The 144,179-nt window shown below is 34.4% G+C and overlaps 2 long non-coding RNA genes across 2 annotated transcripts; both read left to right on the forward strand.

Annotated features, from left to right (window-relative positions):
• Positions 1-1,433: 1,433 nt before the first annotated feature.
• On the forward strand, positions 1,434-82,681 carry LOC106025424 (uncharacterized). The gene is made up of 4 exons (XR_001198997.3): positions 1,434-1,578; positions 24,764-24,918; positions 41,235-41,352; positions 79,618-82,681. It is a non-coding gene; the product is annotated as an uncharacterized LOC106025424 (long non-coding RNA).
• A 34,367-nt stretch (positions 82,682-117,048) lies between these two features.
• LOC106025380 (uncharacterized) lies at positions 117,049-124,357 on the forward strand. The gene is made up of 3 exons (XR_001198981.2): positions 117,049-117,220; positions 119,289-119,371; positions 120,669-124,357. It is a non-coding gene; the product is annotated as an uncharacterized LOC106025380 (long non-coding RNA).
• The last annotated feature ends 19,822 nt before the right edge of the window (positions 124,358-144,179 follow it).

The following is a 144,179-nucleotide window of genomic DNA, read 5'->3' on the forward strand; positions in this document are numbered from 1 at the left end:
TGTGTGTGTGTGTGAGAGAGAGAGTGTTGCCATTTTTCTCCCTGTAAAGAATCTGCTAGATAGATACATTGCTTACATATAGGGAGTAACTTTATTTTTAAAAAGTCAAGATAGGGTATTCAGGTTGAATTTTTGTCACCTAAAATTCACTTAGTTATTTTCAACTAAGAAAATTCTTAGAAAAATGTAATAATTAAAAGCATATTTAAATTTTTCATGAGATAAATATAAAATTTACTTTTGAAAATTCTTTGAATGAGAAATATATACATATTCTGGAATTCTTACTGGTTTCCTACGTAACAAAAAATGCTGCTGAAGGATTAAAAATGGAAAAAGGCATGTCATTCTCAGTTTTGAATGACATGCATTCAAGATGTTTGTGATGTTGCACTTGAAATATTACACAAATTTAAATATTACTTTCTAGTGTTGAATATCCACATAGTCTATACTTCTTTTGTTTATAAGTTATATCATGGTATTTATATACTTTTTAACATGTTTAGATATAGTTATAATATATAAATAAATAAATTATCAAGTATATTGTGGCAAGATGCTCTATTGAAAAAATATAGGGGAAGTTTCCTTTTTCAAAGAATATAGGGTACATGAGTGGGGGATCATTGTAAAATTTACTAATGTATACAGGTACTCAACTTTTGTCTGCTATGACATAATCATACTAACTGAATGAACTGAGTGACTCAATGAACAAATCAATAAGTAAGTATAAGACAACAATAGTGTCTCAACTGTCTTCATCTCAATTTCCATTCTCTGAATATGTTGCAGTTCATTGGCATTTCTGTAAAACTAATATTATGTAATCTGCATGATAATGTCTAACCAAACTGGAGGAAGAAAACATAAATATTTTGGACATAATTTTCTTACTTTTTTTGGGGGGGTAGTCATGTTCTTACCTCACAAGAAAATTGTAATTAATTAAAGCAATGCAATACACTTTTTCTTTCCTTAGTTTCCTGGTCTCCCTTGCATAATTGTATAGCTGTTGTGTAGTTTAGGGATATAAATATTAAAGTTTTCACTCATTCATTTTATAGTAGGCTTTGTGATACTTGACATAATTATTACAAGTGATTGAGACTTTTACCTTCCCATTTGCTCAATTCGGTCATTAAATGAATTAAATATCTCTCATGTTCGGTTCAGTCTACATAAACATCTGTTTATGCTTGGGGATACAGTGATGAACAAGAAAAAAGAGTATGATAGCAATTTTATTGTAGTTTACGGCTGTGGAACAATCATGGAGGGCAAGAAGGTAATATCTGTAATTATACTACACAATAGGAACTCTTGCAGGAGGATATTCTACTATGCTTACATGTACTAGCAGAGTGGATCTGGCTCTAAGAAAGAATGATTAAGTTGAGAGCTGAAAGATAATTTCATTACAGAAAAGATGAAGGAAGAAGTTTCTACACAGACATGATGGAGTGGTGAGAGCTCTGTGGCAGAAAGCCGCACAACGCATTTACAGATCTGAAAGAAGATCAAAGTGCTTACAGCTGAAGGTATACCCAGAAATGAGATGAAGTGGGGGCACAGGTGAGTAGGGCCATGAAGGCTGGGTAAATTAGTTTACTTTCTTTGAGTCTCTTAGCTCTGTGGCATTTAGAGGTCCTCAGAGGCAAAAAAACTTTTTGTTCACTATGTCCAAGGCTTGTACTAATGTGGTATGGGTTGTGTTTTAGCTGGCTTATAGAGCTCAGACATTCCATGGAAGATTTATTTCAGTTAAGATGCAATCACGATCTTCAAGTATAGGGACCCTGGGGAACAAGAAGATGGAGGTTGGGGAAAATCTGGTAATAAACAGCTATTCTTTATCGCCTCTGAGGATAGCACAGCGGGGAGTAGTTTTAAAATGCAGCAGAAAGTTGAATGGAGCCTGGAAGCAGCACATGCTTCCTTGGTTTGTTGGCTCATATTTATAGGGTCAGGGAGAAGAGATGTTAGAAATCTTCCACTTAAAATCGGAGGTTTTTATCAGATGAATCTTTCCAAATACAAAGCTTAAACATCCTTTATTTAAGATTTCTCAACCTGAGCACAAAGAATAAATGTAAAGATTGTCAAACAAATACTAATTAGATATTGACTTAACTCAGCCTGATTGTATTTTTTTCAGTATTCCAGAGTTCAAGTCTGGTAATAATTTCCTTATTTTACTGCATCATTCCAGTCCCACATATGCTTATTAGTAGGATGTCTACTGTAAGGAGAGATCTCTTCTTACCTCCTAAACTGTTCAAGAACTCCAGAGACTTGGGTAGTATAAATGTGGTATAGTTTAGGTAACCTGCTTCCTCAAGTTTGTTGTGGAAAAAAATTGCAAGGTCTAAATCTTCTTCAGGCCACGTGATGAGACTATGTTTGTTCAAGACCCAGCGCAGTTCACAGTGGAGTTGCATGCTGGAGTTCAGAGTTGTTATTGTCATACTTCAAATATATACACTCAGCCATGTTTTCCCAAGGTAAAACTCCATATTATAAAGGCTTAAATGTGAATAGCTTTTGGTTTTCTTTACTCACTTCCTCAGAATCAGTGCTTTCAATCTTCCTGGAAGGCCTCTGACAAGGGTTCTAATCAACTAAAACTGACTGAAACTTCTGCTTTGCTCGTAGTGAGTGCTACTGTCCTCCTAGTGACTGCTGTGATTTTCTGTCTATATGCTTTTGTTCCTGGCTACCTTGTTCACCCTGCTGAGTCTGGGATTTTAGTAACTGAGGTCAGGGTATTCCAGTCAGGAGATCTTTGAGCTTCTTTTGGCTATCCACTGTACTCATATGCCAGAAATCGTCTATCTTTATGGCATTGTCCCAAATTGAAGCATTTCTTACACTATTTTCACATATTTTATGAATGCAGCCTTTCAGACAACCTTTAGAAATTTAGAATCTCTTTAATGATGAAATGTCAACAACTGACCTAGTAAATGGAAATGGAGATTCAGATTTGACTTGCATGTTTTTTGAGCTCACAGGAAACAATGACCAGTCAGACACAGGCATGAAGGAGGAGTTTTGTATGTTTGGCATACTGCTGTGTATGTGCTCTGAACCAGCAAGGGGGCTTGATACACCATGGATGTGCATTTACTTGTTGAAATCAATAACTAAGTAGTGATTTTAGTGATTACTTCAGGTCCAAAAGACTACTTTATGGAGGAACTGTAAGCATAAAATGCTTTTTCAAGAAAAGTATGGGTGTGACTGGCACAAGATTAAAAGGCAAAGCTACTTAATATAGATTTGGAATAAGAAATAAATAGAGAAAATATGGTGATAAATTAGGGAGCAAAAAATCAAACTTTTAGAAGCAGATTACAATAACATGTTGCTTTCATAAATATTTAATTCTGTACATTGTCATATAAATGAGGAAAGTTCTCATGTTAATATGAAGCAGATAATTTTTCTTAATTTTCACATTCATATAAACATTCTCAGTACAGACACATACATACACATCACGTATATTACGTTTTCCTTTTGACGTACTTTTAAAGTACATTAGACTAAAATTAAGGATTAAAAAGCAAAATTTGATAAATATAACTGCCCTAGTGTCATGTTATTGTTCTTTAAAGATGAAGCAATGGAATGTTTAAGACAATCATTTATGTGCTGCATATATTTCACATCTGTGATTTTGTATACACAGAGTATATAACTTAATTAGGTAATCTGTGCTCTAACTTCCAAAGAAGACACTCCAGTAACATGTTCTAGGCCCTTTGTTTCTGCTAGTTGAAAGTCAAATGTACTTAAGGAATAAAGGAGAAGATATAAACATGTAAATTCACTTATGTCTATCACATAAATTTAAATTTTACGATGCAATTAGTGTTGGTAAAGATTGAATAAAAGGATGCTATTTTTAAAAATTAAATATACAAATGCCATTTATTTATCTCAGATTACTCAGTCATCATTTTACTTCTAAAATAATATTTAATATCTATATTAACTTTGAATTTCTTGTTGCGTTCTCCTAGAAGTTTGTTCTTCACATAAATTAATTTGTATTAAACAATATAAAGTGTCTTTGTACAGAAAGCATTTAAAAAATTCTGGTTAAAATATCTGGTTTCTCCTTTTTCAAACACCAAATTTAGCTTCACTTTTGCACAATTTTTTTTAGGGATTTTCTTCTTATCTAAACAATGTCTGAGTGTAAAATGTGATATTTCTTAGTAGAATAAGAAATACAGTTATGATGCTTTTCTTATGTCTATGTGGGAGCACAAGAACTTACTACTAATTTACAAGTTAAGGATACCACAAAATGAAATTCTCAAAATGTAATGGTCATTTACCCAGAATAACAGAGAAAATTTAAAAATTATATTAGGCTGTATATGGTATTTACTTGTGGAAATTGGGAAAACAGTCAAGTCATACACTTGTGAAGTCTACCAAAAAATAGAACTTTTTTCTTTTTTTTTTTTAATACCAAGAATCAAACTCATGACCTGGTATATGTCAGGCAGGCATTTGTGCTGCTGAGCTAATGCTCAGCCCCTATACTTATTTTTTTAAAATAGACAGAAAAAATGTTCTTTAGAAATATTATTAAGGATATCTATCTTGATTGCAAATTCATGGTTCACCAATATAACTAACGTGTTTGGCTTATTCAATATTTCTTATTACAGTGGTATGACTGTGTGTATCTCTTCTCTAAAGAACACCAGAGCCACTGTGACTATATGACAATTCTGATTTAGCTGGAATTTGAGGTCTTGAGTACATTTACACCTCAAATGACTTTCTCATTTTTATCATGGAGCAGAAATTAGAAACTCACATTCCAATAATTTTCTGAAAGTTACCTTTTAAAAAGTATTTGCTTAACCTGTTGAGATAAATTGTGACCATTTCAGTAGCAGGGTCTATTATACTCTTTTGGGTCTCTTAATAGCAGTAAATACTTTTGTTAAGAATATCTACATTAAGTAGATGAAAATATACTTAACTTGTGACTCTGTCTTTAATTAGTTTTGAGGCTACAGACAAATTCTTCAACTTCTCTAATCTTTCAGCCTATAAAATAGGAATACTGGAACTGGGCTTCCATGGGGGTGAGTTCCTGCTCACCATCCCAAGTACTGGGAGAGTTTAAGATCATTGCCAAGATCATTGTCAAAGATGTGTCCAGCTTCCAGCCACATTAGACTGGGCACTGCAGGTTTCAGGCCTGTCTGGGCTATGCCCAGTGACCTTCTTTCAATCCAGGAACTGTGCTGCCAGAGGAGGAAACTGGGCTGCTGGTGGGGGTGAGTTCTGGTCACCACCCCAAGCCCTGGGAGAGTTTAAGATCATCTCTCTCAGTGGTCAAGGACCCGCCCAGCTTCAAGCCATACCAATCTAGGCTTCGGAGGTTTTGTGGCCAGACTAGATTACACCCAGCGGCCTTCCTCAATTAGGAGTTGAGAGCACGTCAAGTGAGTTCCAGCACTTTGGTCCTTGCCTGGGGAGAGCTTTGGACCATCATCCACAGTGGTTAGGTGCCTCCCTGCTTCCTGGAACATTGGAGGTGACATGGGTGTTCCTGTGGGCCTGACTGGACCACACTCAGCAACCTCCATTCAGCCCCAGGAGCCAAGGGCAAAGGAGATAATTTCCAACATGCCCAGAGGAAGCCTTGAAACAACAATTGAAACATGGAAATATAGGAAAATGACAAAACAAAAGACCAAAATGCAATCTCAAAACTCCAGCCCATCCCAAGAAAACCTAGGAGCCATGTACATAGAAGAAAATATATGCCATACACCCGAAATACCTGAAATAATAGCAAGTGAAATGCAGAAGCAATGCCAGAAAGCTTTAAAGGAAATCAAACTAGAAACAATCTCCCAGGTAAAAGAAGAAATGATAAAAGTAATGAAAGAGATCCTGAACACATCTAAATAAGACACAGTTAAAAAATTTGAGGAACAAAACAAAAAGATAGAATCCCAGGATAAACAATATAAGAAACAAACAGAATATATGAAGCAGATTCATAGAGATACACAGGAAATCAAAAATTCCATTGAAAGTTTTCAGAACTACCTCAATGAAAGTGAAGATAGAATTTCAGACCTCAAAAACAAGATTGCAGCTAGTGAACAGGAAAGAAAAGATCTTTTAAAAATAACAAGGAATCAGGAAATAACAATTCAACAGCTGCAAGATCATGCAAAGAAAAACAACATAAACTGATAGGGATAAATGAAAAAGAAGGGGATAACAAAAAAGATATCAAGAGGATATATACAGAAGTAATAGCTGAAAAGTATCCAAACATGAGAATGCAAACCAACACATGGATTAGTGATGCATATGGAACCCCAAAAAGCCATAATCAAAATAAAACTACACCTAGACATATAATAATTACCATCCCAGAAATACAACATAAGAACAGAATATTAAAAGCTGTTAGAGAGAAAAGACTTATGCAGAGAAAACACTTATACAGGCAAACCTATCAGAATCATATCAGACTTCTCAACACAAAAAAATGAAGTCAAGAAGAGAATGGAGTGAAGAATGTCAGATACTAAGGAAGATGATTTCCAACCTAGACTGATGTACGCTGCAAAACTGTCCTTCAAATTCGATGGTGAAATAAGATACTTCCATGACAAAGAACAGCTGAAGAACTTCATGATCACCAAGCCAACCCTGCAAAGAATACTGAAAGACAGATAACACACACATAGGAAAAAAAAAAATAAGCAAGACAGACAATTAAACAGAATGGAAAGATAAAGATGCAACAGCAGAAAGATAACATATCAACAATAAACCAATATGTAACAGTTATAACCATTAATGTAAATGGTCTCAATGCACCAATTAAAAGAAACAGACTGGTAGGATGGATCAAGAAACAACATTCAACCATATGCTGTCTGCAAGAAATCCATGTAACCCAAAAGGAAATTCACAGACTGAAAGTCAAAGGACAGAAAACTATACTTCATGCAAAAGTAAACACACACAAAAAAGCGGGGTAGCTATTCTGTTTGCAGACAATGTGAACTTCAAACCATGAATGATCCTAAGGCATAAAGAAGGTCACTACATACTGGTTAGGGGAAAACTGCAAGAGGAAGAGATAACAATCTTAAATATATTTACACCAAATTCCAGAACACCTAGTTATACAAAGCAAGTATTAATAGAAATGAAAATCAAATAAGCAATAACACAATTATGATAGGAGACCTTAACACACCATTGACACCAAGAGACAGAACAACCAGATAGAAAATCAACAAAGAAATAACAGAATTGAATCACATCTGTGAACAAATGGATTTGATAGACATATACAGAGTGTTCCATCCAACAACATCAGAATACACATTCTTCTCAGCAGTACATGGGACATTCTCTAAAATAGACCATTATACTAGCCCACAAAACATATTTAAATAAATGCATAAGAACTGAAATTATCCCATGCATGTTATCAGATCAAAGCACTATGAAACTAGAAATTAATGATAAAAGAACCTGAAAAACCTCACAAACACATGGAAATTGAATAATACACTTGAGCAATCAGTGAGTCACAGGGAAAATTAAAGAAGAAATTAAACAATACCTACAAGCAAATGGAAATACAAATACAACTTACTGGAATTGGTGGATGCAATGAAAGCCGTTCTCCGAGGAAAATTTATTGCACTGAGTTCTCACATCAGGAAAACAAAACAAATAAAAATAAAAAAAAACCTGATGCTACACCTCAAATACCTAGAAAAAGAAGAGCAAGTCAAGCCCAAAGCAAAAGGAAGGGAGGAAATTATAAAAATTGGAGCAGAAATTAATGCAGTAAAGACTAAGAAAACAATTCAAGAAATCAATGAATCAAAGAGTTGGTTCTTTGAAAGAATAAATAAAATTGATAAGCCTCTAGCCAACCTTATTTAGAAAAGGGAAGAAAAGCTCAAATTCAAATAAGGAATGAAAAAGGCAAAATCACTACAGATTCTGTGGAAATACAGATCATCAGCACCTATTTCAAAAACCTCCACTCTCATAGGTTTGATAACACAGGAGAAATGGGCAGATTCCTAGAAACATATGAAGTACCAAAGCTGGGTTAAGAAGATGTAAAACTGCTGAATAACCCAATTTCTATTAAAAATTGAAAATGTAATTAAGTCCTTACCTGCAAAGAAGAGCCCAGGTCTAGATGGATTCACTGCAGAAATACAAAGAAGACTTAATGCTGACACTCCTCAAACTCTTCAATGAAATTGAATGAAGCAGTTCTTAAATCATTCCTGGAAGCAAGTATTACTCTATTACCAAAACTTGAGAGAGACCCAACTAAAAAAGAGAACTACAGGCCAATCTCCCTAATGAACACAGATGCAAATAACCTCAATAAAATATTGGCAAATAAGATGCATCAACTCCTCAAGAAGATTATACACCACAGCCAAGTGGGATTCATCCCAGACATGCATGGATGATTCAACATGCATAAATGAATAAGTGTAATCCACCATATCAATAAAGCCAAAAATAAGAATCATATGATCATCTCTATAGATGCAGAAAAAGATTTTGATAAGCTCCAACATTCATTCATGATAAGAAACCTACAGAAAATTCGAATAGATGGTCTTTACCTCAATATGATGAGGCCATCTATGACAAACCAACAGCCAGCATCATATTAAATGGCCCCAAACTGAAGGCCTTTAACCTAAAATGAGGCACAAGACAAGGATGTCCCTTATCACCACTCCTATTCAACATAGTACTGGAGATACTAGCCAGAGCAATTAGACAGGAGAGAGAAATAAAAAGGTTAAAGACAGGAAAAAGAACTTAAATTATCATTATTTGCAGATGACATGATACTCTACATAGAAGACCCTCACAACTCCATTGAAAGACTGCTAGATGTGATAAATAAATTCAGCAACGTAGCTGGATACAAAATCAATACTCAAAAATCAATGGCATTTCTATATACTAACAACAAAATCACTGAGAGAAATAAGAGAAGTCACACTCTTCACACTAGCATCCCCAAAAAATGAAATACTTCAGAATTAATCTCATGAAGGAAATAAAAGATCTATATAGGGAAAATTATAATACTCTGAAAAAAGAAGTTGAAGAGGATCTCAGAAAATAGAAAGACATCCCTTGTTCATGGATAGGAAGAATAAATGTTATGAAAATGGCCATTCTCCCAAAACAATTATACAGATTCAATGCAATCCCAATGAAAATACCATCAACATACCTCATAGATCTAGAGAAATAACTCCTAAAATTCATCTGGAACCAAAAGAGACCTAGACTAGCAAATGCAGTTGTAAGCAGCAAAGACAAGGCAGGAGGCATCACAATCCCTGACTTGAAGTTATACTACAAAGCTATTGTAACAAAATCAACATGGTACTGGGATAGAAACAGATCTGAAGATCAATGGCGTAGATTAGAAGATACAACCACAACTACCAACACACTCAACCACCTTATCTTAGATAAAGGGGCCAAACATGTTCACTGGAAGAACGAGTCTCTTTAATGAATGGTGCTGGGAAAACTGGCTCTCCATATGCCAAAAACTAAAACTAGACCCATGCCCATCACCATGTACTAAACTAAAATCTAAATGGATCAAAGATCTGAATATTAAAACAGAAACATTAAATCTGTTGGAAGACAAATTAGGTAAAAATCATGAAGACATAGGGGTAGGTAGAGACTTCATGAACAGGAATCAAACCCCACAGGAAATGCTTCCCAGAAAGAATAACTGGGATCATGTCTTATTAAAAAGTTTCTGCACATCAAAAGAAATCTCCAGCATAGTGAAAAGAAAACCCACAAACTGGGAAAAATACTTTGTGACCTGTCCCTCAGACAAAGGACTTTTGTCTAAAATATATAAAGAATTAAAAAAAATCAGAAGCCCCAAATTCAAAGACCCAATCCAAAAATGGGCATCTGAGATGAATACACAGTTCCCAGATCAAGAAATACAAATGGCAAATAAATACATGAAAAAATATTCATCATCACTAATCATTAGAGAAATGCAAATTAAAACAACACCGAGATTTCATCTCACTCCAGAAAGAATGGCCAGGATCAAGAAAACTACCAACAACAAATGCTGGAGAGGCTGTGGAGAAAAAGGAACTCTCCTGCACTGTTGGTGGGAGTGTTGACTGGTGCAACCACTGTGGAGATCAGTGTGTGGATTCCTCAAAAAGCTGGGATTGGAAGTCCCATTCGACCCAGTTATTCCACCTCTAGGCATATTCCCAGAAGAACTGAAAACATCATACCATAGTGATTTATGTGCACCCATGTTTATAGCAGCACAGTTTGTAATAACCAGATTTTGGAAACAACCTAAGTGTCCATCAATTGAAGAATGATTAAAAAGTTTTGGTATTTTTATACAAGGAGTACTACTCAGCTATAAAGAATGATCACATTGAGCTATTTATAAATAAATGGACGCAACTTGAGACCGTACTGTTAAGCAAAATAAATCAAACTCGTATGTGTAAGTACTGAATAGTTTCCCTAGTGTAAGAAATGGTAAGAGTACATAAGAGTTTATGGTAATCATGATTCCCCATTACATTGCTTTGAAGTCTTATAATGTTTGAATTCATTAGTTGGAATGATTTTGTCTTAGTTACTTTTTATTCATCGCTGAGACAAAATACCTGATGACCAATGTTGGGAAAGCAAAGGTTTATTTCTTACACTTTTTGGAAGTTTTAGTCCATACTCAGTTGGCTCCAAGGCAGGGCCGCAGTTCATGATGGCTGCAAACAGCAAGGTGGAAACTGGCAGGAGAGGGAGACAAACCTTCTTTCTGCAATTACTTTACATCCTGGCTACACCCCTAGGCCAGTGTAGCACTCACATCCCCAATCCAAGCCCTAGACATTGAACCAATCACAAATGCACAATGCAAATGCCTGAGGTTTGGGGGCCACCAACATTAACCATGACTTTCCACCCGTGGCCTCCAGGATTCATGTACATCCTTTATACAAAAGACATTTAGTCCATCTCCAAGAGTTGCCAAAGTCCTAATAGTTTCAGCATTGCTGAACAGTCCAAGTCCCAAGTCTCCTTCAAGATCTATGAGCCAACTCTTACTTGAAATCTCCTGTACAAATGAAACAAGGCTAAATATTTCTGAAATGCAAAGGAACAAGATAAACATTACCATTCCAAAAGTTACAAACAGGGGAACATACAGTATTGGAAACAAAGAAAGTTCAACATCCAGCGCGGTGAACATTAAGTCCTAGAGTTACATGCTCAGCATTTGGAGCAATCTGTTTGCAAGCTCCAAATGGTTTGGGTGATTCCACCCCCACAGCAGGTTCAGGGATTTCAGATCCCACAGCTTCTCTCTTTAATCATCTCTGCTTGCTTTTCACAGCTTTACTTGGATGATCCACATTCTTGGCTTTTCCAAACTTCTGGGGTCTCCATTGCACCTTTGGCTTCATCCTTAAATCTTTACAAATCGCCCTCTCAGGGCACACTGTTTGGCCTCCCAGGCCTTTTGCAATCGAAGTGGAATATGTCTTACCTTCAGAATTTGTGCATTTTCCTTGTACCTAAAATCAGCACCATGTGTATGCCACCCAAGTTTGCTGCCAGCTGGAGCAGCAGCCAGGTTTTTCTCATGGCTCAAGGGGATGATTGCCTGGTTCATTGGGCTTTGTGAACCTGACTGTGAAGAAAAGTTTCTCTATGTTGGCACCATTCTGGAACCTCATGTGGCCTCTGTTGCCATTCTAGAGCATGGTGCTCCGCAGCTTTCTCCTCTGAGCAAATTCTTTCACTTTTGCAGTTCTGAGGCTGCAAAGGGTGGAGACCCACTGCTTCCTGGGATGCTCCGGGGTCATCTTTTTTATCTCTGTTTCTCCTCAGCAATCGAAGTCTAAATTCCCTCTTTACAATCCACACCTTTCCTGGAATTTTCCTTCTGGCCTAACTCACAGTAATGTAAGTTATCCTGCTGGACTTTTTGCTCTTGATTTGCAACATAAAGCTGGCTAAAAGCCCCCAACAATAGCCATGCCACAGCCTCAATATTCGACTGTCTTGAAATTTCCTTTTCCAGATTAATCAGTCCATTGCCCTTAGTCTCAGGCAAAGTCTCTGGACATGAGCAAAATGCAGACAAACTTTCTGCTAAGCCATAACACATATCATGGAGAGTCCAACAACCAATGCAGAAACCTCCCAAGCCTGTTTGCTTTTTATATCAGGGTTTTTAGCAGCCTTCTGGTCTCCTGAGCTCTGACCAGAATCTCCTCTACAGAACAGCCTAAGCTGCTTCAGCTCTATGCATCCAGGTGACGTGTCCAAATATTTCCAAACTCTGCCCACAAGTCATTTTCAAAGTGTCTCAAAAAACATGGTCAGGTGTAGGGACAGCAACAACTCCACTCATTGTACCAAATTCTGTCTTAGTTACTTTTTATTCATCGTTGAGACAAAATACCTGATGACTAATGTTGGGAAAGGATAGGTTTATTTCTTACAGTTTTTGGAGCTTTTAGTTCATACTCAGTTGGCTCCAAGGCAGGGTGGCATGGCAAGGCTGCAGTTCATGGTGGCTGCAAACAGCAAGGTGGAAACTGATAAGAGGGGAGACACACCTTCTTCATCCCATTACATTACATCCTGGCTCCACCCCTAGGCCTGTACTCACACTCCCCAATCCAAGCCCTAGACAATGAACCAATCACAAATGCACACTGCAAATTCATGAGGCCTGGAGGCCACCAACATAAACCATGACAGATTTTGTCTTGGTTGGTTTGATTTTATTATCTGTGATAGTATGAACAGCTATTTTGAAGAAAACAAGACATTATAATACCAGTGCTGATTTAATATCATCTTACTCTTAAGTCCTACCATGTTTTTGTTCTTGTGTTTCCATTGGTTCTATCATATTGTATCTTATTGGATTTTATTATGTGTGATAGTATAAACAAATTTTCTATGAAAAATGAGATAGTATAATAGCCATTGTTCATTCTCTGTTATTTGATTCTGGATGCCCTATACTACTTTCATTCTCTTTTATACTATTTTGTTATGCTTGATACTACTATTTATGAAGTTATGCTCAACTATTTCAAAGAAAGGGTATTATGATAGTTACTGTTAATTACAGATTGTCTTGTGAAATACTATATTGCTTACATAGTTCTGTTCTGATCTGCTTTGTTATGTCCTCTTTTGTCTTAGTCTCTTTAAAATAAAAAAACTTAAAAAGTAATAAAATAAAATAGGAATACTACCAGTATTAAGTTTTAGATAGGATTAAATGATACAATAACTTATGACAATGCCTGGCACATCACAAGCAACATGTTATTGCTAAAAAGTAAATATCATTGCTATTATTTTTTTTGCCACATGATAAATTCCTTTTTTTGTTATTTCTTCAAAAAGTATTTGGATGATTGACATACCACCCTGATTTATATGTATATATGTTTATATCAGCACATTTGTAACAGCTAAATCTTAGAAACAACCCAAATGCCCATCAAATGAGGAATAGATAAAGAAAGATGTGATTTTTTAAAAATATAATGAATATTACTGAGGTATAAATAAGGATAAGCCTGAGGCTTTTATAGGTAAATGAATGCAACTTGAGACAATACTCATAAGTGAAATAAATGAGACTCCATGTGTAAAGATTATATGGTCTCCCTAGTACAAGAAACTAAAAGATTAGATAAGATCTAAATGTACAATAAATATTGTGAAATGGGAAATAATTGGTCAAAAGGAAAGAACAACTGGAATGAGGGGAAGAAGAAAAGGAGAAGGGGAAAAGAAAAAATATATATCCCCAAGATAGCTGAAATAATTACACCACTAATTTTTATTAGTTTATTGCAAAGAACAGTGTGTATTTACATTTGATCAAATTTTCATGTTTATATCTTGTAATCTGAGCAACTGCTTTGAAGATAACAATATGCAATATATTAACTGTTGTTTACTTAATTTTATCTTGTTTTGAAGCTTTTATAATTTTTTCATTATTTTTTCTCTTTAATGTAAAAACAACAAATATTTGGATGATTGGACATGTTGCTTATTTGGAAAATTACAATATATGGAGCATAAAAGGAGAAGTGAACCATTATCATCATTATATAAATTACATCTTTATACTATAGAAATGCAGGATTTTCACAGACTGTCTTATAAATATCTTCTGCATAAAGCTAAATTGTTCAGTTCCTGTCCTGTGCTCCGCTTGGAGGAAGCTTAAGTTTATCGCCACTTTCCTCAACCTCCAAACCAATTTTAATTCTACAGTGCTTTCAGATGCAATATGAAATTTCACTGACTATTTCATAAGGAGGTTAAGAAGATTAATTATATTTGGCAACACCAGGCAACATGTGGGAAAATTCCCATCTGACACTTTTGTTCTTCCCGTAAAGAGCATCTTTAAAAAGATGCTCTTTTTCTCCTGTCAATATTGAACCATTTCTCCGATGTACTCTTATCATAAGAAACTCAGTTTTTCCTTCAAATTCGTGGGATCCCTTTGCTCTCAGAGTCTGCCTCTGTCCCTGGAGGAACCTGTTTCTAGATTGTCTTTTTTCTGAGATATGCTCACTTGTGGGTTCAACACTTCTCTTATGGATGCCTCATCCCAATCAACACTGTAAAGTGTCCTTTCTACAAAGACCATATTCTTAGGAGAAGATTTTGGTGCTAAGCAAACTGAAATTTCTTCCATGTCACTGATTATATAGAACATTAGGCCTAAAAACATTTAATTTGTTTTAATTTAGGTAATGTTTACTGAACATTATTGAAAAGCACTAGATAGGCGAAATGAGAGAACAAGAGGACTGACAGTGTCTGTGTACTGTCATGTGAAGAAAGGGAGATGTAGCTAAGTATCACTGACAAAGGGACAGATTTCATTAAGCAGACTAACAGGGTTATTCTGGGATTCACACACAAAAGAAGAAGAGATTCATTTGAACTGGGTGATTTCAAGGAGCATAAATTTTGATTGGGTGAAATTTTATCTCTATTATATAGGGTAAACTGAATTTTTATTTATAAATATTAGGGGGGAAATGTATTAAATGAGTTACTGAATATAGAGCTATAGAAAAAAGAAAAGTCAGGAAAGACAGTTCAGATAAACCCTAGAGCTTGAGTGTTGAGATAGAGACATAAGAGAAGGTCTAACAGAGCACATATCTAGAAAAGCCTTGCAATGATATTACAGAAACTTAAGGAATCTGAGTCATAATCAAAAGTCATGAATTATTTTTTTAATTAAAAGATGCTTTATAGCAAGTGAGTTATGAAGAATGTAAGGTGGACAATTCAGGTTGATAATGTGATGTAATGGCATTTTTGGCTGAGTTAGTATCTCCTTGAGCTATCTACAATTTTATTTAATCTTCACATCTATACTGTAAATTCCATTTTTCTGAGCAGAAAACTGAGGCTTAAAATGATGAAGAAATTTTCTCAAGTGTACACAGTAAATTCTGGAGCTCATTGGTTTATGAATTAGTCTTTCTGACTTTCAACTTTGTGGTTTTTAATTTGTTGTTTATTGCAAGAAAATTGCAATTAAATAGGCAGAATGATGTGGTTCTTAATTTATAATATCAAAACCAGATAATGGGAACAAAGATTTTAAAAATAATGTAAAAGATTCTGAGTGTTCAAAATTGGATGAAAAGGTTAAGGGGACAAGAGTTCTGTGAACAAAAGAGAAAAAGCCCCAAATCAGAGGTATCTTGGTTTAAAACCTAAATTCCCAAGGAATTCATCCTTGGGAAGAGAAGATGAAAATAGTTATAGTGGTAAATGTCATCGGAAGAGGAGATGACATGCACAGGAAATATTGACAAACAGAAGTAGACAGCATCTCTTAGGAGGAGGAGGGACAGTTGACACCTGGGGATAGTTAGATCCCCATCTGAGTAAAGAAAGTTAGATTTGAGTAAAGGAGGATGGACCATTAACAAAAATAGAAAATACTGCGCTGCTAGGTGCCCAAGTGCATACCAGATGAGCAAGCTGAGGAAATCAGTTAATTTCATAAAGCTGCAATTTCTTCAGTTTGTTGTTTTGAAAATGGAAAGATTGGCTGCAAGTATGCCCAGCCTACTCCATCCAGCCAGGGAGGCTCAATGCACCACTAGGAATCTGATAAAACATGTCTAACAACTCCCAGTCTGCTGGGGAGACTCCCTCCAGTATAGACACCCATCACAAACTCAAAAGCAACTAAGACTTTGCATTTGGTTGCCTCAGGGGAAACACAGGAAAATGAGAAAAAAAAAAATCGAAATGAAATCTCAAAACTCCAGCCCATCTTAAACAAATCTAGCAGACATGGACAGAGAAGAAAGTACAAGTCACAAACCTGAAATTTCTGAGATTATAGCAACTGAAGTCAAGAAACAACTCCATGAAGATGTAAAAGAAATTAGATCAGAAATAACTTCTGAGGTAAAACAAGAAATAATACACATAATGAAAGAAATGCTGAATACATCTTATGAAGATTGGAAAATGATGGAAACTTTGAACAATATAAGAAGTAGTTAGAATGTATGAAACAGATTCAAAGAGATATCTAGGAAATAAAAAATTCCATCAAATGCTGCAAAACAGTTGAATAAAGGTTTGAAGTCTGAAGACAGACTTTCAGGCCTTAAGATTGCAGCTAGTGAACAGGAAAGGAAAAATCTCTTAAAAACAAGGAAGCCAGGGGTTTATTTCAGTGGCACAAGTGCCTGATTGGCAAACATAAAGTCTCAAGTTTGATTCCTGGTACAAAAACAAACAAAACAAAAACAAAAGAACCAGGGAACCAGGATATAACAATTCAACATTTGCAAGATGATACAAAGAAAAACAATATAAATTTATAGGTGTAAATGAAAAAGTTGACAATGCAAATGATATAAAAAGACTATTACAGAAGTAATAATTGAAAATTTTCCAAGCATGGGAAAGGAAACTGATATACAGATAAGTAAAGCATATAGAACTCCAATTAACCATAAACAAAATAAATCTACACCCAGACATACAATAATCAATGTCCTGAAAATTCAAAATAGGAACAGAATATCTCTGAGGCAGATCAACTATAAAGGAAAACCCATCAGAATCTCAGCAGAAGTTTCAACACAAACAATGAAGTCAAGAAGAGCACAGAGTGAAGTATTTCAAATACTAAAGGGAAATGACTTCCAACCCAGATCGATGTACCCTGCAAAACTGTCCTTCAAATTGATGGAGAAATAAGGTACTTCCATGACAAAGAACAGCTGAGAAACTTCTTTACCACTAAATCAACCCTACAAAGAGTACTGAAAGATATTCTCAATAGACATATAAAAAAAAACTATGATTTCAAGAACAACAAAAGTAAAAAACCATGAAACAGGAAAACAATTAAACAGAGGGAAAAGGTAAAAGACCAACAGCAGAAAGACAGCATAACAAAAATAAGGTAATATATATCAGTTATAATCATTAATGTAAACGGCCTCAATTTACCAATTAAAAGAAACTGGCAGAATGAATCAAGAAACAAAATCCAATCATATTCTATATACAAGAAAGCTATTTAATTCAAAGGAATTTGTAGCCTGAAAGTCAAAGGAAGGAAAACAATACTTCATGTGACTAGAACCCACAAAATGTAGGGGTAGCTACTGTATTTGCAGACAATGTGAACTTCAAACCAAGAATGATAAAATGAGATAAAGAAGATACTCCACACTGGTTAAAGGAAAACTTCAAGAGGAAGAGATAACAATCTTAGATATATATGCACTAAATGTGGGAGAACTCATCTATATAAGACAACATTAATAGACATGAAAAATCAAGTAAGCAATAATACAATTATAATGGAACACCTTAACACCCCATTGACACAAAGAGACAGATTAACTAGACAAAAAATCATGAAAGAAACAACAGAACTGAATCAAACTTGTGTGAACAAATGCTTTTAGTGTACATATACAGAGTATTCCAGCCAAAATAATCAGAATACACATTCTTCTCAGCTGCACATGGGGCAGTCTCTAAAATAGACAAAGGCCCATAAAACATCCTTAAGTAAAAATGCAAAAGGATTGAAATTATTCCATGCATATTATATGATCATAGTGCCATGAAACTGGAAATTAAGGACAAAATTCCATAAATACATGGAAATTAAATAATCTTGCCCTGAATAATCAATGAGTCACAGAAGAAATTAAAGAAGACATTAAATAATATCTACAAGAAATGAAAATGTAATCAGTCCTCAGAGGGAAATTTATTGTGGTGAATAACATCAGGAAAACAGAATGAACACAAATAAACAACCTGATGCTGCATCTCAAACATCTAGAAAAAGAAGAGCAAATCAAGCCCAAAGCCCCAAAAAGAGAAGAAAATGAAGATCAGAGCAGAAATTAACAGAATTGGGGCTAAAAAAATAATACAAAGAATTAACAAATCAAAGAGTTGGCTCCTTGAAAGAATAAGTAAAGTTAATAAGCCCTTAACTAACTTAAAAAAAAAAAAAAAACCTCAAATTCATGCAACAAATAATGAAAAGGAGAAATCACTACAGATCCTGTGGAAATACAAATCATCAATACCTACTTTGAAAACCTTATCTCTCATAGGTTTGATAACACAGAAGAAATAAACAGATTCCTGGATACATATGAATTATCAAAGCTGGATCAAGAATATATAAAACTGCTGAATAACCCAATTTCATTTAATGAAAATTCAATTAGAACCTTACCAACAAAGGAAAATCCCAGGTCCTGATGGATTCATAGCTGAATTCTATATAAGAAAACTGATGTTAACACTCCACAAACTCTCCAATGAAACTGAATGGGAATCAATTCTCACATCATTTCTGGAAGCAAGTTTGCCCTCATATCAAAATCAGAGAAAGACACACCTAAAGAAGAGAGCTACAGACCAATCTCCCTAATGAACATAGACGCAAAACTTCTCCATTAAAATACTGGCAAACAAAATGCAGCAAATCATCAAGATTACATACCACGATGAAGTGGGATTCATCCCAGAAATTCAGGAATGGTTTGACATATGCAAATCAAAAACAAAATACACCCTCATCAATAAAGCCAAAGATAAGAACCACATAATCATCTCAATAGATGCAGAAAAAGCTTTTGATAATGTCCAACATTCATTCATGATAAAAACCCCATGGAAAGTCATAATATATTGTCCTTACCTCAATCTAATAAGAGCCATATATGATAAACCAACTGCCAACATCTTGCTAAATGGAAAAAAAAACCTGAAATCTTTTATTCTAAATCAAGAATAAGACAAAGGTGTTCATTATCACCACTCCTATATAATATAGATTTGGAAACATTAGCCAGGGCAATTAGACAAGAAAGAGAAATGAGAGAAATAAGGACAGAAATAGAGGAAGTTGAAGTATCATTATTTGCGGATGACATGGTACTCTACATAGAAGATCCCCAAAAACCCATAAAAAGACTTCTAGATCCAAAAAGCAAATTTAATAATGTAGGTGGATACAAAGTCAACACTCAAAAATCAATAGCATTCCTGTACACAAGCAAAAAACTCACTGAGAGAAATAAGGGAAACAATGCCTTCACAATGGCATACCCAAAATTGAAATATTTAGGAATCAATCTAACAAAGAAAGTAAAAAAAAAAAAAAATTATCACTGAAAATTATAGTACTCTGACAAAAGTAATCGAAGAGGATTTCAGAATATGGAGAGACATTCTTTGCTCATAGGAAAAACAAATATCATGAAAATGGTCAGTCTAGCAAAATTGTTATGCAGATTTAATGCAATTTCAATCAAAATACCATTTGCATACTTCACCAATCTAGAGAAATCATTCCTAAAATTCATCTGGAACCAGAAAAGACCTAGAATAGCAAAGGTAATTCTGGGTAGCAAAGTAAAGGCAGCAGCCATCACAATCCCTGATGTGAAATTATACTACAGTGCTACAATGATAAAGTCAGAAAGGTACCGGAATAAAAACAGACATGAAGATCAGTGGAATAGATTAGAAGATAAGACCGCAACTACAAACACACTCCGCCATCTTGTCTTTGACAAAGGTGCCTAAAGTGTTCACTGGAAGAAAGACAGCCTCTTTAATGAGTGGTGCTGGAAAACCTGGCTCTCCATGCACCAAAGACTAAAACTAGAATAATGTCTATCACCATGTTCGAAACTGAAGTCAAAATAGATCAAAGATCTTAATGTTAAAACAGAAATATTAAATCTATTGAAAGCCAAAGTAGGTGGAAATCTTGAAGACACAAGGGTAGGCAGAGAGTTCAGGAACAAAAATCAAACTACATGGGAAATATTTCACAGAATCAAAAACTTGTTTTATTAAAAGTTTTTGCAGGTCAAAAGAATACTCCAGTAGAGTGAAAAGAAAACTCACAAATTGGGAAAAATTCCAGACAAAGGACTTCTACCTATATCATATAAAGAATTTAAAAAATCAGACCCCCAAAATTCAAATATCCAATCCAAAAATGAGAATCTGAGATGAATACACACTTTTCAGATGAAGAAATACAAATGCAAGTAAATATATGAAAAAAATTCAGCATCATTGATCACTAGAGAAACACAAATTAAAACAACATTGAGATTCCATCTCACTCAAGAAATAATGGCCAAAATGAAGAAATCAACCAATGACAAATAAAAAAGAACTCTTCTCCACTGTTGGTTGCAGTTTAGACTGATGCAGCCACTGTGAAAATCAATGTAGAGATTCCTCTGAAAGCTGGGATTAGAGGTCCCATTTGACCTAGTTATTCCACTTCTCGGTATTTTTCCAGTAGAACTGAAAGCATCATACCATAGTGATATATGTGCACCCATGTTTATAGTAGTATAATTTGTAATAGCCAAATATTGGAAATAACCCAAATACCCTTCAAATGAAGAATGGATAAAAACGATTTTTTTTTTTTTTTTTTTTTTTTTTTTTTTTTTTTTTTTTTACTATGCAGTACTACTCAGCTATAAAGAAAGATTGCACCAAGGCTTTTATAGGCAGATGTTTGGGAGCTGAGACCATACTCATAAGTGAAACAAATCAGACTCACATGAGTAAATACCATTTCGTCTTCCTAGCATAAGCAAATGAAAGAGTAAAAAGAATCTAAAGTATAAAATATATATTTTGATATATATATAAATATAAAATAAATATTTTGAAAGGGTGAGAAATTGCTCAGATTAGAAAATAACTGGGATAGGGAAAAGGAGAAAAGAAAGAAGGGAAAAGAAAAAAGATATAAATTTGGATATATATATATATATATATTTATAATAACTAAGATGACTATAGTACTAATTGTATCAGTTCTTAGAAAAGAATAATTAATATTCATAGTATAGATCAAATTTGCAGGTCTATGTCTGGTAATCTAAGAAACTCTTTTGAAGGTAACAGTATGCAACATATCAATCATTGTTAAATTCCCATCATTTTGTTTTGTTACAGGGCATCAAACTCATGACCTTGAGCTTACCAGGAAAGTGCTTGAATTGCTCAGCTAAATCCCCAACCCCATCATCTTGTTTTGAAAACTGTATTATTTAGTTGTGAGATTTTGTTGTTGTTGTTTGTCTCTTTTGCTTTTTGATTTTCTTGTCTGCGCTTTTCCTTTCTCATTAAAATAAAAAAAATGGAAAGATTGTTGTGTAGACAAATATACTAACACATAAAGTGCTTAACATATAGCTCAACTTCAGTTTAGTCAGCTGATAATATAGTGTTATTATCATTGTGACCATTGACAAGAGTTAAAAGAGTACTTGGATTTGATAAAGCATGGGTTTTTGTCTCGTGTAAGGGAAATGGTCCTTTTAAAGCAAGAACATATAAAAAGAGAGTGTGAGGAGTTCAAAAGTAGAGAAAGAAACCCTGAACTATTTTTCAAAAAATGTGTCAGTAAATATAGAGGCCAGTAACTCAATGTAGATTAGTCTAGATTGGTTTTTGTCTTCTCCTTTTTTTCTTCTTTCCTTCCTTCCTTCCTTCCTTCCTTCCTTCCTTCCTTCCTTCCTTCTTTCTTTCTTTCTTTCTTTCTTTCTTTCTTTCTTTCTTTCTTTCTTTCTTTCTTTCTTTCCTTTTTTCTTTCTTCTTTCTTTCTTAGACTGAAGATAGTTGAAAAGAATGGAGGAAGCAAAAAGAGAAGGGAGGAATAACTAGCAGGAAATATGCTTTCAAATGAATATGCAGGAAGTGATTCTTTGATGAGATGTCAATTTTTAGCAATATCCCTGGGAAATTACTTGAGAAAATGTTTTTCATATACAGGCAGGAAAATATAACAAGGAATACGTTGGACTGTAGTCTCATTCAGTGGTTGATTTATACAACTCAATTCCCATTACGAAAATTATCTGGGAGTAAGTTCTACAACTAAAGGTATGACTACAGGTGTTTTTCATTCTATATATATTAGTTACACCAAGAATGATCTCAAGGAATGTAATTTAGACTCCCTATGGATACTGCAGGGAGAGAGAAAGAGAGAATAAAAGAGAGAGACAGAGAGAGAGAGAGAGAGAGAGAGAGAGAGAGAGAGAGAGAGAGAGAGAGAGAGAGGAGGGAGGGAGGGAGGGAGGGAGGGAGAGAGAGAGAGAGAGAGAGAGAGAGAGAGAGAAAAAGAATGATCGCATTTTTTCCCCTTGTGCCAAAGGATATGAAAGTGAGTAAATCTTCAGAGACTATGAGATTGCAAAACAGACGTGTGAAATTTAGATGGAAATGAGGTATGTTCCCAGGGCTCCTGGAAAATTTCCAGCATAGTGCTCAAGACAGTGCCATTATAGACTATGTATATATTTTTATTTCTTTGTAAGTCCAGTCTATAGAGTGTTCTGTTTATGATTGTTCCCAAGGATATTCTTTCTCCAAGCATTTCTGTAAGCATACACTAACTCAAAGCCAGTTTTTAAACCATATCAAATATAATCAGCATTTTCTGTGAAATTCTGTTTCATAGATATTACTGTTTTGTTTCTTACAATTTCTATTTATAATAATCTTAGCAAAGTCTTTTCAAAGATGAATAGGTATTTGTGTGTGACAGCCAACCCTAAACTTAGGGAAATAGGTGTTATTATTATTTTTTTCCTGTGCCTTAAACTCACCTTAACACTTTTTATTAGGCAATATGTTTGCAACACATCGTGATTACATTCATCTTGGGGACTGACATGTACACATATCGCACCTCATCCGTTGTTCCTTCTCACCACACCCTTCCTTCTCTACTTCCTCAGATCCCCTTTCCATCTCTAGAATCCCCATTCCTCTCTCTTACACACCTCTTTTACTTTACTCTTTAAATGACTTATATTTTGGGTCTCTCATATTAGAGAAATGACATGATGTTGAACTTTCAGTGATGAACTTATTTCACTTAGTTTAAACACATTCTGAATATACTCTTGAAACATTTGTTTTTCATTACAAGTAGAGGATTAATTGTTGAATAGATCAATGTTATTATTTTTGAAATGCTTAATCATATTAATCTATTTTTCATATGCTTTTATTATATTCATTTTAAAAAGCAAATGTTAAGATAAAGACTATTAAACCATTCTGCATTAAAGAAGTTTGTCCTGCAAGACTCTCTCCTTGAGTCAGCACTATTCATGGACTGCGGAAGGAGAGAACCCAGCCCCACAGGGAGGAGATCCCTGCCTGGAAAACATATCATTTTCATTGTTTTCTTGGGTTGAGTTTTTATTTTCTTTTGTTTTGTTTATGCTAACTCTGATGGCATGAGCAGCTATTTAAAATGCAGCAAGGCATGTTATGGAAGCCATTATGTGTTTACTTGTTTTGGTGTCTTTTCTTGCATTCATTGTTTTGTTTTTATTGCTTCAATTCTATTGTTTGATTTGATGTTTAATAAGTCCAAAGGTGGTCTCTACAGCTGTTTCGAAGACAACAAAGACATTGTGGTAACTATTGTAGATTTCATAAGGTTTGGAAGTCCTGTATCACTTATTCTGGTTTATTTTGATTGATTTTATTGTTTTATTTCCCTTGGTTTCATCCTCTTTAAAATTAAAAAAAAAAAGAAGTTTGTCCTGAGTTATGATTTCCTTAAGAGACACAAAAATGCTTAAGTCAGTGACTTACGGGCTTTTTTTGTGGTTTTCTATCTTTACACAATTCTGACTTTCTTTAAAGTAATGCAGTTTTGAATACAAAGATTTATTAACCAGAAAAGAAATAAGTCATTTGGAAACTCCACAGTTACTAAATGGGAGTATATCTAAAATGGACATATTTAAACTCGTATGACATTACTAAATAAATGATGTGAAATATAAGACCCATTTAATCTAATTTTTCTTCTTGGTATCTTGATGGCACTACTTTGAATTAAATCACTGGATATGATAGTTATTTATTAATTCCTATTTTATATTTGTTTTCTTAATATTACATCTTATTAATATTATAGTACTTCTTCATACAATAAAATGTATATGTCTAAATAGGTTATTTTCTGTTTTATGGGATTGTAACAAATTTTTTGATAATAAAAGTGTCATTTGGAGATTTATGGAAAGATTTTTTTTTTTTTATACAGAAGATCAGCACTGGAGTGAACATGAGATCACTGAACCTTCTCTGCATGGCTGGGAACCCATCTTGTGATGTGAAGAGGAGTCTCATTAGCAGCATCTGTCAGTATTGTCTGCAGAAGTCAGTAACACTGGATGAATGTATCCTGAGAAATATTTGGTACTATTTTTTAAATACTCCAATAGCTACTAATTTAATTTGTCCAAAATAAAGATTAAGTATGTATTTCATACTTATCCTAGGTTCTGAAATATTAGAGCCACTTTGTCCCTCAATATTTTGGTTTGAGTTTTATAAAGGTTCAAACTATAATAAACTGGTATATATTTCTTGTATTGATTTATGCTCTTAAGCAATTGCTTACCCATTACATGTAGTTTCAGGAGAGGGAGTTTATAAACTTCAGCAATATATTTTTAAAAATGGCTACGTTAGTACTTGCTGAAAGTTCCATTGTAGTTCAGGGAAGTCCAATTACATTGAGATAATTTGTGATGGTAATTTTACATCATAAAGCAGTTTGAAAGGTAGATTTGGAACTTGACTTGGCTTTTACTAAATTAAAATTGAGAGAAAAAAACTAAAGCTAAAATTGAGAAGGAAAGGAGTTATTCAAAGTAAATTAAGATATCAACAAAAACTTTTGATTGTCTTATTTGCTTTTATTTCTATATGTTTACAGCATTATATTCACCATAGGAAATTGGTAATGTACATAACATATTGCAGTTCTGGATTTTCTCCCCTTTTGGTACTTGTCCCTCTCCCTTGAAATAGACATCCTTTTTCAGATCTCATGTTTCCTTCCATGAGAATTTAAGTCAAAAATCATTCTCCATGAGGACAGGTTTCTTTTTCTATGTTTCTTGCTTTTCATTTTCTACTTATAGTAGTGTTAGATAAGAGTATGGCAGTTTAAATCATCAATTACAAGCGCTTCAAGTTTGTTTAGGGCCTTCTGTTCTATTTTTTTCCTTTTTATGCTCCTAGATACAACTACTTTGTACCTTATTATCTGTGGTTCTGAATAGCATTCATAGACATACTTTTCAGATTTTAAGCTCTAGTTACAAGTTTCTTAGTGCCTCTAAAAGTGGTATATACTTTTCTTTCTTTTCTGCTCTACCTCTCTTTTTTCACTTGATTCTTTCTCCCTATTCCTCAAATCATACAATATTTTGAATCAAATCAAAAGAATCAATTTTCTTTATGTTTTGATTCTGCATCTTTGGATTCAACCTACTAAAGATTAAAAATATTCACAATATAAGTTATAAATTGAATTTATACAGATTTTTGTCACTATTCAGTAAACAATAATTATAAAATTATTCAGATTTTTAGTATTATAAGCAACTAATTAGTTTTAAAATCTATTAGAGAGTTTCCATAAAATATCACATCATTTAATCTATGCAACTTGAGTATACATAGATTTGTGTGTGAGTGGCTGTACGATTGTGTGTGTGTGTTTGCGAGCGTATGTGTGTGCATATATACTGAGGGAAGGATCATAAGATGATTGTACCACAGATACAGAAGGAAGACTGTACATAGTGTTTATACTTTCATATAACTATTTAAATGCTATCCACATCTATGTCTCATATATATATATATATCAGATTCCATTATGGAGATTCCTAAAAAAAATCCAGGTCCTTTGCCTCTCCAGTGAACAGATGGTCACTGAGGAGCTTCCTGTCGCTGATCCTGTAGGCTTATAATTTAAATTTCCCAGTATAATATATGTATTACATATTATATATGCAGTATATATTATGCATGTAGTGTATATTATATATTATATAGATTTTTTTACTTCTAGAGAATTCTGACCAATAGATCATATACATTTTCTATTTTTATGTGTGGCAATTTTTCCTTTCTTGAGTAAATTTACGCTTTCCTCTTTTTCTTCTTAGTGTTCCACTATTAAGTACTTAGATGATTATCATTATTTTATTCCAAACTCATCCCTCCTTTGATTAAGTCATCTCCCATTGATTAAATTTCTTTCTAGGGTGTTGAAATTATCAGGTGGATTAAGGAGGGCATATCTCTCTCTCAGACGTCTTCCATCTTATTTCAGTCGCCCTCTGCTTTGTTCAGGGGTTTACCTTTTACTGACAACATTGGGTTGATCTTCTGTTTTCAGTTCCTATGCTTTCTATGTCACTTCATTTTCACATTCTGTTGGAACACTGCCACTGAGAGTTTTTTGAGAAAAAAGCACACGAGACAATGTCTCATATAATTCATCAATGACAATGTCTATGTATTTAAATAGAGATTTGTTATAACATTCTAGTCTAGCAAATTAATTTCTGTTGTACCTAGCATTGACAATGGAAAATATTTAATACAGAAAATATAATTTATAATACTATTTTATTGTATTTACCTAAAGTATCAAAAGCAAGAGTGCAGGAGATCTCCCCATAGAACCCACTAGACACCCAAAGAATCCATCTAGGGGTTTGGATCTCATGGCAATATCCTGCATGAGTCCAGCTGAAGACCTAGAGCCCTTGGCAATGCCCCCATGAGTCTAAATTGAGGTTTAGAGCTCAGGACAATGTCTTATGTATGTCTGTATGAAGGATCTGCACTGGGAAGCTTCAAAAGTCAGTGGTGGAAGCTAGAAAATATGTACTATTGGGATGAAAGAACTGTGCCAGCAGGCTGAAGGATCTGCATTGGAGCCAGGAGGCAAAGCTCATGGTAAAAACCAGAGCTCCTCCTAAAAGAATAACAGCCATCCTGACATCAAGGACCCAGTCTCCATTCATGTAAGAGTAGCTGAGTTCATATCAGGAAAGCTAGCGTGATAGGAGAATCAGCAGCACACCATCTCCTCCTCCAGTTCTCTTTTTATAGTGTTGGCAACAATCCTCAGGTGGCAACAGTCCTCAGGTGAGTCATTCATAGCCAGCACCAAGCTGATTCAGTTCAGCTGAGAGTTACAATTTTACCATTAGTTAATCGACCGCAACTTCCTTTAGAATTTATTTTAATAATATCACTTTATCTTGCTGTATACCTAATGACTTTCACTGTGATGTGTTCTTTCAGCTTGGAAACTCAGATCTTTCATTTATGAAAATTATCTTGATTTATTTTATGACTGTTTTTTTTTTCTCCTTAATTTTCATTTTTTTTTCCTCCTGAAATTTCAGTTATTTGCATAAAGGAGTTCCTGGATTGACTCTATGGTTTTCTTCCTTTTCTCCCCCTCTTTTTTTCTTCTATATTCCTGAGAGATTTCCTTAATCTTATGTTCCATACTTTGAGTTTTTACTTCTGCAGTCATACTAATTACTTTCAAGATATTTTACTCTGAATATTCCATTTGAGCTGTAATTCTTGTTTAATATGTTAAATATTTGCTTTCATCTCTTAATGATTAGTTAAAATTTTCTTTGGAAATTTTATTTTCTCCTGCTTAAATTATATTTCCCTAAGATCATTCAGCTAGCTCTTCTTTCAGTTCTTTGAGCTTTATTTCTTCTGTTAGACTGTTTCTCTAGATGTCTAGATATTCTTAATTATCTGCCAGTGGGGTTCTAAAATGTTTTTTTAAGACTAAGCATGTGAATGTAGCATGCTGTCTAGTGCCCTCTGGAAGTTATCTGGTGGGCATTTACTTGAGGAAATATTTGATACAGTAATCTCTGGATTTTCTTGCTTGGATTGGTACATTTCCTAGAGAAAGAACTTCTAGTCTTCTATCTATATGCTGCAGAGATGACCGCAGCTTTTAGGGAGGCACAGAGATTTCCCAAAGTGAGGAATGGGGAGGAAGTTTGTCATTTCACTTATCACTTTATCTATTATTCTTTAACATCTTTATAATTCTCCCAGTAATCCAAGCTTAAAACTTTAAAACTCTCTTAAACTATGCTTCTTCTTTTGTTCATAAAGCTATATTCACACATGTACCTTAGTTTCCCACAACATTATAAGATATTTGGTAGGACTTATATGTCAGAGCATAGTAATATGAATTAGAGAGCTAGGTTTGAATCTTGCTTCTGTCATTGACTAGCTGAGTTATGATTTTCAGCACTTCCTAGGATTTCTTCAAACCTAAAATAAATTTTATTTATTTTTTATACATGAAAATGTTTTTCCTATATTTTACAATTATTATATCATGAAATCTCATTGCTATATTTTACAACTTAGCTAATTTTATAAATTAATACTACATTTGTTATGCCATAAATATTTATGTTAAATAATCTTTAAAAATTGGACTTTACATTTTTTATCCTTCCATAAATGATTGATTGTCTTTGATTCTATATATACTAATCCTTATAAGAATTTCTCTGAATTTCCAAGATCTTTATAAATCTCTCATCTTGCCTTTCATTGCAGAATTGTTTTTTTTTTAAGTTGTGCATATCTTGAAGAGCTTTTCTTTTATTAGCAAATGCTATTATGGTTGATACATTGTGTTAACTTGAGAAGTTTAGAAGTTTAACTACAGTATTAAGTAGGGAACCAGGGTTCTTACTTTGTAGAAGAGGAGGGCAAGTAGATTTTGTGAGTCTCTCACCTGTCCTGGAGGGAGGAGCAGCCTATGTACAATGTAAGGGAGGAAAAGAGGCTTTCTCTCACTGAAACTTCCACATACTGTAAGCTAAATAGCTCTTTTCTTCCTTCTTTTGGGGTGCCAGGTATTTTGTTCCAGCAATGTTAGAAAAGTAACCAAGATAGAATTTGGTACCAGGAGTGGGATCAAAAGTGTGACTATACCTGACCATGTGGTTCAAGAGCCTTTGAGAATGGCTTATGGGAAGAGTTTGGAAAGGTTAGGAGATGTTGCCTAGAAAGTAGCACTGGAATGCCTTAGACTGTTCTTTGTGGGAGATTCTGGGCGGAGCTCAGAAGATCAGAAGGCAGACAGAAATCCTACTGATAAAGACCAGGCTCAGAAGGTTTCTGCTGGAAAGGGCTGCATTGGTTATTGGAGTTCAGATGATGTGTGTTATGGCTTGGCAGAAAGTTTGTCATAATTTTGCTCAGGTTCAGAGACTTTGTCTGAGATTAAGATTAAGGAAAATGGTCTAATTAATCTGCCAGAAGAAATTTCAAGGCAGTCTAATATTGAGGCAGTGGCATGGCTATAGTTAGGGCTTTTACCCAGATTTATATTGTGAATCAAAAGCAAAAAACCTAGCTGGATGATTTAAAACTTTGTGAGTTTGGCCAGAAACGAAGCTCCAGTAAACCTGTGGACTGTAAAAATAGGGCTGAGATCTCCATTGCTGAGAAGGAAAAGGAGAATAAAGGGGATGATTGGAAGGCATCACAGAAAGCTGAAAGTCTTGAATCATTGCAGACTCAAAATTGCAAAAGTGAAATACGTTGTTTTGAGGCAAAAGCCACATTCTGGAATACAATGTTCCAGAATGGTACCAGCATGAGAAATTTATTCTTCAGAATTGGATTCAGAGTGCCCAGTGATACAGGCACCTGACCCATACAGCAGTAGAGCCTGGCTGCTGCTCCGGCTGGCAGCAGACCTTGACATCATCCACTTGGTGCTGGTTTTAGTTATGAACAGAATGAAAGAGTTCTGATTAAAAAAAAAGGCCTCCACCTTGATTTCAGAAGCCCTGGGAGGTCAGGCAGTGCAGTCCTGAAAAAGCAATATGTAAATATGTGAGTGTAAAGCCAAAGGAGCAGTGGACATCCCAAAAGTTTGGGAAAGCCAGAAAGGTGCATTATCTAAGGAAAGCTGCAAGGAGAGAATAAAGTAGGTTTTAAGAGAGAAGTTATAGGATCTACAACAACCAGAAGTGCTGTGGGTGTGGAGTCATGCAAGCCCTTTGGAGCTCACCATTTGCCTCAGATTGCTTCAGATGTTGCACATGCAACTATAAGATTTAATGTTTGCCTTGTTGGATTTTGAATGTATTTTGGTCCCGATGCTTTGTATCCTCACTTGTACTTTTTGGAATGGGAATGTTTATCTTGTGCCATTACATGTTTGAAGTGTTTACTTTGTTTTCATTTGTATAGTGGCTTGCAGCTAAGAGTTTGTCTTACATGTAGGAGACTTAGGACTTGAACTGTTCAGCAGTGCTGAAAGTGTTAGGACTTTGGCAACTCTTGCAGAAGGACTAAATGCCTTTTATATAAAGGATGTGTATGAGTCTTTGGGAGACCAAAGACAAAATGTTATGGTTCTAATGTAACATAATATTGATAGACTTAATGTTGGTTCTTAAAGATTGTTAAACTCATGTTAAAATGTTCAAGTTGTGAAATGGTAAAAATAAGCATGTCTTATATCTGGAAACCTGTTTATAGAAATGTTTCTGGTTGTCAAGTTGACAAGGGGTGGATTGTTATGGTTGATATGCTATATCAACTTGAGAAGTTTAAGAGACTCAGAAGGGAGACAGAGTTCTTACTTTGTAAATAGCCTTGCAAAGGACTAGGCTAAGATATTCTGTAAGTGCTATACATTCCCTGGAGGAAGGGCAACCTCTGTACAATATAAGGGAGAAAAAGAGACTTGCTCTCCTCTTTTTTGTTCTGGATACTTTTGTTGGCTGCTGCCTTGAAGTGTTGCCATGGTGCCATGCCACCTTGCCTTGAAACCAGTTGATTATAGAATGAAAACTTCACAAACTGTAAGCTAAATAAACTTTTCCTTCCTTAATTTGGGTGCTGGGTGTTTTATCCCAGCAATGAGAGAAAACTAACAAAGACACCAGCATAATAGATTGATTCTTAGAGTCAATACTTACTCATTTTACTCTTCCTTAACTACTCTGAAAATATTTTTGATGAATGGAGATGTAAGAAGTCAAGCCTAATATGTGTATGAATTTTAGTTGTTATATTCATGGCCAGTATAAAGTAACAGTAATTAGAGTGAGACTGCAAGCTGTGGAATGGTGGTAGATGTAGTTCATCATTAATGAAGGCTTTGTGGTGTAACCTCAAGTGTAAGGGAAGCTGTATAGAGGGAATGTTTTATGTCTGAGGAAGATTCAAGAGTTAGTTATCATTCTCTGTTTCTATTGTAGATAGGCCATATCAAAAGAAAATAGCATAATGCAAACGCATTTAAAAGCACACCACTCAAGAACAAACTAAGGATGAAGGATTGCTTCCACAATAGCACTTGTTAAAAAGGCCCTTTTCATTTGAACTTGGAAATAAGTTAACACAGAAATCTTTCTTTTTCATGGCACCTTTGATACCATATTATTTGTTTTTTGGAGTCTTATGGCATGTGGGATTTTTTTTTTTTTTTGTCTTTTTTGTTTTTATCGGTACCAGGGATCGAACTCACGACTGCCTGCTTGCAAGGCAGGCACTTATGCTGCTGAGCTAAATCCCCAGCCCCCTGGCATGTGGGATTTAAATGATTCTTTCTAAAGATAGCTAAGATGATCTGAATTTGTAGTTAAGGAAAGCTTTCTGAGAGGGTTGCTACTTAGAAATCATCTTTTAGGTTTATGTAAAAATCTGCCACTTGCTTTGTAAATAAACTTTGAAAATACATCTTAAGTGCATTGAAATGAATTTGTTAATTGATGCAATCTATGGAAAACTAAGATTGTATTACTTTTTAACTTATTGATAAATGTGAGGAGCTAAGAGTATAGATTATTACTCTTATTTGTGATTTAAAAGCACTTTACTTTTCTGGAGACAAGATAGAAAAGACCTTCATTTTATATTTTCATTTCTTGTTTGCCTAAAAAAGTAGTACACTTTTGAGCACTAATGAATTTCCTTTGTATCAAATACAGTTTCTTATAAAAACCATGCAGATGTAAAATGACAGAGGTTATCAGTTCAGGAGGCAAAACACATTAAATTGATTTATCATAAATGAAAGCATGAAATTATGGGGAAATATTTTTTTCTGTAAAAATACAACACTCTAAGATCTGTCCTGCTGGTCTCTTTCCTGTATGATTTGAAGATGATTCTCTTGTTCAGGAATATTATGTATAATAGCATGCACTTACTGGATTTATGGCTTATACTTGCTTAAATATAGTTATTCACCAAGAAGTGCCACTAGTGTGACAAAGAAACATTTTGTTCGTTTTATTTTAGGTTGTAGGTGGCTTTTAAAAATGACACATTCTTGTTTTATTTGGCCAATTAGTTCATGTAGTTTTATATGCCTGTACATATACAAATATATATATATGTGTGTGTGTGTGTGTGTGTGTGTGTGTATGTGTGTGTGTGTAATGCAAAATAAATGCCCATAAGTTTAAGTCTTTGTATAATTCTTGATAACTCATCCATTTTGACATAAATTTTATCATAAATATACTTTAAAGTTTATGATATTTATATGCATACATATGTGGCTTCTTTTCTCCTACTCGTATGCAAACCAAGCCTCTCCTTACCACAAATAACCAAGGTAAGCCAGAGGTCTTTGTTTTTTATTACTGCTTCCTTTATGCATTTATTTCACATATCATTATGCATGCATATACACAAATATATATAATCAACTTACTTGTAGATGGGATTTGTTATAATAATGAAGTAACATTATGTTCTGATGACTTTTTGCATACAATTTTAACAAAACTTCCTACAAGACAAGTGATATGGGTTAATCCCATTATTTTAAGATTACATTATATTTTTCTTTGTTTCTTTTTTTTTTTTTTTTTTTTGGTACCTAGGATTAAACTCATGACCTAGCACTTGCCAGGCAGGCAAGCTAAATCCCCTGAGCTAAATCCCCAGGCCCTATATAATTTTCTTATAAATACAGATAAACTAAAATTCATTTAGTTATCACACATATTAATAACCATTCATCTTATTCTTAACCATCCTCAGTTTTGAACTACTATAAATAATTTCCTTGTGCATATACCTCTATATATTGTCAACCATTTCTATGATATATAATGTAAAAGGTTTTCTGGTTGAGGCATATAAGTTTTTTATTTAATTATGAAAGTTGAAATTAGTAGAAAAATATTTTTTTAAAAGCTTTTCATTCTGATGGGTGAAAAGAGATATCTTATTACTACATATACAATAATTAGCAGTTTAAAAATTATATATATATATATATATATATATATATATATAATTATGCCACTTGTATCTATTGGTCTTTCAATTGTCTACTATTATATATTATACTTTGCCCATTTTCTCATGGTGTGCAGGTAGTCTCTCAGATGACCTAAACTATACTTGCCTTATGGTAATCAGGACTTTGTATAAAACTCAACTCTTTAAAAGGAGGCTGACTGTAGTTACTAGCATCTAAAAGAATATATGTTATGGATGTCACAAAAAGACTTCACAGTTTTGAGTACTCCTGTTGCTCACTCTGTGTTATTCACTTTTTGAAAAGTCAGATGCAGTGTCATAAGACAGCTTGCTACAGGAGGCCCTGGGGTGAGAGAATGAAACCTGAAGAAAGGCTGTAAGCTTGCAAATGCTGTAGACCTTTGCTATCTACCTGAGATTACTTTAGTCAAATAGATCAAGATGAAGTTCTTGAAAATTTATGTAAGATCTAGACCAAGAGTAACCTAGCTAAGGCACTACTGGATACATAGAACAGAGAAATAGTGACAAAGTGAATTTTTGTCACTTCATTTCCTAAAATCTGGGGAAAATTTGTTACACATCTATAAGTAACTACTACCTATATGGTTCATAGATTTCTCTCATTAGTTTATAATTGTTACATTATGGTTATTTATCTATTATTTTTTATATTCATGTAGATATTTTTCAACCATGAAATGCAAATTATATATATATATATATATATATATATATGTGTGTGTGTGTGTGTGTGTGTGTGTATACATGTATACCTATGTGTGTATATATGTATATGTATATATATATGTATATATATGTATATATATGCACACACATACACTCACAAATTGCTGGATTGGTGATACAATTTTTGTGAAGTTATCATGAAATATGCAGTTATAAAGAGCATAATTAATAAATGTGACAACTGTGATATTGAATTTACCATTGAAATAATTCTAGAACAATCAGAAAAATAAGAATTAATGGAAACTTAGATTGTTAAACTCAAGGTGATGATTTAAGAGAACTAACTAATGCAGTGGTTGAGAAGAGTAGGTAGAGCCAGGTAATGCTCTGCTTGTAGAATAAGTTTGGAATTAATTATGACTCAACAAACAAAACAACAAAAACAAAATAGAAGTGCTGTCACCGAAAATGGTCTTTTCTTTGCAAACTATAACAAAATAAAATATTTAAAAGTTCTTTAGCTTAAGAAGTTAGGGGACACCCTAAGCTAATGTATTTTAAGTAGAAAAAAAGAATTTTCCTGTATTTGAGTAGGGTATACAATTCTTTTAACTTTTGATGCTCTGACATTTCTATGATTAGGGAAAGTTGTAATTTGTCTCAGATAGCATTATTTGACTTAAAGTCTATTTTATCTAATAGAATAGTTCATCCAACTCTTGTTTGGATCACCACTTACGTGGAATACTATTTTTATTCTATCACTTTCAATTGAATGAGAATGTCTTGTAAACAATAGATAGTTGGATAGTTGGATTAGGCTTTTAAAAATATATTACATCAATCTGTGCCTTTTAATTGGTGAGTTTAATCCCTTTTCATTCAAAGTGATTACTTACAAGGAAGGACTTATTTCTGCCATTTTTCAATTTATTTTATACAAGACACATCTTTTTTGTTGTTGTTCTTCAATTCCTGTATTATTTCTTTCTTTTAGGCATAGTTGATTTTTTTCTAGTGTGTTATTTTGATTTCCTCCTTAGCTCTTTATCTGCACTTCTTTTTGTTATGTTTATTTTTGGAATTACAGTAACATCATGAATAGGTAACAATCTATGTGAACTGATAACAATTCATGTCCTATATCTTGTAAAGAATTCAATCTTATACAGTTCTATTCAGAATCCTTTCATGTTGTTATTGTCAAAAATTACAAATTTGTACATATTATGTTCATTATCATAGATTTATATCTTTTGTGGTATATTTTTACTTTAAAGTTATGTTTGAAAAAAGAAGGATTGCAAACCCAAATATAACAATACTGGCTTCTATATTTATTTGTGTAGCTACATTTACTGATTTTTGTTTGTTTTGTTTTTATGTAATGTCCTTTCATTGCAGTTTAAAGAGTTGTCTTTAGTATTTATTTTAGTGTACATATAGCAGTAATGAATTGCTTCGCTTCCTATGTATCTAGGAATATCTTACTTTCTACTTTATTTTTGGAGGGTGATTTTTCTATAGTAAAATTTTTGATTGAAAGATTTATTTTTCTTTCAGCGCTGTAAATTTACCATCTCCTTACTCTGTGGCTTACACGTTGCAAATGGGAAATTAGCTGTTAATCTAATAAAAGATCCCTTGTACATGATGTGTTTCATCATTTCTGCTATTTCCAAGTGTCTCTCTTTGTCTATACCGAGTTTTATTATGAAGTGTTTTAGTGAATTGGGTTTATCTTTTTTGGAGTTGGTAGCACTTGTCGGATATTTTTATTCCATCAAATAGTGATTTTTTTTGGACTGTTATTCTTTAAATATTCTTTCTGTCCTTTTACTTCTCTTTCTCCTTTAAGAATCCTATATTAAGTATGCTTGATTGTGCCCCACTCTTATTTTAGGATCACAGCATCTTTCTTCACTTTTTAAAAATTCTTTTCTTAGGTTTGGTTAATTTCAAAGGACAAATCTTCAAGTTGTCATAAACTTGAGATGAAGTTAAGTGAGATCATAATCATTGTTTAAACATCTGATTTATCTTATATGAAAAATACAAAATGCATTTTAAGAGAAACTCAAAATAAAACTAGTTTGTAGACAAAAATAAAAGGTAGAAAATAGGAACTAGAGAGGTAAATATGTTGCAAAAAGGGAGGGGACCAAGATATTCAGAGAGTGGGAAGAGCAGGCAGGAAAAAAGAACAGAATGCATTATGTACATATACCAACTTCCATTAATAAATGTGATCATTATGTAATGCCAACATGTACTAATAAAAAAGCAAAATAAAAAGAAAGAATGTGCGCATACACACATATACACGTGCTTGCACACAGACTATGCTGAACTGCTCTAGTAAATTTTTCACATTAGTTGTTTTATTCTTTAGCTCTAGAATTTCCATTTAGGTGCTTTCTCTGTCTCTTTCTTGATACCACCTTGCTAGCACATTGTTTCCCTGATTTTCTTTGTTTACTATTCTCTATGTTACTCATTAATTCTTCGAGCATATTTATATTGACTTGATTCACCTTAAGTCTAGATCTCCACAGGTATGGTTTACTGTCAATTATTTTCTTATAATCAAGCAGTATTTTCTTGTTTCACAGTATTTGTTTGAAAACCAGAATTTTGGTTATTTTATTGTGGTAATTCTGGAAATCAGATATAATTCTGTGCCTGAAGTTTGCTGTTGTCATTTTCTGTTGGCTAAAGTTGTCTATTTGTTTTTGATTTTTGCAAACTATGCTGAGAAGACTGCATTTCTAGTCATGTGTCATGCATGAAATCTCTGTTCCTTCTCCTAGTAGTTAACTAGTAATTATCAGAGATTTTCTTAAATACTAAAATTTAGCACATGCTTTGTTAATTCAATTTTCTTTTGGTATTGTAAGTTTTTTTTATTAGCTTTCAGAGTCTCAAAAGAGTAGATTATGACAGTTTCTGCCTACATAAGACTTGCTTCAAAAGAGGAACAGGTCTGTAGCGTTTCTCACCCTGTTAAGTACTCCTTGCCAGAAGTTATTTTTTAATTTTTATAGAGGAGGGTGAACTTCATGCTGGAACTATTTGCTTTTTAATTTCTTCGTTCATTCATTCATTCATTCATTCATTCATTCATTCTTTTTCCCTTTTCCAACTATATAAGTCCTCAGAAATTTTGTTTTTTAAAAGTTTTCCCAAACAGGTTCAAAACCAATACATAGATCTGAAATAAAACTTTGGATTTCTTCAAGTGACTGCTTCTTCTAGTGTTTAAACATGTCAGAAATAACTTGTAGGCAATTGTTACACTAATATTAAAGTTAAAAATATTCTTTCTTACACAAAGAAAAACAATTTGTGAGCGTCCTAAGGCCAAATATTTGAGTGAATTATTTTCTCTTTATTGTGTTGTAAAATTTGTAGGTTTAATGTTTTAGGTTTCATTCATCTATCAAATTTGTCTACCTGAAATAATTGTTTTTGTTAAAATAAATTACTCTGTATTATAGTAGTAATAGTTATTTACTTTATGTTATTTCTTACTGATGTTTCTTTAATATTAATTATTATGAGGTTAAATACTCTCTATATACTATTCTGTGGCTTTATCCAGAAAACTAAACAGATTAGACAAGACTATCAAAAGTAAAGGCTTTTGCAAAATATTTGAGCTGTTATGAAGTTCATAATATAATCACTCATTATTAAAGAAAAATGTTTGAACATATATCATACAACATGAGCTTTTTCTTGGTCTATACATTGACAGCAAAGTTACTTTTAGATATAGAATGAAATTATTAAAAGTCTTAAAAGTGCAGAATTTATTGTTTTACATAACTTTCTAGATTTGTTGAGGCATACTTAACAAACCTATCTATCTATATATCTGTGTTTAAAATATGCAATATGATGCTTTGATAAAGCTACTGGACATATCCTTAACCTCTCATAGTTAGATTATGTGTGTATGTTTGAGAGTCATCTTTAGCAAATTTCAGTTACAGAACACAATATTAATTATAGACATCATGTTATACCTTTAATATCCAGAATATTTCATCCCACATACCTGAACCATTGAACTCTCTGGCTAGCATCTCCTTATTTACCACCTCCCAAGCTCTAGCAACTAGTATTCTAGTTTTTACTTCAATGAGATCCACTTTTATAGATTCCCTGTGAGATCATGTGGTATTTGTTTTTCTGTGTCTGGCTAATTTTATATAGCTTAATGTCTTGTGGTTTCACCCAATTTTTTGGAAAATGCAAGGTTTCTCTCTTTTTAAGGAAATCTTATTGCATATATATATATATATATATATATATATATATCACATTTTCTTTATCCATTCATCCATCAATGGATACATCTGTTGTTTCCACATCTTGGTGAGTAATGTAGCACTGAACCTTGGGGAACAGATATCTCAACAAAAATTATACTAGCTTTATAAAAATGTGAGTTTTAATCTGTATGTGAAATAAATATTTTTGTTTATTCTCAACCATAAAGTGCTTTAGAGGGAGTTAATTTCAAATAGTTGAATATTATTTTACACCTCAGTGACATTACATTTAAATGTAGAAATACAGTAAGGATGAATACACTAACATTACATACTCTACTGGTGCTTCTGAATAGCATATCTTTAATGTGGCTACTCTTAGCAGTTAAAGGAACTCTGACAGTTAAGTAATCCCTTCACCACTTAAGTACCACAGGATTTTATTATTAAGCACATTGCCTGAAATGGTGTGCTCTTTTTCATTCACACTATAAACAGTTTTGTTAGATTGGTAATCCTACTTGTCAGATTTGTTCACTGTTTGATATTAATCAGTAGGTTTATAAAAGGTGCAGCACTGGACAGAAATGAACAGAAAACATTATAAATAATGTTTCCATAAATCATAGAGAGTCATACATCTCTAACTTGGAGGTGTTCAGAATATTTTGACATTCTGTGGGTGGTTTGATAGCTTGCTACCAACTCCAAAGTAAAACAGTAGAAGCTACTGTCCATTTCTTTACTGACTATTGAGTTGGCTGTTCCAAAATACATTGATTTAAACTTCCTCTGACTTTTTATTTCTGTTTTTAATGGTTAGCTTTTCTAAGACTTCAGTTTTAGAGCAGTTTTAGGACCACAGCAAAATTGAGCAAACGATGCTGAGCTTTTCTACGTCTGGTTTTTCATGTGTATAGCTTCCTGAGTTTCCAACATTCTCCCATCTGAATGATACATTTATTACAATTTGTAAATATACACGGACATATTATTGCCACCCAACGTCCATCATTTAAATTAAGGTATATTGGATGGTACAGCGTCTATGGGATGAGACAAATGTACAATTGCATGTATCCGTCATTACAGTATCACAAAATATTTTCCCTCCTTTAAAAGTCTGCCTGACTTTGCCTATTCATCTCTTGCATTTTTGGAAACCATGATGTTTTTATTGTCATTGTGTACAGTTGCCTTTTTCCAAAATGTCATAAAATTGAATCATACATTTTCAGATTGGTTACTTTCACATAGGTGTGTGTATTTATATTTCGTTCATGTCTTTTTGTGACTTGATAGCTCATTTCTTTTTAGCACCAAATGATAGATATTCTATTGTCTGGATATACAAGTTTATCCATTAACCTATGGAAGGATATCTTGGATGCTTCCAAGTTTTGGAAATTATAAATAAAAATCTTATAAACATTGTGTACATGTTTATTTGTGTGTGTGTGTGTACATAACTTTTCAACTCTTGGGTAACCACCAAGGAGAGTGAGTGAGGGGTCGTATGGTAAAAGTATGTTCAGTTTTTTAAGAAACTGCCAAATTGTCTTACCAAGGTGGCTGAACCATTTTTTCATTATCAGCAGCCTGAGTGGTAATGGCGGCTCTTACTTCACGGCCTCACAGCATTTGGCGTTGTCAGTGTATTGGGATTGTGGTTATTCTGGTAGACATGTCAAAATGCTTTCTTCTTTGATCCCCAGTGAGATACTTCATGGTTATTAATGTTTAGCCATTTAAAACGTATATTTTTCTGGAGTGTGCACAATAAAAACATTGTGAATCATCAAATTGAAATTCATGAAGATTCATAGCACATGCCATATTTTTTATATTTCCCTTTATATTTCAAAAAGCATACAGATATTACTTTACCTAAATATTGCATTGTACAATTAATAATTTTATCCAAAAATATGACTTGTGTCCTTGTTTCTTTAACTTGAAAATATTTAAATTGACTCGGAAGAGATTTTAGTCTTTTTTAGGGGCTGCAGGCTTTGAACACATATATTGGGAGCCATTGTGAGGGACCATTAAATTTATGACTAGTTAGTATAACATTTTAGTAAATGACTATGTTTATAAGGTGTAATTCTTGGGTGAACATAAAGGTTTCCTTGCTCATTTTATGAACAGATTTTCATTTCCTAAATGTATTGATGGCAGAAATGAATATATATTGTTTAAAAGCTATTTGGCCAGAAATTCTGCTTTGATATGGTACTACTTTGGCCAAACTTTATGTCTTTCACTTTATCTTTCTGCTCCTCATGCTTATAGTTTTAAGGAGCTAGCAAATTTTAGACATTTTCCATGTCACATTAATATTTCTCATTTGGTCAGGAATACAGTTCTGTTTCAAATTCTTCTCTTCACTCTCTGTATCCGTTGGCTCTTAAATCTTGACATTTTTCCTTCCAGATGAAACTTTGCTGTAGAAGCATTTGTGACATGTCAACAATTTCTAGAGAGCACGAGAGAGTCCACAGGGACAAGGAGAAAAGCAAGATAAGAAATATTTTTGTCCTTTCCAAACAGGGTGAGTAAATAGTCTTGAATCTACAGAAGAACTGCATTCCTTTTAATCCACTGTTTAATGTTCATTATGTTTCCTAAATCACCAGCACATATGTAAGAATGACAAGTAGCTTTTCAGCTAATGTTATTAACCCTTCACTATCTAGTGGCTAAGAGCTGAAGAGTCCTTAACAAATGTGCTTTATATTGCATTTTCTTTGGTTTTTCTCTGTTACTCATAATGATGCTTACTCATAACAATGAAATCAAGCAACAGGTACTTCAGAATCGATGCAGCTATGGTACTTGCAGGAAAATGTAAACTCAGAGATTGGGAAGCTTGCACAGCAAAGTGCATTTAGACTCTGGCAGCAGAATATACTGTCACATACACTGTGGTGATCCTCATCCGCTTGACCAGCTCTGCGTCAGACAGCCTGGCTTCTGGTCACATATCTACCATTACCTATATGACCTCTATAAGTCCTCAAACCCTCCGGGCCTCAATTTACTACTTAGAACTAGTTACACTTCATGGTTTGTCAAATATCTCCCTTTTATAATAGCTATGAAGGCACTGAATATGATCTGTTTTCTCAGTGGATGCCAATAAAAGGAGATGTTACACAGTGAAATGGGGATGAGGGCAGCAGCTATTTTTTTATTGTAAAACATATTACATATTATGCAAAATGATAGAAAAGGGAATAAAGAAAATAATAAGCCAATTACTTTTTAGTGAACAAATGTTTGGCATTCTAAAGTTTATTTCTGAGTAAAGATTCCACGAATTCTTTTACCCTGTATTCATGATATAAAACTCTTTAGAAGTCTGATAATTTAGTTTTCCTTCTTTTGGGATTTTGTTTAACATCAATGATACTATTGGTATTAAGTTATTGCTGGACATTTTTATTCAAATGTTTAAAAAGTGCACTGAAATATGATCTAGGGTAGACTCATTTTTAGGAGAAAACATTAACACAGAAAAACCATAATCCGGGTATAATGTAGGAATCTAATTAAGACTAATGAGGCAACATTAAATTTAATGTATGATGCATTTTATATGTCTCACTATTAGAGCCGCAGCAAGCTGTTCGTTAGAGTTGATCTTTGGTGACTACACCCCTACAGGCATTCTTCAGCATTCTGGATATGGGACTTGGTGCTGGGTTTACAAAGAGGACAAGACAGAAGCTATGATGAAAAGTAAGGAAAAGTTGGAGTCATCTCATGGTAGATTCGACTGACAATAATTCTAGACATGTTATACTGTGGGAAAGTTTCTCCTACTTTGCAAAGCCTGACTGTTAAATTTAAGAACATCATAAAGAATGACCAAAGAAATTTGTCTCATACAAGAGAGAAACTGGACAGAACAAGTAGCAGAGAGATAATCAAGAAATGATGGTTTCACTGAAATCCTAAAGAGATTTAAGCTTTTTATTGTGTACAGAAATGAAGGAAGTTATGAGAATAAGAGACTTTCATGCTGCATTTTGCACTGTTGATTAGCTAAGTATATATAGGCACAAGAAAGTAGAAATTGGGAGAAAGGAATCTGGAATTAAGAGGTAATCCTCTTCAATAATGTCTACCATAACAATTGTCGACAGCTGATGTTTACTGTGAATTTTGTATATTCTGAGTTCTGATTCTAAATGTTATTTTCTCATTCAGACTTTACAATGATCCCATGAGATAGTCATAATTATTATCCTCACTTCCCCCCAAAAAATCTGAAGCTAAGAAATTGCATAGCTATCAGAGACCAAGCAAAATTAGAATACAGACTTGAATTTTATCGATACTAAGATGGTGGGCTTAATAATGTGAGAAGTTCTGGGCACGGTGGTGCATAACTATAGTCCCAGCACTTGGCAGGTTGAGGCAAGAGAATTTCTGTGAGTTCAAGGGCAGTCTCAGCTACATAGTGAATTGAAAATAAAGACCCTTCACAAACAAACAAACAAAAGAATGTGAGAGGTTCTGTGTTCCTAAAGGTAATATAAAGCCTATTATGTGTTATAAATTGGCACCTGTTTTACTTATTTTAAAATTAAAATTAATATGTGTATTCTAATTTAGTTCTTTAAATAGAAACCCTAAAATTTTCTGAGTTTGGGTTATGTTGCCCAAAAAATGATCTATAAAATTATTATTGTTTCTAGGTGTGGAATATTACTGTTTAAAACAATGACAGTTTGGGCTGGGGATTTAGCTCAGTGGCATAAACATCTTTCTGGCAGGTAAAAAGTCCTGAGTTCAATCTCTGGTACCCCACCTCCAAATGATGACAGTCTGTTCTTGCTAATTATTTAGGTTTACTGACATATGCACTTGTAAAAAAGGTTTCTGAATGTTTGAATTTAGGTTCTTATGGATCTTTCTGGTCCCAAGGAACAAGGATTCAGATTTGTTGTTAGATGGTTCAGATGGAGGACAAACCATATGCATTCATAGAAGACCACAGCTAGAGCTAACTCACTAACCTGACTAATTAAATCTAGTTCAGTATTGTGGGAATTGCAGGGTTGCTGCTCAAAAGAGGGAGGACATGACACTTATTGCTGCTTTTAAACATTCCTCTGTCTCACCTAAGTCCTATATTCTTTTCATTTGACTCAACACAAACACAGAAATCACAGCTCTCAATTACTAAGAAGCAGAGCTACAAGTTAAACACAGGCATGGTGGCCATAGCACCATCTTCTTTAACTCTCACTATCTGTCAACCTGAGTGAGCAACTTTTTTTCAATTAACTTCAAAGCTTTTCCTCTCTATTGCTTTGATAACTATTAACCTGGAACTTATAGTTCATGAAAGACAAACTGAAAAATGTGGTTATCTTACAGGTAAAGAAACTTTTTCAGAAGAAACTAAACATTAGTGGAGTGTAGGTTCAGTTCTCAGTGAAATGCATACATAAGGTATAGACTCCAATGGTTAATGACCCAACGCCATGAGTTATGGCTCAAACATGTACAATTCAACAAAAGATCTTTTCCTTATGACTTCATAGCTATAGGCATTGTGAACTATAGTAACAATGGGGAAAACTCTAAATCAACTGGTTAATTCACTTTCTGCACACTTATGGAAAGCTGGGAAGTTGAATCACTGTTTCAAAAACCTAAATAATTTCTGAGGTATCTGGCAACAATTAGAGGTGGGTCACCTGTCTGTTCTTTTAAATTAGTTTAAAAGATTGTTCAGTGGTCCCAGAAAGAATCTGTAGATGGCATTTGTCTCCTCTCCCCAACCCTTTTTTTGGATTGATGATTTCATTAAAAGCTATTCTCCTATCGTCACTTTGCTTTCTCTGTTTTAATGTGGTCTATGGGGTTCATTAGATCCCTGTGTTAATGGCATCAGCTGGGTTTAGGTTTCACTGCAGCTGAACCTTTCCAGTGCTAATCACTTAGCTAACATATGTCAATATCATGGTACCTAATGATGCCTTCTGCAGGGACTCCTTTATATTTCCATATCTCTCGGCTAAAAGACCAGAGTAGCATTGATTATCGCTGTGAACTGTAGGACAGTGAGAGTAGTGATGGTTTCGTCTCTCGGATAATGGTGTATATATACTCAGCCTTTTTCACTTCTTCTACCTTTTTCTAATTAAAGCAGCTGTCACATGAGGCAAAAATGAGGGACTCACAAGTCCAAAAGAGGAGAGATTTTTGCATTTTGCAGCTCTGTGTGCTCATCCCACATTTTTAGGCCTTGAAGTGGCATAGCTCAGAATAATCTTTGCTTTGTGTTGTATCATTGCTCCCCAGGGACACTGAGTGAGTCCGAGAGTGAGTGGAAAAACATTGCAGAGCTGCGAAAAGGCGGCATACTGCTCTTTGGAATTTTTGGTAGTCTGAGATAATTTTGATCTTTCTATCTTATTTTGGTTTGCTTTGATATCTGAGACCTGAATGAAAGTTACTCCCCAATCTTTCTCTTTTTCCTCTCATGCCATTACAAAGGTAGAATGAGAGTTTGACAGTGAGGGGCTGCTGACTTTGGGGTGTGAGTGGTGGTGGTGGGGAACACGGCAGTGTGGTGGCGGAGAGTAATTTTGCTTCAAGGAGGATACTGCCCAATTTTTTAAACTTAATAGGATTAGTCATGGGAACTATTTTTAGCAGAAGTTCAACTTTATCCATGTATTTTAATGTGGGAAAATTGTGTCCTTTTCCCTCTGCTAATGTTTGATGTATTCCAGCCCTCCTGTGAGTGTGTTTGAGTATCTTAGGGGATCTGGAGTGGAGGAGAACTTCCTCTCAGATTCTCTCTGTTTTCTTTCGTGAAAATGACATTCCAAAGCTGTTTCACTTTCTGACAGGAAATGGACCTGTGCCAAAAATGATTAAAGTCCAAGAAAGCATAACAGTTCCAAAGCTGCAGCCGTTCTTTAGGAGTCCTGAGTTTGACATTTTGTCAAACAAATGTGAAATATTGTTTAATAAATTTGAATAATACAGAGATAGAAAAAAATCATTCTTGGCTTATAGTGGTAGTGGTTTGTACTAAGTATGTAAAAGACTACCTATGTGTAATAAATTGAAATAAATATGTAAATACACTTGTGTAAGGTTTATCCAGCTCATGACTTTGTTCTGCTAATTATGTGTGAGACAAAAGCCTTCTCTAAAAGACATGTAATGTTAAAAGTGGATATATTTCTTTTGTGTTTAAAGGAAATAATTTCTGATTGTGTGTTCTTAACCTACCATAATAGATAACTTTTTATGGTGTAATGCACTTAATAAAGTATAAAGTCACTTATAATAAAACATTTTCATTAAAAAGGGCTAAATGCTAATTTAAAACTTAAGTTAATATCTGGAAAACTAAACTCCAAAAGCTTAGTTTATCTCATGGCCGCCTCAATTATTTAATTAATGCTAGTTTAAAAAAAATTCCATCACAATTATTTACCCCCCAATAAAACCATACAAGTAAAAAAAGCTCTTAATTTAGTAAAAAGTACTACTTTCCCCCAAAATTAATGTGAAAACCTTTTAAAATATTGTTTCTTGAATATCTTTCAGAAACAATTATCATTAAAACAAATTAACTTCATTCTGCTTATTTTTACTTTTTTCAGGTATATGTGGAATATGTGTTTTTAGTAAGTAAAGTTCAAACTTTTCTGTGTCCTCTGACATCCAACAAATTCCAGAATTTGTAACCACTTTTTAGACACATTAAATTGATTAGAGAAGCCATTCAATGTCATTGAATATCATTTATCACTTCATAAATAGCTACAATCTGCTGCCTAGAAATGCAGAAGGACCGCCAAATAAATTACATCAAACGATGGGAATAGATCCCTTCATCTATAATTGGTACAGCCCTCTTCTGTCACATTTGCTCATTCTTGTGATTCTGGTGTGGATTGACATTGACATTGAAAGGGCAGTCACTGTCAAAGATGCTTGAGAGTCTGTGTATTGGTGATGTATTTGCTAATAGATATCCATCATAATATTGCATTAATGTCACCAATGTATCAAATATACACTTTAACCATTTATCTATCTGATGCTATGTCCATATAGCTCTCTTCTAACAGCATATAAGCTCTTCAGGTTTGAAGTGAAATTGGCAGATGCCAAACAAACAGATGATTAACTCATGTATATGAAATCAAGGGTAGCCTTCTTGTGCTGCTTCTGTTCACATAATTATAAAGCTCTATGTTGGGGATATAAGGAGATCTAAAATAGAAAGGATTGGAAGAAGGCTAGAAAAGGGGAAGTAAAATGTTATATGTATATGTCATATGTATATGTACTAATATCCCCTAGTTAATATATTTATTATGTATCACAAACATACACTAATGAAAATAAATAACTGTGAATCATATTTTCATAAATATAATCAATATATGCTATATATTTGCAACATTACATCTTTCACTTTAAGAATTCTTTTTCTTGTAGACAAATAATGGCAACTGTTAAAATTAATGTTTGATATTATGCCTGCATTAAAGCCTTAATGAAAATCTGCTTTTTCAGAGTTAAATCTCTTTATCCTATAACATCTATGTGTAAGCTTGCATGTGCATGTATGTATATGTACATACACAGGCTTCTATATATTTCATACTGTACTGCCAGACTAAAATTAAAAATTAACATAAATTAATGAAGACAATATACTTCCATAATGTCAAATCTTTAACCATTGTAGACTTCAGGGAAATGGATTCAGTTGTTGCTGAAACATCTCTACCATATTGTATTCTCTTCTGTACAGATAATGGTCTTATCTGCATGACTAACTAGAAAATTCACTATTACATTACAACAGCTTTGTTTTAATAGAAGTTTGCTACTTATAAAGAATTTTGAATATATTATCTCATTCAGCTTTCATAGCAAATGGGAAGTCAGATACTTAATTCTCATTTTATAAATGGGGAAATGGAGTCACCAAGAAGGTAAATGATATCTATGGCACGATTCAAAAGTAAAGTTCTGAGCTTAGAATTATTCTGGCTCTATGGTATATGTCTTCTAGCAAATCTTGAAGAATTGAACATAGTAATAATGCCAAAAGGACCAATCATGGAGTCTCTGGAAGATGCTACCTTCTGTGAAATACCATATTGCTTGATGCTGGGGTTGGGGGAATGCACTGCATACTCAGCAAAACTCCTGGGTCCCGCTCTCTTGGTGTCATCCCAGTCAGGGATAAAAGCCTTCCAGGGGAATTTGGGTGGGTATGGGACTGCTGGAGGGGCAAGTGGAGACTCTCAACCACAAGTACAGAAACAAATCAGTAATTCAAGAGAAAGGTTCCAATTTTACTATTTAATTAGTCAAGGTCTACCACAATTTTTCTGGCCTTCTATAAAGAAAATAAAACTTGGAAAAAATGCAGGAACTGTCCCTTCACTGATAAATGAAGCTTATAAACAACAGTTAGAAGAAATTTTCCAAGGAACAGACTGTCTCTTTTGGGATATCTTATTCCCTAGAAAATGCTGGGTTTAACTGGAGACCCAGAGAGGTATATAGCATTAAAAGGCCTATAATGTAAATTTTTTCTAAGAATTTATAAGTAGGAAGCATGATTTTTTAATAGGCACATTCATTTAAATTGTATCAGACATGTGTTTACTCATATAGGTCTGCTTTTAAAAAATACAATAAAACTGTTATTTTTTTCCTAATAGATAGTGAAAAGGAAATGTACACAAACTCTTTGAAAACAGGAATAGTTAGTTGAATGGCATAGCGATTCTAGTTACTTGATCTAAGTTACAAAACATGGTATTTTCTGATTGATAAACAACAGAGAATTGACCAGTACACGAAATGGTCAGTTTTCACGGGACTGTGCTCATTGTCAACAAATGTTGGGAAAAGGTCAATGGTTAATTAAATAATCCATCACCCTCAGGATAGAGAGTAGTTCTCAACTCTGACAATCAGTGACAGAAATATTAAAAAGGTCAAAAAATGAGTTATAATGTATTCCAGTTTGTTAGTCTGCATTGCAAAGATATAGCTGGATGCAAGACGTAGGGCTTAAAAAACGGTTCACAACTTTCTAGTAACATGCTTCCCAAACAAGTAAATTTTTGGTATTTATTGATACAAATAATGTGAATTTCTCTGGAGTCTATTTGATTTTTTTTGTACTTTTTGAAAAAAAGTGGACGGAGAATGTTCTGTCTCCATACTTGAGATCTATATAGAAGTATCTTCGTTTGTGAGAATCACTTTCTTTGGGCCTCAGTAATTTCAAACTGCTACTTGCTCTGTAAAAGAAGTATCTTTGCAAACATAGGAGCTCTCAGTGCTGACTGTACTCTCTTTATGTACTGGATAATTCTCTAGCTCTCAGAGGGTAGAAACATCTCCAATTTCCTTATATCAAGTCCAGAATGAGTCTTCTGTAAATTAAAATATTATACCAACATGATATATTGATTTGACGTAATTTCGCTTTGCCAGAATTGTTTTCTTCATTATCCTTTCCAGACATTAGTTTTAGTTTTTATTTTTTCAGTGAGTATTGTTATTTAATTGGTACCTCCTTATCAAGCAAATCTTTTTCTCCATCACCCTCCCTTATTCTTTCTTCCCACATCTGAGTGTCATTGATTCATTGTCAGTTTACAGTCTCATGTGTAGCATTTCTCTTTCTCAGTGCTATAAGTCGACTAAAAGAAATACCATTTCTTTCTGTCTTTCCACCAGTCTTTCTCCTTTACCTCTAGAGCCCAAATATGGAACACAGACAATAAAAAGAGATGCCCCAGAAAAACTGCTTTCCAGGAAGCCATAAATCATGTGTGATTAAAGTAATTGGCAACAATAGAAAGAAAACATGCTCCTGTGCTTTGGCTCTTTAATTCTGCATAGGAGAGGAAACGGTCACCAGTTTGGAGCAACACAGGTTTATGATGGAGAGGGGGTTTTATTTGAATAGAAAAACGAAGCTTCTCCCTCATTCCTTGAGAAGGCAGGGCTCTGCAAGTGATATTATACAGCCACGTCACTTTGCTGAAACGTTCATTTATATAGCTTCTAAACAGGGGTGCCTTACTGGGGACTTTGACCCATGACTGTGCACGGCTGCACCCGTTTGCTGTCCGGGTGACTGCGGCCGTTCCAAGTATAGGCAAGTGTTATATGATTATTTTATATCTTACTGTAAAGCGTTTTGAGAGACTTTGTATGAGAGGCAATATAAAAATAAATTGAATTGAACTATGGCTTCACCTAGCCACTTTAGTGCAGAAACCTTTGGAGTAAAAAGTGCACAGCTATGACAAAAGACAAGATTAAGATGATGTCAGGAAAATGGTCAACTCTAAAGAACCCCAACCCTGCAGAAGTTAGAGTATTTGTAGATTTGTGTTGTGTGTGTGTGTGTGTGTGTGTGTGTGTGTGTGTGTGTGCACATGCGTGCTTTGGTTGTCATACTTGGCTATGTACTATTTTAAAGTCCCCCTTCAACTACAGAAAATTATATTTATCTTTATTTAGCTTGTTATTTTGAATCATAAATGAACAGAATCTACTTCCCGTTAATGCATTTCTATAAATTCAAGATTTGTTAATTATACAAATATCTCCTTTACAGAACATATTTTAGTGCAATTAGAAGCTGCCTGCTTAACCTTTGAAGGGCCAACCTCAGAACCACATCATCTGACTTTTAGAATCCACAATTGTAATACTTTTTCTTTTAAAATAAAATAGGCTTGGCGTTGTAATAGGTTTTTCCTGCAGAAGTATGATTTTCTGTTTTCCGACATTGCATCAATATATTATTTTAATAAATGGCTCTTGGTCACCAGAAGTGCTATATTTTGACAATATCAGGCAACCTTTTCATTTGTTTGAGCAGGAAAAGTTGGGTGCCAAAATAAAGCTACTTCAGAAGAACATCTCAAGAATGTTTATGAAAACTCTGTTACAGTTACTTTTATTAGAGTTACAGCATAGGACTAATTTGTCATGCAGAATTCCAGGGAAGTGAGTAATTTCTGTATTTCTCTAAATGCCACTATTTCATATTTGGAGGTAACAATTTGCTTGTAAATATGAAACTAGCAATGTAGACTGCAATGTCACAAAAGGAATCAGAGATTTGTCATTATCTGGCAACAGTTATTGGCTGTGTTTGCTGCAATGCCATGATGTTTCTCATAAAATTTGTTGAGGAATGGAATTATTCATCGTACCAAGTTTTCTGACAATGGGCTAAGGTGTTTCTTTTTTGGTTTTGTTTGTTTAATTGCAATTATACAATTTAGTAGAGGTCAGGTTTTGGGGATGGATCCCCCCCCCCCATTTCCAATCTTCACATCGCAGAGCCTTCCTTAATCTTCCTTACTTCTCTTTGCATTTTGACTTGCTGAAGCTGAGACTGGGTTTGTATTGGAGCATTTCAGCCCAAAGAAAGTCAGACTGATTTCAACGCTGTGGTCCCAGTGACTATTATATTACCATTAGCAACACACAGACAACACATCTCTTCCTGTACCCAGAGTTTTACTTATGAGATTGCAGAAAGTTATGTCCTCTGTAGATTTGTTGTTTATTATTCCTTTTTGTCTAAAGCACTCAACAATGTATCTGCGTAGTATGTCAAATTCCCCCAGGTATCCAGGGAATATGTGGAAACATTATTGTCTCTAGGCAGTACACGGTTCCTCTGGGACTTGAAAAAATGAATGATCTTTCAGAGGTGCTTATTATCTTAGGATGGCACCGAAACACTCACAGTTATTCATTTTTGTGTTTACTCTGTTTTGTGGAGCAGAATGCTTTGGTTCAGAGAAAAGCCAGTCACCCTCACCCTAGAAATAAGATGAGATATGTGTGTGTACATAATATGCATGCAGGTAAAAGCATTTATTTCTCAAATAGCTCATTTTTAAAGAATCCAGTTTAACACAGGATTAGCAACAAAATTCAGGAGTAAGACAAGAGAAAGATGCATTTTTCACTCTGTCAAGTTACAAGTCCCAACATCTCATTCTTAATTCCTCTTCCAAAATCACATTTATTTTATTTTTAGATCATTATTGCATTTCCAAATCTATTAATCAACAGATAGTTGCAATCTATCATGCCATTTTTGTTCTCCTTTTCTCTCTGCAGCAATAGGTCTCCCATCTATCTGGCATAAGACCATTCTTTTATGCTCAAATGTACAGGGCATTTTCATTTGTCTGGGCCTCAGTTCTTACTGATATCTAAACCTGTGGCACTCTCACCACTTCTGAGTATTGAGAATTCACTTAGCCTCAAGTTCTTTCTCATTCCAAGCAGCAGAAATAAGCCTCGGTTTTTCATTTTCAAAATGGGGGAATATAAAATTCTTTTCCATGTAGTGATTATGATAATAAAGTGAGACCAAATTGGCACTATCTACTAACATGCCTCCGTGTTCTTTAATGAGTCACTGCTTCCCTGAGTTCCAAGTGTCCTCTATACTTAGTATTCTCATTCTCTGATTATGGACACACATGTAAGTATTTTTTATATCATGTGCAGCCTGAAGAAAATTCAGTATCATTAATACCTATATGTGTATATAACACATATTCAAAAGAATATGTTATTATACACATCTATGGGAATTAAAAAAAAAACTGTTAAAGTGTGCTTGCTCTGAAGATCCAAATGACCCGATGTACGTTTTTAGATAGCATAAATAAGTGCTAGTTAAACTTGAAATTACATCAATTCACTAATTGCTTCTACTGTAATGGAACCAATATGGCAGATGTTTCTAGCTGCCACTATTGGACAGACTCTTCCAAAGAGGTGCGTTATATGAAGTCAGTCAATTCAGTCTTTCACTTCTGTAGATATATGCCTAACAGTGGACCTTCTGGTATAATAGGTCTCACAGGTAAGACTCCACGTGTAGCATTCTTGGAGCTGGCTTATTTTTAATTCCATGAACAAAAGGCTCATACTGCTTAATGTAAAGGGCACTTTACTGAGAGTGATTTCCACATAGCCATATATACCAATGACAGTACAGAAGAAGAAGACATCAAGTTAAACAGGCTCCTTTAACACTGACACATGTCATTTAAGCAAAGTGTGAGATGCACACGCACATAAAGTGCTAGACTGCTATAAGTGTGGTTGTTCCTTCAGTAGACTTGCAGTACTGTTAAGGATAAACCATCTTTGCTCCTTTGTGGAATGTTCTTACACATTCCTCAGGATAAGGAATATTTTTTCCTATGTGTAATAACTGAGAATCTGGGATGGAAATGATTTTATCTTTGAAAATTTTATGTAATAAAATCTTGTATTTTTCTGTTTTTGTATATTTATCCACACCTTTCTTTTCACTCTCAGAGGAAGCAGGCTTCTTAAAAGTGTGTGTAAAGAGCTAAACTTTTATACTGCTGGTTTAGTATACAACCCAAAAACCACATCCCACAAAGCATTAAGGGAAGGGGGGGGGGTGTTCACGATGCCATCTTTAGATGGAGATCACATGACTCTGAATAAGCCTGCTTTGGAGCTAGTCATTTTAGGTTTAAACACTGCCCAATCTGAGTTTCCCCAAATTGCACACAACTTTCACTTTGGCCATCAAACCCACAAGTTTAAAAATACATGAAAGGAAAACAATCCCAAATGCTTTCAAAGATCCATCAGACTTATTTTCTGAAGCAATAAATAAATGGGAAAATTATATATATATATATATATATATATATATATATTAAGATGGAGGTAAAATTTTATCAGGCCAGGGTTTTTCAAGATCTCACAGTTTTCATTGAAAGCTAACCTAATTAGTATAAATCAGACATTTGTATTGTAGACACCCAAGTATAATGAGTCCTATTATGACACATTGCAGTGGGTAAGATACATGCTATTCAATGGTATGTCTAAGAAAAAAGTAAACATGCTTCATTTCTTCATTAGGCAGTGGTTATTTATAGTGCAATATATATTTACCTCCACTATAACATCTAAGTTTTGACTGCTTTTTAACTATAAAATTTGATACTGTTGTAGCAGCTGCACTATTCAAATGATAGCTGTAGTACAGCTGTTATCAGTGAGGGAGATTTATAGCTTTGCTACATGGATAAAAATATGTGTGTATTTATGTTTAGTTTTACTGCCAATGTCCTATATTTTAATGACACAAGGTAAGATAAAAGAACATTATAATAAAGAAGTCCTTTAATTTTGTAAATACAAATGGTATACTTCATGTGAAACAACTTTATGTAAGTTCTATCTTTTCCTTCAGTGAAACAGACCCATTGTGTAAAGATCTGATATTCTGTAAGTTCCCTGTATTTGCTTTTATAATTGCTTTTGGACTAAAAGTTCTGGTTAAAAGAAATGTAAGGCAAGGAAGAAGATAGGCAGGAGAAATAAGAGGTCAGTAAGCTAAAGAAGTTTCTCTCTCTCTCTCTCTCTCTCTCTCTCTCTCTCTCTCTCTCTCTCTAACTAATTTCTAAGGAAATTTGGTTCATCTAAATCCTGAGATTCAACTTCAGTTCATTTTGAAAGAAAATAACTTTCTATTCAATAGAAAATACATAAAAAGTATAAAAAGTTGAAAAAAATTTCAACACTTTTTGCCTCTTGTTCTTTGTCTTAATATTGTTTTGCCTGTGACAAATGGGCAGAATTCAGAGCTTTTGGCAGTCTGGCTCAGATCTGATTAGCATTCAGATCTATTTGATACTGAGACAGAGTTGGAAATCACACGAAGACAGGCTTTCTCAGAAAAGCTCCATTACTTGGTAGGTCTTGATGTGCTGAAGTGCTACTGGGAGATTCTTCAGAGTATTTGGATACTTGTGATGGATATGAGGCAATATAAAGATGTCCAGTGTACTTTCAATAGCATTAACCACACTCTTTAAATTAGAAAAAAATTGTTCTTTTTTTTCAGTATCTCGAGTTTCTGAATTACCTTATACTATATATTTGTACTGTTGTAGCAATTTATAGGTTAGAGACTTGTCAGATCAAAGTACTATAATTATTCTTATTTACTAATCTTTGAAGTTATCAAATGCAAGCCCTTCTACTAGGTAAAGTTTAAGGGAACATATTTTGATTTTTTGATCACCAGAGAAGTATCCTAGAGTTCTCAAAGTTTCATTACATTCTTATTAAAAACAGTAGAGTTGTAATTTAACAGTTGCTGTGGAAGCAGGTCAGATAATATTACCTTTATCTGTAGAAACCACAAAAACAGATTATCATTCTCTGTTTCTTCCTTTGCTCAGTAAACTGGTAGCAGTTTTGTTGGTATTTTATTCTAATTTAACATCTTACTCACTTTTTTACTGGAGTCATCATATGTGAGAATTGTGCTCCACTCTTCAGCCATATGCAAGCCATATTTCCACTAAGTACTTGTCAAAATCCAATTCCTGAAAAGCTTATAGGTGCCTTTTTAAACAGAGTCCAAAATACTGCCTTTCTGAATTAAACAGAAAGACAGTTTGGGTAAATGAATTATTGTTCCTCTAATAATTGCCTGCAAGCGAATAACACATGGAGACCATCTTCTGCAAATATGGAAATAACTGAGCTTGCTAGTCTTTGCATTGTTTCATTATACAGCTATGTCAGTCAATTAATTCAGTTCTTCTCCACCAGAACATACAGCAAGTACTACAGTGATGGAATTAAGCTTCTAGAATGTACCCTAGATTAGATACCTTTTAGGATGGGAGAGATATTTATTTCTAATATTTATGCAATAAATACATTATTATAAAAATATTTACCAAGAATGTGAGTAAAGATAAGATTTTTTTTTTTTTTTTTTTTTTTTTTAGTATCCATACCTCTATTTAGCTCCAATTCCTGTCAAGATATCCTGGAATCCAATACAAACATTTGTAAAGCTAATAGATATTTTACTGGGCTCCATTTTAAAGAATACATACAAGCAGGTACTGGTTTTTAAAAAATAAATCTTATGAGCTGGGCGTGGTGGCTCAGGCCTGTAATCCCAGCACTCAGGAGGTTGAGGTAGGAGGATTTTTGTGAGTTCCAGACCAGCCTGGGCAACAAAGTGAGATCAAGGTCAACCTGAACTGCATAGCAAGACTCTGTCTCAAAAAAGACAAAAACAAAAACAAAAAAAAATCTTGTGTGTGTTTACTGATGGTAATTTAATTTCCTATTAATGTGAAAAGTATAAAATATGAATTGTCACCCCAAATTTTAATATCAATCATTATAACTAATATCACTTATCAAAAGCATGAAGATTTTCTTAGAGTATTACAAGTGAGAAAATTTCTGATGAAAAGAAATTCAACTCATAAATAAGATCATAAGTATATAAGTTATTTTTGTCAGGTACTTGACTATATTTTATCCTAAAGTTAGTCCTATCAAAAAAATAAATACAATGATGTCTTTGCTGTTATAAATCTATATGAAAGCCATGAAATGATAAAAATTTACTTTGAATTTAATAATTTTAGTGAAAATGTATTTAATTTTTTATTTACTTACTTATTTGGCGCACTGCCTAAAGAGGCTGCACATATTAATTGGTTGATTGATTTCAGTCTATGGTTCCTTCACTTACCTGGTTCAATTAATTTTGATTGGATCACCTGAACATTGGCTATTTACTAACTAGCAATTTGAGTGAACTGGTATTTATCCCCTTTGAATGTTTGAAAAGTTGATAAACACTCTCTGTATAGAGTGATCAGGGATAATTGAAGGATTAAATTTTTACAAATGTGCTTTCTATTAGGTTCAATCATTTTTTATAAATGCCACATTTTCTCTATTCATTCATATACTGATGGGCATATAAACTACTATTTCTGAACAGCACTACATTAGTATCATTGGCTTATACAGCCTGTTGGATTAAGAAGTTTGTCTTCTAGTCCCTGATGTATCAACACATTCATTCAAAGAGAACATATTATAAATTCTTTTAAAACTGAACATCAAAATATATTCAGAGACACTGATGGACCATACTGACTATACCAGGTATTTCAATTCCAGAGGTGTTATGCAATATGAGGAACATCATACACACACACACACACACACACACACACACACACACACACACACAAACACAAACAAGGAAATCAGCCTTGCAAAGAGAAAAAAAATCTAGACCATAATTGAGATTGTTAATACCTTATTGCCATATGAAGGGAAGAAAATTTGACAATATAATAAGATTACATTTATGGAAGATGTAGGTGTTCTATGGCTAGACTATTTAATAGCTCTCCACATCATTTAACTATAATGGTTTTTTAAGTTTTCTTCAAATATTTGCTTTGTTCTGCATCATTCTGTAATTGGTCCAGACTTCAAAGATTCACTGGAGATTCTAGCAGCTCTAAGAAAAGATAAAGAGCTGTAAGCATGTCCAATACGCCTTTACTATCAGTGGGATGAGGAGCAATCCTTAAAAATTCCACTCCTTTATATACAGTATCACACAAAACTAGCAAGCTGTCAAAAAGTTATTTAACACAGAATATTTGCTTATATATTTACTGCCCATGTGTAGGCTACATAACACATGCTGTCTCACTAGCATCAGCCAGTGGTGGTGAAAGTATGGCATGCATACCATAGCTGGCTGTTTTTGAAAGATCTATCAGTTTTGCCATCACTGAAACCTGAGCCTTTCCTTATTGTGTACACTGACTCCACTCTTTACACCACTTAAGGGTTTTTGCCCACTTTACTTATGTGTTTCCTGTGTGGTTCCCTTGGGAAGAACATAGAGCACTGTACCCACAGCTCAAAACAGCAACATATTGTTGGTTGCAGCAATGAGTCATCAATAAGTATATTTATCTTCCCCCTCCCCCCCAGGAATTGGAGCTACTCCCTACCTCTGTCTGCTCCAAGGGTGGGGAACTTCGAGCCTGTGGTGAAAGCTACTTCACAGGTCCCAGGACCTCTTGTAACTGGCATGCAGGGTTTGGTGGACAAAATATTGCACTGCTGTAGGTATACGCTATCCACTCACCTACCCATCCGTGTTACCAATATGGGAGTCTGCGTAGAATCATTTTTGGTCTTTAGACCCATTCAGCTATTAGGTATGAGGCCTTGATGATCACATGAGCTATCTTAGTAATGATTTTCAAGACTATATCAGAGCAGCATGAGCTCTTAGCCCTTTTCCACAGTTGGGGCCAGAACACTATCAGTTGCTGCCCTTCTGTCTTCTGCCACAATACCCACACCAAACCGTGCATAATCACATGGAACTCCAGTTCTCACAGTTAAGCTGGGTCAAATACACCAAGACTTGAGACATCTTCAGGCTGCATTTTGCAGTCTTAAAGTCTGCTTATAGTTCTGGAGGACAGTCCTAAGGGCTGCCTTTTCTCTTTAGTCCATAAAGGGAAAATGACTTCTGAATCAAATATGGCACAAAAACTCTCCAACAGTCTAGCAACCCTAAGGTCTGCTGTAGTAGGGACAGGCTGGACCTGGATCTTTTCTATGGTAGCATCAAGAATATTTTTTGTTTTACCTGACAAAATAATACCCAAGACTGATATTGCAAGTCCTTGCAGCTTTCTTTTATTGACTGACAAATTTCATGCTTTGAGGTGTGCTAGGAGTATTGGTACAGTTGTTTCAAGGTCTGTGAAGGTCACAAGTGAGCACAATATCATCTATATAATTATACATGTGCAAGACAGTGGTATACTGAACAAAGTCCAACACCATCAAACCGTGATACAAGATGAGACATTGTAGATGCTCCTGTGAGAGCACTGAGGAAGTACATTGAAAGCTGTCTCATGTAAAAGCAAACTGGTTCTGGCTGTCAGGGATTATGGCAATAGAAAAGAAAGAATTATCCAAGTCTACCACAAAGTAGTAAGTTCCTAGCCCCTGATTAAGGCAGTCCATCAGGTCTGCCACAGAAGGCACAAGAGCATACAGTAAAGAATGACCTTATTTAGCTCCGTAGAGTCTACTGTCATCCTCCAGGAACCATCAGGTTTTAACTGGCCTCATGTAAGCTAATTACAAAAATTATATGCTGGCTACATAATTCCTACCTTCTCCAGTTCCCAGATTGTCCTGCTGATTTCTTCCATCTGCCTGGTAGGTTGTGATCCTTTGAGATGTTGGCGGTGTCAAAAGGGCTTTGCATGACCTCTTATCACTGCCTTTGCAGCCTACTCACAAGCAGAATTCCCCATTGTGGTCTAGAGCTATATTTCATGGAGTATATCAATTCACAAAATGTACCGTAGTATGAGAGATACATATTCCTTATATTCCTTAGGAGATATGTGGTCTATTCCCACACGCACGAAGTCTGTTACTACTTGGTGCTATGACCCCTATATCATCCTTTTACAAAGTGGGCACCCTGGAATTTCTCTGCATTCCTGAAAAATTGGGTGCACTCAATCCTAATGTCTATTAGGCCCAGAAATTGTTGAACATTGGACTGAAACCAGTGTGTTTCTAATTGCACATAAAGACTCCAGGCCCAGTTAGTCCTCATCAGATGGACACCTGGAACTTGCTCCTATTAGAAGGTAAACAGCATCCATAGAGCCACAGTCAGATGAGCTCTAACTTAATGTCTAAAGATATGCCTGCAGGATAAACAACCTTTGCCTTCTTGCTTCACTTCAAGGGATTGACTCAGCCTCCCACAAATATCTCTGTAACTCTGACAGGTCAGTTTTAGTCTGATCTACTCTTGTACCTAATAGCTCTATCCACATCTGCCTATGTGTGACATTTGTGGGCTTGAATTGCCCACATTCCAGTAAAGAACACCCATTCCATGACCCCAGCGGCAATACCAACACGCATCATTTTTAGTGTCTCTTCCACAGGATGTGAAGTTTCTGTATTGAAAGGATTCTCATCTACCTCCACTCATACCTAGGAGAGGTCTATGTCTTGAAGAAGCTGGTCATCAAGTATCACCTCAATCCTGAGGCAGGAGGTTAGGGTGTAGCAGACTGACTAAGAAAGTGGACATAACCTGTAAACTGTAGAACTCTAGGACACTGTGCAGAACAATTCTCAAAGCCTTGCACATTGACTTCTTGCAAGAACTCAGTTTTTGATAGGATGGCGGAGATCTGATATCAACTGAGAAGTGGGAGATACAAAAAGACAGTAGTAACTCCTGACCTCTGGGCCACTGTGTTCTCTGTTGTGTAATGGTCCACTCTCATGCTATAGGTTACAGTTTTTCCTACTTTTACTTGGCCAAAACTTACTCTACAGAGCACATTTCTTTTTGTGCCTTAATAAATGTAAAGCCTCCCTACCTTTCTGTACTTTTCTTGGCCAATGCTTTACAATGCTTCTAGAAACTAACTCTAGAAGCAGACTCCAGTACCCCCAAACCTGATAACAGACATTCCAGGGGGAGTTCCATATTGGATTATTGCAAATCCTGCTGGCTATGTAATTTTTTTCTTCTGCCAGTCCATCCCAGGAAGGTACCCTTGAGATTAGGGAAGTACTAAGAAAAAATGCAGAGCCCTGGGAATGTCTGACATGCCTTTAAATTCTCAGCATCATGGGGAGCAATATTGAAAAACCCCATTTCCTTATATACAGTATCACACAAAACCAGCAGGATGTAAAAAATTCATATGACAGATATAACAAGAAGTTTACATGTTTGTTTCATATATTCAGGCTACATAACTCACTAGCAAGAAGAAGGGCTAAGTGAAAAGCCTGAGTGAATCCATGTTGGGCACCCTGAACACACATGCAAGGATGTGTTGCATGTACAGTGATGATAATGTGCATTTACCTCACACCATTTGCAGTAAAAAATAAACGAATTTAAAACATATCTTTGTTGTCTAACAGTGGGTTCAAAATGCATCAGCTTCTTACTGCTGGTGTTGTTTTAGGCAAATAATTTTCTCTGTCCCTCAGTTATACCAGCTATTAAATGAGAACAATGTTCCTCGTTGGTTGTTTTATTGAGACAGTGCTCCCCATTGTCCTGGCTGGAATCAAAGTTGCAATCTTCCTGCATTAACTGTTTCAGTAGTTGGTATGACAGGTGCCTTCCACTAGGCCTGACATTGTTACTGGTGTCAGTCAAAATTATATTAATGAACATATGAAGAAGGATTAGAATGCTCCCTAGATCATAATTGTTCAATGGATATTAATAATTGTAAATATTATTATTATTATTATTTAAGTTACCCTGGGGAATATTTAAATAAGCTATGCTTTTTGAATGTATTTCATAGCTATGAAATTGGCCCTCAAAAATCTAGTGTTTTTGAAATAATTTCATGAATCTTAGTACCAGTGGAGTCTGGAAACCACAGGGATCATTCTAAGGTAAGTTGCCAATTGTAACAGCAGTGATTCTGGTCTGAGCCTCTCTCTTGCATTACTAGGGATATTTAAACATCTGAATGAACAGACAGCACCCATAACAATTAGATCAAAATACCAAAGAAGCATCTCTGGTATCAATATTTTAAAATTTTCCACATGTTAACAGTGTATAAATGGAGTACCTTGTATCTGAAATTTTAAATTCCACATTTTAACCTTTTAAAAAAATGCTTCTAAGGTTTTAGATGATGGCAAATTGACATAAAAATAGCACATTAAGAAGAGCATTGTGAAAAGGGTGCTTAACTGACCCAATGTTATCTTTCACTGCCCTTTTTTATATGGATGAATAAAGACAGATAGTAGTTAATTGCTCTTCAGCTAGATCAAGGTCAGTCTTTTGTACTGAAGTCTTAGAACTAGGTTAAACAGGAAGCTTTCCCTGTATCACTGCACTTAACCTTGACTTGGGTCATTTAATGCAGTTTCCTAAACAAGTTGCTCACCAGAATCACCTGGAGAGAAATTTACTGTATGAATTTCTCATTCTTGCCTCAAGATTTTGATTTGGTAGGTTTAGAAAGGGGCTCAGAAAGTTGAGTTATTTGAATACTTCCCAGATTATGATATCATTATCATTTGCTATATTTAGCAAATCAAGGTACTGATAGAAACCTGACACCAATTTTAATAATTACAAAAGTTTTAAATACCAAAATAAAAACCAATAATTAATTATTTCCTTTCTGCGTGTAGTTTGCCAACTATAACTGTCCAGGACATGATTTATCTTGAAAATGACATTTTCCTATTCCTGTTAGCTACCTGTTAGCCAATGGTATCAAAAATTATGAATGACTTAATGTCACAGATAGCCAGTTTTTTACTGAGTAATTTCTAGGCACTTTAATAGATAATTAATCTTGCTAACAATCTTTAGAATAAGAAATATTATCTGTACTTTCTAAATTAGGAACCAGAGATCTCAAATGGTTAAATAACTTAATCATAATCATACAGCAGGTAAAAATAATGGAACCTGAATTACAACCAGTTTTATGCAAATTCAAATCTATGTTCATATGGAGTGAGAGTATTAAAATTTCAGGGAATTTTTTTTTTTTAGCAAGGATTGGTGGCAGCAAAAAACAACCCAACCAAAAGGCAAATGTCTAGATACAAACTTACTTTGAGAAATTATTAGTCTGTTTTCCATTAATATAACAAAATACCTGAAGCTGGATAACTTTTAAAAGTGTATTTAGCTCATAATTTTGAAGGTCCCACAGGACCTATCTGTTGAATACCTTTCTCTTGGCAAAGTCTTTCAGTGATTTGGGGAATCACATAGCAGCTCATGTGTTCCCAATTTTAACAGCAGTGATTCTTGTCTCCAGGAATGAATAGGTGTGTTTCTTCTTATCCTTCACCCTTCTTAATCCATCAGTAGTCCAGCATAGACATTCTATCCTGATAACTTTACCTTATTAATTACCTTCCAGCTGTCCCTCTTCTGCAATGAGGGTACGTTTTCATCCTTTTACTACTCACAATGGGGATTAAATTTCAACACACGAACCCTTGGGGGACTCAAACCATATCCAAATCATAGCAAGCAATTAGTTTTAAAAATCATTTTTGTATTACAAAGAACTATGAGTGGTAATAAAATAATTCCCTTTCTAGGTATTTGGGTTTGAGAAGCTTTTAGATCTACTTCCATAGCTTTTCTCTAAGTGTTACTAGAAACTGCGGTGATCACAGTAACCCAAGAGAGAGTCTGTGATGAGGATATATGACTCTTCCTAAAGGAACATTAAGTGTTCCTTAAGGAACAATTACTTAAGTCCCTCAAACAAATTTGATATCAACCTAGGAAAAAACAAGAGAGAAGGGTCAAAAAGACTTACTATTTTTGTAGAATCTTAAGACAATGTAAGCCAATTTTGTCCTAACAGTGAAATTAAAAGGGAACAACATATTGTTCAAGGGAAACTTAGAAGTAGTGATCCTGCAAGTTTTGTCAACTGAAAATTATACATATATATTTGTTGCTTTGGACACTGAGAATTCTATTTAGCACACACTTTGTGGCCTTAAGGTATAAATATACTGTGGTGTATCAGAAGTCCTTTCTTTGGTGCCCCGATAGTGCCTTGCTATATTCTAGTATCATGGTCAATCTATTTGTTTCTATCTTCTGTTTAGGCCTGATCATTTTTGTCTGTGTCAAACTGAGAATCTGACACTAGTGGAAGAAAAAGATTGGAAACACGGAGCTAAATTATGATTTTTCCTAGTGAAATCATTTCCTCAGTATAAAGGGAGCTAGTTGAGCCTTGCTTCTAATTGTCAAGCAGCTCATGGAATTACTTCATTACTTGAAAATACTTCCAGTTTAAAAGAAGGAAATATGTGCCCTACTCTGATTTTTGACCAGAGGTCAAAAACGTGCCTAAGGAAGACCACAGCTAAAGCCACTGTAAGCGGTTTAAGTAGAGAAATGCACAGCTTTGCGTTAAAGCACAGCATTTCTGTTTAGCAGACTAAAAAATGAAGAACAAGTAGCTACAGTGGCAAATGATTTATTAAAAAAGATTTTAAAATGTATTCTTCCACCAAATGGTGTAGATTAAAGTAAGCTGTCAAATTGACAGCACAATAATGCCATCTTCACAGTAGCACATACTGTACCACAGTGGAAACTGTATCAATTTTATAAAGAAAGGAAAGATGAAATCTGAGAGAAAATAACTTGAAATGCTATTTTTTGCAATTTTAGAAACATCATTACTTGCTAGAATCCACTCCAAACATAACTACAAGAATAACCATAATAAATCATGATAATTTATATCACGGCTTATTTTGGGGAAGTAAAATCAGATACACTTCATACTACTCAAACTATAATTATTTTCATTAAACTATAAAATTGCTTACAGCAGATTTACTTTAAACACATAAAATCATATCCTTAACAATGAGCACAACTACATCAGAAGTGTTCAAAATAACTGAAGTCAAGTGTAAAATAGCAGTCCTTGATTTATACTTTTTAATTATATATCTTTGTAGACACAATCAATGTACTTTTGTGAGTTTATAATATATTCCTTTTTATTTTGTTGAAACATCCGACAGGCCTATTCAATCTTTATCCTGTTGATTAAAAGGTAGTGTCAAAAGAAATTTATGAAAATGATGTCAGGTGCCTATTAACACACACTCCCTAGTTGCTGGTGTCTGTCAAGAGTACAGATCATTCTACAAATGAGGGATCTGGGTGTGGAGAGTTAATGGACTTTGTGCTTTATAAAATGGGGGTGATGAGAAAGGTGGCTGAATAATATTGTACTCGAGAAGACTTAAAATACTGTTTTGCTAGTGGTGTTTTTATACTAAACTCCAGAAATACTGGAATATTTAAGCTATACAGTAAAATTATATACTTCTCAATGTTCATATTTTTCCATGTAAATATTTAAAAGATAGCTCCCCAGATTTATATTTTCACTTCTATCCTTTCCAAACCAAGAAATGTTTATTTTTGAACACTTCATAGTACTCTATGATATCCAAGAATTTCATTTAACACATATAGAACTGAAATTCATGTATTATATCAACACTTGTCAGGGATATTCAGAAAGCTTGTAAATAGCATTGCCAGTGTATATCTATTGTTATTTCAATGTGGTTTTTCTGTCTTAAAATACAAACACAAGATTGCTTTCCAAACTTAAAAAAATCATAATCTGAATAACTTTGAAGGAGAAATTTTACTATTGTAATGATTATAAATATTAAGGATATTTCAATAATCTTTTTATTAAATCTCTATGAACACATTCCCAAGAAATACACAGAACATACTATCATTTTTTTCTGGTAGGATTTATTTGGTTTGCTTCTCTTATGTTTTAAAAGTCACCATAGAATTGCAAATATTCAATTGCCATGTTTCTTTATAGATACTACCCAAATCTTAGTCAGTATAGCTTTAGGTAAACTTTTGAGGACACCTTATTGGGGAAATAAAAGTCTAGTTTTCTTGTTCAAATGCAGGAAGAGAAGTGTCTCTCATTCGCAAATACTACACAAAAATCTTGAGTTTATTCCGACTGGAGGGACCATCTTCGACCACCTGCCCCAATGAATGAATCACTGTGATCAGTGTTCCCTATATCAAGGAATGGCTGAGTTTGGATTAAATGAAGTGCTCTGCACTCAACCTGTGGCAAATGACAACAGTCATTTCATTTACACTGCTTGGTTCAAGCCAAACCCGAACTCATCGCCAGAAATGAGGTCTGCAGTGCCACCTCCCACATTGCACACTGGAAGATTCTGAGTTACAGGAAAGAGGAAGTGAGAAATTGTTACTTGAACATTTTACGTCAGAGGCCACGACAAATGTCTTAGATTCAAGTAAAAGTGGAGACTTCATTCTTGTAAAACATTCAACGTTACATTGACTTGAAAATAATGTAACATTTAGTGGTAAATAAAATATTTCCTAGAAAAATCTTTCCCAGAGGGTAACCATTGCATTTTGATGATTTTTCTACAAATCCTACTTGGTGGTCTGTATTTTGATACATGTGTTGATTCTTGAGCTAATGAATATAAGGGTTTTTAAAAATTGATTTGAATCATTAATCAAATATCTGTTTTGACTCAAATTTCTTATTTTAAAGCTACTTTCTCCAATGAATTTTTATAAAAGAATGAAAGGTATGTATTTAATTTATATTATACATATGCAGTTCATATAAATGTGTGGAAGTATAATGAATATGTGTATTAAACTTAACATACCTCAATATAATATGGCAGAGATATTTCAATTGCTAAAGGTGATAATAAGGAAATCTAAAAAGCTGAACTGACTAGGATAATAAGAAGTAGTGCTACATTAAAATACATTTAGTGTATCTTTGGAAGCAATTTGATGATATATATATATATATAGAGAGAGAGAGAGAGAGAGAGAGAGAGCGCATCAGTTATTTTGATATTTTAGGTTCTATTTTACAGTATAATAATAATTTCATCTTATCATATATTATTTTTCTTAATTTGGATTCATATCACTTTAAGGTGAATGACCGTAGGTGATTTTGTCTTGTAAGATACAAAGGATCAATCTTAATCATGAGTAAGTTTCAAATCATATACACAAAATTAGTATCATTACAATGGTTGCCATGTCTCAGATAAATCAGACATGTAGATCTTAAAAAAATGTTGATGTTTGAGTATTTTAGTTATAGCTCTTACACTTTAAAGTGCTTTTTTTTTTTTTTTTTTTAGAAAACACTATTATCGCATTCTGGTATGTAAGCTTGATTTATTAGAGTCAGAAAAATAATCGTATTAATAAAATTTTTTGTCTACTCTTTCTCTATTCTTAATCTCATCCCTTCATGAAACAAAGGCAGCAATTCTACATGGACTCTGAATTAAAATACATGCAAACTAGTATTTTCTGGTGTTTGAGAGAAAATAGAAAACTTCAATATAAAATTTTCAAATGTACATCATAACAAACATATATTACGTACTTACACAGAAATGAACTATAATTGTTGAGTGACTATAGAGTGATGAAGTGGCTATAAATTGAATGTGATAGCATGCAATATCTTATTTATATAAGATAAAATACAGTTAATACTATCGTGGTCATTGGAACATATACATTAAACTCATTTCACAGGTGAAAGAGAATAGAATCTGTTCACTTTCCTAATCAAAGTCTGAGGAAGTATCGTTGACATCAATCTTAACTTGAATCTCAAGTTTGAACCAATTTCTAAGAGGCTAGTATTTTTAATCCCATAGCTGAACCTCTCTTATCTCTATATTTTTTAATTTTAAAAACCATCAAAAAAGGATAAATATGATACAGAATTCAAAAATAGGTAATTAACACTAGTTACTATATATTGTTATCTTGCAAGTACATGACAAAATGATCAAACATTCAGACAATGAAAATGAAACTGTTTTTTATGAACAGAAAAGAGTAGTATAGTTATGTATCCTGTATATATTTACATACACATATATGTGAATATATGTATATATACAAACACACATATATATATATATATATATATATATATATATATATATAATCTTTTACCTTTTTTCTCTCCTTTTCTCTATCCTAGTTGTTTTTCCTTTTAAGCACTTTCCCTTTCTTTTTTCCACAATATCTACTGTACATTTTGGGTATCGTCTGCCTAGTGTGTCCACATTTTTTATGTCAAGCTTAGGTTCCATTGTATAGCAAACTAGCACCCTCCAGCCATAATTTCATTGCTACCCAACTCCGTGTTCAAGAAAATAGTACAGCACATTTCTGGGTGTCGTTACAAGACTCTTCTAGGCAGAGATTCTTTCTGACTGGATAACCTTCAATCATGAGTCAATTTCTGAAACAATTGCTGTAGGTGTCAGAGTATGTACTCATTTAAAACTAGTCCACGACATCACTGGATTCTAGCACAGACCATTACCCAAATGTGAAGTTCACAGCCCCTAAAGGAAAGAAAGAAGAGGAAGTAAATGACAAGGAATAAAATGTTTTCTATTAAAGCACGTTCAGAAATTTGGGAGTGATAACTCAAGATATTTTTGGAACTCTTATTAGAGTCAGCTTACGAAGCATCTTTACAAAACACTCTCAATATTTTATATCCTTAGTATTTTTAATGAATTTGTTCTTATAAAATTTACTTAACCATCTCATTTACAAGCCCAGCTATGACCAATATCTGGGTAGTTCTAAAATGGAAATTGTCCTTATAGAAAATGGATTTATTCATAGAAGTATTTAAGAAATTACACTGGATTTTTTCATATAAATTCTAGAGCTTAGGGTCAAAAGTATTTTGGGACTCAGAATCATTGGTTGACTGTTTTTAAAAAGTATAAACTCTCTCAGAGATATAAAATTTAGTCTATTAGGGTACTAATATATTAATGTAGTTGAAGATATAAACTTAGGAGCTTGACTAGGATGGAAATAAATCTCTAATTAGTCACTGTTCGATGCAAAAAACTTATTTAAGCCCTTTTGTATCAAATATATTATTTATAAAATAAAATTTTAATGATACCTATTTCATGGCTCTTTTGTAAAGTACGTTAATTTATATAGTCACAATCATTATAAAATCACAATTATTATTAATTTAAAATATAGATGTAGGAAAAGGAGCAGTAATGGAAAGATAAAATATATCTAAAACTACCATGATATATGTGAAAAGCAAAAGTAATCACTTAAAGTAATATCAAGCTTATGGTCAGTGAAGAGTACAAAATACGGTATCTGCAGAATGGAAACAAATGGAAAATTAGGATGTAATCTTGAACCCTGATTTTTCTTCAGGTAACAATGATCTTGTGAAAATTTGTATACATCTCTAGGCTTCAGGTTTTTCACTATAGGACTCAAGGAAAGTGTTCACTGTGTTTATTCTTTTCACAATATTCTCATTCGGAAAACTTTTCCTTCTGTTAATTTACTAGCTTTTCATTTTTCTTTCCTTCCCTTTCTCTCTCCTTCCTTTCTCTTTTTCCTTTCTATTCCCTCTCTCCCTTAGTCCCCCCTCTCCTCCTCTCCTTCCTTCTTTTTTTCCTTCCTTCCTTCCTTCTCTCCTTCTGAGCAGCACAAGCCTAGAAATATTGTAATGTTTATATCTATGTTGAGAAAAAACATAGGACACTTAATCATGTGCGTTACTAGGTCCCATAGTGTAATGTGTTTATATACTTCTTATATCAATAAGGAGAAATAGGTGATACTATACTAGCAACACCCAAATTTTAGTGGTTTAACATAACAAGATTTCTTTTCTTGCTCATGCTGAGTGTTAATATTCTGTTCTTTATGATCTTCACTCTGAAATCCAGAATAAGAGAATGGCATTCTCCACAAAACTGGTTGTTGTGGCAGAAAGGGAGCATGTTACACGTCATGAACAGGCTCTTAAAGCTTTCTTATGTATCTTCCATTCAGTTTATAGCTTAAAGTCATGTGCCATGTTAAGTCAAAGATGGTAGAGAATCTCAACTTCTCCCTAGAAAGATACTTGAAATACTTGGTGTACAATTAAAACAATGTCTATCTTCGTAGGAAAGCAAATCAAGCATCAAAAATACAATAAAATAGTGATTTTTTAACATTAGGCGTCTACATATAAATAAAGACAATTTTGTAATTTAAGTTCTAGCATTGCCTAGCTTAGTAAAACTGTTTATATCCCATATATTCTTGAATAAAAATCCATCTCCACAGAAACTGGCACCTCCTGGCAGCCTTTCGTCACTGACTTACTACACAACTATTACTGTAAAGCGGTGCTGAATGAAACTTCTGCTGCTTCAGAGTTTTATCTGGAGAGCTAAAAAGGAAGGAAATATACAAGTAAAGCCATATTCCAGAAGACAAAGCAAAGTAAAAGTTACGATCCTTCCTCTTTTCATTAACCAATGTAAATCAGAATAGATATATTCAATGCACTCGGTGAGTAGTAAGTGATAAATTTAGAGGGAGGATTTTGACTCATTTCCTTCTTCTTCTTCCAGGCTTACTGAGAAAGACAAGGAAACTACTCACAGACATTGTCAAAAAGGAAAATTGATACATTTCTCTAGTGATGAAAGCTTGCAGAGCCACGGCAGTTCACTGGGTCTGCACTGACACAGGGAGCAGAGGAGACAGAGGGCTCACGTGCATCTCATGGAGCTTACCTGGGGCTCCATAAAACAGGAGCATGTTCTTCCACTCTCTGAATAGGAACTAGTTAGAGCACCTAGACTGTTTGATGAAGAGGCCCTAGAATCAGTATAGTCTGTACCACCGGTGTTTTCCATTACTAGGATGTGTGGGTGCTCCTCAGTTCAAGTGAAGGCCTCAGGGAGCTCCTGTGTCATGAGAACTGCACCCCAAAAAACTGTTAGGCTCACAGCCAGCAATAGAAAATGAAAGAGAGGAGCAGTCAACTACAAAATGCATTGTCCATTGCCAGGAATCTCTGGGATCTGGGAGCTCTGGGGAGCCTATGAAAAGGATCAGATTTGGATGACTGCCAATCCACTCTTATCTCCTCTGAGAGCCCGCACTGTTGATACCCAAAGGAAATTCAGAAATAGCAGAGAGAATGAGAAAGAGAGAGTGAAAGAAGAAAACAGGGAATGAGTAAAGCCAGCAAAGATTCTCTTTGCAAGAACCAAGGCACAAGCCAAATAGGAGGTAGGGAGGTACTTTCTTTTGGATATGAAATCAATATTTAGATCTAGACTAATTTTAAGTATGGAAAGAATCAGATGCCTATAGGATTTGTCTTCAAAGGACAAAGGAAGGGAGATTACAGGGTAAGGTCAAATGGAATAATTAACGGAAAAAATAAAGAATTTTTCTGCTAGGGCCAAATGAATATATCATTTTTGTCTTAAGTTGTTATTTTGCCCACAACATTTGAAAGATATGCTACCAGGTTGAGCTGCAGGATTGACTTATGCTTGGCATGAATGGCTCTGTGCTAGCTTACTGGAAGTGGAACCCAAACTCAAAGTGACTTTACATACTATGTCCAGGCTCAGGCCTAAATTTGAAAGCCTTAAGAGTATCTAGTTCAGGCGTCAGTTTAAAGCAGAGAGAGGCAGAGTCTAAGCAGAGCTCAATAAGGCGAGAAATAGGTATGCCATCTCTGGTGGAGGATTCAAAGAGAAGAAGGTAGAGAGGTCATAGAGAGGTTTGTGGATATTAGAGTTGTTGAAGACACATTTTAGATTAGATCCAGAAACCTTGGCTATTAAAGGGGGCAGAGCCATCCTAGACGCCATAGCCCTTCTTTATTTCTGGCACTGAAATTATACCCATTCTTCTGGGACAGTTATTGTGCCACAGTGTATACTTAATTACTTCTTTCCATAACCCCAAACTGGAAATAATCTCGTTGCCTCTGTACTCTAATAGAAAGTTGATATTTACATTTACTTTTAACTGTGTCCTTATGTTTCCCATAATCAATGTGAAAATCAGAGAGTTACATACAGGAAGTATTTAGGAAATATTTGTTAGGTGCATGTTGCTGTGAAAATAAATTCGCACGTTAGAATAATTTTGAGCATAATTTTTAAATTGGAAAGAAAGTTGCAAAGGAAATCAACATCAATAAGGGGTATTTATTAAGCAATCACATTTACATATTGATGTGATAAGCAGTCTGCCAAACAAGTTAAATAAATAGCTTTCAACTTGCAGAGAGCAACTTACAACCTTCTGATTTTGTGAGGTCCAGAATAAGACTGAACAGAAATATGTGTGGAATGTGGTGAAGTGAAGAAAACAATTAACAGGAAAAGCAGTGTCTAAGGTAGTATCCAACAGTTAACAAAAGATGACTACAAAGTAGTGGTAAAACAATGTGTAGGATAAATATTCTAAGAAATATCACTATTGTTTCTTTGGAATTAGTACTATAAAATAGGTAGCATTAAATCTGTAGGTAAAAGATACCAATCTTCATTTTCTAATATTGTTCTTACTGATAACGTTGAATTTAAGCATATAGCTTAGTTACTTCTTTTATTTTCTTTTTTTAATTGGGTAAAACTGGATTATTGGGTTTAATTCTTGAAATGAGCTTTTTTTTTTAGTAGAAACATTTTCCTTCAAATACTTATTCAGAATTATGAGAAACATTCATGTTCTCTGTTTTGCAATTGTAACAATTACTTGTACAGAGTAAAATGTACTTTTCAATGAATTTTTTTCAGTTAGTGTTAAAAAACCAAGAATGATATTAAAGCAATTGTAATTCCTATGCTAAAGATAGGAAACCAGAAACACAGAAAGTACAGGGATGTGATTTCACCCATACACTATGTTGGATCTACAAATGTGCCTGTGCTATATTGTAATTCAGTTTATTTTGCCTGCTGGAACTTCATGAAATTTTTGTGAACTTACTTGTGCTTATTAGCTATACTTTACATAATAGGTGAAATCTTAGGGACTTAGTGTTCAAAAATGGAAATAAATGTCTTAGAAATATATTTGCATATGCAGGGAATCATATAAGGTATGAAACAGCCAACACCTGTGGGTAAATACATGAGTCTTCTGTTAAATATTCTTTAAAATTAAGACACTAAAGATGATAATTAAAGAAATTGAAATAGCATTCTAATTTTATTCTAAAGTATCTTTATACTAGAGGGAACTATAACTGGTACACTGGGTCTTTCATTCTCTAAAATGTTTATGCCATTGCCAAATTTGTGTGGTCATCTGAAAATAAGATAAAAAATTGTAAGAAGTCTCCTATGAAAATGTGGCCACAAGCTTCAATTTGCTGAGGCTCTCAGGATGGAGTAATTTAGTCTTTAGAACAGAAGAATGAAAGTAGGCATCAACATACTTCCCCAAAACAATCATCCAAAACTGTTTTTGTCTTGATCTGCTACCACCAAAACCCATGCTCCTTCCTGCATGTTCTTTTAAAGAATTGGACGTACCCCAGCACTGTAAATCCATGCACAGAAGAAGAATGCTTGTTCTCAAGCCAACTGGAGGTTGGTGGTGTTCAAGACATCACAAATACTGTTATAAACAGAACAATGACATTCGCAGTTTTGTTTGATCTTTGTTCCAAGGGCAAAATTTATGTCATACACTCAACTAGTAGATCACTGGAAGCATGCTTAAAAGGAATGATGTCCTCTCCCACTTCATATTCTGTTCAGATAAGTCAAGGTTTGCTCATAAACCTTTAAATCCTTGAGCACTGGAAATAGCAGGATAGGTGAGCCACTGAACCAGTTAGAGATATTTTGCTTGTTTGAAAAGCAAACAAAGGAATAAACATGAGCAAAGTCCTCCAAAAGTATTGATATTTTGAGGAGGAAAAACTGCTCCTATGCACTTACAATCTCAGATACCTTCTTTGATCAAATAAATGTCAGGAAACTATTGTGGCACAGGTCCTTCATGGTTGGCCAGCTTTAACACTGGCAAATGCCTACAACTCCCAATCTTGGTTACTTTGCTTTGGTTTACTTTACTTTTCTTTTGAAACTTTGGTTTGTTGATTTGTTACAGTACTAAATGAACATAGATATTTACCCAGTTTATCCATTGTTGTCTTCAGCGTATATCTCACAAGCTCTTGCCAAGATAAATCAGAGAGGTAGTTTTCTCCTAAAATGCCTGATCAAAGGCATATATGCTGCTGTGCATAGTTTGGATGTGCAAGCTTATGGTTCTGCATCTGGTCCCTGGAAAAAAACTAATTTTGGTGAGGAGTCATTCCTACATATAGTAGAGAAAGCATCAGGATGAGCAGGGCTATGGAAACTTACTGAGGTATTGAGACATTCAAAGGGAAGTTGTGCACCTGGAAATTTTTAAGAACCAAGGTTGACTGATGAACAGGCATGGTGGTTACTCATAACCAACTTAGGAAGAAGTGATGTTCTGAGAGGTTTTAGATATTTGCTAATTTGAAAAGCAATTCTTTCTGAGTGTGAAAAACCAGTGTCACATTGTTTTTGGCTGTGGTGAGTATAGACTAATGAATAACATAACTTGCATTGGATTTTACTTGTAATACACATAAAATAAAACTACTTTTCTTTTGGAAGCAGTATATTATTTAATTCTAAATTAAGAATAAAAATACTGATGTCATGGACTTTATCATTTTTAAAGTTTAATCGGCCACATTAGTACAAAGGTAGTCTTGGGAAAAAGTACAAAATGCCACCTTGCAAGTCAATAACAGCTAGGAGTGATCTCTATTATTGCTCTCTGGAAACATTGGAGGAGATTAGGAAGTTATTGGAGTTGGAGGGGTATCACTAGAGGCTTTGGGAGTTTCTTCTGAAGTCATTCTAAATTAGCAGCTAATGGGGAGCTTTCTTTGATAGTGCTATTATAATTAAATGCAGCTGGATGAAAATCAACCACAAAGGGAACTAGTTTGTTTATCATTACTTCTGACTTTGTTAGCAGATGTTTTCAAAGTACCATAGTAGTCAGTTTAATTTGTCTTTGTGTAATATGAAGCAGGTAAACTTTGATTAATAAACTGACAAGTACAGTCTGTAATTTCTTTGCTGAAGTTTGCTTTTATGACTCGTATATAGCACATATGTCAAATCCAGAAAGCACCCGGATAAACATTCAGTTTCTTTTTATATATGTCAAGCCAGCTGAAATGGAGGTGTCAGTCGGCGGTGAGCTGGCTTGTCAAATGTTCATCGTGAAAGCTGCAGTAGTATTATCACATGTAAGTAGGCTAGTAAGAAAGATAAACACATATGGCACATACATACCAGGCTATAGAACAACAGCTCTCTAAATTGTAATCAGTATTGGCTTTCCATACGGAATTCAACAAATTGTATCCTTTATGAGTTTAAACATTAATTCATCTATTTAAAAAGGGTAATTTTGACATATCCTTTGCTTATAATAAATGCCTCCTCCACTTTTTTAGCAGGCAGACTTCCTCACCACCCACTTTGTTCAACACACTCTAACTCCTGAATCCTCATTCAGAGTGCACTTTCTACCTGTCTCCCTTCTCCCACACTGGCCCTCGTGCGTCACTTACCGTACTCTTGAAACTTATGTCCCTTCCTTCAAACTTTTTCCAAATAAATGGAAAGGCAGTGTAGTATTTTTTTCCCTTTTTTATAATCATATCAGGAAAATTAAAGTCCATGCTGTCTATAGAGTATTTGACAGATTCATATGGCCTGTGATTCTTTTCACTTCGTTTAAAATTAGTGTCCTCTCCAGATATTGTCTACAATATTCTTTTATGTTTATGTTCATATCTGTATTATCAATTTCATCTTGTGATATCTGTGCTGGCTTTTAATTGGTTAAAGCCTAACATAGTATGGAAATCTCCTGATACACTTTAAACTCAGGTTTTTATGCTGGTGCTATCATGTTAGTTATTAATTTCGGCTTAGCATTTATTTCAAAAGATATGCAGGCAAGTGTATATATTTATGGCTGGGCTCAGGCTCTTACCTGTTTGCTACACAGGATTCAGGTGGGTTTAAGTTGGCAAACGATCTGAAAAAAAGTTTGGTGGACTCTGATGTTCCCTGTAGATAAGCACAAGGAAATGTAATATTTGGCAACAAATGACTTCTCTTTCTTTAAAGTTCCAATTGATTTTTTTTTTAAAAGATTCCTCATGTAGTCAGAGTGGAATAGGAGAAGGGGGATAGGAGACAGGGGATAAGCTTTGTGATTACATAGAGCTGGGTCAGAAACCCAGTCTGTTCCCACTACCTCACCGAGCCTCTGTGTCCTCATCTGTAAAATCAGGGACAATGATCCTGGCACACAGTTGTCTTTCCATATATATTATTAAACATTACTAGAAATAACCAAAATGTTATGTTGGTAGAAGAGGGAGAAGAGGTAAAATGGTCACACTTATATGGAAGAGGATGAATGGCCTACTAGGTTGGTCTTCATCTGTGATATTCACCATGTTTATTAGTATACCAATTTAGGCATTATTTCATGGAAAATGAATTTAAAATGCAAAACTGTAACTAAAAAGTGATTGAAATTCATTATTGCTTGTAAAATATTTCTTATTAACAGAGAATACCTATTTATGACTACCGACTACCAATTGTCATTTGATTAAAAATAATTCATCTGTAGCAGGTCCTCTTCTAATTGGGTGACTTTTCAAGGAAGCTTCATTAAATGCTCATTCTTTACAAATTTAAAAAAAAATTGTTCATATTAGAAGTGTGAGGATAATTAATTAAATCACAATTTTAGGTTGGTACATAGTAGGGAACAAATGTATGTTGGTACCTTTATGTAACTTTAGAACATTAGAGAATTTTTGTCAGGATTTTTTAGCCTTTTAAGCTGTTTCTCTAATGGGAATCTGTCTTTTCTTTCCTTCTTTTGGGGTGAAGAGAGCAGGGCTAGAGTCACAATGTTTTAATAGAACTGCAGATTAGCTAATTTTGAAAAGAAATTCTCGTTAAAATGATTGCCCTTGAGGAAAATCCTTCATGTGTGAGTAACTATCATTATTTCAACTACTTTGCTAAGGAATAGAATTACCTGACAACATTCAAAGGAATATCACATGCAGTTAGAAGAAGTGTAGCTTACAAACAATGCGATGCATGCTTTATGGAAAAATCTATAAGATGGGTCAGAGATTTACATGTGGTGAGCATTCCATAACTCTGAATTTTTGCTCTGTATTTTAATTTGTCCTTAAGGTGTTTAAATTCATGGAGTAAATTTAAAAAGAACATATCTAGCATCGTTATAGGGTAGAATCCTCAGTCCATTAGCATCTGAAAAAAGCTGAGATTAAACACATAGCTCTTTCTCCTGCTGGGCCATACCCATCTATTCTGTCAGGGTGTGGGCTTACTCCCTAAATAGCGGCCTTATTTAGATATTGGGCCTTATTTGGACATTTTCCCCAGTGGTTTGTCATGTTCATTAGGCTTTTGTTAGTGAAAAAAAAATACTATGTTATTCAGCAATCTGTTGATATAGTTGCTTAGCTAATGCTATTTGAATACCTAAAGGTAAAATAGCATTATTTAGGTGGAATGAGTGCTTTCCAATAAGTAGAAGCTCTTCGATGACTGGTGAGATTTAGAATTTACATAGCATCTCCAGAGCCTTTGCCATTTTTGTGACATTTGTTGAGTTGCTCACTTAGCTCAGTATTACTGGAAGTTGCTTATGGAGATCTTTTTTTGGTGTAAGGAGAACTGTAGCTAGGCATACAGTAGATCTCCAGCATCTTTGGAAAAGCTGTATGCTATATGCAAATAAGGAGGTGTTCCACTGGGTGCCACTGACAGTGACTATCTGACTACCATAATGTTTATTATGATGTCTGGACTATGAGGTATCACTGGATATGAATCCAAGAGATTTAGAACAAGACAAGTATCAAAGGCAGAATCCAGGAGTCTGCAGAGGTAATGGTAGTGCTGTAGAAGGTGTTTGTTCAAATCTGCCTGAAGAATGCTGCCGGAATGTGTGCAACTTATTCTTAGCATTCAAGAGAAAAAAATGTCCAAATGTAGGGAGACTAATATAAACACATGTGTGAGTGGTGCTAATGCTAATACTTGTAAGGATATCTGACTGCTTTTACATTTGTAAAAGATTTGACTTTTGACTTCAGTCCTAGCACTCTGTGCTGTAAGCTGGGACTGGGCCTTTGGCCTTTTACACTGTACACTTCTGGAGCCTCAGGTTATGGTGAATCTGGCAGTCATTCTATTGATGCCTAAAATTCCCACCTCTTTGCTGCTGAATGATCTGTTGAAAAACAGCATCTCCTAAGAGCAGCATCACTTCCTGCAGTTAATGGGAGATAGGGAACTAATTTGAAGGATTGTTTCCTAGACTTTTATCTATTTCCGATTTTTTTTTTACCCAGTATGTTTTGTGAAAAGTTCTATAGCAAAAGTCTGTAAAAGAAAACAGAACAAATGATGAAGACTGATGACTAAACTCAGCTGTTCCCTAAAAGCTGCAATAATGTCAGAGTAGTAACTGGATAATACGTTCTGTTTTGGTTTGTGCCTACTTTCTTCTCTCTGAGTTGTCACTTGGTTTCTTTTGTTTATACTGCAGTGAATAGTTCACAATGTGTGTGTGTGGAGACATATGTGAAAAGTGGCTGTATTATAATATTTATCATTAAAGAGCTGCCTTTGTCTCATCTTACAAGCATCACATTGATGATTTGAATAATAAAGCTGACTGGCTTGCTCACTGAAGGTGGCTTCCATAATGGAGCAAATTTATGTACCGAGGTTCTCGTTTTCTTTATTAGATAATTGGACAAAATGCTGAGAAACTGCTACTAATTGAGCACTCATTTCAGCTTTTGTCTATATTGAGGCTGGACAGGTTTTTCTGATGTTTGTAAAAGAATTAAATATCCACCAAACCTAGCAACAGCTTCCCTAGCCCAATATGTTTTCATTAACTTTAACAGAGTCCCTAGGCTTAAATGTGGTTTATTCTAGAATTTTAACACTCACCTTTTATAAGAATCACATATTGGAGGATGTTTTCATTTTAGGAAAAAAAGCATGATCAAAGACAGGTCATATATTCCCTTCTTTGAGGCAGCTGGGGCAAATGGGCAAGGTTCAGATCAAATGTTTTTGCTAGCGTGACATTCAATAGGTAACAGTTGCCCTGAAGCAGGGCATGAAAGAGTTAGGGGAAAGAATAATAGAAACTGAAAAACCTTTGAAAAACCATATAATATTAGGTGTTTTGAGAATCACAAGTTAAAGAAATTTCATTTATAAGAACATGCAGTGAGGCATAAGGTATGCTATTTCTGTGCTCCTCCTTTTTTCCTCCCAGTGCTGCTGCTGAAGCTTGGATCTTAATGGTAGCTAGATGTTTGTCTGTGAGGATAGCTCCCTCAAGGATTCTTAGCTATCACAAAGTCTTCCACTTCAAGTCTATTTTTCAGATGACGTTCAGATTTATTTCCTTGAAGCATATTTCTGATACTGTTCTGATATGAGTTTAAAAAGCTAACAATTCCCAAAATATAACAAATCTCTAACTTGTCAGCATGATACTATTTAGCCCTGACCTACTTCAAAGACTTGTTTTCTAAAACTCATCATGCATTCAAGTTCCCAACAAGCTAAGGTAACACTTACATTTCTCTAGCAAATCTCTGCTTCCTTACCTCTGCATATGTGCTCAACCATTTCCTAAAAGCTGCCTCATTTTGCATTCTTTAAAAGTGAAATTCTACCATCCTTTTAAGGAAAGCTTGAGGTTGAGGCTTCTGACATACCTCAGTAATCTCCTCTCTTGGTAGTTATGCAGTGTTTGACTGTCTTTGAGTATCAGCTGGCCCTAAGGACTCATTTTTAATGACCATAACATAGCAAAAGGGATGTTTTATGGGTTATATCTAAAAAATTCCCCCAGAAGACTCATGTGTTCAGAGATGTGGCTTTTGGAAAGTGATTGGAAAGTGATCATGGTGCTATACTCACTAGTGGCATAGGCCATTGATAAATTCATAGATGAATGTACTGTTAGAAGATACTTGAGTGGGGGCATAACCCAGAAGGTTGTATTCTTGTTGCCAGCTCCTTTTCTTTTCTGTTCTTATTGGATAGTATGTGTGAAATAGATTTTCTTCCACCACTCCTTTTCTACTTTGGAGCCAGGCAATTATGAATAGAACCTCTGAAACTATTAGCCAAAATAAACCTGTCCTCCTGAAGTTGTGAGTGTCTGAAAATTTGTGGCTAAGACAGGATGACTACCACACTTGGGACTGGACTACAGAGACTGTGACTTCTATAGTATTCACTATCTTTTCTTTCTTTATGATACCTTCAGGCCCTGATGACCAAGAACCAAGGGAAACCTTATACCAGCTGTCAATGAAGATGGAAGGTTTCAGCCAATGCTTGAGAAAAACTGATCTCGCCAGCCACTATGTGAGTAATAGAGAAGCAGGTCTTTAGTAAAGCCTTTAGAAGACACTGCAGCACAGATGCAGCTTTTAAGAGAATCTTGTGAAAAACTTTTTGAATCAGAGACATCTAACTAATCTATTCCTTGATATGTGACAGAAATCAATAACATGACAAGTTTTTGAATCCCCTAAAAGTTTGGAGTTGCTATGCTATATATTATGCAACTAATACAGATTCTGGTGCTACTAGTTATTCTTGAATTCCTCAAACATGCCATATTTTTCTGTAGTTAGAATTAATATCTCATATTAGTGGAGGCTATTTAGTGCCATAGTACGTGTGTACTGGTGTTCTGGTATGTTTCAAGCTTTGCATTTCCTTGTTTTCATTTGTAGTTGGCATTTCTTTACTCCTATAAAAACTTCAAAGTTTCTTAATATGTTGTATTAATCTTTGAACCTTTTCTCCCATAGACTAGTTGACAATAGATTTTATGTAGTAAGTGTTCAATAAATATTTATTGAATTAAAGTCAATCAATGTACTGAATCAAACTTCAATGGAACAAAGTTTGTATATGAGAACAAGTAGTTCATGTTTAAGTTTTACAGCTCTTCATTTTGAGTGTGAATTCTGGTACATACTTTAGAGTTATGTTACCAAACGTATCATGGTGCAGTATTTAAGATGGTATTTAATATTTTGTACTGAAACAAGATTGTGATAACTTTCTTATAGATTCAAATAATATTTTCCCAGATTGAAATTACAAAATCATGGATTTTTTGTACGTTATCTTTTATTATTGGAATATTAGAATTGTGATGATGTGCTAGACTTAAACATGATAGCTATTTTGATAATGTCACATTATTTTCTGATTAAAAGTTCTATACTATTTTCTAAATGGTTCATTGTAAGCGTTGGATTGCTACTATATGTAGAGGCTAAGAATTCATCCCTACAGAAATTTAGTACTATTGTGCAGCAGAAAAGTGTTCAGACAGATTTGGTCTGGATTTTGGCTAAGTAATTTACATACTGTTTTATAATGAGCAAATTATGCATTTCTCTGAATAGTGCACATATCTATGATGGCACAAGAGATTCTAGACTATTGGTTTTGTGATATATATATATATATATATATATATATATATATATATACCAGATTATCTGGTTAATTAAATGCCGCCAATTTCTCCATTTATCTCATGGATTTCCTTTGCTTTTGTTTGAGATAACCTACAGGTTGAGGCCAATGTTTTTTGATATAACATTGATTTTACAGAGTTACCATAGTCATGAATTCATTTAATCCCTTCCTTCACTAGGTCATTAATACAACAAATATTATTGAGTCCTTTAGAAAAGTAAAGCATTTAGTACTACTGTCTGTGAATTCCTTAAATATGAAATTTCTTGAAGAAATAACTTGAAATGTATTATTTACTAGACTTTTCAGTTAGCTACCACTTAATTTGAAGAAATATTGGCTTTAAATCTTCTATCTTCGTATTTATGAGGTGTAGTCAACAAATATGGTTAATGCTTAAATTAAAAAAAATTATAATAAAAGACACATTGTTATTACTCCCTATCAAAATATTCCCTCCACTTTAGAGCACAGTTAGAACATATTTTTAGCACTTTCTGACATAGTTCTGGGAGTCTTCTTTTGCAATGTATTTGCAAGACTACCTCCATATCCTTAATTAAAAATGCCGGAGTGGTGGCAAACCTATGGCATGTGTGTTATTTGTTTTTCTTTTAAGACAAAAGATGTTAATTATGAGTTGTCTTTTCTAAACTCAACCCTCAATATTTAGGTTTAATTGCAGTCATTTACTTGGCCATTTGTGATAAGTAAATGGGTTTTGGGCTACAGTTTAGATATTTGTCTCTAAATGGTTTGTCATCACTGTTTTAGGGCAATTTCTGTCAAATAGAAACATTACAGTGTGTCCTCATCCACCTTATTTAAGGAATGTGGCATCACATTGAGACCTTTGGTTCTTTTCTAAGGTCTAAATGATCATGAGAATTAAACTCTTGAACTGATTTAGAATGCTGAGGCAGCCATAACATCACAAATAAAGACATGAAAAAAAAAAAAGATTTCCAGAACTTCTTACGAAAGTGGGAAGAAGAACTGGATAAGTGTGTTTGGTGAGGAAAAGGGCTTGAGGGGGATTCACAGCAATGTGTATTTTACTGTAGGAAGGTTTTGTTGTTGTTTTTTAACCTAAACATTCACTGTATGTTTTCATCATCCCTCATATTCAACCTTGATACATTTCTAATTTCCTTCTTTGGTAGTCATGTAACCTTATTTGCTTCATTTAATTTGATTATCAGTTTCCTCAATTGTGAAATTGGAAGAATAATGGTATTTCACGAAACTGCTCTACTGGTTATATATGACATTCACTGTAAAATTTCGGGTGTATTATCAGACATAGAGTGTTTAATAAAATTTTTCATACAAGCATAATATGAATAAATCTTAATTGACTAATTCATATATTGAAAATGATGTACTAGAATATATAGGTTAAACTGAAAAGTTCTGCAAATGTAGATGGTTATTTTTATTAGTATCGAGAATGAAAAATCATCTTATAATTTATTGAATTCAGAGATCTATGTAAAAATACTCTGTAACCAATAGGCAATCAATGAAGCTTTGCTATTTCATATAAGAATCTGTAATAAGATATCAGACAGACCTAGTTTAGGGCTGAACAACGTAATTCCTTAAGATATGCATCAGTTAATAAAATACTACTATGTAGCTCCTTGATCAGTGAGTATTAGCTCACTATGGCATTTATTTTCTTTTGTTTATTCTTTTATAATCTTTCTTTATGCTGATAATATTCAATTTTGCCATCAAGGAAGCTTTGGTTTCCATTAAATAGTTGCACTGTTTCAAAAGGACAAATTTGGTATTCTTTTCATAGCTAAAATATGCTATGGGTATAATTGTAGGTTGAGGGGACTGGTCTTAGATGAGTAGATAGATCATTTTGCCAGCCTATTCATTTCTTATTAGCAGAACTAATATCAGAGATAGTATAAAGGAAAGTTTCCATGGTTTTTTTTGTATGTGGGTTTAGACGGGCAGCTACGGAAACACATAGCTCAGATTTCCTTCCAGAGAACATGTGGCCTGGAGAATTGTCCAACACTCCAACTGGTGCCCCTGTGAACTTGGGCCATGCTTGCCCTACTGCCCCTTAAATTGCTAAGTGTGAGGCCAGGTTTGGTGATAAAAATTTTCTTTGTCCTGGCTGAGAATCTCAGAATTGAGTGTTGATCTGAGGTCCTTCCTAGACATACCTCCTGTCTTCTGTCCCCACAGGTATCTGATCCAAATTGTGATCTGATAACACTTTCTGCCTACTCCTGTTCCTTTCTCTTTTATCCACAAAAGAAATCTGACTGCTCCAATTCTTGCATGCCAAATACTTGCTTGGCATTTGTTCCTTGCAAAATCTGTGCCAACACAGTTCCTGATATATCAACATATTAAAAACACAAGTTCATACCATAGAAATACCATACTGACCCGAGAAGAAGCTAGCTTCTCCATGCCCCACTGTTCAGAAATCTATGTTTTTATACTCAACGCTATATATACACTGTACTCTGGTAAAGGGGAACCCTGCAATTTACAAAGGAAGGAAGATAAACTTCTCAAATTCCATAAAACAGTCATAGACCTCTTTCTCTCTTTTGATTCAGACTTAAAATTTATGTACTTTTATATGGATATTTATTTAATATAACTCTCTTTATATGTATGTATACTGTTAGTGCTCATCAGCCTTTGATCTCCTTAAATGTAGTAGCTGTTAATATGTATCAGTTTAGTGCTTTCACCTCTGAAAATAAATGCCTTCACAGTATGAATGATATGTACAAAATAAATTATTTCATAAAGGATCCAAGAATGATCTTTGAGCATTCAAACTCAAGTTCAAATTCCAGCTATGCTGTTTGGAGTTTGTGTCACCTTGGTCCTACTATTTTGTCTTTTAGCATTCATGTATTTTCATTCAAACAGTGAGTTTGTGAAGATGAAAGATAATGAATATATAGTTTTGTTCACAAGAAGCTATACCTGCATATCTTTTATTATCTCATTAATAAACTTCCTGCAAAATTCATGTTACCTGTTTCCTACATTGTAAGACCCTCAAGTAAGTATATTTAATAACAACTCATACTTAACTGAATACAAATTTATTTGCTGAATACTGATAACAACTCTTACTTAATGCTAGAGATAACAGCATTGAGGAACTCTGACCCCCAGGTATTTACTTTATATTTGTTCTCTTACTAAAGAGTATTTTTAGTATTATTTGAAAAGAATTTCCATATCCTTGACTTGTTTCAAATATAAGCAAGGTATAAGAAAACCATGTTCTCAGTGGAGTTTGAGCAATATAAAGATACATCTTTATTGCTATCATATAGTCCTTATAGGCTTATGTCATCCTGATTGAATGGCTCACAGTAATTTACCCAATGCTCACTCTGGTGACTGGTATGAAACAGGAGTTAGGGTTTTTTTTTTTTTTTTATAGCTTGCTTTACTTATTCTTTCTATCTTATCTCCTCAAGTTTGGACTTCTCTGCCTCCAAAAGTTGCAACTCTGCTTGGAGTAAGTTATCTGTATTGATTTGTTAAAGATAAGATTGAAAGCAGGCTTCAACTCTTATTTTATTCAACGCAACATCAAGTTTAACAGTTACCTCCAGAAGATGAAGATTTTACTTATGTTTTCTAATGAAACTATCCTAGGTAGTAAGAATTTTAGCATGTATATGAGCAAACCACTGGGAAATGTCATTTGCGTGTGTGACTATATTGATTAGGACTGAATCATGCTAGAGGTAAACAATAGTCACAAACAGTTTTAATGTATAGTTTCCATCTTGATGATACAAAAGTATTTAATATTGCTTAGAAACCTTTCTTAATTCTTACAGTACTTTTTAAATGACTTAATCAAAGACATGTGTGATTTTTATAAACTCTCCAATCATCTAGTTTGCAACAATGAGAACATGTTCTAAGTATTTATAATCTTCTGCTTCTTAGAGTACATAATCCTGAAATATCAAAAAATCAATTAAGATGCTCGTGAGTGATAAGCCATAGTGAGAAAGATACTGGTGTAAGGGGTATTAAACCCAACATGAAAATTTTTTGACAGCTGAGAAAAACATCAAGCAAAAGAAGTTTTAGTGTGTTCTCTGCATGGACACAGAATGAACCATTAAATTTTAGCATAGAGAAATGAAGACCTTCTTTATTAATACATAGTTTTAAACTATTGCTACTAACAAAGTTCTTTCAGTTAGTTAACCCAAATGCTTTATGTTATAGTTCAAGAGTATTTTCTCTTGTTTTAATATATTTTAAAGTACTCTTGATTTATAGCAGAAAGCTTTTCATGATCTTTTCCCATCTGCTTTTAATTTGCTACTAGAATAGCTCTGCCTTCCACTGATAGAATTCTTTTACCAAGCTGCTTTACTCTCTCACTACACATCCCTAGATTAACTTCTAGACTTTTTTCTGAATTCATGTAGATATATTTATATGCAAATACTTGGTAATTCTACTCATAATGTCCAAATAACCACCAAACACTGATGACTTAGTGTCCTGAATATTTTAATTTCTATCCATATTTCTTCATCAGTGAAATCACCATCTTAAGAAACATGTTTGTTATTCTTACCCAGAAGAGTCTAGTCTCTGAGCTTTTATTTTGCTTGACTTACTCTGCTACATGCTTTTGATCTTTCACCTTCAGTTTACCTCATTTATAAGTTTACAGTGTATATTATAAAATGCACAGCAAACATTCACAAGTTTGGAGGATGATATAAAAATAGTAATTAAATATAATTTCAATTCTTTTTCTTTGAAAATAAGTTGCACAGTAGAGAAAATGCATTCAGTTTACCCTGGTTAGAGACCTTGATCTTTAGATATTGCAATCTCTACAAATTTTAACCCTAGATATGAAAAGCACAAAGATCCATATTGCTAACCCAAGCCTAGTGTGAATGTTACTCATCTCTTTGCCTTTTATTTTGTTCCTTGACATTCATCTGTACTTAACTACTAGAGTTTTCCATATGAAGTGTGTACTTAGTCCTGCCTTTTCTCTTTAAAAAATGATTAAAGAGGAGCCTATCCAAATTGAAGCCTGAGGCTACTCATCCAAACCTTTCCACACTCCTTTCCTTTGGTGTCTGTCTATCTTAATTTCTTTCAGTGCCTTGCTTCATATCTCCTAATTGAGCAACATAAAATAGCACATACTTTAACTCTCCACACCCTACTTGACCTCACCTGTTACCTTTGCTTGTTCTATTCACTTTGCATGGAATAAGAACTTCTTTAGCCAATGTTGATGAGTAAGTCTTCAAAATGGTAAACCTCTGAAAATCCTGTCCAGTATTATTTTGACTACTAGATATTGTACATATACAGAAAGACTAACGAAGTTACCTAAGACTTGGAAACTAGAGGGAAAAATAAGAAGGTAGGACAGAATGAAATGAATAGATGTTTGTTTAAATACTTACAGAATGCAATGTATCATTGTGTCAATCACCTACAACTATGATTCAACTCAAGCATCATGAGTTATAGTTGTGATGCACTGCAAAACAACATTTCAGTAAACAGGATGCATATATAACCATGGTCCAATAAGATTATAACAGTGCTGCAAACAAGTTTAATGCCAGTACTTTTCCTGAAGCTTTTCTACAGTTGGATACATAAATACTGCTATATTAGGATTGGCCAATATTCTGTAGCTGTTCACATTTGTAACATAGGATTAGTTAATACCCCAGAGCACAGGAGTGTAAGGACGTAATACTAGAGTTCATAGAAATACAATTTGTAGTGTTTACACAAGGATAAAGTTTTTTTTGACACATTTCTCAGTATATATACTCATCATTATGCACAAAGTAGACAGCTGTGGGATGTGGTAGTATTTTAACATGCACATGGCATGGCTGGGGTGTCCAAAAGTAAGAGTGCAGGAAGCCTGTTAATGCCATCAGTGGCCCTGCCCCTTTTTTGTTTGCATATACATTTGGGAAAAACTCACTATACTCAATATTTATAATAAAATCACCTCATGTATCTCTTTCAGTTTTTTATGGTATAGCAATTATAATTAGAGCAATATGATCAGGACCAAGCCCTTACTTTGGTCATTAGAATTTTATAACAAAATGTTCAGCATTTTAAAATGTTTAACATTTTAAAAAACCACTATTTGATTCATGTTTAAGTTATTCAACATACAGTTTTCTCATATAATAATGTATAAACATGTGAAATATTATGTAAAAACTGAATTTATAGAATTTTAAATGTCATCTATACATTAGTACTACAATGAAGTAGATTAAGTTGATAAAATAAAGTATTTATAGATAAATATATAAATCAAATATAAAGAAATCAGGAAAAATTCTTTACTTTTTAAAAATAATCTTACAATTATATCAGTCTTGGAGTTACAAATGCGTTTTTGTCCAGTTTGTCTTCCTTGGTTGAAGAAATTCTCCCCAGATTTGTAACAGTTAGTGAAATACTGAGGACACTGAAAGAAATGCATTTCCCTCCTTAATGATTTTCAAGTACTACCATTTTTTTTTGTTTCACAACAATTTTTTGTTTCACAAATTTAAGAGAGGATTGCAAACATTTTCACTCCTAGAACATCATCCAATTATTTCATTGTTACTCACGTGTAGTTTGTTTCAACAAAACCATTTCTAGTTCATCACTATTTTGCATGTTTTCATCACATATAGATGGAGAATTCAATGCAGGTTTTTTTTTTTTTTACAACATCAATAGTGCCATGTTTAGAAATTATATTTTCAGTAGCAGCTATGCTTTGTTGACTCATTTTTTTGTATCCTTGAGATTGTTATGCGATTTTAGGGGAATACCTTTAGGAAAGGTCAACTTCTCATGATTAATAATTTTATCTTGCATATGTCTCTGAATAGGGATGATGTTCATTCAACAAGTGACTTCATCACAAAATGACAAATTGTCTTTGATCTTTACCTGAAGGTACTTTTGTTTGTCTATGCATTTCCTTTACTAGAAACTTCATCTTTGGATGGCTTTTAGCTACTCTCTAGCATCCTTTTATTTCAACTTGAAGGACTCCCTTTGGTATTTTTTATAGTGGTATTGAGCTCCCTAAGGTTTTGTTTTTCTTGAAATATCTTTATATTTCTCTCACTATTGAAGGCAGTTTTGCCAGATATAGAATTCTTGGATGTCATATATTTTTTCAGCACTTTAAAGGTATCATCCAATTGCCTCTGGCCTTCATGGTTTCTGCCTTAAAATTTATTATCAGTCTTATTGAGGATCCTTTGTATGTTATGGGTCATTTTCTTATTGTAGCTTTTGGTTTGAAGATAAGATTTTTTTTTTTTTTTGTTTTCTTTATATTTTGCTAGTTTGGTTCCAGGGTTCCTCTTGTTTTCTCTTTAAATTTATCTCACTTGAAGTTTATTAAACTTCTTGTGTTAGTGTATTCACATCTTTTTATAAATTTAAGATTTTTACCATTTATTCTTTTAAATTCTCTTCTCTTTTCTCTCTCTCTTTCGGAGATGCCACATTGAATGTATTTGTTAACTTGGTAGAACTGTCTTATGACTCTTTATTGGCTCTTCATTTTTCTTTTTGCTTCTCAAAATTAATAATTTAAATAACATACGATCATGTTCCTTGGTTCTTCCACTTGCCACAAGAATGTAGTTAACTTTCAAGGTAGTTATTGAATTTTTCACATCCAAAATATATGTTTGGTCCTTTAAAAATATATGATTTTTATGTCACTGTTGATAGTTATATTGTCTTCAAATGAGTCCCTTTAGTTTATGGTTTTTCATTTAGCTCTATCAGCATAATTATTAAAGGTATTCATAAGACTAAAGCTCTGTTTCTTCAGGGGAAGCTTTTGGAGGTTTATTTTGTTCCTTTGAATTAGGCAAATTTTTCTATTTCTTTGTATAGCATGATGTTTTTATAAATAGGGCATTTAAAAAAAAAACAAAACCAAAACAACAACAACAACACAAAAACTTACTTCTTCCAGTGTTTGAAGACTGATTGCATGCCAAAAGGGAAACTTTACTTACCAGCTTAATGTGAAAACAAAGGATTTTCAGGCCTTCTCAAGGTTTACAACTTCATTGGTCTTGTCTGAACATCCTCATATGCTAATATTTGAATATATGTGACCACTTTTTAATGTCTTCATTTATCTTGGAGTTTCGCCTTTGCTTTCTCTTATGGCCATATCTATTGTGTTTTATTTCTCTGTCCATAATCTTGCATGCGGTCCTCCGTGGTTCTCGAGTCCCACAGCTCTTCCCAAGATGTGAACCATCCTTGTTTATCTGAATTCTGAGTTAGATTACACGCAGACCTACACTTCTGGCTGTTAAAGATTAAGGTACTAAGAATTGGTCTTGTTCTTTTCTCTAAAGCTCATGAAAGGAAATTAGGGATTGGCTGGGATGCTGCTCATCAACAGCATTGAGGAGGGTAACTAAAAACATCAATTTTTCTACTATTCTTGAATGTGACTTTTCTTGATTGTTTGCATGATTACCCTAAATCTTTACTGATTTTCAAAGCTTACATAATTTCACAGTAAGTCCCTGACTTATGAGCAAGTTCTGTTTCCAGAGAATGTTAGTGAGTCTGATAAATTGAGCCTTATACACATGAGACACAAATATAAAATGTGTATTGTTTTGCACTTCTTAATAGTCTCCTCTACATCATCTCTGTCTTTCCTCTTGCTTGTGGACATCCTTGGTTCTGATGGAGTACTGTACACCATTGCACTATACAGTAAGCATATAGCAGCACAGCTGTGACCCTGTCCTGCAGACACATGAGCTACTTCAGTGTATCTACTGTATCTACTAATGTTCAAAATATGAGGTCTGTTCATATCTATTAAAGTCCACAACTTGAATGTTTGTAAGTCAAGGACTTACAGTACTGAATAAGTTTCAAAGTATTTATTTAGTGTTTCCATGGAGAGATGAGAGCCTGGAGATTTTATAGTGTTCTATCATGCTGGTGTTCCTCATTTGGGAATTTGAAAATAGACCACTTTGGACAATATTGGTCAGTTTTCTGGCCTCTACTAGTTTAGCTGATTCTTTGGACTTGAGAGGATTTTGTGGCTGATCTGTTTACTGTGTGTCATGGTTTATGTCAGTGGCCCCCAAGCCTCATGCAATTATGTGTTTGTGATTGATTCATTGTCTAGTACTTGGATTGGTGTTGTGATGCTATATCCAAGTAAGGGTGGAGCCAGGATATGATTTAAGAGCAGGATGAAGGTGTGTCTCACTCTCTCTCTTGCCACCTGGCACCTTGCTGTTTGCAGCCACCATGGACTGCTGCCTTACCATGCCATGCTGCCTTGGAGCCAACTGAGTATGGACTGATACCTACAAGAGCTGTAAGGAATAAACCTTTCCTTCCTTAATTTTGGGCATCAGGTATTTTGTCTCGGTAATAAGTAAAACGTGACTAAAAGAGAATTTGGTACCAGAGGACTGGGGTCATTGCTGTGACTATACCTGACTGTGTGGTTCAAGAGCCATTTGAAATGGCTGGTGAGTACAGTTTGAAAAGGTTCAGAGATGTCACCTGAATGTGTAGAGCTGAAACAGCTGAGGCTTTTCTGTAGAGGAGATTCTGGTCAGAGCTCAGGAGACCAGAAGGCAGATAAAAAGCTTACCAGTAAAGACCAGGCTCAGGAGGGTTCTGTTGGGAAGAAGAGCTGCATGGGTTGTTGGACTCCAGACCATTATGGCTTGGCAGAAAGTTAGTTTGCATTTTGCTCAAGTCCAGAGACTGGATATGAGGTTGAGATTGAGATTAAGGGCAGAGTATTGATTAATCTGGCAAAATAATTTCAAGGCAGTCTAATGTTGAGGCAATGGCATGGCTATTGTTGGGGCCTTTAGCCAGATTTATGTTGTGAATCAAGAGCAAAGAGCCCAGCAGGATGATTTAAAATATTGTGAGTTTGATCAGTTAGCTGTGGACTCTAAAGAGAGAGCTGAGACTTTGATTGGTGAAAAGGAGTAGAGAAATAAAAAAGATGGCCAGGGGACATCCCAGGAAGCAGCGTGTGTTCATTGTTTGGAGCCTCAAAGCTGCAAAAGGGAAAGACTTTGCTTAAAGGAGAAAGCACTGGAACACAACGTTCCACAATGGTGATGGAGGCCACATGAGGTGCCAAAATGGCAGCAGCCATATGAAGTTCCAAAATGGTGGCAACCATTTGAGGTTCTAAAATGGTAGCAGACGTGGTGGAGACACAGAGAAGATTCTTCTCACAATCAGGTTCACAGAATGCAGCGATTGAGGCATTCAACCCCGACAGCCAAGAAAGAAAAAGCCTGACTACAGCTCCAGCTGGCAGCAAACCTTGGCAGCATTCACATGGAGCTGATTTCAGGTGCAAGGAAAATGCACAAATTCTGATGGTAAGATGGCTTTCACCCTGATTGCAAAAGGCCTGGGAGGCCAAGCAGTGTGCCCCTGAGTGGGCAATTTGTAAAGATGTAAGGGTGAAGCCAAAGGGGCAGTGGAGACGCCAGAAGGTTGGAAAAGCCAGAAACGTGGATCATCCAACGAAAACTGCAAAAACAAAGGAGAGGGGGTTAAGAATTAAGCTGCGGTAACTGAAATCCCTGGAAGTGCGGTGGAGGTGGAATCACCTAAGCCTTTTGGAGCTTACAACCAGATTGCTTCAGATGCTGAGTGTGGAACTTTGTTTCCAATGCTTTGTATTCCCCTGTTTGCAATTTTTGGAATAGTAATGTTTATCTTGTGCCTTTGCATTTTAGAAATGTTTAACCTTATTTCATTTGTACAGGGGGTTACAGTTAAGAGTTTGCCATAGATCTGGAGGAGATTTGGGCCTTGGACTTTTCAGCAATGCTGAAACTGTTAGGACTCTGGCAACTCTTGGAGATGAACTGAATGTTTTTTGTATAAAGCATGTGCATGAGTCTTTGAGGGCCAGTGGTGAAATGTCATGGTTTATGTCAGTGGCTCCCAAGTCTCATGCAATTATGAGTTTGTGATGTTCATTGTCTAGCACTTTGATTGGTGGTGTGAGTGCCACACCCACCTAGGGGTAGAGCCAGGGTATGATTTAAGGGCAGGATGAAGGTGTGTCTCACTCTCTGTCTTGGCTGGCACCTTGCTGTTTGCAACCTTCATGAACACATGCCTCACCATGCCATGCTGCCTTGGAGCCAACTGAAACCTCCAAGAACTGTAAGGAATAAACCTTTCCTTCCTTAATTTGGGCATCAGGTATTTTGTCTCAGCAACCAATAAAATGTAACTAAGGCACTGTGGCTTCTGATGATCTGAACCAGTGTGTCTTCACTATCTTGCTGGCACAGGTAACACCTTCCAGAAACAGTTTTTAGTCGAGTAATTCTGAGCAATTTCTTTCCTCTAGACAAAAGCTGTCTTGAAGAATTTAGTAGATGTTTCCATCTTATGGAGGATAATGAACGTGTTCAGACAGGAACAGCCATTTCTTTCAGAGGAATCTTTACACCAGTCCACTAATTTCTTGGGGGATGAGAAGTCAGATGGGAAGAAGCTCCAATGTATAATGGAGTAATAGCATTGATAGGCTTTATTTAAAGTTTTTGGGAAGGGAAAAGGTGAGCAATGTTACTGATTTATATTTAAACCAATGATATTTTTTCTATTTTCCTCTTATAATGGTATTACCAAGTAACATGTTACCAAAACAATGAGCATAAGTGTGATGGGATAGTAATTGATTCATTTTTGTATCTTCAGCATCTAACAGTATGGTGATAAATTGCAATCGTTAACTGATCTTGGCATACAGAAGGAAGTAGCCAGCTTGTTAGCAGATTAGTATTCCATTGTGCATAAATACCACATTTTCTTTATCCATTTATCTGTTGGTAGACATACAGACCAATTCTAAGATTTAGCTATTGTAAACTGTGCTGCTATAAACATAGGTGCATATCACTGTAATATGTTGTTTTTAATTCTTTTGAGAAGATACCTAGCAGAGGAATAGCTGAGTCAAATGGGGATTCAAGTTTTAGCTTTTAGAGAAATTCTTGAAATGATACCCATAATGGTTGTAGTAGTTTGTGTTCTTAATAACAATGAAAAAGGGTTCCTTTTTTTCCCTGCAGCCTTGACAACATTTATAGTTATTTTAATGATGATAACCATTCTTGCTGGAACAAGATAGAATCTCAATTGTTTTAAAATACAGTTTTCTAAAAAGTAGAAATGTTGAAGATTTTTGTATTTATTGTATTATTGTAGGTATTGATCAATTGTACTTTTTATATTTATTGTATTGTGTTTATTTTAATGTTGTATTTATTGACCAGTTGTACTTATGAGAATTGTCTGATAGATTTCAGTTGCCCATTTTAAAAATTTTATTCTTTTTATTTTCTTAGTTCATGTGTGTAGCACATAATACTTGCATTCTTTGTGTGGAGTTGAAACATGTACGTGTCACATCTTGATTCCTGCTTTCATTCCCTTACCCTTCTCTTCCTCTCTACTCTACCCATATCTTGATCCCCTTCTTGTTTCTTTTTAAAATTTTGTGTATTCATAGTAACAATGTTTTTGATTGAGTGTTTTATTTTGAGGGGATCTAATCTTGTGAGTTCTTTTTCATGATCTTGCTGTCCAGCTTTCAAGAAAGTTTTCATATTATTTGGGGTGGAGGTTGTCTCTTAACTCTGTTGATTGTTTTTTTTTACAGAGGCCTTTAGTTTGATATCATTTCATTTGTTGACTCTTGATGTTATTGCTCTTGCCATTGGTTTTCTTTTCAGGAAGTCTATGTCTCTGCTTACATTTTAAGAGTTTACCTGCTTGATCTTCCAGCAGATTGTGTCTCTGTTTTATCATTTTAATCTCCATCTGTTTTGGTTTTAGTTCTATACATGGTGAAATACATAGGTCTAGATTCAATCTTCTGCATGTGACTAGCCAATTTTTCTAGCATCACTTAGTAAAGAGCCTGTCTTTCCTCTAGAGCATATCTTTTGTCCTTTATGTCAAATATCAGATAGTTGATACACTTGGGTTTGTTTCAGCATCTTTTACTGTGCTCCATTGTTCCACCTGTGTTTTTATCACTGTAGGTTTTTATTATAATTTGAAGCCAAGAAAGTGATTTTTCCTACCTTGCTCTCATTGGCCAGGATTGCTTTTGCCATTTGGAGTCTCTTCTGGTTCCATATGAATTTTAGGAATGTTTTCTCTAGTTCAGGGAGTAATGCTGTTTGTATTTTAATTGGGTTGTGTTAATTTTGTACAGCAGTTTTTATTTTTATTATATTGGCTCTGCATATCTAAAATTAGAGGGTATCTTTTAATTTTATGACTTCATCAAGATTTTTGTTCAGAGTACTATAGTCTTCTTTGTAGTGGTTGTTCATGTCCTTGTTTAGGTTAATTCCTAAGTATTTATTTTTCTTAATGCTATCGTGAAAGGTAGTGTTTCTTAATTTTTTTCAAAGTGAGTTCATTATTGATATATAAAAATGCTCTTGATGTTTGTGTATTGATTTTGTATCTGCTACACTACTAAATTTGATTGCCAATTCTTGCAAATTTTTAGTGAAAGTTTTTGAATCTTCTATGTAGGGGAGTTTGTCATTGACACTTAAGGATAATATGACTTTCTCTCTGTCTCTTTCTGTCTCTACGTTTCTGTCTCTGTCTCTGTCTCTTTCTCTTCTGAAAGTAGATAACTGTTTTTTGTTCCTGCCTTTAAAGGAAACACTTTTGGTTTTTTCCCTTTTAAAACGATGTTGACAGTTAATTTGTCAAATGTAGCCTTTATCAGATTGAAGTTAAGCGCTTTTATATCCACTTTAATCAGAGTTTTTAAAATCATGAATAGTTGTATTTTGTCAAAGTCCTTTTTGCATCTTATGAAAGATCATTTGATTTTCATTTTTGCTTCTTTTTATGTGAGGTATAACGTTTACTGATTTGTGTATGTGAAACCATCTTTGCATCCCTGGAATGAAGTTCACATGGTCATGATGTATAATTTTTTGATGATTTGTTACATTCTGCTTTCCAGTGTCTTGTTGAGTTTCAGTGTCTATGTTCATCAAAGAGATTGGCCTGTAGTTTCTTTGTTTGGGTTGGATCCTTGTCTGGTTGTGAAGTCAGGGTAATGCAGGCTTCCAGAAATGATTTGGGAGTACTGTTTGCCTTTCAATTTCATAAAAAAAAAAAAAAAAATTGAGGATTACTGGCATTAAATCTCTGAAATTTTTGTAGAATTTAGCATTTAATTCATTAGGACCTGAACTATTCTTAGTTGGTAGGTATTTTATTAATGTTTTGATTCTATTCCATGTTATTGGATTACTCAGAGTTTTTATATGTTCTTGATTCAGTTTTATTGATTCACAAGTATTTACAAATTTATCCATTTATCCTGGATTCTCCAAGATATTGAAACAGTTTTCCTAAGTAGTTACTAATATTTTTCTCTGAATTTTGGTGATGATCATTGTGACTTTGCCTTTTTCATTTACAGTTGCATTGATTTGGGTATTTTCTTTATTTTTTTGTAAAGTTGGTGAAGTACTTTTCAATTTTGTTTATTGTTTCAAAGAAGAAACTCTGGTTCACTGATTATGTTATTGTTTTTTAGCATCACTTTCTTTATAATTTTTGTCTCTGGAGCTACCAAATCCCTGAGGATTAAATTCTGCCCTGGAGTGCTGACCTTGTCTATAATCTGGTGCCTTAACTGCTCCATGCCAAAGGGAAGCAAAAAGAAGCGCTTACTAAGAGTTGTTGAATGGTCATAGTCAGGACACAGAATTACCCTGGAAGGTGATCATGGCTTCCATCTTCCTTCCAATAGATGAGGGTTTGGTCCATAAGCCTCATCACTCTTTCAAAGCAGATTTACCCCAGTGACTCTTCAGGGAACTTCCTGCTTTATTAAACCTTTGATGTCTCTTGTTCTATAGCTTCCAACTCTTTGGACTGGACAGTTACTATATCCCTCGGCTCTCTAGCATGCAGACGGTAATTTCATAGTATCTCCCTTGTAATCTTGTAAGCTTATCTATTGAATCTGTGTGCATGATTAGGTGCATATATAATTATATATAAATATTAAAATACATAATAAGTCTATTCCTTTGTGCCTCTAGAAAACTAATGAAAACACTATATTGAGTATATAACTGATGCTTAATACATGTTAAACTAAAATAGCAATTATATAGTCTTAAAAGAATAATTATGAATGTAGGCTTAAATACATATTTCCCCATAAAATTCTAGATTTTCATTTTCAAATAGTGTCACAGGAATTATCCATATGTATATGACAACTATTAAAATTTGACTCATATATATTAGAATATATGTTTGGCTTTTACTTTATGAAGTTTTAAAAGAGATCTTATGCATTATATGTATCATTTTCTCCATAGTAACACATTTTTAAATTCTGACTCTCTCTCTCTCTCTCTCTCTCAAGAAATTGTATTGAAGATGTGTTTTTTGTCTAAGATTTTGTAAGATGTATAAAACATTAAAATTGTCATAATTCTGGACCTAAAGAAGGTACAATAAACTTGCTCTTGTCTTTCTACTCTCATTAACATTGAGATTTGTCTGTCTGGGACTTTCTTCTTTTTAATCCTATGCCCAAATTTATTTTAGCTTTTCTTAGGAGCATAATTAAGTTTTCTTTTGAGCAATAGTGTTGCGTTTGGGAACACAGTTTGGATTTGGGATCTGGAGTGGTTAGGTTTAACTGACAAATGGTTTATCAGATTTGAAGAAAGTTGGTTAAATACTGTAGCTGCTGTACTTATTGATGGACTAATGTACATACTCATATTCATAGCTGAATATTGTTAGTAGGTGCTGTGCAGTTGAAAGTATATCTCTGAGGGCATGACTTTGGAGGCTATATCTTGCTCTACTTTCTGGCTATCATGAGCTAAGCAGTTTTACTTTGCTGTGTCTTTCTACCATAATATTTCTGCCTTAGTGTCTATTGATCATAGACTGAAACTAAGAGCCAAATATACTTCTCCTTATTTAAGTAGTAGGTGTCTTGGTACATTGTACAGCAATAAAAAAAGATGACAAAATTTGTCACAGAAAAGCGAGATAGTTACTGTGGCTATATTAAAATATATGGTTAAGATGCCTTTGGAATTGTGTTAAGAATGTTTAATGGTTTGGAAATAAACTGTTCCCCCAAGTCTCAAGCGTTCAGACGTGGAGTTTATAGAAGGTGTTTGGAAAATGGTGGAGATATACTTAGTGTATCCTTCATTTTATCCTTCTAAGCACTCAGAGACCACTGCGGTCATGATCTAAGATGGCTCAGATTCCGCTACTGCTCATATGGTCAGCAGAACTTGTTATGTGAACACGTGGTCTGCAACAACTCAACTTTTAGTACCAATGTGAATACATGGTGCTGGTTTTACAAAAATGCAGGATGCAAGCGTTGTGGGGTCATGAGGGATTCTGACCAGATTTCAAAGGAAGACAAGCAATGTACTCCTGAGAGAGTAATGCATAATGATGTTGAGAATGATGTGAAAAGTGCAGTGGACTCCCCAGGAATTTGGTGATGCCAAGAACATGGAATGTTTGCTAAAGAAAACCATCAGCAGTGAGTGGAGCCAAGTGAAGGGAGAGGCTCTGTGGGCTGCAACTGGGTAGGCCATAAAGACAGGGCTGGCTAAACTCTTCGGAGCACACATATCATCACTGTGTGAGCCAGATGCTGGACATAGAGCTATAAGATTTAATGCTTGCCTTTCTGATGTTTATTTTTGCTTTTGTTGGATTTGTATTCTCTGATGCTTCTGTTTTGGAATAGGAATGTTTTTTCCTGTGCCATTGTACGTTGGAAGTATGTAACTTTCGTATCTCTTTTATAGAGGCTCACAGGTAAATATTTGTGATGAGAGGATACATTGGTATTGGGCTTATCAGCCATGAGGGAACTGTCAAGTCTGGCAAGACTTAACAGATGGACTAAATTCATTTTGCATAACAATAGGGATGATCCTTTTGGGGACCAGATGTGGAATGTAATGATATCAGTCTAAAATGTCCCTCCGAAATCTCATGAATTCAAGGATGGAGCATTAGGAAGATGGTTAGTCATGGGGACACTATATCTATCAGTGGATTAATCCAGTGATTGCAGAGCCAAAATTAGTGAGAGGAGGTGTGTCACTGGGACATGACTTGGATGATTATACTATTTTCCTTGCCTCTTTCCTCTCCCTTTCTATTTTATGGCTGCCAGAGTTCTAGAAGCTTTCCATTACTGTGCTGTTTCTGTCTTGAAGAACCAAAAATAGACAGAATCATCTGCGGCCAAATAAACCTTTCCTCTTTAAAGTTGTATCATGCATTTCGTTCCAGTGATAGGAAAGCTTGACAATTTTGGAAAAGAGATTGAAAAATGTTTGAATTAGGTTAGAGAAAGTCTACATATTGCATTGTGTTTATATATTTCCTACATCATGAGATTTCAGAGAAGACTGGGTTTAGAGTGGTGGACTAAATGATCTCACAGAGGAAATTTTGAGGCAGCTCAACATTCAGTCTGTGGCATAGATGCTGCTGACTGATTTTAACAAGGTTTATATTGAGAAATGGGCTAAAAAGTAGTAATCATTATATAACACACATATATTAATACCAAAGTAAAACAAATTCTCTAGCGTAAAGTAGTATTAAATGTAAAATTGCACAAAATACTTTTTGAATAAAAAAATAGAAAAAAATGGAGCAAACTATTTGAAAAATTAAAACTTTGCCTTTAAATGAATCCTATGTAAAGTTGGGTCCCAAAGAGATGTATTTGAAGAAAATTTCATAATTGACAAGACAGCAAGCACTTTAAACAGGAACAACAAACATTCCTTGAAAATATTCTGAAATTCCAAGACGTCATGGTTTTCAGCTATCTTTTGTACTCAGAGACTACTACAGCTACAGTATAAGGGCCCTTGACTACTGCTCAAGCATGGCATTGTTTATGTGATGATGATTTTATCTGCTTGTAGAAAGGGAGAGCTGTGTTGTTAGAAAGGCTTTCTCCCATACTTTAAAAAGAAGACCTTGGAGACCAAAAAATCTGTTAGAAGACAATGTGTGAAGTTTTAAGAACACAGCCAAAGGATCAGTAGAGATCCCATGAAATCAGAGAGTGAGAAATCTGCCAAGAAAACCACAGGCAGTGAGTGGAACTGGTTCAAGAAAGAGGCAAAGAGAGCTATAGCAAGCAAGACCATGGACAAGGGGCCACCCACACATTTTGGAGCACACATCTTATCAAAATGTGCCCTGAAAGCCAAGAATGGAACTACAAGGCTTAATGTTTGGCCCATTGGGTTTTAGTTTTGCTTTGCTCCAATTCTTTTCCATCATTCTCTTTTAGAATGATGATGTTTACCTTTCTTCTCACTGTATTTTGGTATTAAATAATTATTTGGATTTTACAGAGGTTTAAAGCTACAATTTTACCTTGAGTCTCTGGGAGACTTTGGCTTGGACTTTGAGAAAGGTGGGGATTGTTGAGATTTGAGGAAATGATTCGTGTATTTCTGATTTGTGTAGCATAGTTACATCATGTTAAGTACAATTATGATGGTGGTATTGCTTGTATTTGCCCATCAATTGTAGTTAAAAGAGGCATGTTTTGATATTAGGTTGACAAGAGGCAGAATGTAGCTATTAAGCTTAGTTGTCAGCTCCACTGGATTGAGAGACTTCTGGATAGAAGATTGGGTCATGGAGACATTAATAGCTAACCGCACAGTTAGGAGATGAGATCTAGGTGGAGAGAGGTTAGTAGATGTCTGTCTTTGAAGGGGGGATCTCTCATTGCTCGTATTCTTTTTAGGACTGTGAGCTAGGTAGCTTTACTCTGTCACATTCTTCCCCAAAGCATTTCTCCCTCAGTCACTATATCATGGGCTAAAACCTCTGAAACTGTTTAGCAAATAAACTTTTACTCCTTTAAACTGCAGATGGGAAGTGTTTTGTTCAGCACTGGATAGTTGACTAATACAGTATCTGAGTTCTACATTTAAATCTTTCTCCATCCTCTAACTTGAGTTTTTCCTATGAAATTCAACTCTTCATTTTCTAACTAAAGAAAGCTAAGCTTTAGTAGTCTTTACATATTTAACAGCACTTTAGAGAAGGGGAAGATACATGCAATAGCATGGTGAGAAACTGTTGTAAAATTTGAAATCTTAGTCATCTTTCCTTTGTTCCTTTTTTTTTTTTTTTGTCTTTTGTTTTTTTGTTTTTGTTTTACTGGCTTTGCTGGAGGAAAGAGGCACTCCTTAGATTGGAGGGTAGAAATTAGCATTAATGGATCTTCAGTGTGGTAACTCAAGGGAAAAATGATGTGCTAATGAATTTTTGTGTTTGGAGCATGGTGTGTGTGTGTGTGTGTGTGTGTGTGTGTGTGTGTTTATGATTATATAATCTCTTTTCCCTGCTCATAATCCACCACACCATTCCCAGTCCACTTAGTATAAGATCAAATATTCTACAGTCCTACCTTTAAGGTTGTTGTGACCTCTTCTTTCCTTTGCACTTACTTTCCTCTCCATCCCCTTTTCTACTCTTAAATCTTTGCGTGTTCCAAGCACTCCAATACCACATCCTGCACTGTAGTAGTATATTTTTGTTGCTATTCCTATTAAGCTTGTCTTCTAATGATTTCATGACTCATTCTCTTATTCAGGTTTTTATACAAAGCTCCTTTTTTCCAAAACCTTTTCACTGATCATCTACATAAAGAGTTTTATCTGTCTTTTTAGTCCTATGATTCCATGTTATTTTTCTTCTACTTATCCTTGTTTTATATATTCACCTTTTATATTGTACTCTCTGCTAGAATGTAAATTGCAAGAAGATGGAAACTTTGTCTATTGTGTTTCTAGCTCTCTCTTTAGTGATTAGTGCATAATAGATGCTCCAAAATAAATATTGGAAGAATAAATGATGGTCTGAATAAATTAATATATGTAAGCATATATTCCATAAACTTTAAATAAGATTTATAGCCAAGTCTACATTTCTAGAAAAATCTTATACTTGTAGATTAAACACCTGATCACAATTAATGGAACTTAACTTTTCTTCATGTTTTTTAATAGCCTACTCTTTTGCTCTTACCTCAAAAGCCTGGATGAATTCTTTTAAGCTATTGCTTTCAAGGCATTTGTATATTTTTCTAAAGATGTTTAATGAGTTGGAAATAACCGTGCATGAAGCACTTTTACCGTAACCTTTACGAAGTTAGCTTTTGCAATTTAAAATTCTTGTTAGATAACTTGCTGAAGGAAAATGTGTTCATTTATATGAGATTGTTTCTATTTCAGTTAAATTTTTGAAGCTACTTTTCAAGTAATTTAAAATATAGGATTATAGCAGAGTGATGGGGCACAGATCACAAAAGACAGAAATTCAAATTGTGCTTCCATGGAACTGTATGGACTGCATTGTGGGCAGCATCGCCATGGAGGCAGGGAAAGGCACATTTGCTGGAGTGACTGAGCCAGGGAATTAGTTGCTGGTGTAACTACTTAGGCTGCAAGACATAAAATTAATTGTAATTAATGATATCCAGAATTTATTGTCTTGACACTTGTGAGAATACCTGTTTTATAAGTAGAGAAAAAAAATTAGAGAAAATAGGGAATTATGAAGACCTTTTCACAGTTCTATTGGCTCTAACTTTGCTGCAACAACAATGCTGAGTTTTGTGTGACTGCAGTAAATTTTTCAGCTAGAGGATACAGCAAAGTGTGCTGAGCTACAAGGGTGAGGAACAAAGGGGAAAAATCTATAATTCTCTATTAGGTGGAAACTGAGTGTTCATAAAAAATGTAGTTAAACAGATGCAACTGTTTTCTTCCTTAGTTAAAAGTAAAAGTATAGCTCTGGCACCTGGAGATTTTACAAAGGATTGTAAGATTGTATTTTAAGAAGAGTGCAGCGTGAAAGAAGAGGTATCATGCAAGCACATTTCTCTGTGGTATATGTTACTATCTTGTAATGGAGATGTATAATTTACTCCCAGGTTTGCATAGGAAAACATTTACTCTAATTTTCTTTGTTTGTTTCCTTCTTTTAAAAAGACAAACAACTTTGACAGCAACATTAGCCCGATAAGCTAGGATGGTACTTGCTGAGCACTGATATGACAGCGGAGAGCTTGCTGCAAGCCAATCAGGTGCTGCCTGTGGAGATGTTTTTGTTTGCAGCATTTTCACACATATTTATTCAATAAAGCTTTTGTTTTACTGACAGTAGAAAACTGCATACAGTTTGTGCTGTGATTTGGAAGTGCCAGTGCCAGTGTGACAGCAGTAAAAAAAAAAAAGAAAAAAAAAAAAATGAAGTGAATTGAGGCCGCAAACTAAAGCTTTGTTTTTGTGTACTTATGAAGGAAAGTTAGATGTAAGATTTTTTTTTCCAACTCCAGCTCCCAGCAATGGAAAAAGAAAAACAATGACATGAAGAATAACAATAGTCAAAAGAATTTATTTTCTTTTTTCACTGTTTGATTGAAATACTGAGATTTTGCATACATTTCTATAGTTAGGAGGGGAAATAAAATTATCACAACTTGTTATAAAAGACAATGTGCATTAAATACTTATTAAGGAATATAACTAAGTATAGTTAAACCTTTCTCTTCTGATGAAGTCTAAGTGGAATAAAATGAAACATTCTTGCAAAAGAGTGTTTCTGTCAGGGTTCCCAAGATAAAGCCAAATCACCTGGTTGAATCTTGCAATTTAGAATCTTGCAAGTTTTCAAAGGTTAGGCAACAAAGAGTGATGATTAAACTTGTGCAGTTACAAATTAAAGTCTATTTGTTTCTGATGTTTTGATTGGCTTTGTTGGTCAGGACTTTAGCTTCTTCAACTAAAGGATAGGAGAGGATTTAGCCAGATGGTTGCATGAGGTTTTTCTATTATGATATGTTGAAGTTTCTCCCATATTAAAAAGCAGTTCATCCACACTAATCATCATCTCCTTTCACTTTCAAATTCTAGAGTAATAGTTCATAGTGTTGTTATACTTACCTTCATTATCTTTTCTAATTAATCAATCACTATTGTCTCTATTTTTCAATACTTCTTTATGTCATTTGACCCTGTGTCTTCTTGAAGTTTGTGCCCAGTCATTTTCAATATTCCTTTCTGGGTCCCAAATTTTCACTGAAAGTAAGCTGAAGCTTGGGATCTGTACTCTCTCCCAGGCCCTGAATTCATGCAGTTGCCTTTCACAACTATCAGGTAACTTACATTGTCCAAATCATTGCCTCTGTTCAACTTTTTGATCCTAAAATCTCTCTTTTGTTAACTCTGCTTGGATTCCTCACTGGCACTTCAGTTTCAACATGCTCAAAACAGAACAAGGGTTACAATTTACCAAGTCGTATGTCTATGAAGGTCCCAGTTTCTTTTCTCCATATCACACTCTTAAACCAGTCATTAATGTAGTGTGAATCTTAGAGCTTCCATTTTCTCTTCTCTTAACCTTTTAATGTTACTTTCATTTAGATTTTTGTCACCTCTTGTTTGATCTGTTACACTGGTGTTTCAGCAGCTTTCTCGGCAAAATTTTTGCCTCCCATTATTCACAGGAAAGTAAAAGAATTTATTTAAAATTTCAAATTTGATCATACATTTTCTTCAAAATTTTTGCCTGCATCCCATAGGAGTTCAAATTGCATGGCATGCAATGTCTTTTCCTCTCCTTAACTACTTTTCCTAACTTTCCTATTGGACCTCCCCACACCACCACCTCTCCACTGGAGCTGCATTACAAACATACACAATCCTAAACAATCTTTCAACATAGAGCAATGGGCTTATATCTCTATATATAAAGTATTTCCCTCATTAAGGTTTGTTTTACAACAATAGTCATTTTGATAAATTCTTATTCATACTGTAAGACCCAAGTATAGGAGTCTGTTTTACTCCCCTTAAGCACAGTTAATTGTTGCTTCATTGGTTTACCAGTTACTGTTACCCTCTACGTTGTCTAGACCTCATTCACCTTTTCTGTTTTCAAATATGCTCTCTGTGAATTTTCACTGTACCTGACAAACCTATCGTTACTCAATTCATGTTGTATAATCAATATGTCAAAGCAGCCTTCCAGAAAATAATTGAAAATTAGTATTAATTCTGTAAGAATATCTACTGACACTTTTATGGTTTTTCTTTGTGACCATTTTTTTCCATTAAAAAATCTGTGAAGAAATGTACAAACTAGGAAAAAGTTTGTATTAAAATCCTAAGGGATTTTAATATAGCTGTTGATGGGAAAAGATCAAGAAGAGGAAGCTACAGTATTTTGGGCACTTCTGAAGAGGAGATGGAGACCATCTGGGAAAGAGGATGCTGCAGGAGTGAGTGCCAGGATAGAGATAAAAGTGAGTGCAAAGGAAATGGTGGCTGATCAACATCAAAGAGGCAACTCTACTGCAAAACTTAGCTAGTAACTGTGCGCTCGCTCTGGCAGAGAGACAACAGAGTGACTTCAGATTATCTGGGCCGATGGTCCCAACAAGTAAAAAAGGGGTCATGACTTGGTACAAGGACTCTTCTTTGCTGTAGCTGGGTGTATGTGATTAGGATCAGGCAACACAAAGCAGCAGGGTGTATTGTGATGTTTCATACCTTCTTTGTGTTTAAGTGTATCAACTGTGTTTCTACTTTAAGTATTACTAATGCACATTAATTTAAAGTCACTAATGCACATTAATTTAAAGACACAATAAGTGTCACTCTTTTTCTTTTTAAAATAATCTGTTGAATTATTATAAAGATATTAAAGCATTATTATATGATAATCCTTTCTTAAAGCAACCCTTTTTGTGTTCTGTCACAATTTCTTGGTAGCACTTTGGTAGAACTATGTGCAAACGAAATAAATGTTATTAAAAGCACTATATTTTTTACTTATAAGGAAAAAAACACATATACACAAATGTCTTCTTCAACCATTTGCTTATAATTAATTGTTAATGATAGATTGAAGACTTTGGGAGCAACAGGAAGTGTAAACACTATAGGAAAAAGAAAAGAAGCAGTGTGAATAATAACAGTTGCAGATGGTTAGCATTTTCCCTGGAAAGTATTGTTTTAAATTTCTGTTAAATCTTGCCAGATTTCAGGAGATTGTTTGATCTTAAGTAGAACATGACAGTAAATGCCGCTGAAACATTTGCAAAATAAAGATCAATACATTCAAAATGTATGAATTTACATGTTTAAATGATAAACCTGTACGTGCTATAAAGAGTTACTCTTATGTGGTTGTATTTCTCAAAAATTAATTTGAATTCTTCATAGTATTCATACAATAACCATGATTTATATAATGATTTTTTGATAAAATAAAGAGCAAGAGAAAGGTGAGAGACAACTTTCAAAATGCATGTATGCATATTTATTTTCTTTTACATGTCTGCAACTGGTTCCTTTGCTTATTTCTTACACATGAAAACAGAAACATGAAACATAAGCCAGTAATTAGTAAATGATAGTGATCTGAATACTGAGAAACTTTTATAGTATAGTTTTGAAAGAAATACTTGACTATGCTTTGTAGATGTTTGATTGGTTTATAGCTTGTTTTTCATATCACTGTGAAACATTTACTACTGTGTTAAAGTCAGACTTACTAGGCTACTTTTCTAAGAAATTTTAGAAAATGACATAGTAACTCTGTTCAAATGGAAAAAGAATGAACAAGATTATGGTAACGTAACCAAATTATGCTAATATATGAATATAGTAAAATGGAAAAAAATGAAAAGGCATAAGCTAAACATCAACAGAAAAATTGCTACATATTTGCATATTAATATGCAAATATTATGCTAAATATTTGCATATTAATATGTGTTGGGAGCCGCAGCCCCGAGCCCGGTCGCCTCACTTGGCGGACGTGAGGCCTGTAGTAAAGAGTGAAGCCTGAGGTAGATTGCCCCTCCCATCGAGCACGTTAGTTTCCTGCTTACCGCGTAAGCAACCCGCTCAACAATATAGTCTGCCTGGCAACTGATGATGTTAGCCAATCAGCTTGCCTTGCTTACTTTAACATGATTGGACACTGTATCCGTATATATACTGGTGCCACCCCTGGGGGGAAGGAGAAGCCCGGAAGTAGAAGCCCAAAAGGAGCCGCGGAGAGCGGACCGGTAGAGGCTTCGGAGCGAAGCCCGGAAGGAGCCGCGGGGAGCGGACCAGAGGAGGCTTCGGCTGGGAGCGATCCCAGGGCAGGCTGTACGGAGAAAGGAAAATAAAAAGAAAAGGTTGTCCACTGCCAGACTTTGTCGTGTGTCCTTCCTGCCGGCCGGGAGCGGACATCGACAAATATGGTGTTTCTATTGTGATGAGTACATAGTAGACATTTACAGTCACTTTCACTTAAGATTCACTCACTTTTGGTATATTTGTGAATCCAAATAAAAACAACTGTATCAACTGGATATTATTTTGGCCACATCAAAGTATTATTTTGGCCACTGACTTATTAAGAAATCTGGGGATGTATCTAAGCAACTCTGAAAACTGTTTTAGACTAATACAGGGGCAGTCTGAAGACATTCTCATAGTTATCCATGTTGATTTTACAGCCACAAATTTATATTCCCCTTGTGATCTGTGTGGAAAAGATCCATCTTCTGTTCAAACTACTGGTCAACATGTAGTCAGATCAAATGCCACTAATACGAGGCTAAAAAGTGCTGCTGAGGAGCAGCGGGATTTCTTTAATAAGGCATAAAGTGCTTTTTAATCCATTTCTTACTTGTTAAAAGTCTTACGATTCTTGCAGAGTGTTTTATCATGATGTGGTTTTGATCCTTTATGAAAAGGAAAACACATGGGGAACCTCTGAAGTAGAAGTTAAGAAATGAGGCCAGGTAGCTTCCTTAATAGCAGGCCTACACCAATCTTGGGTAATAACACAGAACTCTTCTGGAAGTGTTGTAAGCAAATAAATTTGAGACATTTTAAAGGAAAGCTGGAAAAGTATCTGGGAAACTTTATGAATTACGTTTTCAAAACTTACTTTGACTTGTGAAGAATTAGGTTTCTCATATTCATAATCAAGCTGACCAACTCCAAAATACCAATCCAATGAGCAATCATGGGAACCTTATTAAAAAGTGAAGATAATGTTTCTTTGTGGAAGAGAGTACTTTATTTTTCATGTGAAATTTATTTGCCTTTGGAAGTAAGAACAAAATGACCAATTTGTTCTTGCATCAAGCTATTTTATTAACCCATTATTTGTTTGTGAGTATTTCTTCCCATTTTTGTATAGTGATAAACTGAATTTATTCCAACTCAATGACATGCTACAGTGAAAAAAATCCAAGAAGTGAACAAAAGCCTACAAACAATGGGAAAAGATGAGGATAAGTAAGCTATAGTGACAAAACCATGTCAGTCTACCCCGCTGAATGAAAAGTGAAGTGGAGAAGGGTAAGGGAGAGACGAGTGTACCAGGTAACAGATTGCTGTCATCTTTCATACATACATCATCGTGCTTTGGATTAGAGATAGAATTGTGACAAAACTGAGACTGAGATTATTTTGGGAGTAAAGTTGTAAATTGTGTTTTTGGATTGAATGTGGGGGCAGAAACACTGGATGGGATCATGAAATTTGCTTTCTACTTTCTTGTAAATGGAAGATGATTTTTGGAAGTTGGCCATGTTGGATTGGAAAAATGTATTGCAAACATGTACTAATAAAAAGGAAACCTGAAAACAAGGCAAGAATAACAACAGTAACTTGGTTTTGAACATTTGAAATTCATTGGAATTTTTGCCTCTATATTCCAGATTCTAGTTTTCTAGCTTCCTGGTTATAGCTCTGTCTTTACTTCTGTATCCACCTCTACCTCTCTTTATCTCTATCCCTAGCCCTACCTCTATCTCTGCATCTACATCTATATCTATCCATAATCATTTTATTTAAAGTGCCAGGAATATTAAAATTTTCTCTTCTCTGTGCGTGTATGTATACACACCACAAATATACTCAGGTATATACATTATCTATTTATGTATGTCACATATGACTTTACAATTAAAAAATCCATGATGTTTATTTTAAGCTATAAATATATTTTGGCATGGATTTTTTCTCAATTAAAATTTGTATGCTTTCCTTTAATAGTCTCTTAACAATGTCACAAAACAATGTCACAAAATAATTGCTCAGATCTCAGATTTCACAAGGAAAAGCTTTGTCATAATTTGTGTCATATTTCCCTTTGTTTCTTGTCATTTTTGCTAATATCTCAGTCATTTTCACTTGACTAATCGTTCATATACAGAAACTTCTTAATATTTTGCTGGTAGTCTGATAGGTCTGGACAGCAATTAATTTTGAATATTTAGGTACAAGAAGTTCCATGGAATTTTTTTAGTACTTATGCTTTGAGGATGTCCTGCAGTTCTGCATGAGCTATAAAACAGCCTTTTCCATGTTATCTTCAAGCCCAGTAATGAATCCAAAGTTCAGGAAATTTGACATATACTTGTCTCCTCACTTTTGATGGCTTCTTTTTTTAAATAAGCATAAATTTTAGAACAATACAAGTATATTTGACCAAATCTTGAAAAGAATGTTAAATCTTTTATGTCATCTATGCGGGGAAATGACTGGAAATCTATGGCAATCATTTGAACCCTATTTTAAGAAATGTGATTTAAAGATTCAGCTTCTTATTTTCTACTGAAATTTGTCCATACTCCTTAGTCTGACTAGCAACATATTTCAGAGGATAGCATGCCACAGTACAGCATACCATGGTATAGCATGCCACAGTATAGCATGCCACGGTATAGCATGCCACGGTATAGCATGCCATGGTATAGCGTGCCACAGGGTAACATGCCATGGTCCTCCATCTTCACTTTCACCCTTGTCTTATCTTTTCACTATAAGCTTGACCTTATGACAAACTAGACCGCTTGCCATTCTCCACTTGGCCTAATACTATTCTCTAGAGCTGAAATTTATTGCCTTCTTATCAAATTACTTTGTTTCCTACTTCGCATTGAAAACTCTCCCATTCGAAATTCTCAATGTTTACATAACTTAATGTTTAATCTCAAAACTTCCTTTCATATAGCAGTATTTTTCTTAAGACATGCCTCACAATTTGCATACATGTTTTCATTCTTATAAAACTTCTCTTCCTCCTTATATTTCTCATTGTGACTATTGTAGTGACTTGCACATATCCTGCATTCAAAAATATTTTGTGTATTAAGTTGAATCATCTTCACTGACAGTTCCTAATTACATAAGGCATTGGCAAATTATTCAAATCACGGAATCATCTTGTTTGGCATAGACAAAGGTACTGTACCAGACTCTCCCCATTCTATTGCCTCATTAAGCCTCATTCACAAAACACGGGTTGAACACCTACTAATTGCAGTTTTCTGTGTTACTTTGTCCTGTAAACAGGACCAAATATAATTACATAATCATGCGTCAAGAAAAATACATAATTATGTATGTGCATCTCACATATTCAAAATAAATTTCTAAAATAAAATAATTAGTCTAAGTTGTTATCAATTAAATCTTGTCCAAATAAAGAGTAAACATTCAGCTTTGTTCAGTCTCATGTAAATGCTGATAGAGTTAATCCTGCTGCTTGAGAAAAACAATTATCATATATCTCACCCAGCCACTCATATATGCAATAACTTTCCCAAACCAATTCATAAGTGGAGAAAAATTTGTTTCTTCTTAGCACCTTGGTTGTTTTTCAAAGAGGCTTGTAAAGATTTTGTTCCAGTGTCTCTGATTTTAGGTATGACTCTTAGGACTGCTTGTACACAGGAGCAGAAGTATCACTGAGGCCTCAGAGGCAGCAAACACTTGTGGAAAATCTGTGAAGTAATACTGTCCTTGCAACATTTTCCGGCCTGCTTTTGAAGCCCCATGGGATGCAGATAAGCATTAGGTATGTGTCCAAAACAAACCATTGAGGTTTTTAAGCCACTGTCTATCTTTGGGCTAGCTTTTTACAAATAATTATCTTACTATAAAACACTCATTTTCCGTGATTGAAAAACTTTGTGAGTGAGGGGACTACCTTGGTATGTGTGATCTGACAACTTACTGTTTAATTTAAAATTTCCGGGCAGTGTTGCATTCATAAAATGACCACACTGTGATATGTATGCCAAAAAGCATAGGAAGTGCATTATGGGTAAGGAGTTTATTTTTGTTATTCTTTTGAAATCTTCAGCTGGTATTAAAAACAGACCTTCTGAGCAAGAACAACAGTTGTACAGGTAGACTTCCTACTTTTGGAAAAGATCTGGTCTTTAGCTTATGGGAACTGAGCCGAGCAGATGTGAAAAGTTCAACTAAAGGAAGAACAGATTAAACGCACTTTTGTGGTTGAAAAACCAAAACAGATGTTATTATTAAACCACAAAAACCTGGGTGCACTTAAGTAACACTAGGTGTCTGAATTTTAAATTTGTGTTTGAAATAATTAATACATTTAAAGCCACAGAGGCCATTATGTCCCACTGAACTCTTAATCTTCAAATAAAGAAGTTTTCGTATTAAAACTCTCTCATGAAAACTGAGTCTCTGTCATTGTGCTAGTCTATGAAAATGAGTAAGAGGAAAGCATCTGACAGTTAAAATTAAAGTCTTCTGATGAATTTGCCATTATTTAAAAAAACATTTTGAAAATGCCATTCATTTACATACATATTTTTGCATTTATAACCCTGAAATGTGCATATGACATTTTTTTTTCAATGTAAAAAAGCTAAGGAAAAGGGGTAAAGTCACAAAGCAAAACGAAAACCATGTCAATACATAAATAAACAGGCATTAGTCAACTTGGTGACATACTTCTGTGATCACGACAACCTGTACCATGGGATAGAAAATGGTATGAGAAGAAAATACAAGTCAGAATTGTCCCCAAAAGCCATGCTTATTTAGTGGTATTTTAAAAAATAATTTTATTTAACTCATTTTATTTAAGTGTTACATTAATTTTATTTACTTTATTAATTATTTTGAAATACATAATGATCACATTCATCAATGGGAATTTGTACCTATGCATAATATATTTTAACTCATTGTTCTTCATTTGAGGTTAAAGGAGTAAATTGAAAGTTGTTCTGTGAAAAATTATGTGTTAGGAAAGGCCAGGAGAAGAGAGGGGAAAAGAAGAGAGGAGGACAGGGGAGAAGAGGAGAAAGAGAAAGGGCAAGAAGGGAAGGATAGGGAAGGAGAGAGACTGGGGGGGGGGAGACAGAGACAGAGACAGAGACAGAGACAGAGACAGACAGAGACAGGAAGAAATAGGAGGAACAGGAGGAGAGGAAGAAGAAAGGCAGCAATGCAGGTTTTCATTGTTAAAAATTTTGATTATCTCAATACTTTTATACACTGGCCTAAAAGGGTTACATTTAGCTAAAATAAAAATTATGCACGCTAAGAATTCTCTTTCTCACTCTGATTCTCAAATTAGGAAAGATACTGAGCTGTCTTAAAAATTTTCTGGTAGATTTTTAAAATGTATATTCCTTTTCTCTTTTCATTCACATTTCAAAAGTCTTTGAGATTGTTATGACTCCCAACCCTCAGTTTCACACTGTTTCTCAAACCCCTGATTGAGAGCCTCTTTCTTTCTTTCTTTCTTTCTTTCTTTCTTTCTTTCTTTCTTTCTTTCTTTCTTTCTTTCTTTCTTTCTCTCTTTCTTTCTTTCTTTTCTTTCATTGTTCCTTCCCACCCTCCCTCTCTCTCCCTTCTGTCTCTGGTTCATTATTTTTCCTTTTTCTCAACATTCTATGTGAAATTAACCACTGCTTCAGTTCTGCAATCTATAGGATTCAAAATATGTCCCCAGAGTGTTGTTTTCCCCTAGGGTTTATACAAGAATTTTGTCATCATGTTGGTTACATGTCAAACTCATACTTTAGGTATGCTGTGTTAGATGAATATGTTATTGTGATTGATTACTTACCTTCTTATTTTTTTAAATATGACTAGTAAAACATTTTAAATGATGTATTTGGCTAACATTTATGTCTTGTACTTTATTGGACAAATCAGTGCTCTCTCTGTTGTATAAAAATGATGGAGCGAGAAATATTTGACTTTTTGGGGAAAATAGTATAACATACCTATTTGCTCTAAGTCATAGTCTGACTTAGAAGTAACAGTTCCAAATATGTGTGGATGTCATTTAAAAATAAAATAGGTAGTTAGCTAATCCTGGAGGTCAAGAGACTGGCGGCACATCAGAGCAAGCATATAGGGATAGTTTGGACCAATATTGATAGGCAGGAGAGATCACATCTCAGCCAAGATGCACAAGAGAGGAAGCTTCCATCTGGTTTTGAAATACGTGTCTAGGCCACTCAGTCCTGGACTGGATAAGCCACAAGCTGCACATTCTGGATAACACTTTGGAATAAATAATCTGATATACGGAATTCATTGGAAAGCTCAGAAAGGGAGAACATAAACAGAGAAATAAGAACTGTGATCGTTTTTTTAGTAACTAGAAACCACTTATTAACTAGTTGTTAAGACTTCTTAAGCAATGAATAGGAGACCAGTGGGACAAAATCTCCAAGATGTGTGCATTTAAGAAAGAACAGAAAAATAGCAACACACAGACAGACAGAGAGTGCTTAGGTTACTGGGGGGAAAGTATACTGTAGAGAGAGAGAGGATAAAGACCAATGGTGGCAGATTTAGGGAAGGTGGCTAAGTACAGGTAATTCCTTCTCGAAAAGGTGACTTTTGATACCAAAATAAGCAAAGTAAGCGGGAAGCAAGTATGTAGCTGTGGGTGACTAGTTAAGAGACTACCTGGAAGATACACTTTAAAACATTGCTATTACTTGTATTTCCAATTTACAAAGTTTTTTTTATTCTAGAATTCTTTGAACTATCAGAGGCATACTTCACTGAAAAAGTATTCAAACCAGATGGTTGCTTCAATCTTGCCAAATTTGAAGTTATTATAAGGTGAGTCTATGATCTTCCTGGAGAATCATTTCATTTATCCACAATAAAAGTTTCCTTTGTTTGCTTCATCTAAATCATAAGAAACAACTATGAAATCTACTAGCTTTTAAACTTCTTTCAAGGAGATCCAAGTTTCCATCACACTCATCCATTTACTATGATGAATATCATTGAGGAAATCACTGATAAGATTTGCTAAGCTTTTATCCTAAAATATTTGCAGGCATTGATATGTATATATATATATATATTTATGTTATATAAATTTATATATATTTATGTTATATGTATACATTTTTATATAGCATAATTTATGTATATTTTCATATACATAATATATACATAATTCATGTATTTTTACATATATACACATATATATGATTTATGTTTTTATCTTTACCTTTGGTTATTACCTTATCAACATCTTTCAAAATGTATCATTAAAAATGAAACCTAAAATATCTTTCCCATTTTGAAGTTGTTTTTGATTAGTATATAGATTATTATTCTCCTAAAATAACTCATCACTACAGTTCTCAATTTTTGATTCATACTCAACAGATGATCTTTTCAAGTATGGATTTAGATATCTGCCACTCTGACCTAAACTAAGTTTTAATTGAGTTTGTTAAATGCTGTATTTATTTGCAACTGTAATTCTGGCTTGCTGAGATCTATACATTGACCTTATATTTAAAACTATTATCTTGCCTCTCACATTTTTATTATCTTAAAAACGAATATACTTCCTTTTTGACTTTGAGCAGAAAAAAAGAGAACGAAGTCCATGTCATAACACGTGATGCACTTCTTCTCAGGTGGATAGTATTTAGATGGTTATGGTTGCATTTCATCAGGGAATAATTTAACATATATGAATTATGTGATAGCCTCTGCGTAATAAATTAAAACCTATGAGGAGAATTGAGAAATGTAGAGAGAAATGGAAACAATATATAACAGGTGTTATTCTTTTGTTCATTCTAGTTGATTAATATATGCCTTTGGTTTCGGTTCACATGAGGTTACTAGTTTTCATTTTTGGCTGAGTATAACTCTAGTTTTCAGGTTTTTGGGGGTGATATACAACGTTGTCCCTAAACACAAGCCAAATGCTCCATATAATGCTCAATCATAGGAAAAATGATTAGTTCCATAGCTGGAAGAAAAGCTCTCTTTTTCTTACCGAGACAAAAACAATTTCAAGGGCAATTTTAACTGCAAAACAATAATAAAATGTGAAAAACTTCAGCACACTATGACTCTTCTTAACTCCACCATGATTTATTCTGCAATCACCATCTTATCAATGAATAAATGATGTATAAGTTCATATGGAACTCAAGATATATTATTCTGGTTTTCCTTAATCTCCCAAACTAGAAGCATTCCCATAAAATAAAGTTGGTGAATGTTACTTATTACCTTGGTAGCTTCTGGCCATTCTTGTATTTGTGAACAGAAATTGTACTTTTAAAGCCATTTAGCTTTTAATGGGTTCTAAATTCTTTTAAAATTCAGTAGATTTTCTTGCTGATTCTGAAGATCCGTCTTGAATGCAGAGGACAGTAGTACTACATATCTCTTATACCTAATTTTAGACCTCTCATTTTGCAAAATCGTTAACACTAAGCTTTTCAATCTCTTGCTCCAGTTATTTTTCACATAAACCACATGTCATGCTGTCTTCAAGGTCCAAATATTAAATATTTTAGTAAAAAATTCTCTGAATAGTAATATTCTGCAAGAAAATTTCCCTTTCAGATATATTTATCATTTAGTAATCATTGTTAATCTATTCATTTATTTTATTTATTTTTTATTTTGAGGTTCAAAGTTTGAACTCATGACTTTTCCATTGAGCTACGTCCTGAAACTACTTTTGCTTTTTATGCAAAGTTCTTAAGTCATTAAATTGCCCAGTCTTCATTCAAAATTGCTGTCTTTCTGTCTCAGTCTCTAAGAGTGTTGGGATTACTGGTGTGACCCTCCCTACCCACTCCCAGTCTTGTTTTAAAATTTGCTTTGTGATTCTTTCTTTCCTTATTAAGTAAATATGTGTTAGACACTTCTCTAATTTAGGCATTTAATTAGGTTCAATGGCATAACTGTAGCAAAATAAACTGAGCTATAGTTTAGTCTTGGTTTAAAGATGGTATGTTTGAAATTTATTGATAGTCAAGAAGGGTATAGTTTCAGATAGAGACATTCCTAGATCATATGGGAGCATTAGAATTTTTTTTAATGTGGTTACATAATGGAATCACCAAGCACCTTTCAAAAAACACCAGAACCTATTCTCGTAACTCATGGCCTGATTTACTTGGTGGAGAAGAGACTCAAGTTCTAAGTATTCTTAGAGCCCTGAGACAATTCTTTGTGGCCACTCTGGCTCTACTATATGGCCAGAATTGAGGACAAATGGGATGCACTCTAGCTGGTGCAGGAACTGTAAATGGAAGTTGACTGAATACAAACACAAGATGCACTTTCTGACCAGCCTTACTCCACTGGGTTCATACGCTTTTCACCAATAACAGTGATAGAAAAATGTTTAAAAATAATAATTTTTCTATTTTATATGATCATTGACATAACCAGCAAGTAAAGAAATCTCAGGATTCATTGCTACACAAATACTAGAAAACCCTGTGAAAATTTTATCTGTGAGTCCTAGTAAACTGAAGATCAGGCATTGATAATGTTCACCCTCATAGATAAATAACCACATCCATTTTGTTAACCTATGTGATACTTTATCCTTCAAGCTTCATCTACATTTTTCTCTAGTTTTAAAGATAATTTTCTAGGAATAGGGGCTTTTTACCATAAGCAAAAATGAATATGTTCTAATTTAAGAGAGAGGCAATCTTGATAATCAACTAGATCTACACCACAAAAAGAAAAATGAGAGGCATTTATTATCTGAACTCAGGCCAAAACACATATTGACTAAGGCAAACAGGTAACTAAGGAGTCACTTTTGTTGCTCTCTATCATTTATCTAGATAATTGCCTTTTTTCCTCACTGTCATTACTATGACTTTCTGATTTTCTGCATAAAAATCATGGCATAACTTTTTGTAGCATTTGCTTTTCTTTAAATAGATGACTTCAAATATTTTTAAAAAAATATTGTACAATGTAATCACCACTGAAAAGATGGAACTATTATAACTATTCTCTAGATGGGACAATGCAGTTCACAACACCAAAAAGATAACAGTGTTAGTGAAACAGGCATATGTTAGTGATTATGCAATCACTCATTTCCCACAGATTTCTTTTTATAGGAAACTTTGGAAAATCCCAAAAGAACTGACCGAGTCATTTAAACCACAACAGGTTTCTTTCAACATCAAAACCATGGATAGGAGTGGGTGAGGAGTAATTTTGCCTTTTTGAAAAGAGAGACAGCCTGGTTCTGACTCTGCAAAGCTGTGGCTTCCCTCATAGGGGTGTCTTCTGAGCAGCAGATCTGACTTCCTCCTCAAACCAAGGCATCCTGAAACCATCCAAGGAGAGGAAACATTTTTTCATCATGACATGGGAAAGGGCCACGGAGATCCAAATAGAAACGGACATTTCTTTTGAGTGACTGTTTTTACCCCACCTTGGCTTAATGCCTAATTCAACAGGCACTTAGGTGGCTGAAGAGGGAAATTTTTGTCAAAATGAATCCAGCTTTGAGTTGGATGCAGAGCCTTTTGACTAGCGGCCGAGTTCCTTGTGCTAGCTGGCAAAATTAGCAAATTTTTCTTTCAGTTGTTGTTGTAGGATTTTAAAAGTACCTCATTTCCTGGCAATAGTTTTCTTTCTCTAGGAGATAAAGAAAAAGAACTCTTCTATCTACACTATATAGCACTTCTATCATCTCAGAAACTATTTTCTCAACCGGGCAGGATCCCCTGAAGACTCACTCTGGCTCTCCATGGCCTCTTGACAGCTGGCTTTTACCCAAATGGCCTCAGAAAAGTCCTCCCTTCCTTGATTGTGGATGTCAGTGGGAGTCTGCGGGCTGTCATCAAAAGGTTCATCTTACATGTATGACCAGGGGCACTGTGTGTGTGTGTGTGTGTGCAAATGTGTATGAGAGAGGTGGGCACAGTGCCTAAATTTAATCTTTCATGCATACTCGAAGACTATGAAGGAAAAAAAGGAACCTAAGGTAGCTTTCCTTCCTTTGTTGCTCCAGGAAACAACATGAAATCTCTCACGATGGGCCACCCATCATACTGAAGTAATATACACAACTTGTTAATCGTAAGTAGACATTCTTCTACTCTGGAGGCAAAGTGAACTGACATGAAAGTTTTCTGGAAGACATTGTAGCACTACAAGTTGAGAGCTTTAAAAATACCATGTGCATACTTAGGACTGGATCTTAAGAAAATGTTCACAGGTGTACATCATGATTCTTTAACCAATCTTGTTAACAAATCTTGTTGAACTTTTTGTTGAAAGTAGCTTAAATGTTTAATATTGGGGAATGCTTCATCAATAATCATATATCCACCTAGTGGAAGATTTTCTAGTTACATTTTTAAAAACTGTCCAGTGATATGAGTTTTATCAAGAGTGAAGGAAAAATATCAATAAAGACAAAGAGTATATCTACAACTTTTGTATAAATAGCACATTGACTTGTTTGTAGTAGGTGGAAAAAAAAAAGAAATATACCAAAATTGTAAATGCGGTTATCTTTTTAGAATAGCATACCAGATAGAATGAATAGATAAATAGGTAGACAGAAAAGCTTTCTTTTGGTAAGGATGAAATTTTGTTAGACATGAAAATAAAAAATACTTACCCAATCTGTAATGTGTAAAAGATAAGGAATTTTAGAGAGGTCAGAATGCTAATTCCTCCCTCTACTTTCAAAGGAAAGCAATGGGAAGCATGGAGAGGGGACCACACCTTCCACTGATGTTATAGTTAGTTTTTGATAACATTTGAACTAGTTCAACTCAAAGTTCATTCCAGTATAACAACTTGGATTTTATTACTAATGCCAGTCTTCTTTGTTTACATTTAGATAGTTGATTTTGATATGAGTTTATATTATTTATACTAATCTCTTCATTTGTTGGTCATTTATGTTTTTAAATGTAAGAATGTTGTTCCATTCAGTGTTATAGCTTTTGGGACAAAATTTAGTCAGTGTTGGCCTTCAGCAGGAGTTTCTGTCCTCGAGCCTGTTGCTAGGTATACATCTGACTTTGAAAATGGAGGATTTTGAAATAGAGACTGCACCTTTAAAAATGCAAAGAAAATTATTCTTAATCCAGTAACACAAAGTTAAAAAAAAAAGCCAGGTCTTTTCTACACTGAGTAGAGAACCTTGTAAGAATTCAATAAATACCTGTTGACTGAATTAATAAATGCATAGTGTTTCTGGAAACATTTTCCTATTGGGATAGAATTATTTGTCTATCTATCTATCTATCTATCTATCTATCTATCTATCTATAGTTAAAATTGGCCATGATATTTAAATTATTGATGTGGGTCCTTGCTTAAACAGTAAGATAAAATGAGATCTTCTACAGAACAAGACAGATTTATTATAGTTTAAACTCTTTTTTTCCCCAATGTGTAGCTCTTAAATTGTGAATATTGACTGCAAAAATGTCACATAAAACCTACCTAGTATTACAACCTTCTTATAGTTCAGACAGTGAGCATTTGCAATTTCTAAGGAGGGAATATTTAAGGTAATGAGTTATGAATAATATTTATTAAGTATATTTTAATGATCTATGCTTTTTACTGAAAACATTAAAATCTTGTAGAAATCACTGTATAAATGTGATTTTAATTCTTTTACCATATTCATGGACCACTACTTTCCTAAGGAAAGAGATTAAATGATTTAAGTTTAGAGAAACAAATTACCGTGCTAATCTTCAGTTATTTCTCTTCTTGATATGACCACTAGTGTCTAATCAGAGCAGTACAGCCTCCATCATGCTAGTTTTTCCACTAGAGTGTCACTGAATTATTTGACATGGATTTCAAATTTGTTGCAAAAACAAAAACCAAAAACAAAAAAAACCACACTAACCTTTAGCACTCTTTCACAGCTTCCAGAACAAAATGAGTCTTCTAAAATAGTTTGTAGTTGGAGAACTGGCTTCCTGCAAAGTTGGTAAGACCACAATATAGAATGATGTCTAGTGTAATTTTAATAGCTTTAATGATACAATATTTTCTAGATTCACAATATTAAAAATCTCAGTGACAAGTTATTGAGCACACTGGAATAGGATTCAGTGATCTCTCTCATAACGGTAATGTACATGATTTTATCTTAATTTTTTGTGTTTTACAGAATTGGGAATATTACTTAGCCAGGTTTCCAGTTTTCTTTGATAAATTGGAGATTTAACAACGCAGGATTCTCTTCCTTGTGCGGTAATAATTATTCATATGTTTAGAGCTGCCTCTTCTCTTTGAGACAAGTGTCTCTCAATTTGTTGCACTCTGCTCTGGCCTATTTTATGCATGTATTAATACACTTGCTGCACCACTCACGTGATATTAGGCCTGGCGACTCCTGTCAGTTCTTATTTTTGCTGCCCAGATATTTTATCACCTGATGCATCTGATCCCTCATAATTTGCATTGGAGTTTCAAAAATATCTTTTTTAAATATCCTTTTAAGTACAAAATTTTTTCAACTCTATGTATTTATTATATATATATATATTTAAAGGGAATGGTTTGCTAAATATCCTTTTGGGTTATTGTAATTCTGGTTGTTCCCTTATTTTCTGAATTTTTGTAGTAGCACATATTTTCTCTAAAAATCTAGCTTATAAATTTGACACTGTGATATTGTTGTAGAATTCCACTGAATATATCTAACTGATTTCCCTGTGAAGGAGCAGATAGTAATTTCACAATATCTTAGAGCATAGAAGAGTGCTGATTTAGAAGATCTGAAAATATGCTCAATGAGTTAGTATTCCTGGTTCTTAATATTTAACCTGAAACATTCATTTTGTTTAGCACAAAATAAAAAATTATTTATTGAACTATAGGATATCATTCATAACACATAACAAGCCAAATAATGCCAATTCCTTTTTCATGTGTTTAGGAAGCAGTACTAATAAATGTCTACCATAAATATATAAGGTCTTGCCCCAAATTTCTATTGACTTATACAGTTTTTTCAGTACTACTGTGCCAATGTTTTCCTCTGTTAATTTCTCTATTAACTTTAATTAGGCTCATGAGTTTGCTGGCCAGGTGGGTTTTCCCCAAATACTCACAATTCCGTTTTCTAGGCTGCCAATAGAATTAGTTTAAGCTGCAGATTTGAGGCAGAATCTAACGTTCTAAACTGTGGAAGGTTTCAGTACTACAGCAACACATTTAACTCACTGAGGATTTCAACATGCAGTACTTTTAATAAGACAGGCTTGGTATTTTTCAAGGAATACTTTGGGATCCATTTTTGAAAGCAATATTGGTTATGATTCCACAGCTGGAAGATTTCTGAGGAAATAATATTTGTCTTCTTGAAAACACGCTTGGTCCATACAATGTACAGAACATAATTCTGTGCAACAAGCTCTACATTTTACTATAATGTATCTCTAACGTGTAACTTTCTAACGGCATTGTAATGTGCATGTGATAGAGATGTAGAAGGGCTAATTCCAATTTAGCCTTATATTTTATACCATTTTATTTTCTCTTTTAGGAAACATAAACTTGCCTACATTATTTACATATTTTCGTGCATCGACGTGGACCTCATTTATAATTTTCTTACAAAACATCTTTTTAAAAGAACAGTACAGAGCCAAACATCTTCCTGCGATCCTACAGGGCATTATATGGTCTCAGGTACTGGCTGCTGGTTTATTAAAGGGTAGGATTTCCATTTACTCCAGGCAGGCTTAATGTATTGTTCTCAGAGTGAGACAGTCAGAATGAGTCAGGAGCCAAAGAATACACTTTATAGACACAAATAATCGTAAATTCAGAATGTCACCTTTAGGCAGAGGCATTTTTATTATTGTTAGTGGAGCTGCTGAGTAGGTTTGATGTTTTATTCTCTTGAGGACTCAATGTTCCCAAGTCCTGGAGCCCTGTCTTTATCAGGCTCACAAGGAGGGAGCCCAGCCAAACTTGCTTCCTATACTTCTCTATGATTGATAGCAGATGGCATGCTTTAAAATAAACCTATCCATTAGCAGTCCTCAGTGTTTTTACTCAAGGCATTTACAACTGTCTCAAGCAGAAAACACATTCACTCCATGAACTAGTTTCAGTCCAGAACAGCTGTACAGGTGCAAATCTCTCATTAACTCTTAAAGAGTGGTGAAATAAACAATGGCTTTTCTCTTACTTTATCCAAGGCAGTACTTCAAAGCTGTTGTGTAATTACTCTCCTCTACAAAAAAGGAGTTTTATTAAGACTGAACTGTATTAGATATGTACATGCTTACCCTAGGAATGTATGTACCTGTGGGTGTTACAGTTTAAAGTGTCTGTCTATGTACATAGAATTAGTGGTAAATCACCAGTCTCTCAGGAGTGTTTCGAGAAGAGAGAAAGACAGAAAAACTTAGCCAGGCACCATGGCAGCTCTCAAGTGCCTGGTTCTATGCACCTGTAGTCAACATGTCATAAGAAATAATACTGGTGCTGAGCTGGTATTGTGCTGAGCTGATGATGGTTGATTTTAAGCAGCCAATTGAATTCCTTGCATACTAGTAGTTAAACAAAGGCAATCATTTTTAAAGTGAATTTTTGTCTGTATTAAACAAGGATAAGAGGGTTGGCCTAAGAATTTTGATTTGTAAGTGGGGATAAAGGTGAGAGTTGTAGTTTAAAATAATATTGTCATTAAAACAAACATACGTTATCAGAACTTAATGTATATCAAGTATTATTCTAGAAATTTATAAAAGTTATTTAATCTTTCCAGCTCTTGAAAACACTATAAATGACTCTAAGTTTATGGATAGGGAAACCATTATGCTTTGTTATCTTTGTTCTAATAAAAAAAATGAAAACAACTCCAACATGGAGTTATTGAGAGCAAGGACGGAGATTCAGTCTTGCATCAGGGCTTTGTATTTGTATGTCCATGTGCATGATATTTGATGACCCTTGTTATACTTTTCTCATTTCATTTTTTATAACCCTACTTTGGATTAATGTTGTTAATACTCAATATGGCTGCTGTGATAATTGGAGAAATTAAAGTATGTATCAAGCTTACAAGAATATCTGGTACTTAGAAAGTCCATACAAGTTCTAACTATGATGCTATCATCATCATCATTAGTAAAGGAATTCAACTGTCACTGAACGCGATTTAAATTAGTCTTCTCTGTTTATCTTTTATGTCTGAAACTGTATGGTTTGAAAAATTTAAATGTTCAACAAAATACTTTATTTTTATTTCACATTTTATTAATTATATTCATATAGTTGCCAATCAAAGACTCTGACCAGCATAGAAAATAGGAGTTTTTATGTGAACTTGATAAGATTTTGCCCCAAAGCCAGGTAATTTGACACTGTAGCTTCAGCAGCATTATTATGGGTAATTGTTATTCCCTTGGTCTTTCTGAAATAACGAAACTGGTTAATGGATCTCCTCATTACAACCTTCCATGGGTCTCCTGGGCCCATGCTGCCATGATAGGTGAACCTCAGCCAAAATATCTCTTCAGTGGGGCAGCTGGAAAGGCAAAGCAGTAAAAGTCATAAAATATGCCCCATGCAGTTTTCCAAATGATATCTGTGTTGAAGGAGTTTAAGAAGTCTTACATAACAGAGGTATGCCACTGATTTCTCAAGGAACAGCATAGATGGTTCTGAAAAGCAGAGTGTGAAAGTACATACCCAGAACTTCCATTATGATCCATTTTCATGATCTTCACCATGAAAAGACTTCCTAGAAACAATCATTTTCTTGTCTTTATAAGTATACTCAAGTAAATTTTGAATAGATTTACCTGAATACAAGGTGGAAAATGTAATTAAATGATAAGGATAAATTTAAGCAAAGCAAATATTTCAAACTGAAATATTTTATATTGATACAGACATGAGATGTTGGTATTATTAGTTCTATTTGCAGGAACTCCTTGTTTATCACAATCATTTCATTTGAATTTCTGGAAGGTAGTCTTATAACGAGTGTGGTTATAGAAGGTATATCCTGAGCCAATGGATATTTCATACTTCCACCATAAGCTTCCAAGGAGCATGACTGGTAATTTGAGATTACTCATGGGCATTTTCCTTTGCAGTTTTAGAGGAAGTTGGTACTTTAATGGCTTCGATACACTTCACCACAAGTTTTAGTATTACACTGAATGAAATTAAACTGGTTCAATTTGTAAACTCTATAAATAGAAAGAATGAAACCTAAAAGAAGGATTTGCAAGAAAAGTACACTTGTAAGTGTCAATGCCCTAGAGGGAAAAAACCCTAAATTTTAGCATGAGATTATTGTTTTTTTTTTCAGAAAGATAAGAAAAATTTAAAAAAAAATTACAAATATATTTAAGCATCAAGATTCTTCAGGTAGAAAGCTGATTTATCCCATCTAAGATAGTGTTACCGTTGATGTGAACTGTGAGCTTCTGAGATCTGTTAGCTACACAATCTATTTTAATTTATAAATTCCCATATAATCAGCATTTGAAATGCAATGATAAAAAGAATGAGAAACTGAATGCCAACATACCTGCAAGATACAACAGGAAACAATTCAATATTTGCCTACCTTTTGGCACTGTATTTTATCTCTTTAATCTGACATATAATGTACATTAATCAGGCTCCAGTTTCCTAATGCAAACCCAGAGTGTTGGAAAGCATCAGAAAATCAAGAAAGTAGTAACGAAAGGGCTCCTCCTCTGGCCATCAGTTGATCACAGAGTCTTCCCACTGAGCCAGGGTGAAGCTTCTGAATGCCCAATGCAGTGAAGTAGCCTCTTTTCTATGGTATTCATTCCTCCAAGGGAATTTAAATTGGGACTTGACTAGTCCTGTTAGACCCTAAATAGTCTCTAAAACCCAACTGTCCTGGATCTGTAATGCTTCTCACTTCACGACTGTGTCTGTGTTCACTAGGCAGATGTGATATATAGAAAACTAAAGAATTTATTTTTATAAGCATGTGATAAATGGTGGTGTGTTTGTAGTGCCCCTAATCACTGTTCATTTGAGAATGCTTGCTAGTAGGCAAATGTCATGCTTCCATACTTGTTCATTTATTTACTGTTATGGTTTTAAAGCTGCTGGACCCACTGTTTTCTTTTGGTTAATCACTTGGCTCCTTAGCCAATGTAACCTTAAAATACTTTCTTCTAGTTTACACCAACTCCAAAAATTTTATTGCCAATGTTCTCTTCCATAGCTATTTATCCCTTGATTCTTTCTTTCCTTAAAGATTTGTTTTAATTTTGCTAAAAATTTGAAACCAGAAATTTTTAACAGGGCATGTCTGTTTCTAACACTTTCTGGGGTCTGGTTCACTGGAAAGTTTTGGAAGTTGATGTTTGTTCCCAACCGTGAGCTGCAAATGAAATTCTGTGCCTTATGAGTCCTATTCAAAAAGGCAAATGTTACGCAGAGGTTTCTAATGTGAATCACGGCCTTTTCTAAAATAAGGAAATTATTTTTAGTTTATGAAACTTTACTGATAACTATGTAGCCAATGGAATTATCTGAAATAGTAATAATTTCTTAAACATATATTAAGTTTAGCAACCTTCTTTGCAAACATTCTTCTTTTTTAACAGAGAGACAAATTGAAAACCTGACTCAGTTTAGATTTTACTACTATTATTAGCATTTTATTCTTTTTAGCCCTATGATTCAGGGTGCTTTCTGGTTCCAGTTACCAGTGAATCATTAAGAAGACATGATATTATATAGATTTTGGTTTCCCTCTGACACTATGTATATGTCTTAGGTCAGTGGCCTTGTTTCTCTATAATCAAGCATCCTGCTATGTAACTATTAGTCCTATTCATGTTTTAGTAAAAACAAATATTATTGTAGGCTGTTCGCTAAAGGTATTTAAGAGAAGAAGGATATATGTGGCTTGCAAAGTGATACTAGGACTTCTGTTTCCTACTCCTAAATTTTCTTATTAATAAAGAAATACATGTAATTACATTGTCCTTATTCCAGAGCAGTGGTTAACTTATAGTTAAAGATTTGGATTGTGTTTGTTTGTCATTTGTGTTATCCAGTTAGGTTTCTTGTCATTTGGAGTAGTAGTAAGTTAGATTTCTATTGTTTAGTTTAATGAAATGAGGAAATAGATTTTTAAATTTTCAAAAATTAGCAAATTAATCATTATATTTTCATATTCAGAGACAATGAAGTATTGTTATATGATTAAATTAAAATTTTACACTAACAATAAATACGTACTTAACTGATTAGAGTCTCTGGCCAGCACCCACTGGGAGAATCAGACAAACATAACTCTATGTGCCTGCTGCCATCAGGGCAGTCTCAGTGTAGATACACAGGCTTAGAGAAGAAGCAGCCCTGCCGCCACACACCCCTGTCCATTGGGAAAATCTCAGTGTAGCTGCATGGGTCTGTAGAAGCCTACCCTATGACCTATTACTGCCTTAGGGACCTGTTCAGAGAACCACAGGTGCCTGTCTCATTCCCCTGCACTGTCGAAGGACAGCCAACATGGGAATTGCCTGGGACATCACAACTAGCTTTTTGGGAAGAACCCTGGAGAATGTCAAGACGAAGAAGCAAAACACAATCTCCAGCCCACACAGAACAAGTCTAGGAGATACAGTCATGGAAGAAAAGGAAGTTACACACCTGAAATCTCCAAGAAAATAGCAACTGAAGTAAAGAAACAATTTTATGAGACTGTAAAAGTAATCAGATCAGAAATAATGTCTCAGGTAAAAAAGAAATAATAAACATAATGAAAAAATTTCTGAGCATATCTAAAAAAGATACATATATGGAGCACAGAAATATGATGGAAACCTTGAATGAACAATATGGGAAGTAATTACAAAGCATGAAACAGATTCAAATAGATATTCAAGAAATTAAAAAGTTGATTGAAAGCTGTCAAAACCACTTGAAAGAGAATGAAGCTAGACTTGCATACCTTGAAGACAAGAGGATCTCAGCTAGCAATCACGAAAGGAAATATCTCGTAAAAATAACAAGAAACCAGGAAATAATAATTTAATGACTGCAAGATGACACAAAAATAATTTAAGAATGATAGGTATCAATGAAGAAGCAGGGGTCCGCATAAATGAAATACAAAGGCAATTTATAGATGTAATAGCATAAAACTTCCCAAATATGGGAAAAGGACCTGGCATACAAATAAGTGAGGCATATAGAACTCCAACTAGCCATAACCAAAGTAAATCTATGCTCAGACATATAATAAACAAGGTCCCAGAAATTCAGCACATGAACAAAATATTAAAAGCTGTTAGAGAAAAGAAACAGTTCACCTGTAATGGATAGCCCATCAAAATCACAGCAGACTTTTCCACACAATCCGTTAAGTAAAGAAGAGTTTGGAGTAAAGTGTTTCAAATCCTGAAAGAAAGCAACTTCCAACCCAGATTGATATACCTTGCAAAACTATCTTTCAAAACTGATTGAAAAATGAGATACTTTCATGATCACCAAACCAACCTTACAGAGAGTGCCGAAGGATATTCTAGAAAGAGATAAAGATGACCATGGTTCCAGGAATAGCAAGAGAGGGGGCTCATCAAACAGGACAAGCAGTTGAATGAAGAAGAAAACTGGAGGGCCAACAGCAGAGTAATAGCATGGCAGAGATGAACCAATGCACGCCGGTTGTAACTATTAAGGTAGAGGACCTCGATTCACCAGTAAAAATAAATGCAGGGAGAGTGGATCAAGAAACAAGATCCATCAATGTGCTGTACACAAGAAACACATTTAACTGGAAAAGAAATTCATAGACTGAAAATCAAAGGAAAGAAAACAATTTTTCCATGCAACAGGAGACCAGAAAAAGCAAGGCTAACTTGTCCATCAACTGCAGAATGGACAATAAAGATATGATATTTTCATACAGTGGAAAGATACCCAGCTATGAAGTATGATAATCTCAATGCTTTTATAGGTAAATGGATGCAACTGTAGATAATGCTCATTGGTGAAATTTTCTGGACTCACAGGAGTGAACACTTAGTTATCTCTTTAGCATAAAATACTAAAGGAGTTAATGGGATCCTAAAAGCACAATAGATACTATGAAAGTGATAAGGGAGGAAATATTTAAACAAAGAAAGTGATAATCACGGTATAATTTCTTATTATTCTTGTTTTAAATTCTCGTATCATGTTTATAATTTTGTTAGATTTGGTTCTATTGTTCTTGTTTTATTAAATTTTACTATGTCTGATTGTATGAGCAGCTATTTTGAAGATAACAGGAAGTATTAGGATAATCATTGATGATTTCCTATTACCTTTTTTTGAAGTTTTATAATGCTTTCATTCTTTTGTTTTGATTGGTTTTATTCTGATTTGTTTTGTTTGACTTTCTTATGTATGACAGCTATTTTGAAGTAAACAAGATATTATGGTAGCTGTTGTTGATTTCCTATCATCTTTTTTTGAAATCCTATAATGCTTTCATTCTTTTATTTTGATTGGTTTTGTTCTATTTTATTTCATTATACTGTTTGTGATGGTATGGCCAACTTTTTTGAGGAAAGTGAGAAACATTATGGTAGCCATTGTTGATTTCCTGTTGTCTTGTTTTGAAGTCCTGTATTGCTTTCATTGAGCTGTTCTGATTTGCTTTATTCTGTTTGTTTTGCTTTATTCCATTTAAAATAAAAAATTAAAAAATATGTGCTTAACCTTATGAGGAATGTGAGCAAACGTACTAGTAGAGAGTAATGCTCAATACTCTAAGTCATATGTTAATAATTTATAAAACTATTTAATTTTTGAAAATTAATAGTAGATCCATAAAGGTGTTGCTCATCCAGGTTTTAAATGGATTTGTTTGGGTAAAAATGAATTTAATAAATTGCTAATACAGTTTCTTAATTGAGAAATTTTTTAAAAAGTCATTATAATAAACAAAGTAGCTATATTACTTCATGTGAAATTAAAGATCCCAGAATGCTTATAAACTGCTATTCAGACCGTACCCAGGACCCCCTGAAGCATGGCCACACATTGGGAAGGAGCTGAAATGTCACTTAGAAGAAGTGCTCCTGTTCTGAAAGGGTGTGATCTCATGATCTAATAGGGCCTTTCCGGCTCTGGTTTGCACACTGCTGTGTGGGCAGACTTCCTATTCTCTGGAGTTGCACAAGACAAGGGTATTTTGCTATTGGAGGTGGGAAATGAGGAGAATACAGTCATGGAAAGAGCAGACATGAGCAATGAATATTTTGAGTTCCCATGACAAGGTGGTAGTGACTAGAGCAGAGTCACTGATGGTCAGCATTTCTAGTGCCTAGGGTGGAGTAACAATATCCCAGGTGCTGTTTGAAAAAGTCAGCCAGATTGCCAACTGAATAACTTTTCTTACAGGAAATTCTTTTTAGAAAAAATACAATGACAGATTAGACTGAGTCACATATGGAGTCATAGGATGTTAATGTAGGGTTAAACTTAGTGATGATCCATTCAAAAACCATGCATTTCATTTTTGAGAAAACTAAGACGTGTTAGAAGGGAAGTGGTCAAAGCACTACCTTAGTTCAACATCAGAACTTTCTACTCGGAAGAAAGCCTAGTGAATCACTACTTATATCCCTCAAAGAATTACAGATTTCTAGAATATTTCTAAGAGTTCTTTCAGCAGTTATATTGACAGAGAGGGACTTATGATCTCAGAGAGCTACTTCTCACTTTTTTGGTCATCTCTTAATAAGAACATTCTTCAAAATATTCATTTTGATTGCTTTCTACTCATTTAATGAGTAGGAAATATGTATCAGAAATTAAGGGAGGTTTTTGAATGTAAGGAATAAAAATAAAATATTTCATATTACATGTGTCAGATATTGGCGCTTTTTATGCATTAATTAATTTTCTATAATTTGGGTAAAAATTGTACCGAAAGGACTCATACAATAGAGGTGGGCATTGGGAAAGTAACTGAATTATTAAGGTACTAATGTCATCATAACACATTGATGAGTCCAGGGCTGAATGAGATTTTACGAAGTGGGGCTAAACTTATTGTAAGATGTCCAGTGTCCAGTGTCCAGGCTTCTTCTCTTCCTACTAGGAAATTGGCCTCAACAACTGCTGGAAAGTTGAACATAATTTTTATTCAAATTAAAGGAAGATTAAAGTAAAAAAAATAAAATGGAAGGGTAAAGAAAAGTGAAGGAAAGGAAGAAGAGGAAAGAGTAAAGAAGGGAAGAAAGGAAGAGATGCATCTGGTAAGCAGGACAGGCCACTGTGGAAGCAGGAGGTGTTATGCCTTGTGTCTGCATGTTCCCTCAAAGCCTCATGCAGTCGTGGTGATAGGCTTCTAAGATTTGTGATTAGTTCATAATCCAGTGCTGGGATTATGGGTATGAGTCCTATGTCCACCCTAGGATGGATGTGGCCTACATACAATGTAAGGGACAGAAAGTCTTCTCGCTATACTCCTCCATTTTTGCTTTTGCTGCTTTTGTTGTCTTCTGATGCCATGAATGGTTGCCCTTCTGCCGTGCCACCTTGCCTCTTAGCCACCTCATTGTGGCCTAAAACCCCCACAAACTGTGAGCTAAAGAAACCTTTCCTCCTTTAATTTTGAATGTCAAATATTTTGTCTCAGCAACGAGAGAAAAATAACTGACACCGGGCACAGCAATATTATAGTACCGATGAGGTCAATGGCTGCTGTTTTTATGTCCTCCTGGATTAGGTCTGTTGGACAAACATTGCTCTGTTGTGTATCCTGGCTACTGACAGGTCACATACTGTTGGTTAGCCTCCATGCCTCCATTCTAGCTCAGGTTATATTTTGCATCCTTAGGGCAGCCTGCCATGCCCTAATCTCCCCTCTCAGTGTGGAGAAACCCTTTCAAAGGGTATAATTTTAATTTACATTTCTTGCTGTCTTTCTGTGCTTCCTGGCTGCCATGAGACAAGCAACTTTCCTCTACTGTACCACTTCTGCCTTGAGCATAGTAAACTATAGACTAATACCTCTGAACCCATGGGACAAAATAAACCCTTATTCTTTTAAGTATGTCAGTTATTTTTTTCAGAAGCAGAAAATTTTCCAACATATTTTTTCAAACAAGCCTATAAGGAAAAACTTATTTTTTCCTGTAGCATATGAGGAAGAGAATGCAACAAATTTATCAAAGCAAAGCATCTAATAAGTGGCAAAGCAAATGTTAAACCAGGAGTGGTGAGTAGAGAGCTCATGCACTTAACCACGCTGCTCCTTGAGCCACCAGCTAAATACACTAAGTATCACACAATAATTGATTATTAGTACAGCAGAAAAGTAAATAAGCAGGAGCTAATTCAGGGCCTCATGAGGGTCCCCTACTTCCCTCAGGGCTCAGGAACATTTTCTCTGAAATAAGGAAATATTCCAAGGAGAACATTGAGAGAAAAGGCCTTCTCAGAAGAAAGAACAAGCTAAAAAGTACTCTACAGTGAAGGAGTAAGAAATTGATAGGTTTTGAGTAGAAATTTATTTTGTTAAAATTAGCCAAATTATGCTGTGTAACTACAGTGGTACTTGGTTCATGAATACTTTTGTTTTCAAACAATGTGATTGAAAAACAGAAGCATTTGGCTAAATATTATTTCTGTTTGCAAATTCTGCATTGAATGATGAACACGGCCATGGCCATCTTTGCTACACCAACAGAAACACAGCTATCTTTTCCAAAATCATAGAACGAATTACGTTAATGAACAAAAGAAATTTGTCAAGGTAAAGCATCTAATAAGTGGAAGAGCAAAGGTTAAACCAGCAGTGATGAGTATAGAGCCCACTGTATAGAGAAAAATTTGAGCCATTCCATTGCATTCATTGGATTCTCCTAGAAATTGTCCCAAGATTTATCACTTTTTTGCAGTTTATAGATGAGTAGACTAATCTGTAAAGTCAAGTTAGTTGACCTTTTTAGTGCCTACTTTTAATAAAACTGTATCTGTATCAATATGCATGTTCATTTCTGACCTCAGGATATGTTCTGATAATTGACAGCATCTTATGTCAATGATAACATAGTTGTCATTGGCTATGTGTGCATGTATTTATCATAGATGAAGACACTGTTTTACTTTAGTTGCATTATATATGCATTGTCAGTACTACATATTTTAAACATAATTACCATTTAAAATGTTTTCTTGCTGTCGTTTCAAAAATCTTTTTGTTTACTTATTGAAAACAGTTTAAAAATTATTCTTGCAGAATGCTTTAAGTGATTAGAGGCAGTGGGGTAGTTCCCTTAACAAAATGAATCAGCATCAACGTTCTTTTTGGCACAGAGAATGATACATTAAAAAATTCAAAATAAAAAGCAAGCATCATGTCACTAATTAGCATTGCTTTTACTTACTTAAAAGTATATAAAATGACCATTGGTGTTAAAATCTGTGATATTTTAGATCTGACGGATTTTACCCAAGTAAAACAAAGTCACATAAAAGGTAAGTGGTAGTACACATAAACACAAAGTTTGTGAAAACTATAATGATAGTTTCAACCTTGGTTATCTATGACTCATATTTTTGACCTCTAAACTATCTTGTTGCTTAGTAGGATATCAAGAACTTATTTTTCTACACCTGTCAGGAATAAATCAACGTTAAAAATAAAAAGTATGCTATATTACACCTAGGCAAATATATACATGAGAATATACAAAATATCTGCCATCTATCTATCTGTCAATTGACCTATCATCTATCTATCTTTATTAGAGTTAATTATGATGTTTACATGAGATGGCATGCTTTTCAATAGAAATATTTATTTGATGTCTTATTATTGGATTTTGAGGATAATTATATTAAGGTAAGCATTCAAGAGCCCAAGAGAGTGTTTATTCTATATAATAATTTCTCTTAAAACTATTTCTTTTCTTAAAAGATAAAGCTAGTGGTCCAAAAGTCCAGCACATAGAGATACCTAGATTTGGTACCTAAGATACAAGCAGAAATACTTAGTTACTTTAAGATAAAAATAGAGAGGAAAAAAACCAAATTACTTAAACAAGATTTAAAGAATTTCTTCATGAAAGAGTATCCTTGAAATTAAATATTTCCCTATGAAAGCTGACATTTAAAATGTGTGACTTAAGAGAAATAAGAGAAAAATTGTGAGAAACATAACCTTAAATATTTTGGATCACATTTTCATGAATTATGCAGCATTTGGCACAAGTTTTAGAAAACAGAAACACTCTAGAGTAATGATGAGTGTTTGTATGGACTTGATATGAACATGTATGCATACTTACACAGTTACATTTGTTGTATAATACACCCAATATATAGGATAAGCCTATGTAAATTTGTTTGATATGCTACATTTCCATCCCTGGGAATAAATGTGGGCTCTTTAAAACTTGTTTTTATGGGTGTTTTCTATATGAGCTTATTGAACCTAATTATAGGACAGCATAAATCTTATTTTAATTCTTCATGTACAGTAGAAAGTGTCCTTGGAAATGTCACCTTAAAACATTCTCAGATATGGCATGTTTCACACTGAATAAAACAAAGCAGACAAAAGAAAGAAAATAAAAATAATCATCAACTATCATTTAACAATATTAAAACAATCAGAAGGTTCCATGTACTATAGGGAAGAGCTTTACATTTGCATAGAGTGGGCAGCATGAGTCTTCTCCATTTGTAATTTCTGTGATGTTGCGGGTGTAAGAAATGGTGCCAGTAACTGCTTACAATACAAAAGATGTAGATGACTATATATGTATGTGGAGATAGATAGATAGATGATAGATATAGATATAGATATAGATAGATACTCTCTTAACATATCTTTTTTTCTTTTTTCCTGTTTTCCCTGGAGTTCAGCCAAGGATCTTTTAAAATAAACAAAAATTGTGAGAAAGTAAGACAAGCCAGAGCCTGGCCTACTTTTTAGAGGCAGAATGTGGAAAGTATGAAGATGCTGATTTGATTATATAAACTGGAAAGCAAAGGGACTGGAGCCCTTGCCACTATAGGCAGTAGTTTAAAGGGGGAAAAAAAAACTTTAAAAAAAAAGAGCCTAACCCTGGGCTTTGATACAACTGGCCTCTCAGGCTCCACTTGAGATTTGCACATCCCCAAGGGAAGCTGTGGCTTGGAATAAGACCGTGCATTTAATTTCACTCAAAGAACTTATTGGACTTGGCACCAAAAGAAAGAATTTGCAGTATATTTTTTGTCATGATTAGTGGCCCCCTCACCACAACATTTGATTATTTTGGAAAGGGAAAAGTTAAATCCTTGTAAAGTTGTGATTTACAATTTGCGAGCATCCAGGTAGGGAGCGTGACTTCTGCCAGCTTGATCATGGGATCCACATTTTATTCTCGCTCATTGATGTGAGAAAATAAAACAGTTCTGCAGGGGCAAATAGAGTTGGAATTATATCCGTTGATTATCCTGAGAGATTTTTCTTTCCAGACTATATCTGCCGCAGTCATGATGATTTTGCTCCCCTTTGGAACACATAGCAAGAAGCTGGCATGAAGCTGGTTTATTTTTCAGTTCTAATCTTCCTACCTGATATTTTCACCATGTGATTCGCTTTCCTCAAAGTTACATAAATCTAAAGGCAAAAGAATTAAAAGAGGTTTCTGACTTTGTATCTGAAAATAATATTTACTGTATTATTTTCTTGAGCTTTGTAATTAAAATTGGAGATCATGTGGGTATTTTAATACAGTCTCAACTATGTCCAACTAGCCAAAGGGGAAGTGAATGACCCAATGCTTCTCCTTGAACATTCAGAATGCTGTTTCCAGAAGTAACATTCCTGTGAATGGCCAGCTTTCTGAGACACTGTCTTACTACAGGAATTGAGAAGGGTGAATGTGGGCTCAAGATGGGCGTGACACAGCAAGGTGAATAAGAGTCTGCTTTAGTGTCCAGCGCTTAAGTACAGTCAGTCAGGGTTAAAAATGAATTATACAATGGACTTGAAAATACATTCTGTTGCTTTGACTATCTTAGAATTATTTTGATGTATTTTTAGTTAGATTTGTGGTTGTTGGAAAACTGTCTCTACTACATAGGTTGAGTTCTTAGCATGCTTTACTAAGTGAAATGTTGAACAATGCCCATGTAACATATTAGTAGTGTTTGTGGCTAAGGAAAGACACTTTTTTTCTTTTATTTTGGAATTGGACAGGGGATAAATACAGAAATTCCGTTGATATCTATGAAGTACTTTATTCAGACTAATCTCATCATGGTAGGTAGGGAACATAAATAATCAGGGACAAGGAGCCAAGTTTCCAGTTCTGTTTAGCTTTGAGACTTTAGGAACATTATTTATTTTTCTCTAAGCCTAAGTTTTCTCCTTTGTATAAGAAAGTGAGTCACTCTAACTACCGTACTTGGCTGAGGGAGTAGAAAGAGTTAATATAAGCACATCATGCATAGTATATAATGCTTGGCACATAATGTAAATTCAATAAGGGTTAGCTCTTACTACTCTGTGGTACTGACATCACTAGTAGGATATTTCCTTGTGGTTTATTGTCACATATTTAGGTTTAGTTTTCTTATGGTAAAATATGAAATTTGCTTTCTATCTTTACTACCATTGATTGTATGACAGCAAATCAATGCCAGTTTTCTTATTTAACTCCAACTTTTTGAAGTTATGAAATTTGAATCAAAAGTCAATTCATTCTGTATTAATGGGATCTCTTTCAATTGTCACTGAAAAAGTATTAAGTCTTACTTTCTTGTTTTTCTCATTTTTCTAAAAAATCTATTTTAGGAACTTATATCCTCTTGCTATGCATCCTATCTTCTATTTCTCTCTCTCTCTCTCTCTCTCTTCCTCTCTCTCTCTCTCTCTCTCTCTCTCTCTCTCTCTCTCTTCCCCCGTCTCTCTCTCTCTCTCTCTCTCTCTCTCTCTCTCTCTCTCTCTCTCTCCCTCTTCCTCTGGCTCATCTCTCTCTACTCTCTTCTTTCCTCTTCAAACACTGAGTTTCCTCTATGAAAAATGCATTGTAGTTTAGGTGTTTCCACATGACAGCAAACATAGAATATTCCTTAGCTAGAAATCCAAAAGTGACATAGAATTCAGTCTCATAATTTGACCAAATTGCAGAACCAATATTTGGATCTTTGAGGAATATATATTTCCCTTGAGTCGAATTATGATGCAAAATTTTAATGTTCTACTTACTGAATGATAAAAGGTATTTTATTTGTCTCCACAGTGGAACAAGAAAAAATAAATAATTCATTAGAACAAACATAAAAAGGGGAAAAAGAGGGACAGTTTACAACAGTTAAGGATCCTGAGACTATCTTACGTTCATCTTTATCATAGGGACATGACTTCTTTCTTATAGTTTCTACATTCCCACAATCTGACCATCCTAAGAATGCATTTCCGAGAGATCCCTCCTGTGATCTTATTATGGCCTCGACCTGAACCAGGCAGTGGTCCTCTTGCCTTGACTAAGTGACGATGGCTGCTTATGTCACCCTCATATTAAAACAGAGTCCTCAGGACCGCCTTAGGGGTTGTCTGTCAACTGTTAGCTCCTTCCCTGTATTTGGGATTTGAATTCCTTTGATGAGCATGTGAAAAATTTTAGAAGTTCATCTATTTTTAAAATTTTAAGATCATTCTTACCTATGATTTAGATAAATAAATTCTATTTTGTATATCTGTACATATGTGTGTGTGTGCATATGCATTCCTTTCATCTTTTAAGAGCTGCAAATTAGGAATGTACTACAATCAGCAGTGACTTAGATTATGTAAAACAAGGTGGTTGTGAAAGCCAGTGCAAATGTGGAGTAAAAGCTGTATTTTTGGATTCTGGCCTGTAGATTTCTTCTTTTGGAAAGACAATCTTCTTGGATATCTTCCTTACTAGACACGCTCCTAGAAACTTCTGTATTTAGAAAGTATTCCCACAAAATTCACAGGTTAGAGTGTTTCAGAAGACACATAGTATGTAAAGTCATAACTACATGTTACCTTCAGAATGTTTAAAATGTGACTATTTACTGTTATAAGTACCTTGGACAGTCATTAATTCTGTTTCCATCATCTTGAATATCTACTTTAGTCTCTTCCTAAAAATCCCTTGCTATCACAAGAAGAGGCGCAATCAAGCTTGAATTTGATTTCACATGGTTATGAATGAATCTGGCATTTACAAATATCCACGTGAGAGTAAACTTACAAGTTCTACCCCCTTCTTTATAAAATATTGAAATACTGCCCCTTATCAAAGACTGGAGAACAGAGTAAACCCAGTGCTAGAGTGATGGCCAGGTGAATTTGTTTGTGTTCTGGTGTCTAACACTGAAATGTATTCAAGTCTTAAAATGTGGAGTAAATTTAAGTCTAATGAAGTATAGTCACTATTTGCATGCAAGTTTTGCACTTCTATTTGTTGTGTACTTTCTTTTACTTAATGCCAGCAAAATCTACTTTGCAAAATGAATCTGCTCTACAGATTGAATTGAATTTACACTGTGATAATTTTTTGATTTCATCATTTCTAAAGAAAGAGCTGAGACTCATTTCTGACATAGGTAATGTCAGTTTGTCCTCATCCAACCCTTGAAGTTCTGTTTCTATATTCTCACTTCTCTTCCAGTCTGCACTAGAGTAACTCTGTATATTCCTATTCCTCAAATACACTTCTTTCACAACTGTCTTCTAGAAACAGTTCTGATATTCAGTAGCTTTACTGTGGTCTGAATCGAAATCAGTTCTAGCTATGTGTGCATTGTACAGTGATGCACATAGAGAAAGTAATTTCACTAAGAAGGCTGCCAGTAAACCTCATCTTTTCTCCCTGAAATATCTGTAGTGAACATAAATACTGCTAACATCAATTAAAAGTAAAGCTGAGCTTAAAGAATGGGTTAGATGAAGATCTAGAACAGTGCTTACCTAATTTAATTGTAAAAATTTTCTGGAGCTTTGTAAAACAAAATAATGCTCTGGGCTACATTCCAGATTCATTGGGTCAGATTCTTTGGAATAAGGTCTTGAGAATGGTATTTTTCATGAGCTCTTCGGGCAGTTCTTGTTAGCAGCAACAGCCAACTCAAATAAGCCAATGAGGAGAGAGGGCTTAAACATGACAGTGCACAGTAGATGTCTCAAGTGATGCTGATAAGCAAAAGAGAAACACTTTGAGCTGTCTTTTTCAAGTACATATATAGTTGGTATAAACACTGGCATTTTATTGCTTCTCTTGCAATTTATCTTTCGTATATTGTAAAACAACACATCTAAGAGATCATATGCAGATTGAAGCCAGAAAGAATAAATGAGTATAAATCCCACTATGTAGGAATATAAGGACACAGAGGAAGACAAAAATGCTACTGAATCCAAATATGTAAAACGTCCACAGGCCTTGTTTATCCTCAGCATCATCATTTTATTCTACATTTAGCACATCATTGTTTGTTTTTATTTACTGTGCTTTTACTATTTCATGGTTATTTCATAAGTTTTTCTTTATCATTATTAAAGGGTGTTTTTATAGGTAAAATGAGGAATATTATGATAGTCTCTAGTAACTCTGCTATGTAATGTTTCTATAGTTAACAGCCATGTAAAAAAAGTATTTTAAAATAAACAGAGGAGTTATACTAAGATGATCAATAATTTTACCCAGAGAGTTATCCTAAAGTATGATAGTCTCTTATTACTTAGAGTTTCTTATAGCATAGATGTGAACCATTTCTAATTCATTTAAAATTTCTGATGTTAATGATATAATTCATGTCTATTAGATACGCTGTAAACTGGCTTAGATGTATGAAACTTGTATTTCCTCCTTATAAAGCTGTGGGTCATTAATAGCAATACTTCTGTTAGCGTGAAAGGACAGAATGAACAGTCCAAGTCCTGAAGCATTTATCCTATGTTTTTCCAGAACTCCTCCTAGAAGGATTTGTGAAGCCAACAAAGAGAAAGAGCTAAGCCTTTTCTCTCAGTTGGCAGAAACTTTGTAGTTCAAAATTACATACTGACTCTGGTGTAGAGACACAAGAAATTATAGAGCAGACACTGTCCAGGACAACATATAATTTAAAATGTACTAAAGAATGTATACCGCATGGCAAAGTAAGTGAAGTGCTTCTTCAAATATAAGTGTTTTGCATAGAAAGGCAGTAATTATCCACTCCTAGGGAAATGTTTGCATTCATTCTAAATCAATATTTACTATTCATTTCTTGTGTTCAACAAAACAGGAATTTAACATTTTTTTAATTTTAATGAAGCACTAAGGCTACAATAATTCTACAATGTAATTGTCTAGATATGAAATACTGCTAACTGGTATTGCTATTTTGAGAAAAAGCAGTGTGAAATGGAAGGGTATCCCTATTTGTGAAATGTTACTTTGGGAACATTCAATTTAAACTCAGCCAAGCAGGACGATTCACTAGGTTTCAAAGATAACTTAAGCTGTTTTCTTGGTAACGTCCTTAAGTAGGATCATTCAGATGAGTCTTTGTCTTTATATTTTTTCTCCTTTCTCTGAACATATACTTCCTAAAAAAGATTCTGTTTCAACTATTGCCTTTGGGGTGTGTGTAGAAAACTGTATTATACAGTACAGTATTAATATTATTGTTTTTAACAGGAAGACATTATTGCCTACCCTTTCCCTCTGAGTTGCAGCTCAGTGTTTAGTTCAAAAGAACCTCAAGGAAGATGCCAGCACAGAGGATGAAAACATAGAATATATAAACACTACATGCTGACACAAGGCTCAAAGTCTCCAGCATATTTTTACTCATGGAGGGTATGATATGATTGTTCTGTAACTTTTTCTCAGAAAATGGCTACACTTTTTTTTTTTTTTTTCATCGCATAGCCTAAAAAAGAATTGGGAAATACAATCACTATGTTACATAACAATGTTAAGTACTTTTTTTTTTCTTGGTAGTTGAAGCAATAATTGTTTTGCTCCTACTTTTCAGGTCAGGACAGAGTCTCTAGTGCACTACTACATTTACTAATGATACATAAAAGTCCAAATTTTCTAGTATCTTGTATTTCTATCTCTCACTTCTATATTTGGTTTAGAACTCAAGTTTTTGTTTCTTTTCTTTTCTGTTTTTTTTTTTTTTCTTGGTACGAGAGAGAGAAAGAGCCCATGACCTCATACTTACTGGACAAGTGCTTGAGCCACTGAGCTAAAGTCCTGTCCATCAAGGGTCCCCCCCCCATGCTACTATTTTAAGAATAGGTGACATTTCAAAAAAATATCCCCATAACATGAGATTTTTTAATTTTAGATTTTATATTGATTACCTTGTTTGATATTATTATTATTATTATTATTATTATTACTATTATTTGAGACAGTGTCTTGCTGTGTAGCTCAGGCTGGCTGGCAATCACTATGCAGCTCAGACTGGCCTTGAACTCCTGGCAATCCTGCTCTGCAGCCTTCAGATTGCTGGGATTACAAGTGTGCACCCCTCCTGCCCAGCATTGATAATAAAACTTAATCAATATTTTATTTCTGAATTCACAGATTCCCAGTGTTGTAACATCATTTAAAATAAGACAGAACAGAGGAGAAATCAAAAGAAAATTATATCCTTTGCATTTTTATCACATACTTTGTGTGGCTTCTCTGAGTTCATTCATGAAATAGCAGTGTGGATTATCTGCACTGAAGTTACCTCTTGCACCTTCCTGCCATTCACAATTCATTTGAGCTCTTTGAGTGAATTATATCAGTATGTACTCAGAGGACAAATAATATCATTTATGTATTATGATTGTTTCTCTATTTTGTCTCCCTCTTTATTGACAAGAATCAAAGGTGTTGCTTGTAGTTACAAAAATAAACTGGGTGCAGAAATTGCCCTCCTCTTTCTGAGAGAGACACTTTCTCTCTGCAGGAACTGTTATTGTAAACTGTACTGTTACAAATCGTGTGTTAGTCTTCACCATATTCCTGTCTCAATGTACAGAGTAACGATGTGCTCCTTTAGCATTCAGTGGAGAGAGTCAATTGGAAAGCAGGCGATTAAAGACATGTTCCTAAGGTCTGGAAAATCAATGGGACACTAAAAAGAGAACTGAAGTGGACCGGAAGGAACCTCTTGAGGGTCATTTGAAAAACTAGAAACTGATTATGAACAGAGTTTTTACCCCACAAACTGGAGGGGGCCAGCAAACCCATTCTACTGCACTCCAGTTAAATGTCTAATAGTTGAGATGTTTTCTGCACAGCCCATAAAGGATAATGAGGAAGGCTTTTGATAGCCTTAAAGAAAGTCGCTCTGTGGCCTCTCACAAAAACATGATCTGAGTTTAAGTGGCAAGTGCTTGCAGACCCCAAAATGAAAAGAGGCAATGGCAGCGATGTTAGGCAGTTTCCTTAATAATTGCACAGGAAAGAAGTCCCAATGTAAGTTCATACCTGTGGGAAAACATAAAAGTAAGAGATGTCAGAGCATAAAATCTGAGATATCATTTATTTGGATAAAGCCTTCTAGGCACCTGGAAATTACCTATGATTATACACCTATGTGATAATTATATAATGTAGGTCAAATTAAGGATTAACCTGCATTTGTTTTACTGCATTGCAATTTTTTTGGATGAGAAATCATTCCTTATGTTAGTTGGTATTAAAAGTGTTATTTGTCCTCTCTGATTGTAATCAGTGCTGAGATTATTATTGTCTTTCACTACCCACCTTTCATTCAAGGAAAGAAAGACTTCATGAATATTAAAAAAAAAAGGAAGATGAATGCTCATTTTGAAGTATTCATATTAAGTTCAGTAATGAAAAAACAAGTTTTGTTAACTGTTCTTTTTATGGTGCCTTTGTTACACTTAGCAAAAGCCTATTAAAAAGAAAAACCCTAAGATTCTCTCCCAAGGCACTGAGGACACATGTATTGACCTTGCATTTACTCTTGCAGAATATGAGATTCTTACATTGACTAAGAACACAGTTGAACACTTCTATTTATAGGAATGCTTTCTTACATAGTTAAGAGGCTAGTTCACCAAGAACGCAGCAATGCTGTCTGCTGGGCTGTTGGCGAGAATCAATCCATCAATTTCTTAACAAACATTGACTGCATATCCTCTTCACAAGACTCCCAAAGAATTGTTACGGTTAGCTGAAATGAGGCACCTCCAAACAGAATGGAAACAGATATGTGTTTCACATTTTTTCTTATTTCTTTCACACTTAGTCATTTACCACGCTATAGAACACTATGTCCAGTAAAGTGGCCTCATACAAGAATCAAATACTGATGATCTTTGAATATATGACTGAGAAAGAAGGTGCTCTGTAATGTGAGCCTCAAATGCACACTGAAAGCTGAATGCTGGCATTCACATGGGTGTACTGCTATCATGTTTTTTCTGACCTACCACTGCAGTCCTAGATGGCAGAAGGACACAACAGCATGAGGCTCTGAAACAAGCCTGGTTAGCACTATCACATGCACTTGCTTCAGTGTTCACGGTCCCAAAAACAGCATCATGTCCCCGTAAAGGGCCTTCTCTTAGGGCTACTTTTCTGTCTATGTCAACCTTGGACATTTTTAGTTTCAAGATCCTGTTACACTAAGATATTATTGTGGACATATGATAATTACACAGGATAATCTTCATGATTATGCTACCAGAAATTAAAATTGATATCTACAATATTTATTTTTATGTTTTTAAAACAATAATACATGCATTACTTTTTAATATTAATGTTTTTCATTAAAAATAACTATTTTCCAAAACAAAAGAATATCTAGTAAAAAGAATGATGTTGTTTTAGATTTTTGCTAATCTCTTTGTCTAGAGTCTCATTCTCGCTTCATTATCCAGTTTGTTGTCACTTCAAGTATTATACAGCCTCTGGAAAACTCCATTGTATACTCAAAAGAAAATAAGTGAAAAAAAGTAAAACATCTTAATATTATTTTATGAATAACTTTGATCTGTCGTAACTCCCTGCAAAGATCTTAGAACTCTCAAATAGCCACAGGTGTTGCAATTCTAATCTTACAAAACTTTGACTTTTTTATCTATCCTATCCTTTAAAAGGATTTCAAGGTAATACCAAGCACATAGTAGATATTTAATATGATTTCTTCTTTAATTGTCCTTCTGCAAGTCAAAGAGAATCATATTTATGACTTGGGGCTCAGACAGCTTCAGATCTTAATGATCATTTATGTATACTAGATCTCACCCCGTATCTCTTCTCAGAATCATTTATATTCAGTTTAAAGGAGGTCTAAAAAGAAAATGGGAAGAAAAATCTAAAGGGGTTGGGGAACCTTCTGAATCTCCTTATAAGAAATATAACACCGAGGCTATGGATTTTTGTAACAGTTCTGGAGTGGCCATTCCTAGAGGGTTCTAAAATATTTTCATAAACACAGCCTCAAATTAAGTATTTAGAAAGTTTATGTGGTATAGCTAAGTTATATTTTGTCATCTGACAATTAATGTAATAGAGTACAAATGCCATAATTTTCAGGTAGATATATCTATCTGTGAATTATTAAAATAATCTGTCTAAAATCTTCAAAGCCTTGAAAAATAATGGAAATACTTTAACAGTTTGAAATTGTAGTTTTGATTATGGAAGTGCTGAAATTGACATTTATTATTTATTTTTTACTTAATATTAATTAGTCAATGACTATTTACAGAGAAAAAGCAATATACAGGGACAATGGCTGCTGCCCTCATATATCTTGCAGTCTAATGAAATCTACCTATAAAGTATGACTGTTAATAATACAGTAATAAACATTGGGAAGAACAAAATGTTTTAGGAGTGCATGAAAAATGACATAATCTTCTCTAATAGGATGAATGATGCTTTCCAGAGAAAGTCAAGGTACATGAGAATGAATGGAACTAGCCTGGTTGAAATTCACATGAAAACATGCCAAATAGAAAGTGAGCTGAGGGAGTGAACAATTTATTTGTTAATATGAAAGAGTTTCTGGCAGTTTAAGTAAGAAGTATCCAGGTCAATGGATGAGGAATTAGAAATGTGAGCAAGAAGATGGGAAAGGATTTGGAAGGAATTTACACTTATTATGATTATTATAGGACCTTCAAAGAGTTTAAAATAATTTAAAATGGTCTTGAGTTTTATCAAATTAACTGCACTTCTGATGTAGAAAACGAGACTATTATGACACAGTTGTGACTATTCTAGAGAGAAGGAATGGAGGGATCACGAGATAGCAGCGAAAGTGATGATGCAAAATGAAACAATTCTAGAAATTTTGAGGAATTCGAATGACCATGCTTGAACAAATAGGTCACAGATGGAGATGAAGTGAATAGGAAAATTCAGTACTACACTTAGGTTCTTTGCATTAGCAATTATTGAGATAGGGATTCTACTAGGAGAAATGAATTGGGGCTGATATGGGAGAAACATAATGAATTCAATATTTTAGCTATGCAAATGGAGCTACTGAGCGATACATGGCATCTACAGAATCCACTAGATCATTAAGTCCATTAGATTAAGTTCCAATGGCTTTATGGTGCTCCCAAGATTAGGGAATCTATTGAACTAACTTGCATTGGGTGGAAACCACTTTGCTTCTTACTGACATCTATCTACTGATTTACACACAAACACACACCTCTTCTTATGTAGCTGATAAATAGGAGACATTCACTAACTATAGAACAAATAAACTAACAAATTTATGAATAAAATATGAAGGTCAGAAGAGAAAACTAGATTGGTCACACAGATTTGGAAGTTATTAGAAAATTATTGATGATTATGAAGTCAAAAGAATGATTACAATAACTCAGATAATAGAAACAAGTTTTTGGAGGCAATGATGTAATTCATTAATAAATTAAGAAATAGAGGAAATTTAAAAGTAATTTAAAAGATAGACCGAGGAAAACAAACTCATAAATTGATCATTACATTTATTTAAAATGTACCAGTAAATTTAATTTTAAAAAAACCTTTAGAAAAAACTCAGAGAATGATATGTCCATGAATCA

The sequence above is a fragment of the Cavia porcellus genome, unplaced genomic scaffold (genome assembly GCF_034190915.1).
Source record: "Cavia porcellus strain 051 isolate PalLab524CR breed Dunkin Hartley unplaced genomic scaffold, mCavPor4.1 scaffold_12, whole genome shotgun sequence".
Classification (NCBI taxonomy): domain Eukaryota; kingdom Metazoa; phylum Chordata; class Mammalia; order Rodentia; family Caviidae; genus Cavia; species Cavia porcellus.